This window comes from Lepidochelys olivacea (genome assembly GCF_965140295.1).
Source record: "Lepidochelys olivacea isolate rLepOli2 genome assembly, chromosome: 10".
NCBI lineage: Eukaryota > Metazoa > Chordata > Testudines > Cheloniidae > Lepidochelys > Lepidochelys olivacea.
In genome coordinates, this window is record NC_140420.1 from 37,855,504 (window position 1) to 37,978,975 (window position 123,472).

The window sequence follows — 123,472 nt, forward strand, 5'->3', positions numbered from 1 at the left end:
CTCTGACAGCAACTCTTGTGAGGCCTAACATACTCACTACACCTAACACACCGTTGTCATAATCTGTCTCTAAAAAGCATCATGTAGGTATCATATAAAAAGGTAACATGCTGGTCCCAAAAATCATTGTGTCTGTACAGGGTGTGTCCAGAATTATAAATATGCTAGAATTATGTTCTTAAACTGTTTGGCAAGCAATGCATAAGTCCAGTCTGCCTTAGACAAAGGAATATGAATTTGCTTGTCTGATCAGTTTGGTCATCTGGCAGAGACGATGAAGGTTCATTTACATGTAAGGTAAACCAAGCTAACCAATGGGGAGAAGATAGCATGGCCTCTGCACTACAGCAGAAGAGAGAAACTTTGGGCTTACTTTTCAAATACATTTCAGAGGTTTACTGGATTATAAAAAGAAGTGGGAGAGAACCCCTGAGTTATCCTTCACCCAGGGAGGCAGGAAAACCAAGCGCTTTGACCTCTGTTTTGGATTCTGGCTAAGGACTAGCCAGTTGTGCAGGAAGAATGACTATGGTGAGACACCTTCTATGAACAAAACCATGCAGTTTGTTAAATTGAGTTTCAGTCTTAGTAGCATATTTTCACTTGTGTTTGTTTGTAACCATTTCTATCCTTATTCCTTCCACTTTGTATCACTTATGCTAGTGTCCATTTGTTACTAAACTTGTTTTACTTTTAGTGTAAGCAAGCGATGGTTGAAGGGAAGGGTGTGTTAAGCCCAGATAGCACACAGCAGCCTGTTAGGGTATCTCTTTTGGATCAGTGAACTCAACACTCGAGGGAAGACAGTTGGGGGAAAATTCAGGCCTGGAAAGTTTATTGTGACCCTGCAAGAAGTAAGCTGGCTGGTGGAAACCAGGATGAGGTCAGGGTGCTGTAAGCAGGCTCTTGATATCCAGGCTCTGAACCAAAGCTGCATAGGAAAGAGGCAGCCAGGGTTACATGGCAGATGGTGACACAGCCCCTTATCTGTCTGGGTTGAACCCCAAAGCATCCCAATGTCATGTAGACTGTCATGGTCATAGGGCTGGGCGTGTCTCTGTCCCATTCTGGTCTCTCTGAATGCACACTCAATTCTCATGCCTTTACCTCTCCTGGGGTGGAATCCCACAGTTTTCCCTCTTAGCTCTTGTCTATACTCATGGCAGCATGTAGAGTACAGGCACTGCACGTGTAACTACACACCACAGTGAAAGCAGGCTGTATCCACAGTTGTCGCTCCAGTATGTAACTACAAGCAGCAGTGAAAGGCGCTGGCAGGGGAAAGGCAGCAGGGAAAGAATCTAAATGCACCTTGCACCCTACCCTGCCAGAGCCTGTCCCTGCTGCTAGAGCATTTCATTGCTGTGGGGAAGGGCTATGGCATTGGGCAGGCAGTGGGACCCTACACCTCTAAACATACTAGTGTGGACATGAGAGACACTGCTTGGGCATGTGGGGGGTTCAGGTATGTAGGGCTCTCTGCTCTACTCACCTAAGCCATGCCTCACTATCTACACTGCTATTCATACCCATGCTAGCTGGGCATGCAGGGTCTGTACTACACACCCAGCCACTACTGTTCAAGACCAGGCCTGGGGGCTACAGTGTCCTGCGTACCCACGGGGCTTACTGGTGCATCACCTGTGGTTGCTCCCTTTGGGAGTTTGTGACCAGTAGTGAATATAATGACCAAACAGCCTTCTTAAAATAGAGTGGCGACTGTTCTCATAGTAGAAAGATGGCATAAGAGGGAAAAAAGGCTTTAAAACAACAAACAGTCACACCTATAAAGAACAGGAGGACTTGTGGCACCTTAGAGACTAACCAATTTATTTGAGCATGAGCTCTCGTGAGCTACAGCTCCCTTCATCGGATGCATACTGTGGAAAATACAGAAGATGTTCTTATACATACAAACCATGAAAAAATGGGTGTTTACCACTACAAAAGGTTTTCTCTCCTCCCACCCCACTCTCCTGCTGGTAATAGCTTATCTAAAATGATCACTCTCCTTACACTCTCCCAACTTGATTATCATACACATTGTAAGGAGAGTGATCACTTTAGATAAGCTATTACCAGCAGGAGAGTGGGGTGGGAGGAGAGAAAACCTTTTGTAGTGGTAAACACCCATTTTTTCATGGTTTGTATGTATAAGAACATCTTCTGTATTTTCCACAGTATGCATCCGATGAAGGGAGCTGTAGCTCACGAAAGCTCATGCTCAAATAAATTGGTTAGTCTCTAAGGTGCCACAAGTACTCCTTTTCTTTTTGCGAATACAGACTAACACGGCTGTTACTCTGAAACCAGTCACACCTATGTCTCTCTTAACTAACTCTTTGCTAGCTCCTGGTGGAACACCAGGCTGGCCCAACATCTTCAGACACGCCAGGATTCCTGTGTCAGTCTGGTTGTCCTGACCAGCTCTCCTTTAAATCAGCCAGTTCCTTTGTTCCTGGATTTTGGCCCTGTTTGTTAAAACCATTTTGGATGGCTCAGCCGGAGGACAAGTCAGCTCCTCAGGCCTATGGCTCTGCCATTGTTTGCCTCAAGTGTTTGCTGAGGAGTGGCATATCTTGAGCTATTCTTCCCTTCTAGCTTGTTTTTTCACACTGAACCCCAATACAGTCATACGCTAAACCTCTCAATAACCAGGTCAAATTCCAGTATCCAGCTGTTATTGCAGAGCTCCCCATCCATCACACAGGACACCTCTCTTTGCAAGTGAGTGAGGGGAGATTTGAGGCAGCTCAGTGAAGCCCCAGAGCTGAGCTCATTGCACAATCACAGCATAAGGGCTTCAGTGGGACAGAGGTGGAGCGCTTTGTGCTGGCTCTTTGCACCAGGGTGAATGTCATGATGTGTGTGTGTCTTTGGGGCCACAGTTAGGATGGGAGCTACAATCAGCTCCTACATGTCTCCATGTATTCAGCAAACAGCTGTAGAACAAGGACGGCTGAAGCAAATGTGATCCAATGCCTGATTCCAACCTCCATTGCTCTCCACTGCCTGTATAATGCCCCTGTGTGTCATTGTCCCAGAGACAAATGCTAAGCCCTCTGCCCTTCTGTTGGTTTACTACACGCCTTTCTTCCAGCTGGCATTTCCCTCCATTCCCTGCTCAAATCCATCACCATGCCCCATGCTGAACTTCTACAGTAACAGCCCTACTGATTGAAATGGTCTCCTTGTGTAAATTTTCCTAGTACACCTGGCCCCTTTTCCCATTTTCTTTAATTATCTCTCCCTTCCTCCCTATCCCCTCTGTGCCAGAGAGAGTATTGAACTTCTGCCATACTCTCCCCTAGAGACACCTGCCCCCCATTTATTAAATAATGCAGAGGGTCCTGCCCCAATTCCTTGCTGGGGAGGCCAGGATGGGTGTCTCTCTGTAGCCCATCTGCACTAGCAGAGGATTCTGGATGCATTAGCTCTCTGCCAGCTGGGGACAAATACAAGATTGAGATAGACTGTAAACTGCCCAGAGCAGACCCACCCTTCCTGAGTGCCTGGAAAGCACTAGGATGGAGTGGGTGCTATTGCTGTTAATAATAGTACCATAATTTCAACCTGGGCTCATTACACTGTGGCACAGAATATTATGTCCAGAGTCTGCTTTCTACAGTGGGCCAGCGTGCTTTCCCAGTTACACCATCAGCTCCAGTAGAACAGCACCAGCATAACTGGGAGGAGAACTTGTCCCTGATCAAGCAGGAAATTCCTCGGCAACTTCAGGGAGTTATCAGGATCTCTTCAGGAAAGGCTGTGAACTGGGAGTCTGTAGTCAGTCACATGGGAATGCGTAGAACCCCATTGCCTTTATTTATATATAGAGCCAAGGCATTATTAAATAATGATGAGATATTTGCTGACAATCAGGCTACTCCCATGTGATCCTGACTGGGTCAGCTGATTGGAAAAAACTGTCCTTCAGGAAGAAGCAACACACTCTTAATATAGACCATGGGACATGTGCATCTTTTCCCCCAAGCTGTTCTCTGTTCATTCTGCTTATAGCAAGCTGTGCTATAGGGGGAGAGGCTCTAGGAATGCATCTCTGAGCAAAGGGGACCAAACTATTTAGGTCTACACAGCAAGTTACTGCATTGCAAGCCAGGGTGTGAATCTTCCCCACACCAGCTTGCTCAGCAATAGCGTCCCATGCAGATACTGGGTACAGTGCAGAGTGCAGCCTACCTGATGCACTACAGATTCACACCTGGCTTGCAGTGTAGTAACTTGCCATGTAGACAAGCCCCTAGACTCACAAACTATGTGAAGTGGCAAAAACCAAAGCTGAATTGACCTGAGATGCCTAAAACCAAGCTAGTAGATGGTCTATAGCACAGATCTTTACTAATTGTTTTTTAAGCAGTCAACAATCCCATATCAGTCCTACACTATGGTCTCTGGGAGCTCCTCTCAGAGGCCATACACTCGTGATGTTCACACAAAAATTTCCACCAGTGAGAGCTCTAGTGCAGACATTTCCAGTGGCTTCTGGTCCAGGGCAGGCCCACAACATTTTGGCACCTGAGGCGGGGAGCTCAAATGACGCCCCCATGCCTCCTCGCTTGGGCCAAAACTTTGAAAGATCTCAATTCTGCCTTCTTCCTGTTCTACTCCTCTCATGGTACTGCTCTGCTACCTACCCTAATAAAGGAGAACATCTTAAAATGCCTTGTTCAAAAATTTTAAGTAACACTTAACTTTCAAACGCCTGAACAGCAAATGTAACTTTTCTAGTCTGCATAGTAAACACTTGCGTTTTTATCTGTTTGAATAATCAAAGTGGTGCTTTCTGCATCTTCTTGGTTGCAAAGATTTGAACTGCTTCCTGAAGGACCACAGCCCGGGCCAGCTCATGCTCTATTGAGATGGTTGCAAGGCCGACCAGCCTCTCCTGTGTCATTGTGGAGCGTAGATGTGTTTTTATTAACTTCAGCTTGGAGAAGCTGCATTCTCCACTGGCAACTGTTACAAGAAGTGTTAGAAGTATGCACAGAGCAACAAAAGCATTTGGAAAGAGGGTGGTCATCTTATTTGTGCACATATATTCCAGAACAGCCTTTGGAGTTGATCCTGCTGAAATGTATCTTGAAAGGGCTTTCAGTTCCTCACCTAAATCACTCGCATCAATATCTCACATGACTGCGTGTTCTCCTCAAGTGGGTTCAGGGAAGCAGCAGGAAACAGGAAGCTCCCTGAGAAGCTGGTGTTAATCAGTCCATGCTCCTGGGGGTGGTAGAAAGGTACATAAGAGGCTCCCCCTCCTCTCTCTCCCTGCAGCTCCTGCTGCTTTCTGTTATTCCCTCTCACCTTTTCTCCTGCCTGCCTGTTATGTCTCTTGTGCCCTCCTTCCTCCAGCACAGCACTCCACCATCTCTGTGCATCTAGAGCAGAGAGAATACGTATGCACGAGCAGCAGACACAATTTTCTACACTCTGGGTCCTAGTGGTGCCCCCCACCCCCACCCCAGTCTGGCACCTGAGGTAGCCGCATCAGTTCGCCTCATGGTAAGGCCAGCCCTGTTCTGGTCTTTGTGCCATTGTGGCTGATAAACTTGAAACAGACTCACTGCTCTCAAGTCTGTAAGTCCCTTCAGTTTCTATCCATGGAAGGTTTCAGAGTAGCAGCCGTGTTAGTCTGTATTCGCAAAAAGAAAAGGAGTACTTGTGGCATCTTAGAGACTAACAAATTTATTTGAGCATAAGCTTTCGTGAGCTACAGCATCCGATGAAGTGAGCTGTAGCTCACGAAAGCTTATGCGCAAATAAATTTGTTCGTTTCCAAGGTGCCACAAGTACTCCTTTTCTTTTTGTGTATCCATAGAAGGTGAGTTTATGGCAGGAGGCTTGGTCCAGGCCCTAGAGGTGAGAATAAAGAACTAGAAGTCAGGAGACCTGGATTATATTCCTGGTTCTGGACAAACCCCTTCACCCTCTCTGTGCCTTTATTTTCCCATCTGTGAAGCAGGGATAAGGATCCTTCCCTTCCTCTCTGGGGTGATTGTGAGGCTGAATGTATTAATGTGTGTGAAGCACTTGGAGATCTTGAGATGGAGGCTGCCGTGCAAAGCAGCATTGTACCTTGAAAGCATTTCATTTCCCCATGTCATTGTCTGAGCTGCCAAAGCTGCAACTGTTACAAATGACCATAACTTCATCCAGGTCTTTTTGAAATCAAGCCAGTGACTTTCACAGGCTGACTCTGTCATTGCAGAAAGCACATTTCCTTTTGTCTGCAGCAGTTACTGCCCCAATGTCTTCCTTGTTCTTGTATTATGGTGCATGTTTAAAAGAGGAACAGATAAGTTTCCACTTACGCCCTATAAATGTATATACCTCCTTCAAGTCCCCTCCTACTCTTCTTCCTAGGCTGAAGAATACTAGCCTGTATAATTCTTTATCATAAGCAAACCCATGGCTGTCTTCAGCCCTCTTTTCTGAGCCTTGTCATTCTCTGCTGGTTCTCTCTTAAGATGATCAATCTCCTCCCTGAGTAAAGGAGCCATAAACTCGAGACATTCCTGGCCAGCCAACATCAGGGATGGCTGGAGTTCTCCTGCACCTAAAGGGGCCTTAGATCAGGAAGGAGCCTGCCAGCCAAAACCAGCAGATGGGTACCTGTCCTTCTTGTAGGGCAGGGCTTCCCAAACTGTGGATCATACCCCCTGGGGTCATCAGGGACCCTTTGGGGGTCATATCTGGGCTGATACCCCATGTTGAGGGGATGCAGAAAAGGAAGGAGAGGGAACAGGATTCCATTCTCAGGGTGCAACGTGCAGCAGCCCTCCCCCACACTGCCCAACAGCTGTTGAGGGGTGCAGCAGCAGGGAAGCACTGCCAGACTCAGCTGGCAGGGTGAATCAGAGGCAAGAGAAAAAAGTCCCTCTTCCATCCTGCAAGGTTTGTGGGATGCACACAGTCCCAGGAGGATGTTTGGTGGGTTGCAACCCACAATGAGGTTGTCTTATCTGGCCCAATCACCATGGTAGCTGAACACCTCACAATCTTTAGTATATTTATCTTCACACCTGGCAGAGGAGGGCTATTATACCTATTGTACAAGTGGAAAACTGAGGCACAGAGAGGCTAAGTGACTTGCCTGAGAATGCACAAGAAGTCTGTGACCGAACAGGAACTTGAAGCCAGGTCCTGGGTTAGTGCCTTAAACACTAGACCACCCTTCCTCTTTATTGTGAGCTACTGTTCACAAGGACTCCAGATCCAGCAGTTTGCTGAAGCCTGGATCATGGGCTGCAAGGCCTGGCATATTATTGTCTATACAACACTTATGCTAAACCCTTAGTGAAACGGTACTCTTTATTTATGATAATAATGTAGGAAACTTTGGGTGCATTGCATTTGCACAAGACCCTGCTTGCAAAAGTGGATCAAACTCCTGTAACTAAAGACAGAGGTTCAGGAAAGAGAAGGAACCGAATGCAGATAACAGGGCAGGAAAACAGATGGAGGCTGTGACAGTATTGCTCTTGTAACTTGCTCCCTAAATCAGAGACGGGCTCCCTCCCAAAGACACCCAGCCTTTATTAGTAGCAGATACATGTGGTTGTGGGCAGCACTGGCGTCACTTCTGGCCTACCAAAGCCTGCCCCTGCTGAGTCTAAAATATAGTCTGCCATTGCTGCCTTTTTCAACCGTTCTTTCAATGGTTTGTGTACTGCTGCATCGTCTGCCATTGCTGCGTCTTTCACCAGTATGAAATTCATCGGGCTTTTTGTTACGGCACAGGAATGGGAGTTGGGAGTTCAAATCCTGGCTCTGGCACACATTCCTTCTGTGACTGTAGACAGGTGGTGGGATCTCCCTATGCCTTGGGACCCCATCTGTAAAATGGGGATAATAATCTTTCCTTTCTCCTATGCTGTCTCACTTGGCTATTTAGATAGTAAGCTCTTCAGGGCAGGCACTGTCTCCTCCTATTAGTTTGTACAGCACCTAGCGCAATGGGGCCTTTACCTTGGCTGAGGCCAGGAGGGGCTGCTAGAATGCAAATAATGAAGAGTAACTTTTAAGAAAATGGAAACAAAAATATTACCAAACAAACAGCCATTCCCCTCCCTGACCTGCAGACATGTGTTTCATGCTTAGCTTGGCTTCAGCCATCTCAGCATGTTCACAGAAACATCTTTTTCATGTCTGTTGTGTGAATAGGTAAGATTCCTTAGTGTAGTGAGATCTGAGAAGGAAAATCTTTGAATGGCCTTAATGGCCACTTTCAGCAAAGCCAAACTGGTTATATGATTAGTTGTGCTCAGCAGGGGTAAGGATGGGGGTGGGGAAGAGGAAACTCTTGCACAGGCAGTTCTCGTCTATATTTTTTCCTTGATCATTTGAAGAAGAAAAAAACAATCTTGCAAATGTTTCCACCCTTCTGCCCCGAATTGGATTGCAGAGATAGGGAGTGTCCAATACCAACACCAAGAGCTGACGCCACCCCTGTGACTGGGTCCTTGTTGTATCCTAAAACCGACAGGGCCTCTTTCCAGATCCAAATCAGATATGGCGCAACGATTTTGTAAGACCAGCTAATCCCATAAGATCTCCACCACTCACGATGGCAGCAGTCTCGCTCTATCAGCTGCAAGGCTGGTTTGCGAGAGTTTAGAAGACCCCAAACCTAATCCGGATCTGACTCATCTCTATTTCCCCTCACCCGCAACCTAGCAATAGACAAGGCGTTCTTCACCAGTTCCTCTCTCTGCAAATGAAGGGAGAGGCAGCCTCTGACAGCAGAGATCCCAGTTGCTCTTCTCCACTGGTGCTCTCGGGGAGGGAGGGTCACAGATCCCACTGCAGTGAGGGCCCTGTGTGGGAATCACACCTTCAGGTACAGTGCCCTTCTCTGGTGTGTGGAGGAACCTAGAAGCAGCAGGGGGTGGATCTGACGTACAAAGCAGTGTTCTATTTTTTTCTAGGCAGGTTTAATGATAGGATCTTCAGAGGCTGGGCCCAATCATGGCTGAAAGCATCAATGCTTCTCTTTGGAAGCTTAGAGATGCGATCTAATGAGCCCGGGTCATGTGAAAGAATAAATGAGAGACAGTGAAAGGTCGGAACATGAAACACCATCCCAGGAAGTAAACTTTGCACAATATTTCTTTTCATGATCATTCCTTTTTCTGCTGTGAAAGGGGAACAGAAAGTCCCAGCCCTGGCTGGGGAACAGCCACTTGCTGAGTTTTCTTTGAGATTTTATGTTTAACATGCTGTGTGTGTTTGGAATGATCCCACGAAACTCAGAGCCCCAGCATTCTAATTCACAGACATTCATATAATGTGATGACTGGTCCCATGCCAATGTCAAGCTGAAAATTCCTTTCAATGAGAAACATTGTATGCAAAAATCCTCCTCTCAGATCTGCACAGCGGCTATGAACGCTGATTTCCTGCTCTCCCTGCATGTGCAGAACTCCCAGTGGCATCAATGAGAGATCTGCATGGGCAGGAGGGAATAGCCCAGGTGAAAGCTGGCATGTGGCTGAGAAAGCTGTTTAGCAAAAGACAGCCTAGATAAGCAGATGTGAGTTTCTCCTGAGAGCCCATTCCGTTTGATTAACGAATAGGGCCCTAAAATGTTGGTATGAAGCTTATTTTCTGGCATTGTGCTAGGGGAATCACTTGAAGTGCAGGCAAACCTGGATATTTACATGGTAAATGTGCTTGTTTTTTCCATCCTCAAAATCCCACTCATTGCCATCCTGTATGTCGTCACCAGACCCCTAGCTCTTGCCAACAGACACCATGGGGGATCATAAAGGCTGCGATAATGTAGACCTTGTTGAAGGAGAAAATGGACAATGTTGATCCAAGGTTCTCTAGCAATGGTCCATGAACCAACCATCACAGACCCCCAGAACCCTCCCTGCAGTCCTGAATGAAGTGTTGTTGAGAACCTAGCAGTGTGAGCATGTGTGCGGAGCTGCCAGGTTAGGAAGGGCAGATGGTCCATAAGCTCCATGTATTACAAAGAATGCCACAGAATTAAGATTTTTGTTGTGGGTTTTTTGTTGTGGGTTTTTTGTTTGCTTGTTTGTTTGTTTGTTTGTTTGTTTGTTTGTTTGTTTGTTTGTTTGTTTGTTTTGGAGAGTTAGTCAGCGTGGCCTAGTGGCTAAGGCGGTGGACTGGGGTGCAGGATATTGCGAACCTTGGCTCTACCACAGATTGGCTGTTTGACCTTGGAGAGGTCATTCATTTCCTCATTTCCCCCTATCTATAAAACAGAAATAGTGATACTGACCTGCTTTGTAAAGTGCTGGGAGATCTATGCGTGAAAAACACTTCATCAAGACCTATGAGGGAAGACTGAAAAAATTGGGTTTGTTTAGTCTGGAGAAGAGAAGACCGAATGGGGACATGAGAACAGTTTTAAAGTACATAAAAGTTTGTTACAAGGAGGAGGGAGAAAAAATGTTCTCGTTTACCTCTGAGGATTGGACAAGAAGGAATGGGCTTAAACTGCAGCAAGGGAGGTTTAGGTTGGACATTAGGAAAAACTTCCAAAGGGCACGTCTACACTGGCAAAGTTACAGTGCCGGCAGTTACAGCGCCGCTCAGCAAGAGCTGAAGGAAAACTGCTGTTGAGTGTTCACACTGTCAGCTGCCTGCGCAATAGCGTGTTCACACTTGCAGCGGCATTCAGAGCAGTGCACTCTGGGAAGCTATCCCACAGAGCACCTCTTTCTCTTCCGCCACTAAGAGTTGTGGGAAAGAGGAGGGGGTCGTGGGGCATCCTATCCCAATGACCCATGATGCATTGCTTCACATTCCAGAAATCCCTGTGCTTCCATCGCATTTGCGCCATCTTTCAACAGTTTGTGTACTGCGTGCCCTGCCCTGCCTCTTTCGAGCTGCAGGAATGGATCCCAAACTGTTGACCAGTATGCTGCTCGCTCTGACTAACACATCACAAGTGGCAGTGGAGTTATTCCTTATACTACAAAGGCAAGAGGAGTGCAACATTGATCTCGCCACGTGTAGTAGCTGCGACATGAGATTGCTTCTGGGCTTAGGAAACAAGCACTGAGTGGTGGGATCACATCGTGATGCACCTCTGGGATGACGAGCAGCGGCTACAGAAATTTCGGATGAGGAAATCCACATTCATGGGACTATGTGATGTGCTTGCCCCAGCCCTGTGGTGCAAGGACACAAGAATGAAAGTTGCTCTGCTGTTGGAGAAGCGTGTGGTGATCGCACTGTGGAAGCTGGCTACTCCAGACTGCTACCAATCAGTCGCTAATCAGTTCGGAGTAGGAAAGTCTACAGTTGGACTCATGTTGACAGAAGTGTGCAGGGCCATTAATCGCATCCTGCTCCGAAAGACCGTGACTCTGGGCAACGTGTGTGACATTGTGGATGGCTTTGCACAAATGGGCTTCCCTAACTGCGGAGGGGTGATAGATGGCATGCACCTAGCCACCAAGTACATTAATTGCAAGGGGTATTTCTCAATGGTTCTCCAGGTGCTAGTGGATCACTGTGGGCGTTTCACAGACATTAACTCAGGCTGGTCTGTAATGGTGCATGACACACTCATCTTTCGGAACACTGGCCTGTTCAAGAAGCTACAAGCAGGGACTTTCTTCCCAGACCAGAAGATCACTGTAGGGAAAGTCGAAATGCCCATTGTGATCCTGGGAGACCCTGCCTACCCCTTAATGCCATGGCTTATGAAGCCATACATAGGGCAACTTGACAGCAGCAAGGAGCGGTTCAACAACAGGCCGAGCAAGTGCAGAATGACCGTTGCGTGTGCTTTTGGCCATTTAAAGGCCCTCTGGTGCTGCCTCTGTGGGAAGCTGGACCTGGACAATGACATTATTCCTATTCTTATAGCCATGTGCTATACGCTCCATAATATTTGTGAAGGGAAGGGTGAAAGCTTCACTCAGGGCTGGACCGCAGAGACTCAGTACTTGGAGGCTGCATTTGAACAGCCAGAGACCAGGTCTATTAGAGGGGCACAGCACAGGGCCATAAGGATCAGGGATGCCTTGAGGCAGCAATTTGAAACTGAAATCCACTAATATTTGTTGCTATGCTCGGGATTGCAGTGCTTATAATGCTAGGAGGTGATTGGTGTACATGATGCAATAAGGGGGGTTAACATAATTGTATGTTGCTTTATAGTGCTCTGTTTGATTTCAATTAGTAGAATAAAGATTGCTTTCAAACAAACACAATTATTTTATTAAAAGACAACAACTGGAGGAGAGAGTCAAACTAAAAAAAACCCAACAGCAGGGAGTGGGATAGAGGAAGGGAAGGTCCCAGGAGGAGGAGGGGTCCTGGGATGGCTAAAGATTTGTGTATGTCCAGGGATCATATCCAACCTTCTCCTTTGGAGTACAATGCAACAGGTGCTGTACTTCAGCAGGGCCAAACTGCAGAGGAATGAGTGTTGAGTGCAGTGGGTAGTGGGAGTCCACAGTGCTGGACAGTGAGGGGGAGGAGTGGAATGCTGCAGATATAGACTGGAGCCAGGAGGTTGATCAGAGTGTGTTGGCAGTGTCTGGGAGGCATATGGGAAAAAGTTTTGCGAGAGCGGCTGCAAGGGAGGGTGAGCGTGGCGCTGCTTGGTTTGAGTGTGTCTGCTTGGTGCTCCATAATCTTTAAGAGCCATTCCGTGGATTCATTCTGGCATGCCGTGTTCTCCTTTCAGTCCCTCTTCTCACTGTCCCGCCACTCCTTCAATTCCTGTTTCTTGGTGGCAGAGTGCATCATAACATCACGCACAAAGTCCTCCTTAGTTCTTCTTGGCCGCTTTCTAATTCTGCGCAGCCATTCAGCTGCCGATAACAAAGAGGGAGGCTGGACTCCTAAGGTCATCTCTGTGAAGTTTAAATGCAACATTTTACAGAAGCAGTATTGTTTGCAACACAGACAACGCTATTTCAGTGATTTAAAACACAGTCAGTACTTACACACCTGTCACTAACTGGCTGACCCCAGGCAAGCACACATGAGCCACAAGACCCCTAAAATAGTGAGCAGCCACAAGGGCAGGGTAAATCACTCTTCCCGGACCCTGCTGGCACACTGGGCACGTGGCTCTTGGGGAGAGCTGGCACTGTAGGGGAGGCCTGGTAATCATTCCTGTCCCCAGCCTTTCCACAGGATGTGATCATTATGGAAGATATCCCATTGCTGAGGATGAGCAGGGAATCAAAGGAGGGTCTTCTCCAAGCCTGCAGCTTCTGCCCTGGCATAGGAATGCGGCTCGCCTATGTGCAGCAATGGTTGTGTCCCCCACCCCACCCCCCTGGAATGGCACAGTGGCATGGGAAAGTTACCGTTAATGGGACAAGAAACAAAGCAGCTCTGCCAAAGAACCTGCAGCAGTGGATTGCCCAGTATCTCCACAAGAGTTTCCTGGAGATCTCTGAGGAAGATTCCCATGAAGTGAGGGAGTCAATCAACAGCGTGTTCCACTGCTCAGACTAGGCATGTGGTGGGAGACAAGCCTGCTTTCTGCAACCTCTCCTGTTTGCACTTTGCCAACATCTGACAGCTGTGACTGGCTATCCTCCTCCAGGGAAGAAAAGAGCTCCTGGGGGCATGCATCTGTGGCCTCTGAGTCATCCTCTGCCTCTGGGTCCCCCTCCCCCTCTACATCCTTGTCCAAGATTTCCTCCTCCTGGCTTGGTCCACTCTCGACTGGCACGCGAGCCACTGATATAGCCACAGTGGTCTTCACAGTGGAGGTGGGGTCACCACCGACTATCGCGTCCAGCTCTTTGTAGAACCGGCAGCTCGTGGGCACAGCACCAGAGCGGCGGTTTGCCTCCCGCACCTTGTGGTAGGCATTCCACAGCTCCTTCACTTTCACCCTGCGCTGCCATGTGTCCTGGTCATGGCCCCTTTCTATCATGCATCTAGAAATCTGTCTGTAGGTATCATAATTCCGACAGCTGGAGTGCAAAGCTTCCTCTCTCCCCAAAAGCCGATGGGGTCCAGCAGCTCGGCATTGCTCCAAGAGGGGAATCTCCTGCTGCATGGAGCGGGCATGGCCACCTGGAAAGATGCACTGAGACCACTGCACACATCAGCGAGTAAACAGGAAGGGGACTTTCAAATTTTCAAAGGAATGTACGGGGTGGGGCTGACAGTTGGTCACCTGAGGGCAGGGCAGTAGAGTTCGAACCGATGGCCAGAGAGGTGAGAACAGGCATTGTGAGACACCTCCCGGAGGCCAATCACAGAGCTGTAATCGCCACGGTGTCTACACTGGCACCGCAGTGCTGCACCCCCAGCTCAGAAAACTCTACGCCTCTCGTCGGGGTGGGTTTTTAAAGCGCTGCATCTGCGCAGTTTCTGCGCACTAAGTGGCTTGGCCATGCGTGCACCTCAGGACTTACAGCGCAGAAAACTGCTTTACTGCGCAGAAACGTCCTAACTGTCAGAGCGGTTAAGCACTGGAATTAATTGCCCAGGGAGGTTGTAGAATCCCCATCATTGGAGATTTTTAAGAGCAGGTTAAACAAACACCTGTAAAGGATGGTCTAGGTAATACTTAGTCCTGCCATGAGTGCAGGGGACTGGACTAGATGACCTCTCGAGGTCCCTTCCAGTCCTATGATTCATAAGAGTTAGGAATTCATACTGTTATCATCAGTGTTCACGTAGCCTGGAGCAACAAAGTAGAAGAATCTGAGCTGAGCTTCAACACCCATGAAGAGACTGAGAGAACAAATTGCTAATCTGTAGGAGGGTAACAAAATTCTCCAGTAATGGTCCAAAAGCTGGAGAGATTGAAAATCATAATGGCAGAAAATAAATATCTACATCTCATGACTGTTGGTGGGAGGGGAAGAGCTGGCTCTGTTGGATTTAATTTACAAACTGATATCCTGGCAATTTGATCTAGAGAGCTGAGACAGAGCAGGCAGGAGAAAGGTGTTACAGAACAGTCTATCAGTCTGGTACAATCTGAAGCAGAACGACAGCAGTTTTCTTTGGCATGATCAATGGGCAGCAAGGACTGCACACAGCTCTTCAGAAACAGGACATGTCCTACAAGGAAACCGAGGTTTTAGTTCTCCCGATTTGATGCACTAGCACACGGCTGCAATTGTTGGATTGCAAACGCTGCGGGGGATGATTAAAAAATACCATCTGCTTTCCCTGAGTTTTTTAGCATGAAGATATTTCAGTTCCTGCCAATGGCTGTCAAATCCACCTCATACAAAGCCTACATTTTGAGCTAAAACTACTTCCCAGTGTTCTGTTAAGGGAGTGTGGTCTAATAGTTATAGCTTAAAAACAGCATGGCATCCCCACCCTCTGGATCTGCAATGAGCTCTCCTCTGCCAGCCAGGGGAGTGGAGGCCAAGATCTATTAAAAAAACATTAAAATACTAACAATACGTAGCTCTGATTATATCTAGTGCTTTAAAGATCTAAATGTTAGTTAGAATTCATTAAAAATCCACATCCGCCCACTTCCAACAGAGGGTAGGTGAGAAGTTTGGATTCCCTTGTTTCTAAGATTAGCCTCTTCAAAAGTGTCTCTCTCTGGGTCGTGACAGCATAGCTATTCTTCACTGGAGCAAAAATCCAGCGCCCCACGCACTTCTGTCCTGGAAGGGTTACTGGGTCCCTCTCCAGTCCAGCTGTGGGAGTTTCCCCACAACTAATTATCCCTTTTGTGCTGAACAGAGTCAAGAAGGTCCCACTGGAGAGGCCACATATTGATTAAGGGGACACTGCCAATTTAACATCAGGGGCCAGATCCCTGCATTAAGGCAGCCTTACACTGCTTCCCACAAGTCAGCACAACGAGCACATTCCACGATCAAACCCCTCTCTAATGGAATGTGATGGTCTGAGGACACTGAGGCCAGGGGACTTAACTCCAAAGCTAAGCCATCACTTGCACTCTGGTCTCATTTCTGCTTTCATATATGTTTGAGGCCACCTCTGCTTTTACAATTCCTTTACCTTATGAACATATTAATTAGCCTCTTACAGTTTGTATGCCAACTTCCACCTTCTCTGTATGTATATATATATATATATATATATATATCTTCTTACTATATGTTCCATTCTATGCATCCGATGAAGTGAGCTGTAGCCCACGAAAACTCATGCTCTAATAAATTTGTTAGTCTCTAAGGTGCCACAAGTACTCCTGTTCTTTTTGCGGACACAGACTAACACGATGCTACTCTAAACATATCAGGGAGGGTCCTCAGTGCATAGACTATGGGGAAATGGGCCATTCTGGGATCTGAATGTGGAGGAGGCTTGGAATCAACTTTAAGTCAAAGTTGTAGAAGCTCTCTGAAGCCTGCATCCCAAGCAAGGGGAGGAAATTCATAGGGAAGGGTTGCAGACCAAACTGGATGAACAAGCATCTCAGAGAGGTGATTAAGAGAAAGCAGAAAGCCTACAAGGAATGGAAGTTCGGAAGGATCAGCAAGGAAAGCTACTTTTTGGGGGTCAGGAAGTGTAGGAATAAAGTGAAAACTGCCAAAAGCCAAGCAGAGTTGGACCTGCAAAGGGAATTAAAACCAATAGTAAAAGGTTCTACAGCCATATAAATAAGAAGAAAACAAGGAAAGAAGAAGTGGGACCACTAAGCACTGAGGATGGGGTGGACATTAAAGATAATTAGGCATGGCCCAACACCTAAACAAATACTTTGCCTCAGTTTTTAATGAAGCTAATGAAGATCTGAGGGGTAGTGGCACGGTAGCTAATGGCAACAAGGATATGGGAGTAGAAATTACCACATATGAAATGGAAGTCAAACTCAAACAGTTTAATGGGACTAAATCGGGGGGCCTGGATAATCTCCATCCTAGAATATTAAAGGAACCAGCACATGAAATTGCAAGCCCAACAGCAAGGATTTTTAATGCATCTGTAAACTGGTGGATTGTACCTTATGACTGGAGAATTGCTAAGATAATTCCTATTTTTACGAAAAGGGGGAAAAGGTGATCCAGGAAACTACAAGCCTGTTAGTTTGACCTCAATTGTATGCCAGGTCTTGGAACAAATTTTGAAACAGAAAGTAGTTAAGGATATAGAGATGAATGGTAATTGGAATAAACTACAACAGAGTTTTACAAAAGGTAGATTGTGCAAGACCAATCTGATCTCCTTCTTTAAGAAGATAACTGATTTCTTAGACAAAAGAAATGCAGTAGTTCTAATCTACCTGGACTTCAGTAAGGCATTTGATACAGTTCTACATGGGAAATTATTAGTTAAATTGGAGAAGGTGGGGATTAATATAAGAATTGAAAGGTGAATAAGGAATTGGTTAAAGGGACAACTACAATGGGCCATACTGAAAGTTGAACTGTCAGGCTGGAGGGAGGTTACTAGTGGAGTTCCTCAGGGATAGGTTTTGGGACCAGTCTTATTTAACATTTTTATTACTGACGTTGGCACAAAAAGTGAGTGTGTGCTAATAAAATTTGCGGATGACACAAAGTTGGGACGTATTGCCAATATGGAGGAGGACCAGAATATCATGCGAGAAGATCTGGATGACCTTGTAAACTGGAGTAATAGAAATGGGATGAAATGTAATAGTGCAAAAGCTAGGACTTATCAGTTGGAAGTGACAGAGAAGGAGAAAGACCTGGGTGTATTTGTTGATCACAGGATGACTATAAGCCGTCTGTAGTGGGTTGGACTCCCACTCGGGCCCAGAGGGATTTAAAACAGCCCTGAGAGAGGGCTGTTGTAGAAGGAAGGCAGCGGGGCTGATTGGGGAAGAAGCCTCAGCTGGGGGCCATGCCCCAATCAGGGTCCAGCTGGCTCTATAAAGGCTGTGACCCAAAAGCCCAGGGAGATTCTCCCTCCACCTCTAGAGGGAGAAGGGCCTGGCTGCAAGGTGCTGAGCAGGACCTAGTTTGGAGCAGGGCCGGGGAAAGGCCAAGGGAGCCGGGGAGCTCTAGCCTAGAAAAGTCCCAGGCTGCGGGCCTGGTAAGGTCTATTAGGTATGGCGAGTTTCAGGGGCAGCTACAGGTAGGCAGAGGCAGCAGGTCCAAACCCAACCTTGCCGGTGATGAGTGGCTCATACTGCAGTCTGCCCCAGGGCACGGGGGCTAGCTGGTGACTGGCAGGAGCCTATGACTGAGGTGAGGTAGGGTGTTCCCCTGGGAGGGGGAGACCCAGAAGTGTGGGGTTACTGACAGGAGGCAGCACCCAGTGAAAGGGGCACCAGGGTCCTGGGAGGGACATGGGAGCCAGCAGCAAGGCAAGACACTGGCCTGAAGAGGGCGCTCTGGAGGCTGGAACGCTAATTCCCAAGGACAACCAGCAGGAGGCACCACCGGTGAGTCTGCGCCCCGTGACACTGTCAGTGTGATGCAGCTGTGAAAAAGGCGAATGCACTCTTAGGATGTATCAGGAGAGGTATTTCCAGTAGAGACAGGGAAGGGTTAATACTATTATACAATGCACTGGTACAACCTCATCTGGAATACTGCATGCAATTCATGTATCCCATGTTTAAGAAAGATGAATGCAAATTAGAACAGGTGCAGAGAAGGGCTACGAGGATGATCTGAAGAATGGAAAATCTACCTTATGAAAGGAGAATCAAAGAGCTTGGCTTGTTTAGCCTAATCAAAAGAAGGTTGAGGGGAGATATGATTGCTCTCTATAAATACGTCAGAGGGATAAGTACAAGGGAGTGAGAGGATTATTTAAGATAAGCACCAGTGTGGACTGTAATACAGCAAGGCCTGGGAGAGTGGTCCTATTGGGTGCTGAGAAGTGGGTGGGCATAAGCCAGCCTGGGGAGGAGCTACTGAGCCTGGAACTCAACTAGAACCATGGGACAATGAAGAAGAAAAAACAGGACAGATGTGGGGGTCAAAGGGCCAAAACTAGGGAACTGGAAGGGGACACTGAGCAGAGAACCCCGCACAGTGCCCACTGCTCCACAAAAGCATACAAGGAGCCAGCGGACGCCGCCCAGAGGAATTCTGCCTGGATGCACGAACAGACGAAAGAATGAAAACAGGTCCCACAGTCACAGGCCCCCGCCTCAAGCCAACCTCCTCTCCCTGGTGTTATAAATGGCCATTTTGGTCATGGTTAGGAGGAGGTTGACAAGGTGGTCCCACAACTTCGTGGGGCCATGAATGGGGTGTGTATATATAAAAAGGTGAGGGGAAAAGTGCAGCCAGAACCTCAACAAGAGGTTCTGGAGGAGCCAGAAGAGCGGCTGCAACCTGGGACACTGCAAACAGACTTGCGCTAGGATCTCCCTCATACTGCAAAAAGGGCAGGCATCGGGAAGAGGGTTGAACAGAGCCAGGTACACGCCCATGCTCACGGCTCCATGGAGGAGCCACCAACTAATCATAGAATATAAGGGTTGGAAGGGACCTCAGGAGCTAATCTAGTCCAACCCCCTGCTCAAAGCAGGACTAATCCCCAACTAAATCATCCCAGCCAGGGCTTTGTCAAGCCTGACCTTAAAAACTTCTAAGGAAGGAGATTCCACCACCTCCCTAGGTAACGCATTCCTGTGCTTCACCACCCTCCTAGTGAAAAAGTTTTTCTTCATATCGAACCTAAACCTCCCCCACTGGAACTTGAGACCATTACTCCTCTTCTGTCATCTGCTACCACTGAGAACAGTCTAGATCCATCCTCTTTGGAACCCCCTTTCAGGTAGTTGAAAGCAGCTATCAAATCCCCCCTCATTCTTCTTTTCTGCAGACTAAATAATCCCAGTTCCCTCAGCCTCTACTCATAAATCATGTGCTCCACCCCCCCAATCACTTTTGTTGCGCTCCTGCTGGATGCTTTTGAATTTTTCCACATCCTTCTTGTAGTGTGGGGTCCAAAACTGGACACAGTACTCTAGGTGAGGCCTCATCAATGCCAAATAGAGGGGAATGATCATGCCACTTGATCAGCTGGCAATGCTCCTACTTATACAGCCCAAATGTCATTGGCCTTCTTGGCAACAAGGGCACACTGTTGAATCATATCCAGCTTCTCGTCCATTGTAACCCTAGGTCCTTTTCTGCAGAACTGCTGCCTAGCTGCTCAGTCCCTATTCTGTAGTAGTGCATGGGGTTCTTCTGTCCTAAGTGCAGAACTCTGCACTTTTCCTTGTTGAACCTCATCAGATTTCTTTTGGCCCAATCCTCTAATTTGTCTAGGTCCCTCTGTATCCTATCCCTACCTTCTGGTGTATTACCTGGTGGGCAGTGGAACCAAGGTGGAATGCAGGCTGGCGCACCGGGGTCCCTCACCCTCTGTAGCTGGTAAAAGGTCCCGCCACTTGGTATCAAGGTGGGACACGAGGGTGGGGAAATGAAAAGTGTGGAGCATGAGCATGTAGAGATGGTCCCATGGAACAGTTCAGAAATGAACTGGCTGCAAATAGCGCAGCCGACACAGGGTACAAAGGGGCTGGGGTATTGAGGGCTCACGGGGCAGGGGCCCAATGAAGAGATCCGGAGGGCCTGGGATGAGGCGCCTCTTTTGGAGGAGATGGAGAAAGGGCTCAATGGCCACAGTATACAACTGGCCTGACAGCGGGCAGCCTTGACACACTCCTCACCCGAAACTGACAGGTTCGGTCAGGGTCCAGTTGAGCCTGACCAAATACCCCGCGGAAGCATACAGCACCTGGAGACAACTCACAGAGAGAGATGGGTAAAAGAATGAAAGACAGCCCCACAGTCACAGGGACCCCACTCTGCCAACCTCCTCTCCCTGGCCATGGCTAGGAGGAGGTCGATGAGGTGGACCCGCGACTTTCTGGTGCCTTGAGTCAGGTGTGCATAAATAAATGCGGGGAAAAGTGCAGCCAGAACCTCAATAAGAGGTTCTGGAGGAGCTGGAAGAGGGGCTGCAGCCCGGGGCACTGAAGGTACGCATGTGCCAGGGTCTCCCTCACGCTACAAAAGCGACAAGTTTCAGGGACAGAGGTGAACTGCACCAAGTACACGCCCGTGCTCATGGCTCCACGAAGGAGCCGCCAGCTGATATCCCCGGTGGGCCATGGGACCAAGATGGAATATAAACTGGCCCACCAGGGTTCCCCACCCTCCACTGCTGGTAAAAGGTCCCGTCATTTGGTATCTGGGCAGGACATGAGGGTGGGATAATGAAGCGTGTGCAAATGAGCGCGTATAGATGGTCTCTTGGTGCGGTTCAGAAATGAACCAGCTGCATAGCACGCAGAGGCTTGGGGTACAAGGAGTGGGAGGCCAGGAAGGCTCACAGGGCAGGGGGCCGATGGAAGGCATGCGCCAATACACTCCACGCCGAGCCACCTACACCATAAAGGAGTCTCTGCAGGGCCTGGAGGCAGAAGACATGGACCTGTGTGTGCATGCACATCAGGCCTTGTCCTCCCTCCTCCAGGGGAAGATCGAGAACCCCCGCAGAGACCCAGTACAGTCCTGGCCAAAAAACCTCCAGAACCAACCTCTGGAGATTGGCCAGGGACACCAGGGGCGGGCACAGGGTGTTGAACCAGTGCCAGAGCATGGACAGGACCAGTTGGTTAAGCACCAGCACTCTCCCCCGGAGGGAGAGGCACCAAAGCAGTCCTGTTCAGCCCTGCAACCGCCCAGTCACCCCGCCCTTTAAATCGTGCCAGTTCTCTGGCTGAAATGGATGTGTGGCAGAAAGGTAAACACCAAGATAGAGAAGCGGACCCGCGCTCCACCAGATGGCCTGAAGTGCGGGTGGGAGGGAGCTTGCCCACCACCTGTCCCCAACCACCAGGCCAGAGCTCTTGACTCAGTTGACCCGGGCGGAGGAGGCCGCTGAATAAACAGCTTGGCAAGCCTCCACCCGCACCAGATCTGAGTCCTGGACCATGAGGAGCACATCGTCAGCATATGCTGCCAGGACCAGCCGCACCTCCAGCTCACACAGCACCAACCCTGTCAACATCTTACGAAGGAGAAGGAGGAAGGGCTCAATGACCAGAGTATACAGCTGATCCGACAGAAGACATCCTTGACGCACTCCTCACCCGAAGCTGACAGGTGCGGTCAGGGTCCAGTTAAGCCTGACCAAACAGTCTGTGGAGGTGTACAGCACCTGGAGAAACCCCACAAACCGGGACCCAAAGCCGAATGCCTGCAGAGTGCCCAGGAGATACCCGTGGTCCATCCGGTTGAATGCCTTCTCCTGATCCAATGATAGGAGGGCGAACGACAGACCATCCCTACACCCAAACTCCACGAGATCCCGGACCAGATAAAGATTATCAAAGATGGTACGGGCCGGGACAGTGTAGGTCTGGTCAGGATGGACCATATCCACCAGCACAAACCACAGCTGCAGCAAGATGGCCTTCGCCGTGGCCTTATAGTCCATGCTGAGGAGTGGGAAGGGATGCCAATTCCAGCGATCGCAGAGGCTCACCTGCATGACAGAGGGAGGACCCCGCCCTCCAGAGACTCGGCCCAGACAGTGACAAGGTCTGGGCCAAGGACGTCCCAAAACACGTGGTAGAACTCCAGTCAGCCCGTCCATACCTGGAGATTTATTGTTGGGCATGAGATGGTGAGCTTCCAAGAACTTGGCCAGAGTGAGAGGCAGCTCCAGCTGGTCCCGGTCGCCTGTGCTGACCGTCGGGAGTTCGTCCCAAAGCACTCCGCAGGCATCGGTGTCAGTTGGATCTGGGGAGAAAAGGCCAGTGTGGAAGGTCCAGGCCCCCTCACGCATCTCCACCGGATCCGTGAGGGGGCGCCGTCCTCCACCAAGAGGCAGAGGACGTACTTTTTTGCCCCTTTTCCTCCCAAAGCAGACCAAATGGTGGTCTGAGAACATGGCTGGCCAAACGCTGGAGGAGTGGGCCTGTGAAAGATGACAGCGAGAAAAATAAATGCGATCCAACTGGGAGTGGCTCGATCATTGTTTCTCCACCCAGACAAAAGTAAACGGAGAGACATCGTCCAGGTGGTCGCGCCAGACATCCACCAGGGAGTGATGAGCTACAATCTCCCTGAAGACATCTGCGGCGGCCAGGCTCAGCTCAATCCCCATGCGGTCCCACTCCTCCAGGGTGCAGTTGAAATCTCCGCCCAGGACCAGGCACTCACGAGGATCCAAAGAACCAAAGAAGGCTGACACCTGCTGGAAGAAACGCACTCGCTCCGGGCTGGATATCAGGGCATAGACATAGACGTTCTGGGCCCTTCCACCCAAGCCCAGAGGTGCAGCAGGTGACCCGGCACGACCTCGGTGATCCCCAGCACCTCAGGCTGTAAGTGCATGGAGACCCACCTTATAGCCCTGGGTGTTCAAAGTGGCAAAGATGGACAGCAGCATAAGGAGGGCTGGGGATGATCCTTGTGGGCAGGGGTGCTAACCCCAAAAGCAATCAAGGCGTCATAGAAGAAGCGGGTCTATTGGTAAGCCTCAGTGTCCCACTTCCTGGTCCCTTTGCCCTCTTCCAAAATGGCCCTCGCAGTCTGGAGAGCAAGATGGAGATCGCCCCAGAGCTGAAGAGCGAGATGCACTCTGTTCGTGGAGCCATGAGTGTCCTCCAAGAAACAGTGCAGCTTGTTCCTCTGCACGGTGGGGACTGGCGTCACAGACCCCGGAGTGTCTCCCAATTGGGCCCCCCTACCATCCCCGTGGCCTATCGAGACAGGCAAGCAGGGATCAGATCCCCGCTGCGGCGCCATCCAACTCAGCACTCGGCACTAGGGACAGTGGCGGAGGGAGAACTGCAGCTCCCGATGGGCCAGGAGAGGAAAAAACAAAAACCGCCTCCTGGGGGCCCTCATAAAAAGAAAATGAGGCAACCCCGGAGGTGGCAGCAACAGGAGAAGGGAAGGAGAAAAGGTTAAGGACAGTAGCAGGGGCTGGAACGGGGTCAGGGACAGGAGCAGTTCACAGACCTAGGACAGGAACAGGCTTAGGACAGGGACAAAATCGAGGACCCGAGTGGGAAAGCCACCAGGACACAACGCCTCTCGATATGGCACAGTGGTTGAAAGGGCAGCAAGGAACTGGGATGCCCCCACAGCGCTAGAGTCAGGTGCCTCGCTAAATGAACCACCCATGATTACAGCACTGGTGGGAGAAGAGGGGGGCACAGGCTGCCACCCCATCTTAGATGGAAGGGCACCTGTGGGCTCAGAGCCCAGCCGCTTGGTGTCAGCCGTTGCCACACTGGGCACAGCCAGATTACCAACCGCGGCCGGGCAGATGGTCAGGTCCCAGGGCATTACAAAGGCCAAAACAGGGGCAACCACCTGAGGCAGGGGAGAAAGGATAGGTGGGGCTGACAGATTGCAATTGCCCTGACAGAGGCCCTGTAACAGGGGGGCATCCGCCCCCCTCGGTGGTAAGGGTCAAAAATAGAGGCAAAGTCCCCACTCGGGGACCTACACCTACAGGGTCCCCCTTGACAGCAGCCAGGGCAGTAGCCACTTTGGCGCCTACAGGGGGCACAGATGGCAAAGAGGCAGCAGGGGCACTCCCCAAGACCCCCTCAGGGAGGGACTCCATGAGAGAGGCGGTACTACCTGCCGCCGTGGCTGCAGCAACCTCGGCTGACTCCAAACTATGAACATCAGCAGGGGACTCAATGGAAAGCCCAGCACCAGCAATCCCCTTCATAGTTTTACACGGGGTCCCTTCCCCCTCAGTAACAAGAGGGGGGTGCTAGGCCCGCACTCCCCACTTACAGCGCCTCCCTCATACAAGCTCCCAGCTCCCCGAAGAAGGGGGCTAGCTGGCCAGGTCAGAGCCAGGGGACGAGGGCGATGACGGGAGGGCAGGGGAAGACAAGGGTGGGACAGCAGGGAAAGGAACAGACTCCCCCTGAGGCTTGGGGGTCAAAGGGCCAAAACTAGGTGGGAGAGTGGTCGAGAGGAGATATATAAGCCCTAGGCTAATTAAGGTGTGGTTCCCTGAGTGACAATCACCAGTGATCTGAGATTCTGAAGTCTCCATCCTCAGAGGAATATGTGGCTCCCCTAGAGGAAAAATTGCCTTTCTAACCTCAACCCATGACTCTAGAGTCATGTGCTTTCCAAGAGGCTGTGCATGGGGCACAGGAAGGAGGAAGTGACCTTGCTGGATGTACAGTATTTACGGGATGTGCTTGCTGAGAAGGGTGGGGAGTTGAATCCAAGATTGCCAACTGTGCCTTCCTCTCACCACAGTCAGGATATGGGCCAGATCCTCCGCTGGTGTAAACTGGCTTCACTCCATTGATGTCAATGGAGCTTCTGCAGTTTATGTATTCCTCTGACTCTGTTGTTTTAGTTAGGGTTACCATATTTTAGGTTCCCAAAAAGAGGACACTGCTGGAGGGGGGAGCTGGAGTGGGGTACAGTTGGGGATGCTGCAGGGAGTACCTGGGGGCTGCTGGAGGAGTGTGCATACTGGGAGGAATATATGAGGGATGCTGGAGGGGATACCTGAAGCGGGGGTACTCACTGAAGGTGAGGTGGGCAGTGTCGCTCCCTGTCACAGTGGCAGGGTGACTGGTGCAAACCCAGTACACAACAGCCATCAGTCAGTGCCTCAGTGCGAGACTCCGCACCTCAAGGCTGGGAGCCACGGCTTGGGTGGGCAGCATCCAGCAGCTGTGGCTGTAGGGGACTGGACCAATCAGCTGCGGATACGGAAATGGACCAATTGAAGCTTTTTCTGAGCTGCAACGACTGCTCTGCAAAAATTCTGGACATTGCCTGGTATTTGAAAAATCCGTCCGGACTGAGGGCAGAGGATCAAAAAAGAGGCTGTGTCTGGGAAAACCTGGATGTATGGTAACCCTATTTTTAGTTAACTCATGCACCCTTCTCTGAGTCCCAAGGGACAGGCTCTTCTTCTAACTCTGATACAAACTTGCCTGTTATTTAATATATACTGTGTAATGGTATCAAAGAATTCCCTCCCAGTCCACCTCATCTAATTTCAGCAATGGGCTTTTCTAAGCCAGAGCCTCTTCCTTGCCAAGCACAAGAATCAGCATAAGTATCATTTGTCCTCTATGTGAGGAAATTGAACAGGATGAATAGTTGGGCAAGCCCATGGGGTAGCAGTGGGCTTCTCTCTGCCACCCTGTCAAGGTTTCTGCCCCAGTCTGAACTCTAGGGTACTGATGTGGGGACCCACATGAAAGACCCCCTAAGCTTATTTTTACCAGCTCAGGTTAAAAACTTCCCCAAGGTACAAACTTTGCCTTGTTCTTGAACTGTGTGCTGCCACCACCAAGCGTGTTAAACAAAGAACAGGGAAAGAGCCCACTTGGAGAAGTCTTCCCCCCAAGCCCTACACCCCCTTTCCTGGGGAAGGCTTGATAAAAATCCTCACCAATTTGTACAGGTGAACACAGACCCAAACCCTTGGATCTTAAGAACAATGAAAAATCAATCAGGTTCTTAAAAGAAGAATTTTAATTAAAGAAAAGGTAAAAGAATCACCTCTGTAAAATCAGGATGGTAAATACCTTACAGGGTAATCAGATTCAAAACATAGAGAATCCCTCTAGGCAAAACCTTAAGTTACAAAAAAGACACAAACAGGAATATACGTTCCATCCAGCACAGCTTATTTTACCAGCCATTAAACAAAAGGAAATCTAACGCATTTCTAGCTAGATTACTTACTAACTAACTAACTGAATTCTGAGACTGCATTCCTGATCTGTTCCCGGCAAAAGCATCACACAGACAGACGAACCCTTTGTTCCCCCCTCCCAATTTTAAAGAATCTTGTCTCCTCATTGGTCATTTTGGTCAGGTGCAGCGAGGTTATTTTAGCTTCTTAACCCTTTACAGGTGAAAGGATTTTGTCTCTGGCCAGGTGGGATTTTATAGCACTGTATACTAGAAAGGTGGTTACCCTTCCCTTTATTTTATGACACACCCCCACGTGCCTGGGCAGGTCTTCTGGCACTGACTATAGAAACACCACCATGGACTGTCTCTTCTTCCCCACCCACCATTCCACAGTCCTTCAAAGCTCTCTGGGACCTAAAATCATTCTATCCAATAAGACCAGAGGGATATGGAGGAGGGGAAAAATCTTTCAAAAATTCTTCAGTGTAATAAGGGTTTGCTACAAATACAGATACTCAGACAGGCAGGTAATACACCCCACTACCTAAGAAAAATCATAGCTCTTTTGGCTATGATCATAGGTAGGGCCCTACCAAATTCACAGTCCATTTTGGTCAATTTCACGATCATAGGATTTTTAAAATAATAAATGTCATGATTTCAGCTATTTAAATCTGAAAATTCATACTGTTGTAATTGTAGGGGGTCCTGACCCAAAAAGAAATTGGGGGGGGGGGGGGGTGGAGGACGCAAGGTTATTGTAGGCAGGGGTTGTGGTACCGCTACCCTTATTTCCGTGCTGCTGCTGGTAGTGGCACTGCCTTCAGAGCTGGGTGGCTGGAGAGCGGCGGCTGCTGGCCGGGAGCCCAGCTCTGATGGCAGAGCCGCCGCCAGCAGCAGTGCAGAAGTAAGGATGGCCTGGTATAGTACTGCCACCCTGACTTCATAAGACTGGTTTAATAGCTGATGCATCCACTTTACCCAGCTGGGTAGGCAAAATGAACCCCATTTTACAGATGGAGAAACTTGCCTAAGGACATACAGCAAGTCAGTGGCAGCATACACCCTAGGACTCCTGACTCTCAGCCCCCTGCTGAGTGCACTAGCCCACAGTCTGCCTCACTCTATGATCCTATTTACTAGAAGAAAAAAGTAAGTGTTTGTCACGCCTGCCCGTTTCGTGGAAAGAGCCAATAGACATGAGCTCTCAATTATGATAAATATGCATATTTCTTTGGCTGCTGCAGGGTCATTTAAAAATAAAACTCCACAAAGGGCCTGGGTGCACCTGGAGCCTGTGTCTGCCAGAAATCCCATCTGTACCCAGCCTGTCCCATTGCCCTCTCCTCTCCCTGTGGTTGATTCCTTGCATTAGTGAAGGAACTGATAACCTTTAAATGCCCTTTAACAATCACACTTGCAGGGGAGCAGCCTGTGCCAGGGATCGTGTACAAAATCCTGGACTATCACACACACAGTTGCCTCTGTGAATCAAAACAGGAGCCCTGTTGGGCTGAGTAAGGATGTTTTCCTTCCTGATCTTAGCAGTAAGTGCGTGTCTTCTTCCCAATCATTTATTTTCAACACATGCACTAATTGCTGGTGGTCACTGGGCAGGGCTCTACACTTTTCTTCTCATTGTGATATTGCGAGCTGGTCCCTAAATGGGGTTGGCTTGCTCACTGGCCACACCATTCACAAAATCAGGAATACATGAATTTTATTTTACTCTGCCAGGAGCAGCAGCATCACATTTCATCCAGCCTCCTTCATGGACCCTTTTCTTCCTACTTCTGCATGTCTGGCTGATGGAGAGCACAGATTTCTGCTTCCGTTCCCCCCCGCAACCACTGTAAATCCATCACTATCAGATGGATGGCTTTTCATATTCAGTGACAGAGCTGTTAAACTGCTGTCATCTGAGGATCACTGTGCTGTTGCTAATGAGACGGGTGTGTCTGTGGCTGCATTTGCTCTCCATTCCACATTTAATATGGCAATACACACACACACATCTGTGTTAATGCAATTAAATGCACAAAGCCAGAAAATTAAAGTTATAGTCCCCAGAGCAAACGTAGTTCATCCCCCCCCCTTACCTTGTGCATATTCAGCACAAATGCTGTTAAATATATGCCTCAAGCTGCAATTTAGCTGAGTTACAGTTGCTGTGGGAACTATAATTTTGGATTCTGTCTTCCAGCTGTTTAAATGCTCACCCTTGATGTTGCACCATCATCTTGAATTCCATTGTCTTTTTTTTGTTAAGAGGAAGAAAATAGTTTTACACGGGGTCCCTTCCCCCTTGCTAACAAGTGTAATTGTGTAACTGCTGAACTGGAATTAATTTGCAAACTAGATACCATTAACTTGGGTTTGAACAGAGACTGGGAGTGGCTGGGTCATTACAGGTTTCAGAGTAGCAGCCATGTTAGTCTGTATTCGCAAAAAGAAAAGGAGTACTTGTGGCACCTTAGAGACTAACAAATTTATATGAGCATAAGCTTTCATGAGCTACAGCTCACTTCATCAGATGCAAGTGAGTTGTAGCTCACGAAAGCTTATGCTCAAATAAATTTGTTAGTCTCTAAAATGCCACAAGTACTCCTTTTCTTTTTGGGTCATTACACAAATTGAATCTATTTCCCCAGGTTAAGTATCCTCACACCTTCTCGTCAACTGTCTGAAATGGGCCATCTTCATTATCACTACAAAAGTTTTTTTCTCCCCTGCTGATAATAGCTCATCTTAATTAATTAGCCTCTTAGAGTTGGTATGGCAACTTTCACTTTTTCATGTTCTCTGTATGTATATATATATTCTTACTATATGTTCCATTCTGTGCATCTGATGAAGTGGGCTGTAGCCCACAAAAGCTTATGCTCAAATAAATATGTTAGTCTCTAAGGTGCCACAAGTACTCCTGTTCTTTTTTCTATCAGTTCTAACCCAGAGACTTACATTCCACCCTAGTTATATCATACACACACATTTCCAGTGTGCACACATCACAGAGTGTGTACACATAACAGAGGGCTTTGTTAGTACTCGGGTCACTAAATTTCCTTTATACAGGGAAAAATGCCAGCCGCAGGATTAACCAATTTCTGGCCTTGGTCCTACAAACCCTAACCGCCATGGGTGGTGGATACTTCAAAGAAGCAACACATAAGGACTTGTAGGACTTGGCCTGCTGCTACATATCAACTTTGAAACAAAGGGCCCTGTCATGTACCCGCTGACGTAAATGGCCAAGTTCCCATTGCTTTCAGTGGATGCAGGAATAAGCAAGGAAACCTTGCTTACTTTGGGGTGGCTCATGGAGCTCCATAATACCACCACATTCCTTCTTCAAGTAGAGCTGCAGCCAACAGAGATCAAGGGTACACCTACATTGCAATAAAAGATCTGCGGCACCAAGCCTCAGAGCCTGGGACAGCTGGCTTGTGCTCACGGGGCTCAGGCTGGGGTGCGAAAATGTGCAGTATAGATGATCAGACTGGGGCTGGAGCCCAGGCTCTGACACCCCGTGTGGTGGGAAGGTCTCAGAGTAAGAGCTCAGGCTCCAGCCTGAGCCTGAACCTCTACACTGCGATTTTATAGCCCTGCAGCCCAAACCCAAGTCAGCTGACCCAAGCCAGCTGCATCTGTGCCATGGGTCTTTTATTGCAGTGTAGACATACTCTTAGGGTGGGATTTTCCAAGGCACTCAGCCTAACCCAGCTCCTGTAGTGTTGACCTAACCCTTTCTTTTGAAAACTCAACCCTACAGGGTCAAAGCATACAATGCTCCGTCTGGATCGGCATGTCCAGGCCAGGAATGCTGCATGCTGATGGGACCTTTCATCTCCCAGGGCTGAGGCTGAGACAGTAAGATGGTTTCAATCTGCTCTATTACATGCAAATGACATGCATGCCTGTCCTTCCTGGCAAGCTGCCAGTGTGGCCTCTGGGTTGCTCAGCATTTGGGTTTTGGCACAGGTAAAGACACTAAAGTAAACCATATTGGAAGTGGAATGGGGCTAATCCTACCCATGCCCTCCAGCCCTGGCAATGCAGAGCCCTGACCAGCATGGATCAATGTGGCTCTGTTTTGCCAGGGACAGGGAGTGAGGCCAGTGGTCTGTAGCCCCTGCGTGATGTGCTCCATAGCTCTCCCTGCACCTCAGCAGTGGGCTTCACCAGCCATTCTCCTCCATGGAGGTGAAAGCCCAGGAGCTAGAGGGCTCTTAGTAGCCTGTGGAGAAGATTCCATCCACAGAGCCCTGCTGAGTCCTGTAGGACACAGTCCATTTCCTCAGGCCATGGCTGGACCCAGGATTTGGCCCAAGGGACAAACAAAGTTGGGGAATGTTTGTATCTTCCTGGAGAGAGGGAAGACAAAGGAAACTAGTGTATAATCCAGCCTGGGAAGGTCAGATCCTCAGCTGGTGAAAATCAGCGCAGTTCTCTGTAAGTCAGTGGAGTTAAACTGATTTACACCTGCTGAGGAACTGGCCCTGTAACTAAAGTTGATGGATCTAATTCTGACCTCAGTATATATCTATTGACTTCAGTGGAGTCACTCCTGATTTACATCTTTCTAAATGAGATTAGAGTTAGACCTATGGCCAGGGTATAAAAAGGACAGAATTTGGCCCTATGAATCTGGGTTCTCTTTAATCACTGAAAGGGGGGACGTGATACCTTAAGAGCCCTCCTATACTATGATTCCAGCTAAAGATTGTATTTTTTCTGTTTAGCTCCAAGCAATTTATACAACTGGATCCAGCTATAAATAATATTCCTGACTTCCCTGGAGACAGTATGAGCTTTGCAAAGTGAAGTGCTAGCCTTTTTTTTGCTTTCGGTGATTAATATGTTAGCTTACTCACAATTAACCTCTTTTGTATAGTGTTGAGGACAATGAAAACATTTCTTAGCTGTTTCCTTATTTCTTCAGGCTTTGGGAAAATCCCTTAATAGCATGAATATTAACAGTCTCATGTGCTCAGTGCAACGAAAGAGGTCAGGGATCAAGAAGTTAGGTGCTGGGGCTCAAGCAATTTTTTTTACATTGATAACTGATGCAGCAAGCCAAGAGGTGCTGGGGCTCTGAACTACTAAACCTAGAGGAGTCGGGGCTCATCCCCTGCACAAATTAAGCACTGCGTGTACTGCTTCACCCTGACAGTTGGAACAGTTGGCTGCAGTAAGCTGCTGCAATCATCTCCATACTCTTGAGACACAGGCAAAGAGGAATCAGAGATTAAGCTTTTGGGGGATTACGAAAGTTATTGTGCAAAGGTTTCTGTGCCCTTTCCCGTTAATCACCATTCATATATAGTCACCTCTTCACCTCGCCTCCTCTTCTGAGACAAGAGCCTTTGGTCACTGCCGTTTTGTGCTTTTCAGTGGCCTCTGTGAAATGAACTTAATTACATCACTCCCATTCCCATTGGATACATGTCCACATCACAGAAAAGAAAATCTTATTACAAGCATGCTACCAAGGAGAGTATGGAGGAACCAGGAGAGTATGGAGTGGAGCCTGGGCTATCTTTTCACCCCCTTAACATGGTCCCTCTAGGGGAGAAGCTTGCACTGCTGCTGCCCATACCGTACCTGTTCTGTAGCTAGAAAGAGGCGTTCAGTCTCCAGGACTGGCAATATGGCACTGTGACACTCTGTACCTCAAAATAGCACCCTGGAACCCCTGTATTTCCCACTATGATATTATTATTATTATTTTATGTGTTGTACAATGCATGCCTTGTGAGGTGGTATTTTAAAAGTCTTGATCTGTTGAACAGTAATATCCTGTTGGATTGTATGTGCTGTCATCATATGTGGAGTTAGGGTGACCAGATGTCCCCATTTTATAGGAACAGTCCCGATTTTGGGGTCTTTTTCTTATATAGGCTCCTATTACCCCCCACCCCCATCCTGATTTTTCACATTTGCTGTCTGGTCCCACTATGTGGAGTTATGAGGTATTGCTATGTGGGTGTTACTGACATATGCTGTGAGGTTGGGAGACGCCCACAGCCAGCCTTTTAGTGGCAACAAAGGGCCAACCAGACATGCTGATGGCCCATTAAAAGGGAATCCACACTCCCAACTGTCTGTCCAATGGAGGCTGCCTGAGCTCCATGTCATAGCAAGGAGGATCTTTCCAGCAAGCTGGAAGAAAGTATAAAAGAGGGGAAAAGACATCATCAGTTGGCCTCTCTCCTCCCTTCCCATTACCCCACCATCTTAACACCTGGAAGATCGTCTGTACAAAGACTTGGATCTGGGGAGATTGGTCCCAGGCTGCAAAGGAAGTCCAGTCTGTGCACTGAGGAACTGTAACCTGCTTGTGCCTTCTGTCAGAGTGAGACACTGCTTAATTCAAATCATAGAATCATAGAATATCAGGGTTGGAAGGGACCCCTGAAGGTCATCTAGTCCAACCCCCTGCTCAAAGCAGGACCAATTCCCAGTTAAATCATCCCAGCCAGGGCTTTGTCAAGCCTGACCTTAAAAACCTCTAAGGAAGGAGATTCTACCACCTCCCTAGGTAACGCATTCCAGTGTTTCACCACCCTCTTAGTGAAAAAGTTTTTCCTAATATCCAATCTAAACCTCCCCCACTGCAACTTGAGACCATTACTCCTCGTTCTGTCATCTGCTACCATTGAGAACAGTCTAGAGCCATCCTCTTTGGAACCCCCTTTCAGGTAGTTGAAAGCAGCTATCAAATCCCCCCTCATTCTTCTCTTCTGCAGGCTAAACAATCCCAGCTCCCTCAGCCTCTCCTCATAACTCATGTGTTCCAGTCCCCTAATCATTTTTGTTGCCCTTCGCTGGACTCTCTCCAATTTATCCACATCCTTCTTGAAGTGTGGGGCCCAAAACTGGACACAGTACTCCAGATGAGGCCTCACCAATGTCGAATAGAGGGGAACGATCACGTCCCTCGATCTGCTCGCTATGCCCCTACTTATACATCCCAAAATGCCATTGGCCTTCTTGGCAACAAGGGCACACTGCTGACTCCTATCCAGCTTCTCGTCCACTGTCACCCCTAGGTCCTTTTCCGCAGAACTGCTGCCTAGCCATTCGGTCCCTAGTCTGTAGCTGTGCATTGGGTTCTTCCGTCCTAAGTGCAGGACCCTGCACTTATCCTTATTGAACCTCATCAGATTCCTTTTGGCCCAATCTTCCAATTGGTCTAGGTCCTTCTGTATCCTATCCCTCCCCTCCAGCGTATCTACCACTCCTCCCAGTTTAGTATCATCCGCAATCCTGCTTAGCTTGTAGAACTTAGACTGTGTGTTTACTTTTTGTTTTCTTAAGGTAACTAACTCTGACCTTTATGCCTATCACTTAAAATCTATCTTTCTCTAATCAATAAACCTGATTTATATTTTACCTAAAACAGTGTGTTTTGGTTGAAGTGCTTGGGAAATCTCAGCTCAGTTTACAAAGGCTAACGTGTGTCTACTCTACACTGAAGGAGTGACAAACTAATGAACTTGCACTGCCCTGGGGAGCCTGGAGCAGTGGAAGATGGTACAATTCTGCGGTGTAGTGCTGGAGCTGGGGGGAATTGGCTGGAGCCTCCCTATGGATGGTTCATGAGTAGCTAGGAGAGAGTTCATGGAACACAGTTGGGTGTGTCCCTGCCTGTGGATGTCTCTGTAAGTGCAGTACACACCAGAAGTTTGTAGCTTGACATCAGCATTACCATGTGAGAGGCAGCCCAGGTTGGTAGGACAGAGGGCTCAGCAGTCCCACAGTCGAGGCTGCACCCCAGGGACCCCATAACAGGCACCGTCCCTGTTTTTTCATTCTTTGGCCCCTGTAATCACTTAAGTCCTAGGCTATGTGGGTCCTCTCTCATCTGAGCAGACAGGCCTTCTCTTGCTTCAGGAATTAAATAGGCTAGCACCTTTCCCCACTATTACACTGGGTCAGAACTCTGAAAGAGGAAAAAGTTACTCACTCTCCCTGCGCTCACACATGCACACACATGAACACTTTGCTGTCAGAGAGACGGGATCTCTCCTTTACTCACATCCAGACCAGTTTTCAGAAAGAACAGTGGCTCATACCCAGAGAAACTTGTTTAACTTGTGACCTGTACACTAACATTGGCAGAGAAATATTTGTGGCATGTGTGAAATTGGAGCTTCATGTCTAGGGCCTTCACCCATTCATTCTGCTACTGACCTGCTGTGTGATCAAAGGCAAGTCACACCAACTCTCTGCCTGTTTCCACCTCATCCTGTGTCTGTTTTGCCTATTTAGCTAGTAAGCTGTTCAGGGCAAGCACTGTCTCTCACCCAGAAATCTCAGCTGGAGCCTCCAGGAGCTACCATAATAATAAAAATCATTAATAAATAAGTCTTTTCTAACAGTAACACTATGATTATGGTCTCATGTGGCTACCAGGTTCACTGGCACCCATTGCAAGCTGGCCATCTCTCCTATGCCTCTATAGTCCTGTGCCCCACCATCTTAAACTAGGCTTAATGTGATGCCTGCACTGATAGTCAATCAGCTCACAGATAGCCAGACAGGGGACCTCTCTCATCAGTCCAAACTCCATGCTGACATGGCCTATGCCCTCCTGCCACACGTCACACCCACTGTAGCCTGGACAGCAGCCATAAATGAGTAGCGCTTCAAGTACTTTCACATTGGCCCCTGGAGCAGGAGTGCTTACCATATGCAATGCAGCCTGCACACCATGTTGTGTGTGGATGATAGGGTGCAGTTAGCATTACTCTCCTTCACTGCATGTTTGTGTGTCTCTTCCCTCACCTCCATGACAATTGTGCCCCATTTGGTAGAAGAGGAATGGAAGTAAATGATATCCTGTGTGGGTAACAGTTGAACCAGTCTTCAGATTGAGACCTGCCATGGTAGAGGACAACCTAGCTGTGGATACTGGTGAGAGGAGGGTCCATACCACCAGAGCAAAATAGCCCATGGTATCACTATCCTCCTTCCTGGTCTCCATTCTGCAAGAGAACTCACTTCTGGATCCTTACTATTTATTGTATTACAACAGCACCTAGAGGGCCCTCCAAAAAACTGATATCAGGGCCCCTTTGTGCTAAGCATGATACAGCATAGAGTGAGAAGCAGCCCTTGTCCCAAAGAGATTACAATCTAAATAGACAAAACAGACAAAAGGTGGGATGGGAAAGAGACTTGCCCAAGGTCACCCAGAAGATCAGTGGCACAGCAAATAGAACTGAGTCCTAATCCCGTGTGCTTTCTATTGACCATACTGTCTCCAGCTGCTGTCTATTCTGCACACACCTGGTGCTGGGTTCTTCCCACATGTATGAACACAGTCAAAGCCCAGAACGACATAGCCAAATCTGTAATATAAGAAATCTTCTGTGCTTTTCACTTCACGCACATGCCCCAGAGCTTCCTTCCTCATTCTTTCCAGTCTCATTCCCTCTCCCACTTGGGTTGCTTACAGAATCTTTGCAAAGATCAGCCAGGGAATGTATTACGCAGTCACTACAAGTTCCAAGAGTGGCCTATGTTACTAGGAATATTAAATGCAGGATAGTGACTGGAGCTGAAAATAAAGAGAATTGCTCAGGCTCAGTGCAGGCCTTATAACAGAGTGTCTTATTATTGTGCTAGCAACCATGACTGCTGTAGCTAAATTTGCATAAGCATTTTCATTCTAGTCCCCTCTTTTATTGGAAAAAGAAAAGGAGTACTTGTGGCACCTTAGAGACTAACCAATTTATTTGAGCATAAGCATCCTATGAAGTGAGCTGTAGCTCACGAAAGCTTATGCTCAAATAAATTGGTTAGTCTCTAAGGTGCCACAAGTACACCTTTTCTTTTTGCGAATACAGACTAACATGGCTGCTACTCTGAAACCTGTCTTTTATTGGACTAGATTTTCAGAAACTTTTGCCTCTAAGGCTGAAGTTAGCCAGACTTGGTCTCTGCTTGAGGATGAAGCTTTTGGGAAAGTGGTTAAACTATTATTTGTATTTATTTATTTATTACAGTATTGCCTAGAGGCACCTCAGGGTCCCATTGGACTGGGCACTGTTCATACACATAGCGAGAGACAGAGAGCGCACGATCTGAAAGGACAAGACAGATAAAGGGTGAAAGAAGAAAATATTACTATTAAAGCTGGGCAGGAAATGGTTTTCCTGTCACATGAAAATTTTCAAGATTTCAAAGGATTTTTTTCTGTCCCAAACTGGGACAAAAATTACAAATCTCAAAAATATTACTGAGCCAAAAATCCAAAAACATTTGATTCAGGGCAATCAAAACATTTATTTTTATTTTTACTATAAGTGGCTTTAAATGTCCAAATGAAAAGTCATTTCAAATGGAAAACCAGAATTTTTTCATTCTTAAAATGTCAAAATAAATCATTTTGACAATTGGGGTGGGGGGGGAGGGAATCAAAAATTGTCCATCAAAAAATGTGTCTGACCCAACCTTTTCCCACAAAATATTTCTGTTTCAAGAAATCTGCATTTTCTGATGAAAAAATATTTAGTCTGTACATTCCTGACTGGCTGTAACTATTATCCCCATTTTACAGCAGGGGAACTGAAACCCAGAGATATGAAGTGACTAGCACAAAATCACAGAGAGAGTGTATGGTAGAGTCGGGAACTCAGCCCAACTCTCCGAAGTCCCTCTGAAAAAAACAGAGTAGTTTTCCCATTATAAAAGTGTCAATTGTGACATGTAAAAACAGCTCATGCATCAGGTCAGCTGGGGTGGAAAGCTGAAATTTGGCAGGAAAATAACCCCAGTGAGAAGTGCCTTGAGTGCTGGTTTGGATTTGATATTGACTGTGGAGCCTTTGAAAATCACACTGTAGCATTAGTATAATATATGAACACTTTGTAGTAAGATTTGGTGTGACTAACTAAGGCCTCAAGGCAACAAGGCACTTGAGCACATGCTTAATTTTAAGCACTTCCCACTGGACTTAAGCACATACTGGCATGCTTTTCTGAATCTGGGCCTTAGCTGAAAAATGTTGTAAATATGTAGGGAACACGGCAGGACTCCACAGGAGTCCTTGTCTCAAGGAATGTGCATCACCAATGGTGAAGAATGAATAAAACAAGGGCAACTGTGCAGTCGAGACCTGTTCCAGCATCAATCCACACCCATGCCACACTGCAATGGTAACAGGTGCCTTCATTAATGGTGTGGCTGGAATTTGTTCTTGCCTCACAATCCAAGAATTGAAATGGCAGAATCACCGCTTATATTACTGCCTCCCAAATCGCCTCTTCCCCTTCAGCTTAATCCCTGGAAAAATGAGTTCAGAATGGACACCTCCCGTTTGCTTTGATTACAGTTTGATTACAGTTAGGAAGTGGTTTTCTGGAGTTTACACAAGGGCAAATCTGACCATGGTGAACCCCAACCTCTCCACCTGCAAGCTCTGTTTTGGGAGGGCTCTAAATGAGCCCCTGGTCCCCATTCCCTTCTACTCCCCTGTCTGTCTCCCTGCAGTTTTCTCTCACCACCGCTGCAGTTCTGAGGAGACTCTACATCCCATGTACTCCATGAAGCTTTGCTCTGTGTTACCTCTTTCTGGGGCAGCTAGAGCATGGCAATGCCTTGATGGGACAGAACCATGCTGATGTCCATGCTGTTAGAACTTGCAATAATAATTTGGCAGTTTGTCTGGAAAGCAGTGGAGGAGCAGCCAATGGATTAGCCACTACTCATATCCATAGGGCTAAGACACCAGGCAGGAACCCCAATCCCTCATAATCTCTTTGACCTCCTAAATACAGGCCATGGGCCAAATACAGCCTTTTGGAGCCCAAACAGCCAAACCTTCTGTTTCCTTCTCCTCACAGCACAAACACACTCTGGCATCTCTATCCTCGCCAAACCCACCCCTGATCCCATCTACCTGTCCAGATACCACCCTATCTCCCTCTCCCGCTTCACCTCAGAACCCACTGCCCTCCTCACTCCATTAAAATTGCTTTTTCCAAGGTTTCTGGAGACCTGCTTATAGCCAAATCTCAGCCTCTACACCGTACGCCTAGACTCGTCAGCTGCTTTTGACACTATCCACAAACTCTCCTCAAAATCTTGCCTTCCCTCAGCTTTCGTGATGCTGCCCTTTTGGTTCTCCTCCTACCTCTGTGGCTGTTCCCTTTGAATCTTTTAGTGGGTCCACTCTGTGACGTTGCACCCCATAAGGCTTTACGGAAATATGCGTATTAATGTACATATGACATAACTGGAATATGTTTGAGGCTACATATGCCATGTAACATATCTCTGTTAAGGTTATGATCTACTGATACCTTCATCCTATTTGTATGCATGTATTATTTTTGTATTCAAAGTTATGAATATTGGCTGTGTACTTGCTTGATTTTTAAGTAGCCTTAGTAAAGCATTTGGTCAGCTTCTTGAGAAAGGAATGTGCAAATTAAGTGCCCAATCAAGAAACACTTAACGAACAAAAAGAAAAGGAGTACTTGTGGCACCTTAGAGACTAACAAATTTATATGAGCTTAAGCTTTTGTGAGCTTTTGTGTGCATCCGATGAAGTGAGCTGTAGCTCACGAAAGCTTATGCTCAAATAAATTGGTTAGTCTCTAAGGTGCCACAAGTACTCCTTTTCTTTTTGTGAATACAGACTAACACGGCTGTTACTCTGAAACCTGTCAAACTTAACGAACAACGGATCTTGGAAGGCTCCAATCCCCATAAGAAGTCTTCCTGGAGACATTCAAGATAGCATGTGAGCAATGGCTGCTGCCTGTAAAAACTGAGTCATGCATGGACATATGACTTGCTCATGTGACTCCAAAACTCCATCTTGGAGCTGGACTTTGCATAGGAGAGAGGAAGGGGTCTCCACGCACAAGAAAAAGTCTATTTAAGCCCATGGGAGACCCCTCCATTTTGTCTTCAGCTGGCCCAAGAGATAGCAGCTCCACCCCAAAGGATATCTGAAAGAAACTGGAACAAAGGATAGTAGCCACAGGGAGTGTGAGTGATTGCTGTACCCAGACTAGAAGGAGACTAGTCTGTAAAAGGAAGCTTACTGGAACAACTCTGAGGGTGAGGTTTTATCTGTATTGTGTTCTCTTACTATATTAGGCATAGACTTGCATGTTCATTTTATTTTGCTTGGTAATTCACTTTGTTCTGTCTGCTATTACTTGGAACCACTTAAATCCTACTTTCTGTATTTAATAAAATCACTTTTTACCTATTAATTAACCCAGAGTATGTATTAATACCGGGGGGGGGGAAGCAACTGTGCATATCTTTCTATCAGTGTTATAGATGGTGAACAATTTATGAGTTTACCCTGTGTAAGCTTTATACAGGGTAAAATGGATTTATTTGGGGTTTGGACCCCATTGGGAGTTGGGCATCTGAGTGTTAAAGACAGGAACACTTCTTAAGCTGCTTTCAATTAAGCTTGCAGATTGTGGGACGTGGTTCAGACCTGGGTCTGTGTTTGTGGCCGGCAAGTGTGTCTGGCACGGCCAGGCAGGGCTCTGGTGTCCCAGGCTGGCAGGGAAAGCAGGGACAGAAGTAGTCTTGGCACATCAGTTGGCAGCCCCAAGGGGGTTTCTGTGATCCAACCCATCACACACTCCTCTCCCATGCTCTGTGTAGCCCACAGGGCTTCATCCCTGGCGGTCTGCTCTTCTTGCTATACATCCTCTCTTTGGAGATCTCATCCACTCACACAGCTTTATATGCTGTTTTTATGCTGATGACTTGGAAATCCACCTTTCCACTCATGACCTATCTTCCGCCATCCAACTCCATATCTTAGCCTGTTTCTCTGATACCTCCTGGATGCCTCATCAGCAATTTAAACTTATCATGGTCAGACCTGAACTCTTTATCTGTTCTCCTGAAGCCTCTCTCCCTGCATGCTTACTTCACCATTGTCAACACTTCCTGGTCACTCAGGCTCTTAACCTAGGGAATCATGTCTGACAAGGCCTCCCTCTCCCTTGGCCCACACTTCCAGTCTATGTCCAAAGCTTTCCGCAGCATCCTACACAAATTTAAAAAATGTAGCCTCTTCTTTCTGTCCACACCACAAAAACTCTAGTCCATATCCTCAGCGTCTCCCATCTTGACTATTGCAACCTCATCCTCTCTGGCCTCCCTTACATACACACTGTCCCATCCCCCATCCATTCAAAATGCAACTGCTAAGGTCATCTTCACAGTCTTTTGCTCCAATGTGACCCCATCTTTGACACTTTCCATTGGTTTCCCATCTGCATCAAACTGAAGACCCTTCACAATTCTGTTGGTCCCTACTCATCCCTTCTTGGTTCTTGTTGCACTGACTACATGCCCTTTGTGCCATTAAGAATGCCAGCCTTGTACACACATTTGCCTGCTTATCCCTTAACTGACTCTGTGCTTTCTTCCAAAATGCTCCTTATATATGAAACACATTTCCTGAATGAATTTGTAAGGCCTCTCCCCTCCCCTCCTTCAGAACTACCCTCTCCATGATGCCTACATGAGATCAGCCAATGAAGGATGTTCAAGTAATGCAACAGTCTGGAAGAGCCAATTTTATTGATATATTTTCAACTTTCAGATGATTGGGAAATATGGAGTTGTGCACATACCCAACCTTTGTGATTGTATCTTCCTATCTCCACCACCCGCATCCCTGCCCTCCTTTTGTTTGCCACGCTCACTTATTGTGCCTCATTTCTAATTAGACTATAAGATTCATAGATTTTAAGTCCAGGAGGACTGCTTTGATCATCTAGCCTGACCTCCTGCAGAACACAGGCTACAGAACCTCACCCAGCAATTCCTGAATCAAGACCACAACCACTGTTTGAGCTGGGGCATATGTTTTAGAAAGATACCCAGTCTTGATTTAAAGACCCCATGTGATGGAAAATCCACCACTTCCCTAGATAAATTACTCTACAGGTTAAATATCCTTAAGCTCTGCTTGTCTACATATGTGTTTGCTGCCTCATACAATGGAGTCCGGATCCCAATTGAGACCTTTGGGAACAATAATACCAATTAATAATAAACTACAGATCCAAGCATGCAATGCTCCACCTAGATCTGGGAGAAAGGATGATTAAATTAAGATGCAGCACTGCATGCTGGAACCCATAGGCTCTGTGGCTGTATGTACATAATTGAAACTGGCTGCAACATCTTCCATATTGAAAAGGAGTACTTGTGGCACCTTAGAGACTAACAAATTTATTTGAGTATAGGCTTTCGTGAGCTACAGCTCACTTGCATCCGACGAAGTGAGCTGTAGCTCACAAAAGCTTATGCTCAAATAAATTTGTTAGTCGCCAAGGTGCCACAAGTCCTCCTTTTCCTTTTGCGAATACAGACTAACACAGCTGCTACTCTGAAACCTATTTCCATATTAAGTGTGGTTCTCTGGCAGAGCACCATGTAGCCCTTAGTTATGTGTCCTTATATAGTCTCTTTCTCCTTACTGTATATTTTTCAACCATTTTGTTGCATGGAGAGTTAGTGGAGAAATAGAATACTATGATGGGGCCTGATCCAAGTTCCATTGTTTTGATTGATTTAAATGGATTTTAGATCAGGCCCAGAAGGAACTGGTTAGCGAGAGTGCATATCACAGCCTACTACTGAACAGAATCAGAGCTGCTCAGCTGTGTGCTATAGGCCCCACACTGTTAATAGCTATGAGTGATTCCTCATGAAGCCTGGATTTTTGGAGCAGGAGGATCTGAGCTCTGTCCCCACCTTCACTGTGAGATTCAAAAAGGTGGGCAGCAGCAGCACGACAACTGGTAGACAAGAGAATTTCTTTTCTTTTAATGCTGTTATTTAAGGGTTGGACTGGAGATATGATGGACTGTGCAATGTTAATAAATGAAATGAATGATGATAAACAGCTACAAGCTGACCAGAATTAGAGTAATTTTAAAACTTTATTCATGCATTTTGATTCAATGAAATAAAATAATATTTCAGGCTCTACTGTATTGCTGTATAATTTTGTAGGGATTCAGGATTGTTGTTAAATCATGCATCAATTACTCTGCAACCTGGCTGAGAGGGTGTGTGTGTGTGTTAATTACATTGTAGGGGTGTATGGAAGAGGTAGTACCTTTGAGTGATTTGAACTACTTCAGGGGTTCTTTTCCTCTGTGGTCCAGTCCTCCCTGTACATCCAGCTCTCACCTGTGGCTCCAAGTAGCTGTAAGTATGCAACAGTGGCCACAGCCCGTTAAACTGATTTGGCAGGCAGGCTACACCATGTGAGGGTAACCGAAAGTGTGGAAACAGATGGTGATTTCAGGATTGCCTTCCCAAACATACAAAGACTATTCTGGTAGCCGAGGCAAAATATATTGGTCCAACGACTTGTAAAGCCATATTGTGGAGGGCAAAAGGCATGATAGGGCACTAGAGAAGTCATGGCTATCCACAGCAGCTAAAGAAGCCTCCAGCTGTAACAGCCTTTGTGTTACTGGCCAAGCCTCAGCAGCCAGGAGAATGGGACTGTCCCAGTGCAATGACTTTCCCATTTTAATCAACTTCACGCACACGTCATTCATGCACATTTGTCTTCAAAAGTCCTGTGGGAATGCGGAAGTGGCAAAGCAACAGGTGAAGATGATTACTAGCAGTCGTAGCCACAAGCCTGCACACAGGCGGCCTGGGACACTGGTCTCCCATCCCTGACCCAAGGGCAGCAAGGAAGCTCGGCAACACCCCAGGTGACAGAGCAGACCTTTTTAGGATTGCACTGCTCTCCCTTTTTAAGGGAAGGGGCTAGAAAAGGTGCCTCAAATATTGCCTGCCCAAATTAAATCTGGCTAGCTTACCGTGCTGGTGGATCATCCTCAATGTGGTCGAAAACTAAAAAGGTACTAAGGATTGCTGCTTGGAACATCAGGACTATGATAGACAAAGATGATACTTCTCAATTTGAAAGAAGAACTGCTCTCCTTTCAAAAGAGCTAGCCCAATATGGGTTATACTGCATTTTAGTGATGTGATAATAAAATGTTTAAAACCCACCAGACTCCGTCTTGGCTAAAACCTGAACGGAAAAGACTGAGACACAAATATGTAGGACACTGCAAGATAGGTGTCAGGGCAGAAGTAAAGGGAATCAAAAATGGCTACACAGTAGCAGTGCTGCCACAGCAGTGGAGAATACAGACTGAAAACAGTGGTAGCACTGGGAAAATCATGGCACAGATCCAGAACGAGGAATACACCCACCAAGAGACAGCTGAGAGCACCTCAGAAGCCCTGTGGGGGTAAGGGTATCTTTTGTGCAGAAATGCCAGACTTCAGAGTAACAGCCGTGTTAGTCTGTATTCGCAAAAAGAAAAGGAGTACCTGTGGCACCTTAGAGACTAACCCATTTATTTGAGCATAAGCTTTCGTGAGCTACAGCTCACTTCATCGGATACATCGATCATGAAAGCTCATGCTCAAAGAAATGGGTTAGTCTCTAAGGTGCCACAAGTACTCCTTTTCTAAATGCCAGATGAGTATTATTATCCCTATTTCATGGATAGGGAAACTGAAGCTAAGGCTATGTTTACACTATGGAACTTACAGCAGCGCAGCTGACCGCTGCAGCTGCATCGCTCTAAGGTCTCCCTTGTAGCTGCTCTATGCTGGAGGGGTGGGAGGGAAGCTCTCCCGCTGGCATAAGTAAACCACCCCCAACAAGCAGTGGTAGCTATGTCCGAAGGAGACACTCTCCCACTAACAGTGCTGTCCACACCTGCACTTTTGTCAGTGAAACTTTTCTTGGTTGGGGTGTTTTTTTCACACCCCTAGCTGACAAAAGTTTTACTAACAAAAGTGCTAGTGTAGACATAGCTTAAGTGACATAGCCAGAGTTGCATACAAAGTTAGTGGCAGAGTTAAGAATACAACCCAGAATACCTGATTCCCAGTCAGGAGTGAAGAGAAGTGTTTCTTGGGGAGAAGAAACTCCCATTTCCTTCCCACATCAACAGTGGCACCCATCAGCCCGATCTCCTCCCTACTCCACTAGCAGGATGGAAATAGGGGACAACATTATAGTGATGAGGGCAGTATAAGCACCTGAATATAATAGAACAAAGCTCTCCAACCAGTTCCTTCCTTGGACCACTCTTGCTTGGAGTTCCACAAAAGAGTCAGTCTCTGGTTCTGAAGGATCTATGTACAGTTTTATTTGCCCAGCCAGATCCCTGTCCAGATGGACTTTCCCTTGTGGCCACTTTCTGTCAATTGTGACTTAGTTACTCAACTTAGTTCATAGGGGTTTCGGGAGCGTGCAGGTACCATCTAGCCTCAGTAGTAAGGATGGAGGAAATGGGGGTGGGGTGTTATCTAGTCTCACTAGTAGGGGTGGAAAGAGCAGAGGCTCCTGGGGAGAGAGTATGGGGACATCCCAGTTTAAGCAAAAGAAATAAAGTCAGCAAAGCCTTGTAATGCACACCCACCCCCATTCATCCTTTGTCTGCATGCTCCTTATGGGCACTGTAATCTCATCAGGCTTCCCTCTGGGTGGCTGGGCAATGAAATGGCAGATGAAATTCAATGTTGATAAATGCAAAGTAATGCATATTGTAAAACATAACCCCAACTATACATATAAAATGATGGGGTCTAAATTAGGTGTTACCGCTCAAGAAAGAGATCTTGGAGTCCTTGTGGATAGTTCTCTGAAAATATCCACTCAGTGTGGAACAGCAGTCAGAAAAGTGAATCATTAGGAAAGGGATAGATAATAAGACAGAAAATATCATATTGATATTTTATATATATCAAAATATCTCTATATAAATCCATGGTACACATATCTCAAAAAAGATATATTAGAATTGGAAAAGGTCCAGAAAAGGGCAATAAAAATGATTAGGGGTATGGAACAGCTTCCATATGAGGACAGATTAATAAAACTGGCATGGGTGGCGTGTGAACTGCCAGCTGGGGGGAGGCTAACCCCCAGCCCTGCCCCTTCTGCCTGAGGTTACGCCCCTTCCGCCCCCCGGCAGCCACCAGCCTAGTCCCACAGCTAGCCCCCCAGCCCCAAAAGAGTGCCAGGAGGGCAGGCAGCACGTGGCGCCAGCCTGGAGCACAGGAGGGCAGGCAGTTCACGGCCCCAGCCTCCCCAACACCAGGAAGGTATGCAGCCCAACCCCCACAGTCCTGGAACGCAGGAGGGAGGATGGCACATGGCCCCAGCCTTCCCAGCCCTGGAGCACAAGTGGTTCATGGCCCCAGCCCTGGAGCACCAGGAAGGTGGGTGGTACACGGCCCCAACCTCTCCAGCCCTTGCCAGAGCAATGGGATCTGGAGCTGGAGGACCAGAGCCACACACGGGGAGCAATCGTGACAGGGGGTGGGGCCACCCCTGGCTGTTTAAGGAAACAGAGCCTCCCCCAGCCTATGCGACCCACAGCCCATGAAGACTGGGACTTTTCAGCTTGGAAAAGAGACAACTAAGGGGGGTTATGATAGAGGTCTATAAAATCATGACGGATATGGAGAAAGTAAATAAGGAAGTGTTATTTACTCCTCATAACAGAAGAGCTAGGGGTCACCAAATTAAATTAATAGGCAGCAATTTTAAAACAAACAAAAGGAAGTATTTTTTCACACAGTGCAGCGTCAACCTGTGGAACTCTTTGCTAGAGGATGTTGTGAAGGCCAAGACTATAACAGGATTCAAAAAAGAACAAGATAAATTACTGGAGGATAGGTCCATCAAGGGCTATTAGCCAGGATGGGCAGTCCCCATCTTGTTTCCCAGAAGCTGGGAATGGGTGACAAGTGATGGATCACTTGATGATTACCTGTTCTGTTCATTCCCTCTGGGGCACCTGGCATTGGCCACTATCCGTAGACAGGACGCTAAGCTAGATGGACCATTGGTCTGACCCTGTCTGGCTGGTCTTATGACTATAAGGTGCCCAGCAGACTGTCACCTATACATGTAATAATAACAGCGTTTACTCCACTTTTCTACACGCTCACCAGCCCAGCATCTCAAGTCCCCACCCCCAGGCCTCTGGAGCATCCTGCTGTCCAGGAGGGCTCTGGAGTCGGTTGGGTGCACACCAACAGCAGGGCACCCACCCTGCTGTGGATGGCTGGGTCCCCAAGACCCGGGGATCCTGGGCGCTGGCCTAGGCAATTGCCCCGTGCGACGCACTTCCTCGGTCTACGAAGATCATTACCCTCCCCCCGCTCTCTGAACCCCAAGAAAAACGCCCCCGCTCCGCGGGCCACTCATGCAGGCCTTATCTCCCCACAGCTCGGAGAGGGGCGGTGCCTGCTGTGCTGGACGCGCCCCATATGCTAATGTGCGCTGAATCACGCTCAGCTGTGGCCGATGCGCCGGGAGGAAGCGAAGTATAGGGAGTGGACTAAACCATCTGCGCACGGAAGAAGGGCAGGATGATATTCAGATCCCCCCTCACGCCGCTTGGAGACGGACAGCTGGGACCCTGTTTGGTTTGTAACGGGGGATGATGTGCTTGACGGTGTTGTAGGCTGGGGAATGGCGTTTGCATGTTCATGAGTGAGGCGTGAAACCCACCTGGCTGTGAGTGGTCCGACCCCCGAGCGGCGGGGGAAGGAGGGAACTCCGGCGGGCGGGTCATGTGACCTGTCGGCGACCGCCATTTTGTCCTGCGGAGGTTGGGTATTTAGAGCGCAGCGTCCGCAGACAGCGCATATCAGTAAGGACCCAGCCGAGCGCCCACGCTACCACTGCTGCCCCCCCGTAGATCGGCTTGCGCCCCGACCCCGTCCTAGCGCGGTCTCCGCCGTTTTGTGGCTGAGCACTGCCTCAGGAGGAGCCGGAGCCTCGAGGCAGAAGGAGACCGTCCGCTCCCCGCAGCGCGCAAGTACCGACCGCGGCCCAGCACCGCCCAGCCATGTCCGAGGGCAGCGCTCCCGAGTACGCCTCCTTCTTCGCAGTGATGGGCGCCTCCGCCGCCATGGTCTTCAGTGGTGAGACACCCGGCTCCTTCCCGAGCCCTCGGCGGTCTGGGGGCGATGGTTGCTTTCCCTCGCCGGGGGGCGTGATGCCCGCGGTGCCTGCGCCCTTACCTGGGGGGAGTGGGGGGCTCTTTCCGGCCCTCGGGCGGGGGCGCAGGCTCTGTTAACCCCGCGATGGGCTGTGGGGGAGGCTCGCGTTCCCGGGACCTGGGGAGTGATAGCTGCTGGACGGGGGGTGCTGGCAGAGGGCTTGCTGTTTGGCAGTGCTTTGGGGCTGGAGGGGGGACTCGCCCCAGGCTGGGGCTCCTTGGCCGCGCCGCCCGCTGGGCAGCGCCGCCCGCCGGGCAGCTGACACTTGAGATGTCTGGGGAGGCAGGAGCGGCTCCACCGCAAGGCACCAGGACGCCGCTCCCCGGGTATGGGGGTGGCCCGTACACTGGGCTTTCGGGATGTTACTGCGGGGGCGGACCCTGCCGAGCCTGCAGTTCCCGTGGCTTGCTGCGGCTCCCCCCTTGTCGAAGCTCTTCGCTTTCTCCGCCTCCTGCCGCCATCCTGCCCAGCTGCTCCATCCGGGCTACTGTGGGCTCTCGGAAGGTTCCGGAGGGAGGGGCCTCCAGGGCGAGACGCTGAGGGTCTGAGGCTGACGTCACTGGGGAGACTCTCAGCTGGTGGAGGAGCCCCCGGCTGATCACGTGACTGCAGGGAGGGTGTGGGGGTTGGTAAGGAAGAACTGTGCTTAGCAAAGAGCCTAATGCGGATGGCCTGAGCCAGCTAGGGCGCTTGGTGCAGGTGCTCTCCCAAGAGGGCTTTTCCTAGCAAATGTGTTGTAAGGACGATGCTGCTATGAATGGGGAAGGGGGCTGTTTCCATATGGCTGAATAGGTGTCCACCTTTCTGACTAATGGAAGCCTTGCAAAGAGGGGGCATGTAATGACTGATCTACAATAGCTTGCCATCTCAATTCACAAGACCAGGGCAAATATTTACTACTTACTGTAAATCTGACTAATGAGCTAACCCACTGGATACCAAGAAAAGAGGACCATTTTGAGTGAGTTTCTGACTTAGTGAGTGATCCCAGAGCTGTTAGTGGGTACAGAGTCAGTTGTAGATGCCCATATGACTACTAGTAATTGTTGTCTCAGGCTTATGAAGCTATGGTTAGCTTTAACAAGTAACTAAATTCCATCCAACCTAAAGATCACTTTTGGATATGGATTAACTTTGGCTGTTAGTACTTGACAGACTAAACTTTGACAAATTCTGAATGTCCGTGTAAATGTAAACCTTGGTTAACCAACAAGTTCTTCTGGGATATGTGGTCTTTAGTCCGAATGAATTAGATTTGTTAATCATGGCATTAAGTAAATCTGTCACACTGACTTTCTAGGAACTTTCTTCATTTTGTAGAATAAAAAGCCAGATGGAACCTTCTTTCACTTCATATATGGGAAAATCTAAAGGAAGCCACTCTGGTCACCTGCAGCCACTGAACTCAAAGCAGTGAATCCTTCACATGCTTGTACAATCACCCAGTCACATTGTACTCTATACACAGAGGATTACATTGGCGCAATACTGACTTGTGTTTGAAAAGTCCAGATTTAGTTCTGTTAAGTACAACTGTAAATATGGCAAAGGCCACTGACCAAATAGTATGTAAACCATCACATTACCTACTTCAACTTTAACTATGACTAGCCATTTTTTTACTCCAGTGTCTGACGCTTACAATAGACACAAGTCATCCTTGCTTAGTTCAAAATATATGTAGATATTCCTTAAGTAGGCAGCTGAATTAACCTCTCTTAAAATGAAGATCATTACACAAGCAGAAACTAGTAAGCCTCTCTATACTTACATTTGTAGATGGGAGATAACCTAATCCTTCCAAGCATAATTTTTTTTGTTAAATTTTAATAAACATAGAATATCTGGGTTGGAAGGGACCTCAGGAGGCCATCTAGTCCAACCCCTTGCTCAAAGCAAGACCAATCCCCAATTTTTGCCCCAGATCCCTAAATGGCCCCCCTCAAGGACTGAACTCTCAACCCTGGGTTTAGCAGGCCAATGCTCAAACCACTGAGCTATCCCTCCCCCCCCAACATCAATTTCACTGGGTACACAAATGCCTAAGTTTCAATCAATGGAATTTTGTCCAAAGTGAGATGCTGCTTGACAACTTACCACTTCAATTTAAGGATATTGACTGTGTATATTTTGACACATGATGACAATTTGTTAATGGTTCCAAAGCTTTAACTTTTCAATTTCATGTGCTGCCATTTAATTCTGACGCCCCAACTTTGTACAACTGAATTTAAATTCAGATCAATAAAAAATGCTTAAGTATCTGTTACAGCTCTTCTGCAATGTACACTGAGCAACTCATTCCTTATTTGGTCACCAACACTACAACATGATCTGGATGCTAAACACCTAGGTCTCTGCTGTACCAGTAGGCTTGTGGAAGATTAGCCTTGCTGGATGGGAGAACTTTTGGTATGAAGTAGTCCAAAATGTGTCAGACCTACACTTGCAAGCAGTAGACAGAAAAATCCTTATTAATTCATTGGTGGTCTCCTTTTTGAGTGCTCATGGGTATAATTACCTCCCCTGAATTAAGGAGAAGACTTCCTTTAGCTTCCCCTGTTGGCTACTTTCATGGGCTTCTGCACATAGATGTTATCCTCTGCAGTAGAGTGTTATGATGCAGATCAGTGGTCATCAACTAGTCGATCACACTCTCCAGCGACTCAGTGGAGCTGCCGCTAAGACCGGCTCCTTGCCTGCCCTGGCCCCATGCCACTCCTGGAAGTGGCCAGCATGGCCCTGGGGAAGTGATGGGGGCAGGGGTCTCCCTCTGCCCCTCTCTGCGATCACCGACCCCGCAGCTCCCATTGGCCAGGAACGGGGCACTGTGCCCAATGGGAGCTGTGGGGTTGGTGCTTGCAGAGAGGGGCAGTGTGCGGAGCCATGTGCTGCCCCACTTTCCCAGGGCTACAGTGGCCTCTTCTGGGAGCGGTGTGGGGCCAGGGTAGGCAGGGAGCCTGCCTTAGCAGCAGCCACACTACACCACCGACCAGGAGCTGCAGGAGGTAAGTGCTGCCCTCCCACAGCCAGCACCCTAAACCAGCTCCTTGCCCCCTCCTGCACCCAAACTCCCTCCCAGAGCTTGCACCCCTCGTCTCTGCCCCGTGCTCACTCCAGAGCCCTTGACACACTGCAAACCCCTCAGATCCAGCACAGAGCCCTCAGCCCAGTGTGGGTGAGGGAAAGCGAGTGATGGAGTGAGTGGGGTGGGGAAAGGGTGGGGTAGATCCTGGGTTGCCCTTAAATTCAAAAGGTGATCTTGGGTGTAAAAAGGTTGGAGACCACTGATGTAGATGGTTGGCATTGCTCTTCAGTCATTCCTGAGACAGTGTTGGAGCACAGACTTAAGTTGCCTGCTGCAGGGCAGGGTAGGCCAGTGGGTCATCTCCAAATCTTTAACACTGTTGTCTGGCTCGGCAGTGACAGTCATGTCAAGCCAGTGTACTGCAATCTTGGGTATAGAGAAAGAAGTCTGCACACAGACTCCTGCATAATGTAGCTCTAGATGGCTGTCTAACCCTCATCTGCCAGAGGATGGCTTATAAGGCTGGAGGAGGAAAATGATGGGCATGTGATCTTTCCTTGGGAAAGAAGCTGAAGTGGGGTGAAGAGGATTTCACAGAATTTGAATAAACAGAAGGTGGTGGTCTTAACAGCTTGGTAGCCAAACCCAGTCAAGCTTTCTGCTCCATTTCCAAACCCAATGACACATCTCTTTAAACCATTGACACCCATTTTGGAAGAGTAGGTGGTTCTGTTGAGTTGGAAGGAATTGAGCCCCTAAAACTACTCAAAACTGCTCCTATGCTGCTGAAGTGCTTCAGTGGTGGAAGGCTTTGTTCTGTGTCTCTAGTAAATCCACCCCCTCAAGCGGTGGTACAGTAGAACCTCAGTTACAAACTGACCTGTCAAGCACACACCTCATTTGGAACCTGACAAATGCAATCGGACAGCAGCATGCTCCCCCTGTGTGTGGGGGGAGGGGGGGACAAGCATGCAGCTGCTTGCATGCATGTGCAGCCCCTGACCCTGTTCCCTGGCTGAAGCACTGGAGGGGGGCAAGCCCCAGACCCCCGCTCCCCAGTGGGAGCTCGAGGGCTAGAATAAAACAGCTGGTGGGGCCGGATTCGGCCCCTAGGCCATAGTTTGCCCACCCCTGCTCTAATTGCTTCTCTTTTAAGTTTCCGTTCACTAGATATGCCTCAACACCCTTCAAGTAACTTGTTAATACCCAATGTTAGTATTCTGAAGGTTAGATACCTACTGCAGGAAGATGATATTGTGGCATTGAGCTGTTCACTTTTACATAATCACTGGGTCTTGAAACCTGTTCCTGATGTGCGAGCATATACAGCTGAAGTGAGGGAGAGTACTAGGCACTGTCTGGCTGTGAACTAGTCCTGTCAACAGATTAAAGGGATTACTTGCTTTGAAAACTAGTAATATTTTTATTACATCTGACCAAGCTTTTATATGAATGAGTCCTAAAGCTAACTAATTAATACTACTGTTAAAAGTTTACCAATCTCTTAAGGGAACGATCCTAAACTAGGCTCTGGAAACCTGCAATCATTTATGCAGACTTATAATAGGTTTGTCACTAATTCAAAGTGACTTTTCTAGTTCCATATTTGCTTCTGAACTGCTGGTTTATCAACTGAGTCTTGCTGAGATTGCTGTCAATTCAGGGTAAACTAAATGAGGCAATATCTTATTCATATGTGATCTGTTACTGAATATGCAGACTTAAATGTAGCATTAAAATCTGCAATGTCATGTAGCACTTTTAACTGGTATGTAGCACTACAGTATGTTCCAATGCTTCTTGCCTAAGTGTTAATTGTTTCAAAATAAACTGATTTTAGAGGCAAGAAGCTACCGACCCTCTGGGGAGGGAGGCAGTGGCTTTAAGACTGCATAAAGAACATCTGAGCTCAGTGTCAATTAATGCAGTAGACTTGATATGTTACACAACTCTTTAAGTCATACATTTCTAACTCAAATAAGTCTTGTGTACTGTTTCTTCTGAGGCTTGTATTTCAGAGACTTCTGTCTTTTAGCAAACCTGTTCAAGGCTTGTTCTGTCCTGGCAGGCTTGATGTGGAAACAGTATTGCATACAGTCTTTTTGTTTTGGGTTTGAACACTGACTTTTGATTATAGTAAATAGCTAGCAGAGCTTGTTTTGGTCAGCTATAACTGTGGTGGCCACTAGCAGCATCTGACAGGCTACTGTGACCTTCATGTATTTGAATATCTTCAGACTGCTTACTCAGTGATCAGACCTAAATCATTTCTTGTGGTTTAAATGGAGGGGGGAAGCTATTTCCAGTGGGTAAAATGTGTGGGTGGCTAAATGTCAGATGCTGTTGAGTGGTCAAATTTTATATAATCCTTTCCGTGTTCTAACTCCTACAGCACATCCTTACATCGGAAAAGGAAATAGAGGCATGGTATCAAGACCAAGTGGTCTGCTTCTGCATTTTCATCAGTGGAGACTTCACAATGGAGGGTTGCTGTGTTAAGGGTTATTAGGAGTCTCAAACACTTTCAACCCTGATAATCATTTAAAGCCATAATCCTATATGAAGTTTCACTTAATCTCTTGAATTTGTCCTAGAAACAGGATCATGCTTTTGCTAGGCTGCAAGCAGATGGAAGATTTTTGATGATGGAAATACTACTTTAGTATCTCAGAAATAGCAGATGCCTAGTCTTGTGCACATGGTTCGTTTTTATCATTGCTGCAAAACTTATATCAAACAAGGGCCCATTTACAGAATTTCTCTGCCTAACAGGTTTTCACTACTGTCAATTCACAGCACCTATGGACTGCCTTGGAATTTTTTCATCACACTTAATAGGTAAATTTCAATGAATCTGCCTGGCTAGGTTTTTTATTTTTCCTCGCTCACATTAGAACTTGCCTTTAGTTAGTATTGCCACCAACATAGAATCCTAGAAATGTAGGGCTGAAAGAGACCAAGAGGTCATTTAGTTCAGTCCCCTGCACTGAAGTATGACCAGGTAAAGCTAGAGCATCCCCAACAGTTTGCGTAACCATCTGGTTAAAAACCTCCAATGATAGGGATTCCACAACTATCCTTGTAATTAGAAATTTTTTTCCTAATATTTAACCAAAATCTCCCTTGTTGCAGACTAAGCTAATTACTACTTCTACCTTCAGTGGACACAGGGAACAATTTATCACTGTCCTCTTTGACATCAATTAACATATGGAAGACTTATCTGATCATTACTTCTCCCCCCCCCCCCAGTTTTCTTGAGACAAAACATAGCTAGTTTTTAAGCTTCCTTTACAAATTAGAGTTTTTTCTAAATCTTCTCTAATTTTTGTAGTTCTTCTCTGGGATGTCTCCAGTTTGCTGTGCTTCAAGAAAAATGTGGACACCCGGAACTGGACGCACTATTCTAGCTGAGGCCTTTGTAGTGCTCAGTAGAACAGGACAGTTACTTTCCATGTCTTAATATGCCACTCGGGTTAATAAATCCTAGAATGATATAGCCTCTTATACAAGTGCATCACAAGTTGAATGAGTCCACCATAAACCCCAGATCTGGTTCTGCAGTATTTCATGCTACGCAGTTATCCCCCATTTTGTATTTGTGTATTTATTTATTTTTTCTAAGTGTAGTACTTTGCCACTTGCTTTTATTGAATTTCATCTTGTTGATTTCAGTCTGATTCTCTGACTTGTCAAGGTCACTTGGAATTCTAATTTTATTCCCCAAAGTGATGATAACCTCTCCAAGCTCAGTGTCCTCTTCAGATTTTTATACGCATGCTCTCCACTCCATTATCCAAGTCATTAATGACTATTGAATATAGTGGATCCCAGACAGACCTCTGCAGGACTGCACTTGGTATACCCCCTCCCCGCCCACCGCCCTGTTATATATCAATAGTTTGCTATCATTTGAGTATGGTTTTGCAACTTCCCTATAGTAACTTCATCTTTCTAGACTATACTTCCCTAGTTACATTGAGACTGTCATGAGGGACTGTGAAAGCTTTAATAAAATCAGTATCGCATCTACAGCTTCCCTATTCACTGCCTTCTAGTACCCTGTCAAAGGAAATCAGGGTGGCTTGGCATGACTGTTCTTGACTTGATCATGTTGCTTAATACTTCTAGTTGCTTACAAACCTTTTTGTTTATAAGGTAAATAGCCTTACTATAGAATAGGGCCGCCTAGCTTATATTTAGCATATCTAAGAATGGTGCAGTTCTCTGAGAGTAAAGAACTATTGGGCACCTGCCTGGTATCTCCTGAAATACTTCTGTACAGAAGCTTGTAAAATCCTCCAGGAGCACATCCTTTGTTGGCAGAACTGTCATTAGGATAACTCAGCTATACATACTCAGTTGCTGGAAAGAGTTCCATGTGCATAGCATAGTACAAACCCTTATTACCAAACATTACTTAAGCACTCTAAATGCAGACCCAAGATGACTTGTCTGCTGCTCTAAATCTCTAGAACTGGCAAAGTATGCTTCAAAATCTTAGGGCCCTTTGTCTAATTCAGTGCCAGGGAATGTGACTAGAATGTGTAATCAAAAATATTAAACCTACTTGATCCCTGGCAATTAGCCATATTCCTGACATCCTGCAAGATCACAACTAGTCTTACTTTAACACTTACTGAAGTCAGTCAGTTAGAGAACAACTTGGCATTGTGGCTTACCACACTAGCTTATGTCCTGGCTTTGGAACAGAACTGCTGCTGTCTTGTTCATTATCCACTCCATTTAGTGGAGAGGATAATGGCAACAGCCAGAGCAAGGCAAGGATATGCCCAAGCACTTTTCTGTAGGACTATATCTGGCGCATGCTTGCTTAAATCACAGATGGGGAGAAGTAGCTACAGGATAGCTGCATAGTAAAGACCCCAGTAACTTTATCCTAAGAACAAACATCTTAGAAATAGCAGATGAAATACTGGATAGAGGAGTGTATGAGGGTGGAGTGGGTGGTAAGTGAGGACCTCTCCCACGCTATTGCTCACACATCATGCTTGACCTGATAGTCTTTGACTGCCTTTAAACAAACTGAGTGCTCACTGTGACTTCAGTGACAAACTTGCAGCCTTACTTCTAACTCATGTCACAGATTCCATGACTGACTTCTGCACTGGCCACTGCTGGGGCAGTCTTAGGTCCCCTCGTGTTCCACCTTCCCCCCCCCCCCCCACTAGCAGCAGAGTTTGTATGTGGGAGGGGTCAGGGGACTGGGTTACAGGATGGGATGAGACAGGCTCTGGGTGGTGCTTACCTGGGAGACTCCCTGGAAGCAGCAACAATGACATCCCCCTCACTCAGCTGCTGGGTGGAGGCATGGCCAGGCAGCTCTGCACACTGCCTTTGTCCGGGGCACTGCCCCACAGCTCCCATTGGCCAAGAACTGCAGCCAATGGGAGCTGCAGGGGCAGTACCTGCGGGCAGAGGTAGTCTATTGCACAGAGCTGCCTGGCCACACCTCTGCCTAGGAGCTGAGTGAGGGGGATGTCACCACTTCTGGGGAGCCCCTCGGGTAAGCACTGCCAGAGACTGCCTCTCCCCCCTCCCACACCCAAACTCTGCTGCTGCGGGGGGGGATGGGTGCAGCACAGGGCTAGGTAGGGAGCCTGCCAGCCCCACCAACCCCCAACACCAGCAGGGGCCCTGGGCTGTGCACTGCCACCCGTGCACCCCAGCACCAGCAGGGATCCCAGGCCATGCACTGCTGCCAGCACCTGCCGGGTCTCCAGGCAGCCCCCAAGTCACAATGTTTTTAGTAAAAGTTACAGACTGATATGGGGCCATGAATTTGTTTACTGCCTGTGACCTGTCCATGACTTTTACTAAAAATACCTGTGACTAAAATGTAGCCTTAGTTAGAAATAACATGGCTGCTTCTTCCTCAGTACTTCAAGGGAGAACTAGTATGTTGTACTCATACTACATTTGAGAAACTTTTTTTTTTTAAGTAAATGCAGTGATCTGATTTCCCTTGTCTTCACTTGTAAGACTTACCTACTTACAGGCAGACTACATACTGTCCTAAGCATTCAGGCATTTGGCTGCCAAATTCTTTCCTAGACCCACTTATGATGTAAAACAACCCAAATCTGAAGTGGGATCCCTTCCCTCTAAGTCTCAATATGTAAACTGTAATCCAAGTTTGCCTCAGTTGAGTTCCATATGTAGCTTTCATTCCAGAGTCCTGATGAAAACTCTTCATCAAAGAACATAAGCATGCGCTTGCCTTCAACAAGCTATTTTGGAGGAAATCTTAATTAGCACTGCTCTTGCAAACACTCAAGATTTCTTTAGAATGTGTAAAGAAATGAGGATTTCTTCTAATCTGATTAAATGAGGCACTTGAGACTTGACTAGTGGTGAGCAGAAGTAAACTGTGTAGTATCGTAATTAGATATTAATGTAGCAAAGTCTGATCACATGTTTATACACTGCAAGTTGAGTTGCTATCCATAATCTGTCCAGGAGAGTAGTCAGCCTGACTGAAGAGAGAAACTGCAGCTCTGAGAATGATGGCATTGCTACTATAGCTCTGCAGCGTTTGTAGCCTATTTACCCATTAACCTGGACTTCAGCTTTTAAATAAGATCATCTAATATAAAACTTCTCAATGGCTGCCTGCCATGAAATTGCTCTTCAATTCACTTCAAACTTGGAGCATTTTGGGGTCAGAGTCCTGAAATCTTGAAAGTTAAGTCTCTTTAGATATCTTTACCTAAAACTCTCAAAATGGTTGCTTAATTGAACAAGTGAGTAGAATGTGTTTGGGATGGCTGGTCTGGCTATGTAATTAGAATTTGTGGTGACTGGCTCCTAATCTTCAGTCTGAGCATCCTTGCTGAACTTCAGGGTGTTCAGTCTCTTATGCTTCCAGGTGGTCTGTACTGACTACTTCTCACACTACAAAATTGAACCTCTTCCACAGATCAATAGAGGCTACCTGTATAAATTCACTGAAGTCTTCAGCAGAACAGGTGAAAAGACTCAAGTCTCAGGCTAGATTCAAACTTCATGTGGCATTAACACAGCATTATAGTGACCTAACTTGCGTGGTTAGTGAAGAATCAAATGTCTTCTGATCTTTTAACAGTACTGCAAAGTTCTGCAATTCAAACTTAAACTAGTTAAGGTTGTTTGTACAACCTTAATGCAGAGATAATCATTCCACTTCATACTGCTTATGCTTTCAGTATGGTCTTGCTGTGAATACTTGTTCAAGTCAGAGTGGCCATCTGCAGTCTATGGTCCTCAGCCGACTACCTAGCTGAGTATCTCATCCACCCAAAAGTATACAGCACTTGTAATAGCCACAGTGAGATCCCTTAATCACTTGAAATCGTTTTTAAATATTGGATTAATCTTGTCTGTGAAACTAAGCCAGGACTTTCCTGGCTATAAATATGGATTCAGACTTAAGGTTTCTTGCAAAGAAACCTTACTATCAGCCCTTGTTACACATCAAGGGCTTAAACAGACTGAAAAAGACCTAAGTGCAACTTTCCCTAGTGTTGAAGATAGAGGGATGTTTGTGTGATCTTAAGTGGTAATGGATCAGAAGTTTTTGAGAAGCTTTCTTTTCTTAACTAGTCACAGAAGTTGTAAAGTCGGACTAAAAATACCTTCCTCCTCCTCCACCACCCCCCCCCCCCCCCAATTGCTGGAATCATTCCAAGTTGTTGACTTGAATTTGTGAAATCATCTTCCAATGTAGCCAGGACCCGAATTTCTAATATCAAACTCAAGAATAGCCTTCTTGCATATTCATCATTAGGGCAATCTGGCCCTAGGCCTGCTACAGCATGGCGCAGAGATAGGGTAAGGCTGTCTCATGGGATAGCCATGCCCATTTGGACTGGCAGAGGATTCTTCCAAAGATGCAAGGACAGTAGTATGGGACCACTTTTCATCAGGAGCAGCAAAGATGGCAACAGGGCATCCCTCACCAGAAGTAAGGGTAGCAGCAGGGGTGTCCCAAATACCCCCTCTAGAGCTAGGGTGTTGAGGTGGGCTGGACCTTCTGCACTCCAGCTGCCACACAGTCCTGCCAGGATGGCATTGGCAGGGACAGATCCCCATCCATCTCAATGGAAAGGAAGTACTAGTCTCCCCCACTCCTTCAGTGCTATCATCTCCATCAATCTGCAGACCTCTGCAAACACTGCTGCATCAATTAAGTCTCACTGCAAAGATTGGAAGGCTATTAAATGAAAGCTAAAATTTTGAGATTTGCATGACTTCATGGCCATGCCTAGGGCCCTAGATTTTGAGTATCTCTAATCTTTACCCTAACATCTTTCTACTTCTCCGTATTCCTCTGACCAGTGTCCACATTGTGGATAATGCAGTGTGGCTTTGTTACTTACCTTGTTCTGCTTTAGAACCCTGGTTTTGCCCAACCCTTCCCTGAAGTTTTAGCCCTGTAAAAAGTCTGCAGCAACTGATGAGTTAGCTATGAGAACTGAACTAAGCAGTTGACAAAGTTGTTTTGCAAAACTAGCTTCCAGAAGAAAAACATTGCTAAACTGATCAAATATGGAAATGTTTTAAATAGATCCTCAGACTTGTAGGACCAGAAAGGCATATTTGGCTGTCCACTGTGAATTCTTCCTCCCTCCCAGAAGCTACAGTACTGCTTTCCTGTAGAAGATGCAAAAAGTCTCTCCAGGCCAGACTGATTAAACACTGCTCCCCCCCCCAAAAATGTTATCTTCTACTTAACACTGTTAGAAAGATTTTTCTGTTTTTATAACTTTTTATATAGTTCTTGCTTCCCCTATTTTATGCACTTACCATACAGCAATAGGAGGAACTCCTTTCGGTTTCAGGAAGAGTTCATATTTTAATCTCCTGGGAAGACTGGAGGAGGAGGGTGTGGAAAAAGGAACTAGAAAACTGACCATTCCTCTAAACCTAATCCTAGTCATGTGCCTGTAAGACAAGGTACAGTTTACAGTAATTACTTTCACTTCTAGGTTCAACACTCTGGGGTTGCAAACAGCTGCAGGAAACAGTTTATCTGATTATTTTAAAATACAGACTTTCTCTCTAATGGCTCTTACCTCCAGACCAAGCAGTGAAATACCTAGTGTAGGTAGAAGTTATTCCATCTCAAATGGGTAGGAGGGGAAAAACTTCAATATTGCATCTCACCATAGGCACAGACTCCATGGGTGCTCTGGGGCTGGAGCACCCACAGAGAAAAAATGATGGGTGCTGTGCACCCACTGGCAGGCCCCACAGATCAGCACCTCCCCCTCTGGCTCCACACCTGCCTGCCATGATCAGCTGTTTTGTGGCATGCAGGAGGCTCAGGGGGTGGAGCAGGGACGTGGAGGGGGCGGGAAGAGTGGGGCCTTGGGGGAAGGGTTGAAGTGTGGGTAGAGCCAGGGGTCACACACCCTCCAGTGCATTGGAAAGTCAGTGCCTGTGCATCTCACCTCTAAAATATCTTTGCTACCAGTTGACTCTTGGTAGGTCTAGGGCCCCAGATTTCATTAATCTGTCCCAGTGAAGGCCTGGTGGTCAGTCTGCCTGCAAAAAGCACTTTTAAGCAGTTGTAAATCAATGATCTAATCACCATGAAACAGCTGCTGTACACTGAGTGATATTTGGGCAACTTGTGTCCTCCAGCATTAAAGCATAGGCTTGCAAGTGGCAGGTACAGTTTTACTTCTGTAATGTATTACCACTGGCAGTATCTTGTGGTGGGTCTGGTTTACATACTAAATCTGGTCACTTGTGTTCTGTATTCTGGATTAGCTTTGACCCACTCCAGAATCGTTCAAAGACATGACTGGTTAGACAAACTTTGACCCTGGCTTGCAGTCCAAGCACTTGTTGGCTGCCCCAAAAAAATTAATTGTCCTAGTTGTTTCTGAATCAGTTGAGCTGATGCGGAGTGACTTGGAAGCTGTCCAGGATGTTTCTCTTGCATACAGATTCTTTCAGCATACAGAAAGGTGGACCACTCTGACATGATACTCAAATTGTAAAAAAGTGAGACAAAGTAAACTTAGATCACAAATCAGCTAAGAGCTGCCAAACTTCTCCTTTCCAGAATAAGCTGTACTTTTGCCTTCCTGCTGGAATTGGTGCACTGCATTGCAGAAAACATAATTGGACTTTTACAAGATCAGCACATTCTTAAGCTACACAATGTCTGAGAAACTCAGTGGAAAGTCTAGCTTGCCAGTCAAATGAGCATATCTGCACAACCTTTGTATTCCTTTTCTGCCATCCCATATAAAGGGGTGTTAGGACCCGGTGGAATTCCCCCAAGAGTTCTGAAGGAACTCAAATATGAAACTGCAGAATTACTAACTGGGGTATGTAATCTGTCACTTAAATCAGCTTCTATTCCAGATGACTGGAGGCTAGCTAATATATTGCTGTGTGTTTGTGTTTGAAAAGGCTGCAGAGGCAAGCCTGGCAATTAGACTAAGTCTAACTCTAGTACCAGGGAGACTGGTTGAAACTCTAGTAAGAAACAGCATTATCAGACATATATGAACACAACATGTTGGAGAGTCAACATGACTTTTGTGAAAGGAAATCATGCCTCAATCTATTGGAATTCTTTGAGGGTCTCGGCAAGCTTTGATCCAGTTGTAGTACTTAGATCCCCATCAAACATTCTTAAGCAAAGTAAGCTGTCATGGAATAAGAAAGAAGGGCTCATAGCTCAGTAACTGGTTAAGAGACAGGAAACAAAGGGTAGGAATAAATGCTCCATTTTCACAATGGAGAGCAAAAGAGGGTTGTCCAAGGAGCTGTACTGGGACCTGTACTTTTCAACGTAATCATAGATCTGGATAAGATTAAACAGTGATCTTAAGGGGGTAAACAAAGCTTGCAGGTGATAGCTTTGACAGCTACTACAATCCTAGGAACCACTAGGAAAGGGATAGATAAGACAATCATTATGCTACTATATAAATCCACGGTATACCCACACTGAATAGGGCAACCAGAATGGCATGCTCGAATCTCAAGATATATTAGAATTGCAAAAGGTGCAGAGAAGAGCAACAAATGATTAGGGTTATAGAAGTCTTTTGTACAAGGAGGGATTAAAAAGACTAGAACTGTTCCCCTTAGAAAATTGATTAAGGGGGGAATGATATCTATAATCTCAAATGGTGTGTGGGAAAACAAATTGGAGAAACATTTACCCTTTCACATGATACAAAAATCAGGTCACCCATTGAGGTTAATAAACAGGAGGCTTAAAACAAATGTAAGGAAGTACTTCAACCAATGCAGTCAACTTGTGGAGCTCATTGCCAGGGGATGTTGTGAAGGCAAAAAATGTAACTAGGTTTTTTTATAATCCTAAGTCTATGGAGGATGTGTCAGTGGCTATTAGCCAAGATGCTCAGGGACACAATCCTACGCTCTACATGTCTCAACCTCTGGTGTCCAGAAGCTAAGACTAGGGGATGGATCACTTGATAACTGCCTTGTTCTGTTCACTCTCTCTGAAGCACCTGGCACTGGCCACTGTCCAGATACTGGGGCTAGCTGGACTATTGATTTGACCCAATATCATTGTTCTTACGTTCTCAGTCTCAGCAGAAAGTTGTGCCATCTCCTGAGGCTTGCCAAAATCAGAATCCAGTTTTGAATACACTAAACTAAACACTTGTAGCTTACTACATCCTACCAGTGTAGAATTTTCCTACTACCAACTAAGGGCTGACTAAATCTAAACCCTTTATCTCCACCTAATAACTACAGGAGCAAGAAACTGACTAGTTCATGTCCGTATAACTAAAACATGCTTTCCAAAAGCACAACTTCAAACAATAGCATGCTTAAATAATCTCATGAGAGGATTCTTTAGTGCTTCTGTGATTACAAGATTATGGCATGTGGGAAACTGATCTTGTTAGCAGGTTGAAACTACAGAAACCTTTGACTCCCTGTCAGTGCTTCTCTTCCTTCTGTTTTCCTGCAAAATAGCTAGGCCAAAGTATTTTCATTGCGGGCAGAATGTATCCTAAAATCATAACACAGCATGGTTCTAGAAATACCTTCATTTTTAAGGCTCTCAGATTGTATCCTAAGCCAACTAAAAATCTAGTGGAGTAACTATGGTTTGAAGTCTGAAGCAAAAACCTATTACAACTATGCCTCGGTGGGGGAAGGTCAGAATTTACATGTCTGAGGTCTGATAAGTGAAATGGTTACAATATTGCTGACTTCTTAACATTTGTATTTTATGCAAGAAGTGGAAGCTGTCTGGGTCTGTCGGGGACCAACAATCATAGATTCAAAGGCCAGTTAGACTTATAGGATAGGGGTGGGCAAACTTCTTGGCTCAAGGGCCAAATTGGGGTGAAACTGTATGGAGGGCCAGGTAGGGAAGGCTGTGCCTCCCCAAACAGCCTGGTCCCCACTTGCTATCCCCTGACTGGGACCCCACCCCTATCCAATCCCCCTTACCATGCCACTCAGAGCAGCATGTCTGGGAGCCACGCCAGAGCCAGACGTGCTGCCCTGCATGAGCGCACAGCCCTGCTGCCCAGAGTGCTCCCTGCACAGTGGTGTGGCTGCAAGGGAGGGGCCAGGGGCTCACCTCCTGGGCCAGGGGCTCAGGGGCCGAGCAGGACAGTCCTGTGGGCCACATGTGGCCCACAGGCCATAGTTTGCCCACTTCTGTTACAAGATCATAATGGTCCCAAGCTTTATAATGCAGGCCACAGAACTTCCCCAAAATTCCTAGAGCATATTTTTTTTTTTTAGGACCGTATATAAATCTTGGACTCAATGCCCAGCAAGACTCTAAGTTCATCTTATAGCCTGCCCAGAACAGCTATCTAGAGGTAGCACTTCTAGGAGTATAGATGCTTGCTAAACAGGAACATCAAATGCAGTGATGGGGAATTTGGAAGCAAAAGCTGAACAAGTTCATAATATCTAGTTGCTTGGTGTTTTCCTAACCAGCCTTCAGCTTGGTATCCAGCCCTTATGGACTATAGTATCTTCCTGAGTTTGCTGGTAGAAGGCACAAACTTAGACTGTTGGGCCAATTCCTTTTGGATGTTACATAATTAAACTTGGCATTGTTTAAAGTTATAGGTTATGCCTTACAGACTGTAAAAGTTGGTATGAACCAAATTACTGTAGACTACATGGACTCTTCCAAACTAGTTCTTTAACAAGACCACTCCTTTGTCAACATGTATACCTCAATTTACCATGATAAATTCAGCCCAAGGCTTCGGTTGACCTTTCTGTAACTTGTAAGAAATTATATTATAAAAAAATAAAGTAGAACTTCTAATGACAAAGATGTAACAAGTCATTGGCCTTCTGGAAGTATTGAACCACTCTCTAAAGCATAGCTGTTGCCTAAGCCTGCCTCTACACTGAAGCCTGAAGAATTTCACTAAAGTACCAGCTCTCTAAAAGTAGAAAAGTGCTTTGAAGTCCTTTATTCAGAAGCTCTGTAGTACTGAGATCACAATGTCCTGAGAAGCTCCTAGGTTGGTTTGTCAGAGTCAACAAAAGAAGCCATTGAAAGGTGGCTGGCGTGTGGGGAGGCCTAACCCAGAATCATGGACTTACCAAGGCACTAAGTGAATACCAGGATGATGTCCCACATTTGCATCTTATTACCCTGTGAGTTATCTTTTTGAATAACTATTTGCACTTAACAGAACAGCAGTAAAAGAACCAACAGCTGTCAGCATCTGACAAGGAAGAGATGTAAGGCAACCTGAATCAGAAAATTTAAATAATGAACAGTTACTAGACAGCAACTGGTTCTTCTGATTTGTAAACAGCATGGGATTCCTACAAGCCTCTGTACAAATAACCTCCTCTTGCAGACATTTGCTCTATAACAGTTCCGTACTTCAAGAGGAAACCATAAAAATCCTTACTTGTAAGCAGAACTGTGCTTCAGTTGGCCCAGCCTGTGTAAACACTTGTAGTGGCGTTCTCTGAACACGCCTATGGGGAAATGCAGATAATACCCTGACCTGCAGTAGGCTTCCCCTTAGCGGAGAGCCAGATCATCATACTTGGGCAAGTTTTAAAATGGAGTGCAATAGTCTAATGTGAATTAGCTAAGTTAACTTTCCTGCAGCTAGATTCAGTGCGAGTTGGATTCTTCAGTTGTATGCACTGTGGAAACACCTGAAGGCTATTCCTCTGTAAAGGAGAAATATGATCTGGCAGTCCAAAATCCTGAAGAGGAAGGGTGTCTACAAAGTTTTCAAGCTGTAAAGCTACATCAGATACTTATTTTGTATGCCTCTGGCATTAATCTTAAATGCCTTCCTAGACACACTTAAGTAATTATAATACATGTGTACCACCCTGTAACTGCTTCCTAATGCCCTTCTACTGAAACCTCATCCAAACCTGTTTAACCATCAGGTTACAGTGACCATACTGCTGCTTGGTAATTCAACATCGGCTCAGTTGTAGTTGCTGGGAGACTTACTTCACTGTCATTGCTTGGGGTGAAAGCTGGTAGCCTGACTAAATGCATTGTGGAGGAGACATTCAGATTCAAACCTGGGCATGGTGATGTCCTAATTCTAGAGGTGCTAGATTAAACCGTAAATCAAAGGGAACAGAACACTGATGCCCATGTTTGTGCCAGTGCCCTGTAACTAGACCATCTTAAATGTAGGAAATAGCAGTTTCCAGATAACATAGCACATTCTTGGGACATCAGGCTAACTAGCCTCCTAGCCTAGCTACAGTGTGTGATGGGCGGAACAGGCTCAACTTGGAAGAAGTTTAATCTTAATGTTACCTTGGGCAAGTCATTCCTACTTCAGCATTCCCCCACCAAATGAGAGATGAGGGAAATATTTGCTGAGGCTGGTGCCAGTTTACCTACCTACTAGCAAAGCCCTATGCTAACTTAATAGGGTACAATAGCCTAGAAAACTCTGCTCTCATAAGTGTATATGGTATTGTAGGGATACCATTAACATTGTTTTCCTCTTTTCCAGCCTTGGGAGCTGCTTATGGAACAGCAAAGAGTGGCACAGGTATTGCAGCCATGTCTGTCATGAGGCCTGAACTGATCATGAAGTCAATCATCCCTGTTGTCATGGCTGGTATTATAGCTATCTATGGCCTGGTAGTGGCAGTCCTTATTGCCAACTCCCTTGCACCTGGCATCACACTATTCAAGTAAGTTTTTGCTATACCTGTCAATAGCAGTGTTTGGGAGCGTTAACCTGAAACTCTTGACCCTTGTCAAATGACTAGATATCACTTAAACACTACTGCAGAGAAGCCTCTTATTATGGAGTACTTGGAATCTGTGGTGATAAGGGCAGTAAAGTACTTCGAGCATTTTATAGCTATAGAATAGCTTGTAATCCTGTAACAATCTGGTCCAAAGTTCCGATCCACTTTCCACTGTCCTATAGGAACTCAGTACATCATGCAAAATGGAGAGCTTCAGTACATGGTTGTCTAACCTTGCCATTCTGTTTCCCTTCATATATTACTGTAAACTGGCATTTAAAGTTGTCCCACTATGGCCCATAAGCAATTCAAGAAAGGGGTCATCAGCCAGTGAGAAGAACTTTACAAACAGTCCCTGTTTATGGTACAGCTCCTGATTAAACAAAGACTATTTAAAGACACTTACAAGGTGTGCTAACTTAATTAGGCTGGTCAAATACACAATTTGTGAGCTTTGGTATGCACCAGAGTTACCAGGGAGGTGTTTGTGAATAATTCAACTTAGTGCTTATTTCAGAGCATGCCGGTAAATTAATCCTTTAGCTATGCTAATGTCTCAACAGTTGCCTTTTTGCACCTGGAGCAGTCTGAAATCCAATCCCTTCCGTGCTTCCTGAGACAAGCTGAAACTACCCTAATAAGGCAGTAACACCTGTAATTCTGTAACTTTCTAAAGTCTGTCCTATTGAGGACCACTAAAATCTGCCTTAATCCTAACTGGGTAACAGAAGCAGAAGGATCTTCAGATACTGAAATTAAGGCAGTCCTTATTGCCAACTCCCTTTCAAGTGGCAACTCTTCTGCCCTAACAGATTTGGAATTTTTTTCCAAAACTAAGAGTGCTTAAACAATCTCTATGCAAGTTAATGAGGGACTGGCACTCCTCAACTGTCCAGTGTGATACTGTTAAACCCCTTGATTCTAGAAATAGGACTACATCACAATGCAGGAGTTACTGTGCAATGCTGTCCATCAGCAGTAGAAAGTGAAATTATGCTCTACCTTTATTCTTGGGAGGAAGCTGGCACTCCAGGTGTCCTGACAAATGGAATTAAAACAACTTGGAGCAAAAGTTGTAGCTGTGCAGCACAGTATGGCAAACACTTCTATTGGGATAGAACTTAATACCAGAATGACTCCTTACTGTACACATTAATGATTAACTGCCTAGAAAACCTATGCAAAGCTATAGTTGCCAGAGTCTTGAATGTTTAATGAACCGTTTGATTCTTACATAGCTTCATGTGCTGCCAGTGTTTGGAATTGCTTCCTACTAAATTACTAATGCTCTTTCAGAAGCATGCTTCCAGATAGTATATGGGCTTGATGTCCTGTCAGGTGTCTGCATTTGCTGACCCTGAGAACATGAGATTCCCAACTCTGTTCAACATCAGTCGTCTTCCAAGACTACACCACATGTGTAGTGGGAGATAAAGCTAGGTGTACAGTTGGGAAGTTCCCTGCTGAGATTGTGAGGGAATATCTGTCCCTTTAGGAGGATGTGGTTCCCCCTTCAAAAGTGGTGATGGAAGTGCTGTTTCTACAGAAAAATGGCAGTTACCTTTTTGACCCAGCCCTTGAACTTGAGATCTATCATTCACCACTAATTGTCTCATCCTTGATCTGCAGGAGCTTCCTTCAACTGGGTGCTGGCTTGAGTGTGGGCCTCAGTGGTCTGGCTGCTGGCTTTGCCATTGGCATTGTGGGTGATGCAGGCGTACGGGGGACAGCACAGCAGCCCAGGTTATTCGTGGGAATGATCCTGATCTTGATCTTCGCTGAAGTCTTGGGTCTCTATGGCCTCATTGTTGCCCTGATCCTTTCCACAAAGTAAACACCACAGAGTATGATGTAAAGAATTAAACAAACAAAATCACATTTAAAACAAAAGCTCCAGAATGAAAATGGTCTCAACAATGTGTACAGTTGTCTTAATTTGGTAGTGGATCTCTTGTAAATGCGCAATGTATGTTAGTGACTTGTCTGTCCTGTGTGTAATTCAATATTAAACTGGATGGGCTGTCCCAAGCCTGCTTCAGGCTTGGCATGACCTATGTTCAACTTTCCACCCATTTGCCATTAGAGTATGTATAAATAGGAACTAGAAATGTAATTTTTTTCTCTTCACTGGATGTTTATTTATAAAAGACTTGACATGTTCATGCATTATGGAGCAAGAATTTTCAATTTCCCATGCTATATATATTAATCATATATAGGTAGATTATTACACTGTGGGGTTAATTGTAAGTGCAGAGAATTTCTTGGATGTAACTTGATGCTAAAGATTACTGTTGTGTCCTGGTATTGGAGTGTGAGAATTGTTTGTTTTTACTTATACAGCAAATGTCCAACACTCCCATGTTTCCAGTAGTAAAATTTATGCTCCAGCATCAGTCGTGCACCCAGTGTTGGGTTTTGCAGTTATACAATGTTTCCAAATAAAACTTCCTCCACTACCCTACTGTAGCAGATCTTGTGGTTTATTTTAAATCATGTGAAACAGTGGCTAATAAGTGGTATCGCACTCCACCTCCTAGACACCCCCAACCCACACATACATACTGTCTGAATCATGGGAGCAGGCAGGATTCCAATACAGTTGAGCATATAGTAATGGAAGAGTTCATACTGCAGTGCATCAAATATAGCCTGTACATGAAAAAAGCAATATGTCCCCTTACCAAGGATAATGAGCTCTTACCTAAGCCAGAGACCTACTTTACACTGGCTGGGCACTCTGAAAGCACTGGGCTAGAGCAATGCTTCATGCACTCAGTCCTTCCAGCCTGCTGCATATTAAGTCAGAGTTAACAGGATGTTAAGTGTGCTGAAGACCCAGTTATCACAGTGCTCCTGTTAGCTTCATTGGTACTTGGTGCAACTGCAATGGAAAGGGTGCAGGACTAGCAATACTTAATTGATGCATCATCCCTCTACTTTCCCAGTGTGCAAGCTACTTAAATGCAGCTTCTTTGCTGTAAACCTGAACATAAAAATGGATAATAAAACAGTACATGCCAAGAGAACAAAATTGTCTGTGTTTGAGTGCTCTCAAAACACATTTAAAGAGAGAGACAATATCCCTTAAGCAGACTATCCATGGTTCACTCCCTGCTAGGTAGAAATATCACCAGGTAGCTTACTGATCAGGCTAATGCTGCATGTACACTTCAGAGTTTTTAATACTGCTTCTGTGGGGGTGGCAGGAATGGCTTGCCCATCTGTGCTGCTGATCGCCTGTTCTGTTCATTCCCTCTGGGGCACCAGGCATTGAGTACTGGGCTACGTGGACCTTTTTGTCTGAGCTAGTACGGCTACACTTATATTCTTGTGCTGTGGAAGCATTTCTCAAGGAGCATAGACATGAGACGTCTTCAGACTGAGCCAAAGTCTTCAGCTACTTCCTTATTGTGACTTGCCCTAAGGACAAGCTCTTGTAATTGTTTCTGCTGGTGAATAATGTAGATCAGTGATGGTCAGACTGAGGCTCATGAGCTCTTATTGTCTCTTTGCAGCATATTAGTTAAATCAAGTGTGTTAATATAACCAGTTGTAAGTGATATAATACTTAATCAGTTATTTTGCTATGAGAATATATATAAAAAGCTAAATATGTCCCTGTCCTGCTTTTTTGAATGAGTCTATAGCACTACAGGTTTCAGAGTAGCAGCCGTGTTAGTCTGTATTCGCAAAAAGAAAAGGAGGACTTGTGGCACCTTAGAGACTAACCAGTTTATTTGAGCATAAGCTTTCGTGAGCTACAGCTCACTTCATCGGATGCATACTGTGGAAAATACAGTGGGGAGATCCATATATATAAAGAACATGAAACAATGTGTGTTACCATACACACTGTAACCAGAGTGATCGCTTAAGGTGAGCTATTACCAGCAGGAGAGCGGGCGGGGGGATGGGGGGGCACCTTTTGTAGTGATCAAGGTGGGCCATTTCCAGCAGTTGGCAAGAACATCTGAGGAACAGTTGGGGGGGGGGGGGGGAGAATAGTTTTACTTTGTGTAATGACCATCCACTCCCAGTCTCTATTCAAGCCTAAGTTAATTGTATCCAGTTTGCAAATTAATTCCAATTCATCACTCTCTCCTTGGAGTCTGTTTTTGAAGTTTTTTTTGTTGTTGAAGAATTGCAACTTTTAGGTCTGCAATCAAGTGACCAAAGAGATTGAAGTGTTCTCCAACTAGTTTTTGAATGTTATAATTCTTGACGTCTGATTTGTGTCCATCTTATTCTTTTATGTAGAGACTGTCCAGTTTGACTCATGTACATTGCAGAGGGGCATTGCTGGCATATTGGTAGACGTGCAGGTGAACAAGCCTCTAATAGTGTGGCTGATGTGATTAGGCCCTATGATGGTGTCCCCTGAATAGATATGTGGGCACAGTTTGGCAATGGGCTTTGTTGCAAGGATAGGTTCCTGGGTTAGTGGTTCTGTTGTGTGGTTGCTGGTGAGTATTTGCTTCAGGTTGGGGGGCTGTCTGTAGGCAAGGACTGGCCTGTCTCCCAAGATCTGTGAGTGATCGGTCATCCTTCAGGATAGGTTGTAGATCCTTGATGCGTTGGAGAGGTTTTATTTGGGGGGTGACGGCTAGTGGTGGTCTGTTATTTTCTTTGTTGGGCCTGTCCTGTAGTAGGTGACTTCCGGGTACTCTTCTGGCTCTGTCAATCTGTTTCTTCACTTCAGCAGGTGGGTATTGTAGTTGTAAGAATGCTTGATATAGATCTTGTAGGTGTTTGTCTTTGTCTTTGAGGGGTTGGAGCAAATGCGGTTGTATCATAGAGCTTGGCTGTAGACAATGGATCGTGTGGTCTGGATGAAAGCTGGAGGCATGTAGGTAGGAATAGCGGTCAGGTTTCTGGTATAGGGTGGTGGTTATGTCCATCGCTTATTAGCACCGTAGTGTCCAGGAAGTGGATCTCTACCATCAACCTCAGCCTGGACCAGTCCACACGAGATCCACTTCCTGGACACTATGATGCTAATAAGTGGTATCACCTCCATTTTTACCTTAGCTGTGAAGTGAATCTCTGAGCTAGCCTGGCAGAATCTCTGCCACTTGAGGGCTTGTCTGTAGTGGGTGTTGTGCACCCATGGTAGCTGTGCTGCACCAGTACAAACCAGATTAAGTTGTACTGGTTCAAACCCTGATTTTGTATGCATGCAGCTACTGTGTCAAACAATTCCCCACATGGACCATCCCTGAGGGTCTGTACGTTCTGAATCCAGTGTACATAATACTTTAAGGATGGCTGCAGCTTCCCAGCTGGCTTACTCAAGAAGCAGCAGCTATCTGAGGTATTTATCTGGACCCATCACTATAGTAGCTGAACACTGCACAGTCAATGTAGTTATCCTCACAACACACCGGTGAGGTGAGGCAAGGCAAGGCAGTGCTGCTATCCACATTGTGGAGAAAGAATTGAGGCACAGAGGCGAAGACATTTGCACAAGGTCACATGGAAATCTGTGGTAGAGCAGGGAATTGAACCCCAGTTTCCCAAGTCCCAAGTTAGAGTCCTAACCACTGGCCCTGCCTTCAGCAAAAATGTAGAAACTTTTACTGCATTTAAAATTTGACTCCTTGTACTGAAGGTGACTGGATTACAAGGAGTAATAGAATTGCCATCCTAACTAGAGGACTTTTAAAAACCAAGCTCTAATTCATCTAAAGAATAACAGCCTCATCACAAAGGCATGTTTGAGTTTGTTACAAACTGCTCCTGACTTGGAATCAAGTGTGTGTAGATTAAGTTACCAGTTATTTAAATCAGTTCTTTGCTAAAAGCTGACTTGTGTCTGGATTCATTGAACTGACCAGATATCCTATAACTACAGCTCTAGGGGTGACTCCCTTCCAGTTGCTTTCATTTCAGTGTCTTTGTTGATTTTAAGACATGGAATGGACAAGTTTTCCACTACAGGCACATGCTTTGTAGCTGTGCAGCTTTCTTGGGGTGAAGTGTGTGCTTTAGATACATCTACACTGCACCCAGAAGAGTCATGTGCAGTGTGTGTGTAGGTATACTTGCACTAGCTGTAAGAGAGCTAGCTTGCTAAAAATGGCAATGAGGACACAGTGTCATGGGCTCAAGCGCTAGTGAGCAATGAGTGTTATGAATTCAGGGCACTGGATGAAGTCCTTGCTGCCATATCCTCACTGTTACTTTCAGAAAGGTAGCGAGATAGTATCTAGCATAGGTGCATCTACACAAACTGCAATTTACACCACATTTAGGCCAGATCTATACTAGGACCACTTTGCCAGTGTAGCAATACTGATATTATACCAGCAAAGCACCCCTAGTGTGGATGCAGCACTGTTGCTAACATAGTTTGTTCCGGCCCCATGCCCCTTGTAAGTTATATGGGCACAAGCACAGTTTGGCTAATATAACTGTCTACACTAGGGGCTTTTGCTGACACAGCTGTGTTGGTCAGAGATCAAATTTCACACCCTGACCAATGTAGTTGTGCTGGCAAAACTCTGTAGTGTAGACCTGGACATAGGTTGTAGGGGCAAAGAAAAATGTGGAAAATGCCACAATTCTACTAGGAGCACCAGATTGCATGAAGAAAAATTCTTTCTGACATTTCTGAAGCCTGAACAGACCAAGTGAGAACACAGAGACAGAGTCCTAATCTTCAAACTGCTGCTGGACCAATGGTCTTCAGAAAGTTGTACAGGACCTATATTATACATTTCCAGCAGCACAACTACATCATCTCTTCTCACCCTTCTGCACAGAACATCAGATGAATTTTTTAAAATTTCTCATCTCAAGCTGCTTAAATTTTATCTTCCAAATATTAAAATCCTGCAGCCAGCCTAGAGATTTATACAGCGCTCATGACAGAGTTAGAGGAGGGCCTAAAAGTAGTTAGGGATATGCATGCAAGATCCTTCACATTTATGCTCTTCAGGGAATACACACAGTCAGGATGGTATTTAGACAATTGGAAAGCATATTAGCAAATTGCACATGAAATAGCAATAGTAAATGCTGGAAGTAACTTTAATCTGTAATGGCTGCATATGAAACGAGCCCCCGAGCAAACTGAAGGCACTGGTCTAGAGAAGTCCTAAAACTTAACTGCTTCTGACTCAGTTGTACCTTCTTATAAGAGCTTGTAATGGTTACAAGGACCAGGTATAATAAGTCTATAGTATGACTCCTGCGTAACTAAACATAGCTGTGATCCTCAAATGGGTTAGAAAGCCAGGCATCTCCCATGGTATGTAATTGATATTGAAGTATGCATGCATCAATATGACTAGAGAGCAGAGGATACCAGGTGAGGGTAATTTATTTTGTGTACCTACAAATTGTTAAATAGCAGTAGGAAAAACAAGTTCAGAGGCATGCCTCTGAATTTATATTTTGGCCAGGGCAGTTCCTCTAACTGCCTGGCTGTGGTGATTGTCACTGACCACTCCCAGGCAGGAATAAGCTTGTTCAAGTCCTTCATGTGTTGCATCTGCAGATGGCTCTAGTGATTCAGACCATTGAGAACTATAGGATCGTTCAGTCTCTCACTTTCCTTTACCCCCAACAGGCTCCAGCAATCTACCCCATCAGCATGCTGACCTACCTATCTGCCAGGGATAAGCCTTGTAGACTCAGGGTTTGGATGAGGTGTTTAGGAGTTTGAGTTTAGTTAGATTCATAGATTCCCAGGCTAGAAGAGACCATTGTGGTCATCTAGGCTGACCTCCTGCATAACACAGGTCAGAGACTGCCCCAGAATAATTCCTAGAGCAGAGCTTTTAGCAAAGCATCCATCTTGATGGAACAATTGTCTGATAGAGACTCCACCCCGACCCTTGGAAAAGAATACACAGGCTCTGGAGTGCCCAATTTTAAAGGGGGATATAAATAGTTCCTTCTACCACAGCAGGTTACCTGCCTGTGAACCTATACTTCAGCCATTCTCTGAGTACAGCAGCATGAGTCACCCCTGCAGAGATAGGAGAGAGAGAGAGAATAGAAAAGATGGATCTGAGGTGATAAACATCCATTAACAGTCAGCCCAGGCTCTGGCTAGGCCAGGTTGAGAGATGGTGGGTGTCAGATACTGCTTACATACACCATGTTCTTGTTTAGCTGACTATCCCTCCTCTCTCTAACTCTTTCCAGGTGTCTGACTTCTCTAGAGATCCAGGAGGAAAGGGCAAATGAAAATGAAATAAATTATTCATGGGTCTCACTGGAGACTAGCTTAATAGAAGTTTGGTCAGTGACTGACCAGGTCCTGTGCTTTTTCCAGAATCCCTTTGTTGGGCTAAAAAGGCTCTTAAAATGAGCTGCAAGGAAATAAAACTCCCATTCAGACAAATGGCCATTAATTTTATCATGGTACAGAGGTGTTCCTGTGGCTGATGCTTTACCACAGATGGGGAATGGGGGCAGGGGGACTTCTGTTTTCCAGTGCTGCTGGGTGTGATGGGTTCCCCCAGAGTGCTGCCTGGAACTGGGGTACCACTGAGCCTCCCTGACCCACCAGCCTCTCACACTGAATTGCTGTGACAAGTTGCTAAATTCTCCAATCTTGCTCTTTCAATCAGTATACACACAGGGACACAACTTGCTGTTGTAAAGGCAGTCAGGCTTTCTGACCAGCCCCTACATGGGAAGGCTTATACAGCTAGGGCACATACCAGCTTCTCAGGCACACACCCCCTCTAGAGGATAAACCCAACATTATACCATCTTGTGCTTCACAGAGAACTACAGCGTAAGCTCATTAAATTTGCCCTCTCCCTCAGTGTGGAGAGAGATATGCAACAGCTTCTGCCCCAAGTTATAATGTCCACACACTGGTTTTAGAAAAAATGAAAACAAGTTTATTAAATACAAAAGAGATTTTAAGTGATTATAAGGGATAGCGAACAGATCAAAGCAGATCACCTAGCAAATAAACAAAATGAAAGAACTAAATAAATAAACTAAAGAAATTGGATATGAGTAGCAAATTCTTACCCTAAATGATGGTTTAAGCAGTTTTTGGTGATTCTTGGGGCCAGCTGCCCTTGCTCGCAGCTTAAAACCCCAGGTATTTGTTTCACAGGCTAAAATTTTGGGGTTTTTTGGCGCAGAATTTTTAATTCTTTGGTGCAGAATGCCCTCAGGAGTAAAGAGCCTGGTTTGAAAGACTAAGAAATGCATAGGACTAACTGCTATCTAATTTACCTAATATAAATAATTGTGCATTGCAGGGTCCTGTAATCTTCCTTGATACATTTATCCCAAGTTTAGGAAATTTTCAGACAAGAAATCATTAAGATGAAAGTCAGAAAATTTACTTAAGGAAAAAATCATTAGAACATTCTAGTGTAAAAATCAATGTCTGCACACAATATTTTAAAATTCTGCAAATTTTATTTGTGAAATAAATGTGGAGGCTCCATCATGGCATTGGAGAGCATAGGCCACTGGCTGCACAGATGGGAGATCACTGTGCAGCCCCGCTGGGACACAGACTCAGCGGTGAGGCTGCACACAACTGTGACACAATGACAGAACCAGGCCTGCCCCAGAAACACCCCAGGGCCCTGCCCCTCCTTGCCAGGTGCACTAGGTGTGGGCAGGCAGGCTCAGCAAGGCAAGATCCAAGTGTGGAGGGGCTTAGTGTGGGGGGAGCCAGCTGTGGGTTGAGAGGGTTCTGTGTGGGGCAATCTGGGTGCAGATGGCTCAGTGGAGTATCCAGGTTTGGTGGGGATCTGGGTGCACAGGGCCTTGTTGGGGGGTTCTGGATGCAATGGTAATGGGACTTTGCAGGTGAAGGTGGTCCAGGTCAAGGTAGCTGGGGCTCACTGCGGGAGGTCTGGATGTGGGGGGGGGATAGAGCTTGGCAGGGGGGTCTGAGTGTGGGGGTCTCAGTGGGGTGGGGATCCAGGTGCAGCTGGTTGGGGCTCGGTGAGGTGGGAATCCAGGTGGCTCTTTGGGTTGGTCCAGGTGTAGGGGAAGAGAGACTCATCATGGGGGGTTCTGAATGCAGGGGGGTGAGGCTCGATGGGAGGGTCTGGGGATGAGGGTGTCTGGATGCATGGGGGTTGGGTGGATGGGGGAGCAGCTCCCTGTACAGGGATCCCTCCCCCTGCAGCTGAGGAGTGATGGTTGCAGGAAACATGGAGGAAAGGGGGGAGTTTCTAGAGCTTCCTGCAGCTGGGAGAGAAACCTGGGGGTGGGTCCGACCCCGCCACCGATTCTGGATAGGGGAAGAGGAAATCCCGTCCTCCCCAGCCCAGCTGGGACTAGCAGCTGAGCCTGGCGCAGGGTAGAAGCCACCAGCTAGGTCTTCCGCAGTCCCGCTCCCTATCCCACAATGATTTACCTCTCTGCCAGCTGCCCCTGGCATCCGAAACATACTGCTGTGGAGGGTTGCATGACCATTCTTGTGGCTTCCCCATCAGAAAGTCATTTTTCTATAGGGAAGCAAAGAAATCTGCGGAGGACATAAATTCTGCACATGTGCAGTGGCACAGAATTCCCCCAGGAGTAGTGCGTCTTTGGCTAAAGACATTAAGTCTTTAAAATTTTTGAATGAGTCTAGTTTCTAGGTCAAGCTGGTTTTGGTATTGATGTTCCAAATCCAAGATTGTCAGCTCTTTGGAGCAGGGACTGGCTTTTCTGTGTTTTCACAGCACCTATCACAACAGATTTCTGGTCCATGACTGAGGTTCCTAGGCGGTATGATAACAGAAATAATAAATGACAAATAACATTAATAAAAGCATTAGAAAACCCTGAGAAAGCTTTATAATGCAACACCTTGCATCTAGTATGTACAGCTATTCTTATAGGTCCCAATCCTGGAGTCCAAAATGCCTTCTGCAAAATGCTGAGCATCTGCAACTCTCATTGACTTCGAAGGATCAGGCTCTTGGTTAAGAGTCGGCTAAGTCCAATCTTTTCTAGAGGTAACCAGGTGCACGTAGCTTAGGCTGAAATCCTCCCTCTCATTCTCACTTGCCGAGCAGCTATGCTGACTGGTTCTTTGTCAGCACGTCAGGCTGCCATGTTTATGCCGTTCCCTCCACAGGAGCTGCCAATTTGACTGTCAGCCTCTGTTCCTTTTGTGGAGACAAGGGGTGACCCCAAGTGGCTAAAAATTATAATTACTGCCTAAAAAAACCTCCCTTCCCCTTTGGGTCATGCATACTGAGATGAAACCCCATGAAAGCATGAGTCCCAGACTGATGTATTCCCCGGGTCATCCATGAAATCAGTTTCAGACGAGATATTAAGGATTAAGACTATTCTTTTAGATACCTGAGTGAGTGTACATGAGAGATCAGAAGCTGAGATCCCTTTGGCATGTTGGTTTGGAATTGTTGAGCAATCCAGAGCGTACAAATTGCAAACTGTTTAGAATTCAGGTCGCAGCTTTATCAGTACCTTTTGGAGATGAGCCCCCCCATGCTTTTGACCCATTCTCACGCTAGCATCCTTCTCTCTCATTGGCATCCTCTGATAAATTAATCTTGGGTCTTTCATAAACTTCCAATAACAGTTGGCAGTTCTGATCCTCTCAAATAAAGTCAATGTGGCATTGAAAATAAAAAATTGACACTGATAAAAGTTAAGCAGAATCAAATATTCTAGAAACTGGGCAAAGGTAGGTTGAATCCTGTAGTTACAACTTAATGGTTAGGCAGGATTCAAAGTCTTACATCTAAGCACAGACTGCTTTGCTCTTTCCAGCAGCATGGAGGAAGTTTCAAGCTATTATGCATGCACCCTTCAGCAGGTTCAGTGACTCACCCTTTGGCTTGCATCCTCTTCTTAGAACTCATGTCATGCAGGTGTCAAAAAAAGCCTTATTAACATGCCAGATCAAGTCAGAACATCCTTAATCAATGGATATTAAACAGAATCCTAAAATGTAGGGCTGGAAGGGATTACAGCTAGTCTGTCCCCCTGCGCCAAGGCACGATTCAGTATATCTAGACCATTCCTGACAGCGGTTTAAACATCTTTAAACAATGAATATTTACGTTTTAAATAAATTTCTCTTCCATAATCTGGGAAGTTCTCCCCAAATTGGCTCTGGAGGTAGAACAAGCCTATTCACACTTATTTGCGTATACCAAGGTTTCCTTTTGATCTCATAGTAGAGTATGAACCCACACTCACCTTTTTATGCATACGCACAATTTTGCACCTTCAGAAGGCGCTCTCCCTCTTGAGCAAACAGCCTGGCATTGGAATGTATTTGTGGATGGCATTTTCTCTCTTCCAAATGGCTGCGCTGTTTCTTCAGCTTATGACCATGCTGTGAAAATGAACCATTACTGACAACAGCTGGGCTCAGTAATGGGTTAAACCACAGTAAAAGGCCCGAAGGGTCAGTGATGGGTGCCGCTGAACATGGTTTAACTACCTATTAGGGCAGGAACAACCTGTATCACACACACACTCAGAAACTGTGTTCCAAACCTGCTCTGAGCAATTCTTAACTAAGGATTTCCAGCATGCTGCTGAGCATGGCTTTTCCTTGGCTGAACTTGTAGCTGCCCTGCTGCTGTCACCCATTGGCAGCAAGGGGTAGTTTCCATAGTGTAGATGAGGACATTATTGTCAGCTATTATGGTGCTGAGCGCAGTATAAAACTTTACCTAAATTAGATTGCTTGCCAGCCTGAGATGTTACACACACAAAATTCAATTCCTTATCATTTATCTGTGTGCAATGTGATTCATTAAACAGCAGATTGCATCAGTGCCCCGTCCAAATACAAAACTTGCTAAGGAACTTGTCTTTCTATGCAGTGTTGTTGGAGTGTGAACCATCAGGCAAATGGACAAGCAAAAATTACATATTAAAAAATTCTTGAGAAGAAAGGAACCATCTCATGCAGGAAGCCATCAATTAAGGGGCAAGAAGAACATAAACGAAACGAACGATTTAGCAGGTGGACTATTTGGGACATTTGCTTAAACTGAAGGGAAATATGGATGATGTTCCCAAGTGTCCCCAGCTTGTAATTTATCTGTTTGAAATATTTGGGGCCTGATCCAACTCCCACTGAAGTCAATGGAAAGACTGAAAACATTATAAAAGTGAGCCTTTTTGCTGTTATCATCATAATCACTGGAGAGAAAAGAGCAGGTAACTAGAAGTTAGAATTGAGAGTCAGAACACCTGGATTCTATTCTAGACTATCACTGACTCACTGTGTGACCTCAGGTAAAGTCACTATTAAAGGGACACGGTCAGGTTAAAAATAATATTGAAAAATAACTTGCCTTGCTCAAGTTCCAGACACCACATGTGGACATGATTTTCAAAGGTGTAATATTTTTCCAATAAGATCTAAAATTCTTGGAGAAATGAAGTTAGAGGTTCCGGAATCATATATTTACCTCTGCTCCATTGTAGCGGGGTGGCTACCCTACTCCTAAAATAGAAGGGTTTTTTTTGTTTGTTTGTTTTTTAGCAGAAAAGAATTTTATTTGTGTAACACTTACAAAGAATCACCAAAGAGGGTAAAGCAAACTATGCAACAAAACAAAAGCAAACAGAAGGTATAACACAGCAGCCTTCAGGAGGAGGAAGTGTTCAGGCTAGCCTGGGCCCTGAGCGGGGGGGCTTCCTCGACACTCGTGGTCTTCCACCTTCCTGAGTTACCTGGTGGCCTAGAGCTGGGGGGCTTCCTCGACACTCGTGGTCTTCCACCCCCTCGAGTTACCTAGTGCCACGCCCAGTGTCACCGATTATTCCTCTCCTGAGAGTGCCCGACAAGATGGGCATGGCTGCAGGGTGGGCGGTTTGAGGGTGGGGGGGATTACACCCACGTGTTATAGGACCCCTCCTAGGCGACAGTGATGATTGTATCCACAGCGGCAACGGCTGGGGCTGGGGTCTCTCACTCTTCCCCTCAATCAAAGGGTCAGACGGAGGGAACCGGATGGGGTCACCGAGCAGAGAACCTCGGACAGCGCCCACCGCTCCTCGAAGGCGTCAAGGGAGTCGATGGACGCTGCCCAGAGGAACTCTGCCTGGATAAGTGAATGTACTGAGGATTGGAAAACGGCCCTACAATCGCAGGACGCTTCATTAGCCAACCTCCCCTCTCTGGTTTTATAAAATAGAAGGGGTTAAAAGCAGCCCTGGAGAGGGCTGTGGCTGGGGCTGGCTGATTGGGGAAGCAGCTGCAGCTGGGCCACACCCCAGTCAGGCCCCAGCTGGCCTGTATAAAAAGGCTGTGAGCCAGAGTCCCAAGGAGTCTCTCTCCAGGCTGGGAGAGAGCAGGGCCTGTCTGACAGGGTACTGAGGGTGGTACAGTGCTGGGGAAGGAGCAGGCTGAGCAAGGGTGCTCCAGGCTGGCAACTCCCCAGGCTGTAGGGCCTGGTCCAAGGCCCATAGAGGTACTGAGAGGAAGGCAGCAGGTCTGAACCCCCTTGCCTACAATGAGTGGCCTTTACACGGCAGTCTGCCCCAGGGAGTGGGGGCTTGGTGATGACTAGCAGTAGCCTGGACTGAGGCAAGGTGGGGATAGTGGGTTGGGGGTTCCCCAGGAAGGGGAGACCCAGAGGCAGAGTGTACAGGTACTGACAGGGGGCAGATCCCCAGAGAAAGGGGCACTGGGGTCTGTGAGGGATACGAGGGCCAGAGCTCTGCGGATCGCCAGCCTGCAGAGGGTGCTCCAGGCTGGAAAAGAGCTAGTTCCCAACGACCAGCAGGAGGTGCCGCAGGGGTGAGTCCGCTCCTTTACAAGTGGTAGAGAATGCAGGCACTAGCAGTCCGCCCCGCTACAAGGGGCAGGGCATGGACTGTGGGACAGAACAGAGAAAGGAGAAAATGGTGGAGAAGTTGGACTTTTATTGGGGGGCCCAGCTTGCCAAGCAGCAGAGAGGGTTGCTCTGGCTATTGCAGGGGTGGGCACCCAGGCCCTATAAGAGACCAGGCACCAAGAGCAGGAGGCTAGGGCCTGGGCTCAAGCACTGTTTCACCTGTGAGCAACTGGGATGCTTCAGGAGGGAGTATCCCCACTGGGAGGGGGCAGAGAGCCCCACCCAGACAAGGTGCCCCCTGTGAGGGCAAGAAGGGGGCCTTCAGCTTGTTGGGTCTGTGGGGAGACTTCAAGAGGGAGTGCCCCTGCAGGGCTCCCAAGGCCTGGGCTAGCCCAGAGGGAAGGGCTAGGGCCCAAACAGGCTGTGGTAGGGCCGTGGCCAAGGGAAGACACAAGTGGTGGTTTCACTGCCACTTAAAGGGACGCTGCTCCCTAAGGCAGGAAGGGGGAAGTGTCCGAGACAAGGGCTTGGTCTGAGACCAGCCCCAGGGAAGGGGTGGTGAAGACTGGGGCCACGAGGGAGAAAGAGATTGGGGCAGAGAGGCCCCGCCTAAACCAAGAAACCTACACTGGGGCCAGGAGGGCTACAGTGAGGACCCAAATGGAGAGGGGAACCCCAGTAGAACCAGGGTGGTCTACGGTGGGAACCCAGACCCTAGAAGAGGGAAGCAGGTGGCTCCAGAGTGTGGAGGGCCTGCGAGAGGAGAGGGATGCCCTGTGGGCCCAGCTGCAAGGGAAGCTGGGGCAATAGGGATCCCCTGTCCCCGTGAGAATAGTCTTAAGGGGGGAGGTGTGTGGTGGGGCAGTGCCCCACCCCCATGCCAGATTGGGCTACAACAGACCAGAGCAGCTGCGCAGGGCAGCAGCCAATCAGGAAGGGCCTGTTAGAGCCAATCAGGGCCAGTATTACAGCCAGCCAATCAGGGCTAGGCTAGGCGCTATATAAAGACTGCCCAGGAAGGGAGCAGGCAGTCTCTCCCAGGCCTTCAGAGGGTGAAGGACAGTCTCCTGCGTGAGGAGACTAGCCCTATGGGGATCTGGGAAGTCGGTGGGCGAGGGGAGTAGAAGGGGACTCCCGCCCAGTACCTGTCGGGCTGCAGGCCCTGAGAAAAATGGCCTAGCCAGTGCAAAGGGGCTGAAGGGGAAACGGCCCAGGGAGAGAGACGGACAAAGGGAGAGAAGGAAGGCTGCTGCCAAAGGGTCCCTGGGCCAGGACCCAGAGTAGAGGGCGGGCCTGGGTCCCCCCCCTGCACTTCCACCTGGCTGTTTGGAGTGGTCATCGCGGACTGCACCAGACCCCTGCCAAAAAGGTTAGACTTTGGGGTGTGGTTAGCCATTGTGGCTGGGGCAAAGAGAAGGACTGCTCATAACACCAAACCCCTGGAAGGGGGTGAGACCGGAGCAGTGGGCACTGCTGGAGGGCAGTGTCCTGAAGAGGACACCACAATCTGGGAGCAATGTGGGTCGAGATGCCAATCTAGGGCGAGAGATGGACGGGACACCACTTGCAGAGGGCGCTCTGCATGAACTGAGCTAATTCCCCGAGTGAACAGCAGGAGGCGCTGTGGTGGTGACTCCCAACTCCGTCACATCCATAAACAAAGAAAGGGCTAACATTTCACTGAATTATTTCTGTTTATTAGTGGGCATAGCGAGCCAGCTCTCTAAGCATTTACATGATATAAAACACACAGCTTTTTGTTCTGTAGTCGTATAGTGCCTAGCACAACGGAGTATGCATGGGGCTCTATAGCAGCACTAACACAATACTGATGACAACTGGCCAAATGAAACAAGGTCCTATGCTCAAGCCAATGGCATTTCTCTATTTGTCTGGGTGTAACATGATAACTTTTGAAACCATATCTGATCAATCCAAAATGTTCAGTGGATGTTCTAGGCACCAGTGGGCAGAACTTCTCCTGATTCTGGTAAAAATCAGGAACACCGATGTGATGGGTTGCCCCCCTTCAAGGTACCACCTGATGTACTGAGATACCACTGAGCCTGCCTGTTCTGCCGGCCTGAGTCCCCTTTAACCTGTCTTGCTGAGCCAGGTTCTTAAGCCTCCTCTGCCACACACACAGAAAGGGCGACACCCAGCTGCAGAAAGACAGACACTGAGCCCTGGTCTACACTACGAGGTTAGGCCGGATTTAGCCACGTTAGGTCTATATTATAAGCAATGCGTCTACACAACCAACCCCGTTCCATCGACCTAAAGGGCTCTTAAAATCGACTGCTGTTCTCCTCCCCGGCAAGGGGAGTAGCGCTAAAATTGACCGTGCTGGGTCGAATTTGGGGTAGTGCAGATGCAATTCAACAGTATTGGCCTCCAGGAGCTATCCTAGAGTGCTCCAATATGACTGCTCTGGACAGCACTTTGAACTCCGATGCACTAGCCAGGTACACAGGAAAAGCCTGGGGAAACTCTGAATTTCATTTCCTGTTTGGTCAGCATGGCGAGCTCAGCAGCACAGGTGACCATGCAGTCCCAGAATCGCAAACGAGTTCCAGCATGAAGCAAATGGGAGACACTGGATCTTATTGCTGCATGGGAAGAAGACTCTGTGCAGGCTGAACTCTGATTTAAAAAAAAATGCTATCTATATATGCCAAAATCACACAGGGCGTAATGGACAGAGAATACAACAGGGACACACAGCAGTACTGTGTGAAAGTTAAGGAACTCAGGCAAGCCTACCAAAAGACAAAGGAGGCAAACGGTCACTCCAGGTCAGAGCCCCAGACATGCCGCTTCTATGATCAGCTGCATGCCATTCTGGGGAGGACTCTACCACTACCCCGCCACTGTCTGTAGACACCTGCAAGGGGGGAGTCTCACACAACAGGGAGGAGGATTTTGTGGAGAAGGAGAATGCGCAGCAGACAAGTGGAGAATCTGTTCTCCCAGGCAGCCAGGACCTTTTCCTCACCCTGGAGCCAATACCCTCCCAAGGCAGGTTCCTGGACCCTGAAGCTGGAGAATTACCTCCTGTGAGTGCACATTTGTAACTACAGTACAGGGTTTAAAAGCAATTGTTTAATGTTTGATTTGCCCTGAAGAATTGGGATGCATTCATGGCCAGTACAGCTACTAGAAACGTCTGTTAACGTGTCCAGGGATGGAGCAGGAATCCTCCAGGGACATCTCCATGAAGCTCTCCTGGAGGTTCTCATAGAATATCAGGGTTGGAAGGGACCTCAGGAGGTCATCTAGTCCAACCCCCCCTGCTCAAAACAGGACCAATCCCCAACTAAATCATCCCAGCCAGGGCTTTGTCAAGCCTGACTGTTGTGAGGGCATTGCGCATGGCAGCAGAGTTACTTGCAAAGTTACCGACAGAGGGATGAATCGCAGGCACCCGAGTGTGATATAGACACTGACTCATATCCAGCTTCTCGTCCACTGTAACCCCAGGTCCTTTTCTGCAAAACTGCTGTCTAGCCATTCGGTCCCTAGTCTGTAGCGGTGCATGGGATTCTTCCATCCTAAGTGCAGGACTCTGCACTTGTCCTTGTTGAACCTCATCAGATTTCTTTTGGCCCAATCCTCTAATTTGTCTAGGTCCCTCTGTATCCTATCCCTACCCTTCAGCATGTCTACCTCCTCCCAGTTTAGTGTCATCTGCAAACTTGCTGAGGGTGCAATCCACACCATCCTCAATATTTTCATAAATGATCTGGAACAAAACCGGCCCAAGGACCGACCCTTGGGGCACTCCACTTGATACCAGCTGCCAACTACACATGGAGCCATTGATCACTACCCATTGAGGCCGACAATCTAGCCAACTTTCTATCCACCTTATAGTCCATTCATCCAGCCCATACTTCTTTAACTTGCTGGCAAGAATACTGTGGGAGACCGTGTCAAAAGCTTTGCTAAAGTCAAGGAACAACACGTCCACCGCTTTCCCCTCATCCGCAGAGCCAGTTATCTCGTCAAGAAGGCAATTAGATTAGTCAGACGTGACTTGCCCTTGGTGAATCCATGCTGACTGTTCCTGATCACTTTCCTCTCCTCTAAGTGCTTCAGAATTGATTCCTTGAGGACCTGCTCCATGATTTTTCCAAGGACTAAGGTGAGGCTGACTGGCCTGTATTTCCTAGGATCCTCCTCCTTCCATTTTTTTAAAGATGGGCACTACATTAGCCCTTTTTCCAGTGTCCAAAAGACTCTGAAAGCCTTTGCAGAAGTTTTCTGAGGAGGGCTGCCTTATGTCGTCCCCCATGGTAGGACACTTTACTATGCCAAGCCAGTAGCAAGTAGTGTGGAATCATTGTAGCACAAAGCATGGCAGCGAATGATCCTGGGTTTTGGTCGCATTCAAGCAACATTCGGTCTTTATCTTTCTGTGTCAGCATCAGGAGAGTGATATCATTCATGGTCACCTGGTTGAAATAAGGGAATTTTTGTAAGGGAACAGTAAAAGGACCCCGTTCACGCTGGACTGTTTGCGCTTGGCTAAAAGGGATCATCCCAGAGAATAGCCACATGGTGGGGTGTGGAGAGGAGTGTGCTGCACATCCAACTGAAAACCGCAGCCCCTCCTTTTAAATGGCAAACTCAACCAGTATTGCTTGCTATGGGAAAGGAGGGCGCTGTGGTTTGAAACTGTCAAGGTTCCTTCCCCACTCTGAACTCTAGGGTAGAGATGTGGGGACCTGCATGAAAGACCCCCCCCTCCCCCCAAGCTTATTCTTACCAGCTTAGGTTAAAACTTCAAGGTGCAAACTTTGCCTTGTCCTTGAACCGTATGCTGCCACCACCAAGCGTGTTAAACAAAGAACAGGGAAAGAGCCCACTTGGAGAAGTCTTCCCCCAAAATATCCCCCCAAGCCCTACACCCCCCTTTCCTGGGGAAGGCTTGATAGAAATCCTCACCAATTTGTACAAGTGAACACAGACCCAAACCCTTGGATCTTAAGAACAATGAAAAAACAACTATGTTCTTAAAAGAGTTTTAATTAAAGAAAAGGTAAAAGAATCACCTCTGTAAAATCAGGATGGTAAATACCTTACAGGGTAATCAGATTCCAAACATAGAGAATCCCTCTAGGCAAAACCTTAAGTTACAAAAAGACACAAACAGGAATATACATTCCATTCAGCACAGCCTATTTTACCAGCCATTAAACAAAAGGAAATCTAACGCATTTCTAGCCAGATTATTTACTAACTTTTTACAGGAGTTCTGAGCTGCATTCCTTTCTGTTCCTGGCAAAAGCATCACACAGACCCTTTGTTTCCCCCACTCAAGCTTTGAAAGGAACATGTCTTCTCATTGGTCATTTTGGTCAGGTGCCAGCAAGGTTCTTACCTCCTTAACCCTTTACAGGTGAAAGGGTTTTTCCTCTAGCGAGGAGGGGTTTTATAGTTCTGTATACAGAAAGGTGGTTACCCTTCCCTTTATATTTAGGACAGAAGCCATTCCCATATGTTATGAAGGCAGAAGAAGCCAACCCCACATAGCCTTTGGCTTACCATGGCTGCCTGGAAACAGAATTCTGTTGCCCAGCTGTGTATAATGTGTCACCATATGGGCAGGCACTCAATATAAAAGGCAAAATGCGACCTTGTACTTAAAGCACACGTGCTGTCTGCTGTTAATTGCCTGATTTACTGTGAAAGTCTCCCTTTTGTTCTCAGAAATGTATCCTCATAAATTTTACTCTCCCTTTTTATCTCCCCTGCAGGTGCAAATGTTTCTATGCTCCCCCATCATCTCCCTCCGTGGGGTTATCGCAGATTAGAAGGTGAAAAAAACGCACTCGCAATGACATGTTTTCTGAGCTTGTGCAGTCCTCCTGCTCTGAGGCATTCAGTGTCAGAGGCCAGGAAAGCATTAGGTGAGCACGATGAGAAGAGGCAGGAAGCGATGCTGAGGCTAATGGGAGAGCAAACAGACATGCTCAGGCATCTAATGGAGCTGCAGGAAAGGCAACAAGAGCACAGACTGCCGCTGCATCCACTGTATAACCGCTTGTCCTCCTCTCCAGGTTCCATATCCTCCTCACCCAGATGCCCAAGAACACAGGGTGGGAGGCTCCAGGCACCCAGCCACTCCACTCCACAGGATGGCCCAAGCAACAGAGGGCTGTCATTCAAACAGCTTTGATTTTGTAGTGTGGCTTCAATAAGCAATGTGGCCTTATCCTTTCCTCCCCTACCCCCACTGGGCTACCTTGTAAGTTATCTCACTTTTTTTTTTAATTAATAAAGAATCAGAGTTCGAAGGGACCACAGGAGGTCATCAAGTCCAACCCCCTGCTCAAAACAAGACCAATCCCCAATTTTTGCCCTAGATCCCTAAATGGCCCCCTCAAGGATTGAACTCACAACTCTAGGTTTAGCAGGCCAATGCTCAAACCACTGAGCTGTCCCTCCCCCTGGTTTCAAAACAATAGTGACTTTATTTCCTTTGCCAGCTGTGATCAAAGTGGGGAGGGTGGATAGCTTACAGGGAATTAAAAATCAACAAAGGGGGCGGGTTTGCATCAAGGAGAAACACACACAACTGTCACACCTTAGCCTGGCCAGTCATGAAACTGGTTTTCAAAGCCTCTCTGATGTGTAGCACACTTAGCTGTGCTCTTCTAATTGCCCTGGTGTCTGGCTGCTCAAAATTGGCCATCAGGTGATTTGTCTCAACCTCCCACCCCACCATAAATGTCTTCCCCCTTACTCTCACAGATATTATAGAGCACACAGCAAGCAGCAATAACAATGGGAATAATGGCTGCACTGAGGTCTAACCTAGTCAGCAAACTGCGCCAGCGAGCTTTTAAATGTCCAAAGGCACATTCTACCACCATTCTGCACTTGCTCAGCCTGAGGTTGAACAGCTCCTTACTACTGTCCAGGCTGCCAGTGTACAGCTTCATGAGCCATGGGAGCAAGGGGTAGGCTGGGTCCCCAAGGATAACTATTGGCATTTCAACATCCCCAACGTTAATTTTTCTGGTCTGGGAAGCAAGTCCCTTCTTGCAGCTGTTGGAATAGCCCAGAGTTCCTAAAGATGCAAGTATCATGCACCTTTCCTGGCCATCCCCTGTTGATATTGGTGAAACATTCCTTGTGATCCACCAGTGCTTGCAGCACCATTGAGAAATACCCCTTGTGGTTTATGTACTGGTTGGCAAGGTGGTCCAGTGCCAAGATAGGGATATGCATTCCATCTATTACTCCACCACAGTTAGAGAACCCCATTGCAGCAAAGCCATCCACTATGACCTGCACATTTCCCGGAGTCACTACCCTTGATAGCAGCAGCTCAGTGATTGCATTGGCTACTTGGATCACAGCAGCCCCCACAGTAGATTTGCCTACTCCAAATTGATTCCGGACTCACTGGTAGTAGTCAGGCATTCCAAGCTTCCACCAGGCTACCACCACTCACTTCTCAACTGTCAGGGCAGCTCTCAGCTTGGTATTCCTGCATGTCAGGGTGTGGGAAAGCAACTCACAAAGTTCCAGGAAAGTGGCCTTACATATGAGAAAGTTTCGCAGCCACTGGGAATCATCCCATACCTGGAACACTATGCATTCCCACCAGTCTGTGCTTGTTTGCCGGGCCCAGAATCAGCATTCCACTGTATCAACCTGCCCCAATGCTGCCATGATGTCCCAATTGCCACATCCCATGCTTTCAGGAATATCTGTGTCCATGTCCTCCTCACAATCATCCTTGTGCTGGTGTCTCCTAGACAGGTTCTGTACATATGGCAGGATAATGTGCGAGGTGTTTACAATGCTCACAACAGCAGCAGTGAGCTGAGCGGGCTCCATGCTTGCAGTGCTATGATGTCTGCATGGGCAACCCAGGAAAAAAGGTGTGAAACGATTATCTGCCATTGCTTTCATGGAAGGAGGGAGGGGAGACTGACGACATATACCCAAAACCACCCGTGACAATGTTTTTGCCCCATCAGGCATTGGGAGCTTAACCCAAAATTCCAATGGGCAGCAGAGACTGCGGGATAGCTACCCACAGTGCACCGCTCCATGAGTCGATGCTAGCCACAATATTGAGGATGCACTCCGCCGACTTAATGTGCTTAGTGGGGACATAATAATCAACTGTATAAAATCGCTTTCTGAAGATCGACTTCTATAAGATTGACCTAATTTCATAGTGTAGACATACCCTGAGATTAGCTCTGAGAAGATTCATCTTAAGGGACTTGCCCCAGCACTCAGGTGCCCACCTCCCTTGGAGTGCAGACCCTAAGGTATATTGTCTTGTGCAATATGTTTTATGTACAGGGCAAGCTCATAAAAGTTCGCCCTCTCCCTCAATGTGAAGAGAGATATGCACAACTTCTTGCCCCCCTCTCCGCCCTGTTAGAAATTGCACAATCTGGGTTTAATAATAAACAAAACAAATGTATTAACTATAAACGGCAGATTTTACGTGATTATAAGGGATAGCAAACAAAACAAAGCAGATTACTAAGCAAATAAAACAAAACACAAACTAAGCTTGATTCACTAAAGAAATTAGCTACAAATAGTAATTTATCATCCTCTGTAGCATGGGGCTGGAGGATTCTCTGCTACTTGAAGTCTTTAAACCACAATTTGAAGACTTCATTAGCTCAGACATAGGTGAGAGGTTTTTCGCAGGAGTGGGTGGGTGAAATTCTGTGGCCTGCATTGTGCAGGAGGTCAGACTAGATGATCATAATGGTCCCTTCTGACCTTAGTATCTATGAAACTATGAAACTTATCCTAAATGTTGTTTCAGGCAGATTGCAAAGGTTCTTGGAAGCCAGCTGCACTGGCATGCAGTGTGAAACTTCAGGTATTCTTACTCACAGACTAGACACCCTTCCAGCCTGGGCTCTACTCTTTCCCCCCAAGTTCAGTTCTTATTTTCAGGTGTTTCCCAGCATCTTTTTGGGTGGGGAGGCAGAGGACAACCACGATGATGTCACTCCCCTGCCTTATATAGCTTTTTGTGTATGACAGGAATCCTTTGTCTTCCAGTGAAAAAACACTGGCATTCCAAGGTGGGGTCCAGTACCAGGTGACTCAGTCACATGTCTCTACAGGGTCATAGCAGCCATTACTCACAACCTGTCTGGAGCGTCCACATGAAGACTAAGCTCTTTCACAGTCCATTGTCTATGCTGATGGCCCATCAGCCCTGTCTGACTTTTTCATTGTTGTACCTGAAGGGCTAGTTATGGGTGTTACCCAGAGTAGCACATTTGAAATACTGATACATGTTAAATATTACTAGCTTCAGATACAAAAATGATACATGCATACAAATTGGATAAACACATTCAGTAGATCATAACCTTTTCAATGATACCTCACATGACCCCTCTTGCATAAAACATATCTTAGTCATGCCATATTCATATCAGAACAATATTTCTATGAAGAATTTGGGATGCGGTGTAATGTCATAACTGGAAAAGCTGTTTTCACTTAAAAAGTTGCTCTTGGCTCTGCCTGTGGAGAGCTAGCTAAGAACTGGATGCTCAGCCGTCAGGGGAGCCAGAGGGAGAGAGATGTAAAGGAGCCTTCATTCCTTCCTCCATCCAAGCGTGCTGCCTCCCCCCAAGCCTGCTCTGTAGTGGGGGAGGCAAAGAGAAAGAGAGATGGCACCAACCATCTGCCCGTCCCTTCCGATCTGCAGGGGAAGAAAGGTATGAAAGAGACACACACCCCTAGCCCATGGGGTGGGGGTGGAGAATAGGGGACCCCTGTATGGGGAGAGGAAGGACTGGGGAACATACCGAGCCCCGGCATAGTAAGGAGCGGGGGAGTCAAAGACAATGGTATGGGGGAAGGGGGGTCACAGAGAGCCCCTTGCATGGGAGAGGGGGTGGAGGTGGTTCCCTGAAATAGAGGAGGCTGGTGGGGTGGGATGGAGGAATGCAATGTGCTCAGCCTACAGAAGTAATGAAGTGTGCAATGCCCTAGTAATCCCCTATCAAAAAAGCTTTTAAAAAGAAATTCCTCCGAACAGCCCATGCAACCTCAGGTGAAATCCCCTCCTGATAGCCACCCCACATAGCCCCGGCTCCCTGGAAATACAAAATTACCAAACAAATTCAATGCTCCCCGTATCCATGGCCTGATCGCCACAGGAGCTGAGCAGCCATAGACGGGTTGTTAGAGGAGAATTTTCACAGAACTGACTGCAGCCATTCCAAATAATGTATTTACATTTGTGAACTGACTGGTGCTGTAGCACGGATCTCTGAGGAGGTACAAAATTAAAGCCTACTGACTTGTTGTGTGACTTTTGGCCAATCATTATATTGATGGAACAAAAATACCTATCTCACCAGGGACTACTTGCAAAGCACTTTGAGATGAGGGCAGGGGACCATTCCAGATCCTGGTAACATGCATTTGTAAAGGCAAAGGTAGCTTGTCCCTATTCTAGTCTACTAAGATGAGAAAAGTGAATAAAGATGTTTTTAAAAGCGGAGCATTGCATTACAACATGCTGGCAGCTTGATTTCAGTTATGTGACTTTGATACCCTGCTTCACATTGCATTATTGTAACTGGCAACACAACCTCCTCTCATGGCAGCAGAGCTCACCCCAGCTCACAAACTCAGAAAAGGGTCAAATGGATCCAAGTTCCCTCCCCCACATCTCCCGTAACCTCAAAACCCTCTGGGTCTAGCCACCCTCAGGATCTCTGGCTCCGCCTGGCAGAATCCTACCGGCAGCCCATCACAAATCACCCCCAGTGATATGCTCACAACTCACCCTCTAAGCTGCTCTCCAAACCTGCCCCTAGCTACCCATCCTGCAAGCTACCCCCCTCACTGACCCGCCCCCAAACCTGTCTCGCTACCCACCCGCCCCCCAAACATCCCCCCAGCAACTCACCTGCCAAACCTGCTCCCAGGGTCGAGCTCCCTATCTGAGCCCTTTGGCTTTACGACCTCCCTAAGAGGGCGGCAGCAGCTGACTACCCTCCTTTACTTCGCCCTTCCCATGACGGCAGCCGATCACGTGCTCAGGGTAACCCCGCCTTCCCGTCGCTTCCCAATCAGCTGAGTAGACTCACCTGACCGGACGTTGGGGAGCCGCTGCTGCCGCAGGAGCGGGCAGAGCCGCAGGGGTAAGGTGGGGACCTTGCCCCCGCGCCGGGAGTAGCATGGCTGGGCTGCCCCTGCACCCTCGGCCCGGTCAGAACCCGCAGAACCGGGCCTGGGCTAAGCTGTCTTAAGGACCTCCATTCTCCCCCTCCAGCTTCCTATCCCTTCTGCCCTGCGCTGACGGGCCTTAGGGAGCCGGGAGATAGACTTGAGCTCAGCTGAGCTGCACCAGCCACCCCGTTTTCTGCTAATTCTGCGTCCTCAATACTCTACCAGAGCGTTGGGGTGCCAGCGAGGGAGCATAGCCTGAGCTCCTTCCACAGTACCCTCTCTGTGCCTGCCCCCAACTCTGTCTGCTGCTGCCTTCTCGCTGTCCTGGCTCCTTGCAGGGACACTGTCTCCCTCTCAGTACCTGGATATGGGGGGTGGATTTTTTTTCCCAGTAGGACAGCAATAGTGGGACTTGCACTGGACTGCATAACCCCTCTCATCTGCCTAGCGAGGTATCTCTGAAAAGAAGAGCTGCTGCAATGCCACTGAAACTACCTGGAGGACCCAAAAATATGGAGAGTGGGGAAGGAGAGAATAAAGGGGCAGGGACTATCTTTCATTCTGTGTTGTCAGTGCTAGCCCAAAGTGGCTCTGATGCCTTCGAGGGCCTCTCGACTGTACCATAATACAATATAATTTATTCAATTACTAAAGTAGGAGTCTGGTCTAACTGTCTGTCAAGGAGTAGGATACTCAGAGACTCTCTGCTTTCATTTCCACTGTGTTATACTTAACAGTTTCTTCCACAGGTACCAGCAGACTGTCAATGCAGTCCTCCTCCAAAGTCAGTATGGGATGCTGAGTGAGAGGAGCAGTATCACAAGCTGAAAAGGTTGAAGAGCTCAAATTGATCTTCCCAGGAACTAAGGTTAGTTGAAAAGAAATCAAATGACTTCTATTCATTGTTTCCACTCTCTGTGCTTGACTTTCCTGTGGTACCATGTTGTGTTTCAAAATCATAGCATTTGGGGCAGTTTGGTTACATTGTCAGCTTTTAGGTCCTGTTCACAGAATCGTAAATTGGAGCATCTTACTTAATTATTTCTAGCATCCCTTAGGGGTAGTAACATGTTAGTAAAAGGTCTGTTGTGGTCTGGATTGTGTGATGTGTCCTGGATGGAAGCTGGAGGGACGGGAAGGAGGCCCTTGAAGAATTCCACCTGGATTTCAACAATTTCCATCCCACCATCAATCTCAGGCTGGACCAGTCCACTTCCTGGACACTACAGTGCAAATAAGTGATGGTCACATAAACACCAACCTATACCGGAAACCTACTGACAGCTATACTTATCTACATGCCTCCAGCTTCCATCCAGGACACATCACACGATCCATTGTCTACAGCCAAGCCCTAGTTTACAACTGAATTTGCTCCAATCTCTCAGACAGAGACAAACGCCTACAAGATCTTTATCAAGCATTCTTAAAACTACAATACCCACCTGGGGAAGTGAGGAAACAGATTGACAGAGCGAGACGGGTACCCATAAATCACCTACTGCAGGACAGGCTCAACAAAGAAAATAACAGAACACCCCTGGCCATCACATACAGTCCCCAGCTATAACCTCTCCAACACATCATTAACGGTCTACAACCTATCCTGGAAAATGATTCTTCGCTCTCCCAGACCTTGGGAGGCAGGCCAGTTCTCACTTACAGACAGCCCCCCAACCTGAAGCAAATACCATCAACTACACACCACACCACAGAAACAGTAACCCAGGAACCAATCCCTGTAGCAAACCTCGTTGCCTACTCTGTCCCCATATCTACTCTAGCGACACCATCAGAGGACCCAACCACATCAACCACACCATCAGAGGCTCATTCACCTGCACGTCTGCTAATATTGTATGTGCCAGCAATGCCCCTCTGCCATGTTCATTGGCCAAACCGGACAGTCCCTAATAAATCTGTTTGTCTTTAAGATGCCACCGGACTCCTTGTCTCTCTAACTTGGTGTGACTATTGAAGGGTGTTTTAAGACTAGCCTGGATCAATTGTTTGTCAGCAGGACTTCAGGATTTTGGGGTGCTTCTAAACAGAGAAACAAAATGTGTGTGTTGGTGACCTAAAGATTCCTCCTCTTATTGCCTCCCCGTCCCCGTATCCTCCTGTGCTGCTGGATAAGTGGAGCCAAGCTGCAGCTGTGAAGGTCCTGGTGGAGTTGCAAACACCTGAAACCTTTCAGTGGGGAAATGCTCTAAGTAAATAAGGAGCCCTGGAGCAACCAGACCCCCCACCTATCAGAGCATTTTGTGTGCAGTTTGACAGAGATCAGGTTATTTTCTGTCTTCCTCCAAATACTTCTCTCTCCAGCCTAAGGGCTCTGAGTAGCTGTCCCATCCACTGTTCCATATGGGTGAACCACTGCTTGGAGCCTCGTTCTTCTTAGCATATGTGCAATGTGCCTCAGGTGGCATGTGACCAGGATTCATCACTGAATTTGTTCCACTGGTTGGATCATTAGGTTCCCTGACCCGGGCCGGGTACTGATGGGGAACGTGACATGAACGCTGATCCATGCCCCTCAGAGCCTCATTGACTTCATAAGAGCTCCTTGCAGGTTTAAGGGTCCGTGGAGCAGCTTGGAGAATCATGGTCCTGGAAGTACAGTAAAACAAAAGAGCACAAAGAAATGATATTCACTAAATTAAGTTGTCTATCTTCTTGCTTTTCCCTCCCCCCTTTTTTTTTCTACTTCCATCTCCAACACATTATCTCCATTTTTGCCCCACAATTATTTATTTGTGATATAGTAGCACACTCTGGTCCCAATCAAGGTTAGGATCCCATTGCACTGGGCACTGTCTGAACTCACTGATAATCCCTGTCCCATCTGGCTGACCTCTCTCTACTGTATTCTCATTCTGCTTTTTTCTTTGTAAAGCAGCACCTCCTTTCTCTCATTTTCCACCAACCTGCCCCAGGTCTCCTGAGTCTCAACCCTGTGTGCAAACCACCCTTCCTTTCTCATTCTTCTGTCTGTCCTTGGGTTACTGGAAGTATCCCATCCTCTGCATCATTCCCCTTCCCTGTTTCAGGTGTTTTCTCCAAGCCCCGACAATGCCGTCTAATAAGTCTGTCTCGGATGCTCCAATCTTCCAGTTCACTAACTGCCGGATTTTGAGGAGTCACCAGCTGCAAAGGTGAGCAGATAGGGCTGTTTGCCCTGGGATGGCTGCCTGCATACCAAAATATGCTCCTCCGATGCCGTGGAATGCGAGGTATAGACGATATTGGACCCCAGAGTGCTGCTTTTTGGAAAAACCAGGCCTGGGAGTTGAACCTATGCAGATCTCTTGCATGGCAGCAAAGAGCACTAACCACAGGGTTGCTGGTTCCTACAATACCCCAACTTCCCTCTGTTTTGTAAAGCTGCAGTTGTTCCCTGTAGCAGAAACCGAGAGGTCTCAACTATGTTTTAGGTTGCCACCTAGGTAACAATCAGAACAGGCATAGACTCTTGCTAGAATCATTTGATCCATGCTAACCTCTTCCTACATCCTCCCTCTGCAGGGAGAGAGGAAGGATGCCAGCCCTTCCAGTGAAACTGTATAGGCATTGTTCATGTTGGGGTGACATGTGGGAAACTTCCTAGAGGTGACACATGCAGTTCCCTGGGGCGGGAGTGCCTGGTGTTGATTTGGTTCTTCCACCTGCTTACCATAACAGCACATGGTGGGTTAACCACCAGCCCCTGTGTTGGGGTGGTCTATGCGCTAATAGGTAAAGGGGGACTGAATAGTGTGGAAAGCAGTCCAGGCCTCTCCCCTGCTGCTGGGAGGAATTGTTCATCTTTTATTCTGTGTGATTCTTCCGTCAGGGAGGATCTGTGGGTGCGAGAAGGGAAGATCCTTAACCCAGAGAAGCTGTTCTTTGATGAGAAGGGATCTGCTGATATTCAGCTGAATTGTAAGGACAGCATCATCGCCCCCGGATTCATTGATGTGCAGATTAATGGTAAGGCATTCCAACTGATCTAGAGCAGATCTGAGTGAGAACCAGGCTCCACGTGTGCCATTTAGAAACAGACCAATGAGTTCCAACACAAACGTATCCCCTCCTGCCCTTTGAACTCTGACTCACAGTGCGCCTGTTTCCTGAAAACAGACTTTGTTGGGACGTCAGCTGCGTCAGCAGATAAGGTTTGCATAGCTTCTAGTTTAGCAGTCTCTGGCTGGCTCTCTGTTTTAAGGCCTTGTCTACACTGTGCAGTTTTGTCGGCAAAAAGCAGATTTTGCCAACAAAACAATGGAGGTGTGCACGCTACAAAGCTACTTTTGGTGCAAAACTCTGCTGTTTTGCCAATAAAATAAAACCACCTCAATGAGAGGCATAAAGCTTTTTGCAGCAAAGTTAAAGTGGCAAACACTCAGTGTAGATGCTGCCATTCATTATGTCGACATAATTAGCCTCCTCCAGTACCCCACGATGCCCGCTGTGACCGCTCTGCTCACTGTTTTGAACTCGGCTGCCCTACAGGCATGTGCCTCTCCACTTTCAAAGCTCTGAAGCTTTGACATTCCTCAGCCTGGAGAGCTCACAGAGCTGCTGTGGGAGAATACGGAGGGAATCCCAGAACCACAGGCAGGCAGAGCAGGCTGCTGCTATGGGGAGGAAGAGGGAGAGAGACTGCTGTGCAAAGCCGGGGGCTGATGGGGAGTGGGGGTGGTGTCCCCTCTTCCAGGAATGATTGCTCAGCCTGCTGTCTGAACTTAAGAGAGAGCATGCGGACACACTCTTCCCCAACACACATTCTTTCTGTCTCTCCTTCCCTGTCCTCTCACCAAACTCTCCCTGTCTCTCACGCTCTCCTTCCTCCCCCACACACACACTTCAGTTGAAAAGTGGCTGACGATCTAGTAGGATGCCCATGGAACATAGGATTGAGAAACCTGCATCATGTGATGCTATACTTGTCCCATGAGGCATTGCAAACCTTTCCCAAAGCACCCCGTGGCCAGTTGCACAGTGGGATAGCTACCATCAGTGCTCTCTGTGTCAATGCAAGAGCTGCTAGTGTGGATGTGCTCCTCCAACACAAGGAGCATAGTCTGGGCAGGCAGTAGCAGTCTGTTTAAAGCAGCATAACTTTTGTTGACAGTCCATGTGTACGCTACAGAGTTTTAAGTTAGGAGGTATAAAAGCTGGGTGGGTCGCCATTGGGAGAATTGTGGAGATGGGCTGGGTTTTGAGAAGGGATCTGAAGGACGATGTGTAGTGTGGCATAAAGGATCAGAGAGGAAGGATGGTCCAGTGGTTAGGGCACTAGCCAAGGACCTGGGAGACATGAGTTAAGTCCCTGCTCCACCACAGATTTCTTGCATTATCTTGGGCCTCTCTGTGCCTCAGTACAATGGGATCAGAGTCTTAACCTGCTTCCCAGGTGTGTGTAAGGATAAATGAATAATAGCTCATGAGGTGCTCATATACTGTGGGAATAGAGGTCAGGTAAGTACCTAAGAAAGATTAGGGGGCAGTGTGGGGGAATGAAATAGACGGGTCAGGTCCCTTCTAGTGGGTTTGCCTGCTTGCCATTGGGGATTAGTGACCAGGACAGATAGTGCAATCGGGTACTCCACATCTCCTTTTATATTGGCTTAGAATCATAGAATATCAGGGTTGGAAGGGACCTCAGGAGGTCATCTAGTCCAACCCCCTGCTCAAAGCAGGACCAATCCCCAATTAAATCATCCCAGCCAGGGCTTTGTCAAGCCTGATCTTAAAAACCTCAAAGGAAGGAGATTCCACCACCTCCCTAGGTAACGCATTCCAGTGCTTCATCACCCTCCTAGTGAAAATGTTTTTCCTAGTATCCAACCTAAACCTCCCTGACTGCAACTTGAGACCATTACTCCTCGTTCTGTCATCTGCTACCACTGAGAACAATCTAGAGCCATCCTCTTTGGAACCCCCTATCAGGTAGTTGAAAGCAGCTATTAAATCCCCCCTCATTCTTCTCTTCTGCAGACTAAACAATCCCAGTTCCCTCAGCCTCTCCTCATAAGTTATGTGTTGCAGTCCCCTAATCATTTTTGTTGCCCTCCGCTGGACGCTTTCCAATTTTTTCACATCCTTCTTGCAGTGTGGGGCCCAAACCAGGATACAGTACTCCAGATGAGGCCTTACCAATGTCAAATAGAGGGGAATGATCATGTCCCTCGATCTGCTGGCAATGCCCCTGCTTATACAGCCCAAAATGTAAAATGTTGGCCTTCTTGGCAACAATGGCACACTGTTGACTCATATCCAGCTTCTCGTTCACTGTAACCCCTAGCTCCTTTTCTGCAGAACTGCTGCCTAGCCATTTGGTCCCTAGTCTGTAACGGTGCATGGGATTCTTCCATCCTAAGTTCAGGACTCTGCATTTGTCCTTGTTGAACCTCAACAGATTTCTTTTGGCCCAATCCTCTAATTTGTCTAGGTCCGTCTGTATCCTATCCCTACCCTCCAGCATATCTACCTTTCCTCCTAGTTTAGCGTCATCTGCAATCTTGCTGAGGGTGCAATCCACACTATCCTCCAGATCATTAAGGAAGATATTGAACAAAACCGGACCCAGGACTGACCCTTGGAGCACTCCACTTGATACCGGCTGCCAACTAGACATGGAGCCATTGATCACTACCCATTGAGCCTGACAATTTAGCCAGCTTCCTGTCGACCTTGTAGTCCATTCATCCAGCCCATACTTCTTTAATTTGCTGGCAAGAATACTGTGGGAGACCGTGTCAAAAGCTTTGCTAAAGTCAAGGAAAACGCGACCACTGCTTTCCCCTCATCTGCAGAGCCACTTATCTCGTCATAGAAGGCAATCAGTTTGGTCAGGCATGACTTGCCCTTGGTGAATCCATGCTGACTGTTCCTGATCACTTTCCTCTCCTTTAAGTGCTTCAGAATTGATTTCTTGAGGACCTGCTCCAAGATTTTTCCAGGGACTGAGGTGAGACTGACTGACCTGTAGCTCCCCGGATCCTCCTCCTTCCCTTTTTTAAAGATGGGCACTACGTTAGCCTTTTTCCAGTCGTCCGGGACCTCCATGATCGCCATGAGTTTTCAAAGATAATGGCCAATGGCTCTGCAATCACATCCGCCAACTCCTTCAGCACTCTCGGATGCAGCGCATCCGGCCCCATGGACTTGTGCTTGTCCAGCTTTTCTAAATAGTCTGTGGAACCCAAAATCCTCCCGCACCCTGCTGGCTTGTAGCACGCCCTTTATTCTCAAAGCTAATCTTCAATTGCATGTTATATTAGGCACCATTTACAGTCCTGTCTCCAGAGCTGGCCTCCCTGGTTTCTAGAGCCAATTGCCATGTCACCACTTGGCATTCCTGAGTGCACAGCTGTCCTTGTTTCCTTTATGGTGCAGGGGGCTTTGGGGTGGATTTCTCCTTGGCCACGGATGACGTCCAATCAGGGATCTCTCTGGTGAGTCAGAAGATTCTCTCCCATGGCGTGACCTCTTTCTGCCCAACCCTGGTGACCTCCCCACCATCCGTCTATCACAAGGTAAGGGGAGCCCCACAGGGCACCAAAATACTCAGGGCAATGGGGCTGGCACCACTGGATCAGGTGGCTAAGCCTTGGGGGCTTCACCACAGAAGTGGAATGTGTGGGCTCTGTGATGTCAGCGGCCTTTTGGGAAGGGGAGGGAGTGTGAGGAGCTGGGTTCTAAACCCAGATGGCTTGTCTGCACATTTAGGCAGCTGACGCTGCAATATTCCCAGTGTCCCATGAGACAAGTTATACAGGGCTTGGGACGTGCTTTTTCTCAGAGCACAGTGTATTGCAAGTCATCCACAGTGATCTGTTTTGGGTGCTTTTGAGAACCGGGGCTGGGGTACATAGAACCCACCTTCTTGTGGGCCCGAAGTAGTGTCCCCCTCCAGCAGAGATTAACCCTTTCTGCTTAAGTCCAGTCCTTCACTCTGCCCCACCGCTACGAGAACTGACCAGGCCATACCCAGCAGAAAAGCACATTTAACCCTGGGGCTAGTTTTTACGATTCCAGCTGGGGTAGTTACCTCTCTCTCACTGCCCTGGGGCTGAGTGGGTGAAATAGTTCCCTTTGGCACTCAGGCATTATGCTAGGGGCCCTAATGCAGGCAGGGTACTGTGTCTGTGAGGCTTCTAACACATCCCCATCCTTCTAGGTTCTTCCTCAGATCAGCGTAAGAAATGGAGGGCCTCATGGGGCTGGTATCCTGGGTAAGTGAACAGCAAGGTCCTGTCCTCTTGGCCTCACTCCTCTATGGAGGGAGGAGAAGCAGCTGCTGTGGAAAGCATTCACTGTGGCTGGGAGTGTTGTGCCACAGGGAAGTGGGGGTGGGGTTGAGATTTTTACCCTGTGCAAGGCCAGGTGCAGCCTAGCCAGGACTCCCGGAGATCTCTGTACGCTGGCTGCCATGTTCCTCCCTCAGTTCCACCCCATGGTACTTGCTACTGCACTCCTCTCCGCTGGGCTCTGCATCCAACATGTTGGCCCTGCTGGAATTGGGCAGTGTGTGGCAGTGGGTCACTGTGAGAGGGCAGACTGCCCATGATGGCAGCGATGCCATCTCTCTTGCCATGTTGACGAGAGCAACCCAAGGGCCTTCATCATTCTGAGGAGTGGGGAGATCTCGGCCTGACAACTGGGGGTGAGGCACCTCGGGGAAGGCTGCACCTCAGGGACCTTGCTTTGCTACTTAAAATTGAGCTGCTGGCATTTGGGGCAAGCTCGTTGAGGAGAGTGGGAAACAGGCAGCAGGAAGGGGCTGTGGGGAGGTGTGGGCTGGGGCAATAAAGATTATAGGTGCCAGCACTGGTGAGGTCAAGCAAAGCCAGACAAGAGTGGATGGCGAGGGGAAGGAGTCTGGGGTAGGGGATAGAGCAGGATAACAGTTACAGGGAGATGCGAAGGAGCCTTGACTTTCTCTTACACTGCAGCTGCCTGTTTTTTCATTCTCGGAGCCAGCTTGCAGAGGGAGGGGGATTGGTAATTCTGAGGTGGGGCTGGCCGGGAGAGGGGATTGGCTGGGCTGAGGTGGGGGTGTCCTCACCCCCAGGGAAAGAAAGGGAAACAGTTGTGGATATTTTTTCCCTCCCTGGTGGGCAGGAGCCCATCTGGAGGGGCCTTTCATAAGCAAGGAGAAGAAGGGGGCGCACCCAGAGCACTACCTCAGCACCTTCGATTCGGGAGCTTTCCAGGACCTGCTTGCCACCTACAGGTACCTGGACTGTGTCCGGATCGTCACCCTGGCCCCTGAGATGAAGAGGAGCAGTGAGGTGATCCAGGAACTTACCAGACGGGGCATCTGTGTCTCGCTGGGTAAGGGTGTCTGCTGGCTAGGGCCTGGAAGGCTATGTGGGTGGGTCTGGGCAGTCCCTTAGAGGCCCAATCTGTTTGCTCACATTGCTCGCCCTTGGCCTGATCCTCTGCTCTGTCACACTGGTCTCATGCCAGTGCAGGTGCATTGAGGTTAATGGAGTTACCCTAGCAAATCAGGCCCATTGTCTGTAGTGCAAAGTGCAAGCTGTGTGTTCAAGCCAACATGGCTATGAGAACCCTAACATCTGCATTTCCTGGTGTACTATTTGAATAGTAACCGTAATCGTGCATTAGTGCAAGTTATCTGCATTGGATTTCCCTCTGTCTTTTTTCCAACCTCAAAGGAAAACCTTTCTGCTTCCACTCCTCATGTCCACAACTGTGCAGAGTTAATGTCCTTCAAAGCTCTGGAGCCCTGCAGTGAAACAGAAGTACAAAAACTCATCTGTGTAACATGGCTCTAAACTGGGTGGGCACATCTGACGGTGTGCGTGTCTTAATGTTTCAAAGTGCTTGTAAATAAGGGCCAAATTCCACTTTGATAAGAGTGAGCAACTCTGACTCCAGCAAAATGGAGGAGTGGGGTGGGTGGGTCATCTGTATTTGAGGGAAGAATATGATCCTGACCTTTTCTTGTCTTAAACTTAGCTAAGACCTCAGTGAGGGCCAACCACATGCAAAGGTTCAACTTCTAAAGTTAACCTGTTTGAATTCTCCTTGCACAAAAAGTCTTAAGTGTCCAGTTGTAGCCACCTTAAATACCTGCCCTCTGAAAACTAGGGCCTTTACTGTGTTTCAAGTTACACACCCAAAAATGGAGGCATCACTAATCTCTGGAAAATGTAGCACAGTCCTTTTTTTTTTTTTTTAAGTGGAAGCCGTGTGTGCGGAGAATCCTCCCCCCCCACCGCCACCCCCATACACACACACTGATAACTTAGCACTGGCTGGATTTTGCTCATGGTCTCCTCACAAGCTCTCCTTTGGGGCTGAGATCAAGGATAGAAAAGCTTAACCCCACCAACCCCCATTGTTCCTCTTTGGGCTGAAATTGATGAACCATGCAAAAGAAGGGTTTATGCAGCAAAGTCAGGAAAAGTGTGGGATCCTTACTGAATGGGGGAGGCAACCTAGTGACAGATAATGTGCAAAAAGCTGAAGTACTCAATGCTTTTTTTTTTTTTTTTTGCCTCGGTCTTCACAGACAAGGTCAGCTCCCAGACTGCTGCACTGGGCAGCACAGTATGGGGAGGAAGTGAGCAGCCCTCAGTGGTGAAAGAACAGATTAAGGACTATTTAGAAAAGCTGAACATGCACAAGTCCATGGGTCCAGATCTAATGCATCCAAGGGTGCTAAGGGAGTTGGGGGATGTGATTGCAGAGCCACTGGCCATTATCTTTGAAAATTTGTGGCGATCGGGGGAGGTTCCGGACAATTGGAAAAAGGCAAATATAGTGCCCATATTTAAAAAACTGAAAAAAGAGAACCCCGGGAACTACAGACGGGTCAGCCTCACTTCAGTCCCTGGCAAAATCACAGAGCAGCTCCTCAAGGAATCCATTTTGAAGCACTTGGAGGAGAGGAAGGTGATCAGGAACAGTCAGCATGGATTCGCCAAGGGCAAGTCATGTCTGACCAACCTGATTGCCTTCTATGATGAGATAACTGGTTCTGCAGATACGGGGAAAGCAGTGGATGTGATGTATCTTGACTTTAGCAAAGCTTTTGATATGGTCTCCCACAGTATTCTTGCCAGCAAGTTAAAGAAGTATGGATTGGATGAATGGACTATAAGGTGGATAGAAAGCTGGCTAGATTGTCTGGGTAGTGATTAACAGCTCAATGTCTAGTTGGCAGCTGGTATCAAGCAGAGTGCCCCAGGGATCAGTCCTGTGGCTGGTTTTGTTCAACATCTTTATCAGTTATCTGGATGATGGGGTTAATTGCACCCTCAGCACGTTTGCAGATGACAATAAGCTGGGGGGACAGGTAGACACGCTGGAGGGTAGGGATAGGGTCCAGAGTGACCTAAACAAATTGGAGGATTGGGCCTTCTGATGAGGTTCAACAAGGACAAGTGCAGAGTCCTGCACTTAGGAAGGAAGAATCCCATACACCGCTGGGGATCTGGGACCTGGGGATCACAGTGGACGAGAAGCTGGATATGAGTCAGCAGTGTGCCCTCATTGCCAAGAAGGCCAACAGCATATTGGGCTGTATTAGCAGGAGCATTGCCAGCAGATTGAGAGAAGTGATTATTCCCCTCTATTTGGCACTGATGAGGCCACACCTGGAGTATTGCGTCCAGTTTTGGTCCCCCCCCACTACAGAAGGGATGTGCACAAACTGGAGAGAGTCCAGCGGAGGGCAACGAAAATGATTGGGGGCTGGGGTACGTGACTTATGAGGAGAGACTGACGGAACTGGGGTTATTTAGTCTGCAGAAGAGAAGAGTGAGGGGGGATTTGATAGCAGTGTTCAACTATCTGAAGGGGGGTTCGAAAGAGGATGGAGCTAGGCTGTTCTCAGTGGTGGCAGATGACTGAACAAGAAGCAATGGTCTCAAGTTCCAGTGGGGGAGGTCTAGGTTGAATATTAGGAAACACTATTTCACTAGGAGGGTGGTGAAGCACTGGAATGGGTTACCTAGGGAGGTGGTAGAATCTCCATCCTTAGAGGTTTTTGAGGCCCACCTTGACAAAGTCTTGGCTGGGATGATTTAGTTGGGGTTGGTCCTGCTTTGAGCAGGGGATTGGACTAGATGACCTCCTGAAGTCACTTCCAACCCTGATATTCTATGAAATCATAGAATATTGCCCTCCGCTGGACTCTTTCCAGTTTTTCCACATCCTGCTTGTGTGTGGGGCCCAAAACTGGACACAGTACTCCAGGTGAGGCCTCACCAATGTCGAATAGAGGGGAACAATCATGTCCCTCGATCTGCTGGCAGTGTCCCTACATATACATCCCAAAATGCCATTGGCCTTCTTGGCAACAAGGGCACACTGCTGACTCATATCCAGCTTCTCATCCACTGTAACTCCTAGGTCCTTTTCTGCCAAACTGCTGGCTAGCCACTCGGTTCCTAGTCTGTAGCGGTACATGGGATTCTTCCATCCTAAGTGCAGGACTCTGCACTTGTCCTTGTTGAATCTCATCAGATTTCTTTCGGCCCAATCCTCTAATTTGTCTAGGGACCTCTGTATCCTATCCCTACCCTCCAGCGTATCTACCTCTCCTCCCAGTTTAGTGTCATCTGCAAACTTGCTGAGGGTGCAATCCACACCATCCTCCAGATCATTTATGAAGATATTGAACAAAACCGGCCTGAGGACTGACCCTCGGGGCACTCCACTTGATACCGGCTGCCAACTACACATGGAGCCATTGATCACTACCCATTGAGCCCGACAATCTAGCCAACTTTCTATCCACCTTATAGTCCATTCATCCAGCCCATACTTCTTTAACTTGCTGGCAAGAATACTGTGGGAGACCGTGTCAAAAGCTTTGCTAAAGTCAAGGAACAACGTGTCCACCGCTTTCCCCTCATCCACAGAGCCAGTAAATCTGTATATAATCAGCCATAGCATGCGCTGCCCTACAAGCCGTATAAAAGAAAAATCCAGAAGGGCAAATTTCTGCCTCCAGCAGGATTCAAGGCCCCTGGAAAGGACTACGGTTCTCATCTTCATTGGGAAAAACAAGCTCATTCCATCACTGTAACAAAGCCCCGCAGTCTCATCTTATCAGCACCCTCGCAACCTGAAGAAGAGCTCCTTGTAAGTTCGAAAGCTTGTCTCTCTCACCAACAGAAGTTGGTCCAGTAAAAGATATTACCTCACCCATCTTATCTTTCTGCTGAAGTCCTTGGAAGCCAAGCACTCTACGTGCCTGGTACGCTGCAGTAGGGATCCAAATTAATCTCAAGCACTGTAACTGGAACTTCCATGGTCCAGCTGGGTTCTGAATGAGGCTGTCAGAACTGGAGTGTAGCATGATTGAATAATAGATGGATTTCCAGCAAACTTCTAGTGATTTGTGGACTGAGCACACTTGCCTCTCGGTGTTGTTGGAGTAAATGGAGAGAGTAAAGGGGGAAATAGCAAGAGAAGTCACCTGGTGCTCTTTATTCACAGGACATTCTGTAGCTAATCTGTCTCAGGCAGAGGAAGCTGTCCGGCATGGTGCTACTTTTATCACCCATCTGTTCAATGCCATGTTACCTGTAAGTAACCGAGGGGACCCGTGGCTCACTCTGGTTTGTCTTCTCTTCCATGAACATTTATTCTCTACCACGCATCTGGGTGGGTTGTCGGCAGGGGGATGTGACTCTGAGTCTAAACGCACAAGCCCCTATTGCCCGAGCTGAAGACCCAGCTCTGTTAGCTAAGGCTGTAGCAGGCTCATCAAACTTTTTACATGGGCCAGCCACCACTAGTGGGGGATAAAGTGCCACCCTGAGTGGATTATATCACCATGCATGCCTATTCATTGTCACTACGTCCAGCTGCTGCCCTCATAGAATACCAGGGTTGGAAGGAACCTCAGGAGGTCATCTGGTCCAACCCCCTGCTCAAAGCTGGACCAATCCCCAATTTTTGCCCCAGATCCCTAAATGGCCCCCTCAAGGATTGAACTCACAACCCTGGGTTTAGCAGGCCAGTGCTCAAACCACTGAACTATCCTGCCACCCCATGGCAGCACCCCCTAGCCGGGTCACCAGGGTGACCAGACAGCAAGTGTGAAAAATCAGAACAGAAGTTAGCGGGGCAGTAGGTGCCTATATAAGACAAAGCCATAAATTTCAGGACTGTCCCTATAAAATTGGGACATTTGGTCACCCTACTTGGCACTGGCAGCCTGTGGGTTTCTTCATGGCAGTCATCACACCTGTTTTCTCATCCCTTTGCACAGTTCCACCATCGCGACCCTGGGATCGTGGGGCTGCTGACGAGTGACCAGATTCCTGCCAGGCGGAGGGTGTTCTATGGCATGATATCAGATGGGATCCACACCAACCCTGCAGCTCTGAGAATTGCTCATCGAGCGCACCCCAAAGGTGAATCACTGGGGATCCCCTTGGTCTGGACAGCACAAGACCTCTGAACCCAAGTGCTGTGCCCATGTGGATTGCTTTTCTCCCAGCTGACATGCAGCATCCTCTTCAAATGGTACCAGATGGGATTACTTCCACTTAAGAATGGTGTGTGTCAGGGACCTGGCTGGCTCTGGATAGTGGGAGCTTTCACCTCTAGGTTACTGGTTTCATACCAGTATGGCCTGTGCATGGTGCTGGTGGTTCCTCCTCGTTCCTGCTAAAAGAAGCTGAAAAACTATGATTAGTTGCTATTGTTTCCATGTGAGCAGTTGCTGTAGCTGCCCAAAGGCTGTTCTGTGGTCAGGAGTGTTGGGAGGAGCAGGCTCCCGGAGTCTCTCTGAGGTATGGCCCATGCTGTTGGGGCTCCCTCCAACTCTCAAAGAATAGGTGTCTGCATAGCACACCATCATAGAGAGTGGGGTTAACTGCCCCCTTGTTGACCATCTCAGGAGAGATGCCCAGAGAACGTCCCAAGTTCTTGCCCTGGGAATGCGGCCTCCCAGCTTGGGGGAGGCCGATTGGTAGCCCAATGGGAGGTGAAGAGTGACCCATGCTCTACCTGTTCTGTGGATAACCAGGGGACTTCAGGCACCAGGGCACCCCTGCACCCTTCTCCAGTGCTGCGGGAAGGGAAGCCTGTGTGTTGATGGCCCCTTACGAGTAGAGTCCAGTGTCACTCCCCACCCCCTACTGCACTTACACGTTCTTTGTAGCTCCGAATTACCCAGCTCACAGCCAGGTCCTTCAGCCCAAACCTCTGTGTGACCTGCCCAAAACTTTATGCTTGTCTTGTGAAACAGTCTGTCGTCTCCCTGCTTCTCAATCTTCTTTCCCTCCCCACTTTCCTAAGCTACAGTCAGCCCTGCAGCCAGAAGCTACGGTGCTCTCGGGAGAGTCCTCCTTGCTGGGTCACAGACATTCTGACTGGTGCCATTACCACTCCCAGCAGAATGAAATGCCTGGGACTTGTGCCAAAGAACTGGAGAGAAACCTCCTGCAAAGCTTGGCTGCAGGCTAGAGCTAATGTAGCCCCTTCTTGTCTCCCTTAGGCCTGGTGCTGGTGACAGACGCCATTGCTGGAATGGGGCTGGCCCCGGGAAGGCACACCCTGGGCCAGCAGGTGGTTGAGGTGGACGGGCTGAACACATACATTGCAGGTGAGTACTCCATACGCAGCCCTGTCACCTTCAGCCCCCACCTAGGGCCACGTGTGTTTAAGGCAGATCCCTGGGCCTTCCAGATGGCTCCACTGGCTGCAGAGCAGGTGTGAGCCCTGCATGTGCTGAGCTAGCAAAGGCTGACAGTGCTATGAGGGAGCTCGCTGTTGCCTGGCCCAGAAGGGAGTGCCCTTTGGCTGTGTCTCACTCGCTGTTGGCTGATTGAAATCCTGACCCCCTAGTGGTGAGGTACCTTGCGAAGGGAAAGGCTGGGGAGGAAATATGAGCAAATGGTGCCACATCTCACGTGGCAGAGGGCACTGGTATGAGGCACATGCTCTGCCATTATGGGAGGTCTTGCACTATGTGGGACAATAGAAGCTACTTCATCCCCATTAAAGCCAAACCCTCCCCTAGGGTTGTGGTGCCCATGAAAGCGAGGTGCCAGGAGCACAGGGCAGAGTCAGGCATGGGGTGAGCAGGAGCTGGCCATGCACCTCTAACAACCTGTGATTTCCAGTCCAGAACCTCCTTCCCACCATACTCCTCAGTCCTGCCCTGTCGCACCCCCTGCAACCCCAGCCTTTTGCCAAAATGTGCTATGGCTTCTCTGGAGCTGAGGCTGAGAGCCCTCAGATTCATTCCACTTGTGGAATAGGATTGTAACCCCACGAGGACCGCTGCTGTTAGATGGCAGGTGGATCTGCTCAGTTTCCTGTCTTTTCTCCTGCTCAGGGACAAAGACGCTGAGTGGCAGTGTAGCAACCATGGACTCCTGTGTTCGGCACTTCCTGGAAGCCACAGGTGAGCCCAACTCACTTACTGCTCTGCTTGCAGGCTCTGGGATGGAGTACAGGACCCCCTGCTGTTATCACCTCTCCTAGGGCCAAAGGTCTCTACACATATCCAGAGAGCATAGGAGGGAGATCCTCTCCCCAGACAAGGCTGGCTGTGGCATTCTTTCCAAGCCCTCAAGTCAGCAGAGCCACACTGGGTGCCAGCCAGGGAGAGATTAGGCTTTACTCTTACTGCAATGAGGACGAGCGAGCTCCTCTGTAGTCACAGGTACAAAGGAACCAAAGGTGAATAATTTTGTCCACAACTTCTGATTCCTCCCTTCCTCCCTCCAGCCACACTGCAACTGCTTATCCCTCTCCTGCAACCCCTCTGGGCCTTTCCCTGCAAGCACCATCCAAAAGTAACTATTAAAAAGTTGTGTCTGAGTTGCTCTTCCTCATACACGTTTGTGTCCTCAGTGGTTCAGCAAAGTGTCCATCTCTCTGTATGATTGTTCACTCCTCCTCCCTCCTTTTCAGGGAGCAAAGGGGGTTACCAGGCTGAGTTGTGGCCTGTTGTATTAACTTCAAGGGTCAGAAGAGATAAAGCGTTCCACTGTCCAACATAAAATGAGTGATGCAAAGAGGCCCAGGGTCTGTCAACCAGGGTCTTGGTGTATTAGATTTCTTGGCAAACATACAAAAGCACTCATTCTAAAGCTGAAAGTTTATTTATCAGGAACAAGAAAGAAAAACAAGCATTTATACTAAAACTGAGTGATTACACAAAACAAGCTTAATCAAACCCTTTAAAGTTGCTCTCCTTTGGGAGAAAAATTAGTCTCATTTTCAGAACAACCTTTCTTTAAGTAAAAGGAAAGGGTTAAATTTACATTCAGTCCTGATCTGGAAAGTGTATTCATTTCTCCTGTGTCTGACAGACAGACCCACATGAGGCGGAGGTCAGATAGGACAGAAAAGGTGGGGAACATATGGCTGTGGCAGGTTTGGTCACAGAGACTCCTTTGGGACTGTCACCTGATATGCTGAGACTACCTCTGAGACCATTTTCTCTGCCAGTGTGAGCCTCCGGAACCCAGCCTTGTTGAGCCAGACACACCAGTCTGCTCCAACACAGACCCAGGGTCTGAACCTCATGCCCCAAATCTGCAGACTTAACTGAAAATGGCTTAAAAAGTGCTCCTGACTCTAGTACCCAGACACCTAGCTCCCAATGGATCCAAACCCCAAATAAATCTGTTATACTCTGTATAAAGCTTATACAGGGTAAACTCCTAAATTGTCCGCCCTCTATAACACAGAGAGAGAGATGCACAGCTGTTTACTCCCCCAGGTATTAATTACTTACTCTGGGTTAATAAAAGTGATTTTATTAAGTATAAGTGGTGCCACTAAACTGGGAGGAGAGGTAGATATGCTGGAGGGTAGGGATAGGATACAGAGGGACCTAGACGAATTAGAGGATTGGGCCAAAAGAAATCTGAGGTTCAACAAGGACAAGTGCAGAGTCCTGCACTTAGGATGGAAGAATCCAATGCACTGCTACAGACTAGGGACCGAATGGCTAGGCAGCAGTTCTGCGGAAAAGGACCTAGGGGTGACAGTGGATGAGAAGCTGGATATGAGTCAACAGTGTGCCCTTCTTGCCAAGAAGGCCAATGTCATTTTGGAATGAGTAGGGGCATTGCTAGCAGATCGAGGGATGTGATCACTCCCCTCTATTTGACGCTGGTGAGGCCTCATCTGGAGTACTGTGTCCATTTTTGGGCCCCACACTACAAGAAGGATGTGGAAAAATTGGAAAGAGTCCAGTGGAGGGCAACAAAAATGATTGGTGGACTGGAACACATGACCTATGAGGAGAGGCTGAAGGAACTGGGGATGTTTAGTCTATGGAAGAAAAGAATGAGGGGGGATTTGATAGCTGCTTTCAACTACCTGCCAGGGGGTTCCAAAGAGGCTGGATCTAGACTGTTCTCAGTGGTAGCAGATGACAGAACAAGGAGTAATGGTCTCAAGTTGCAGTGGGGGAGATTTAGGTTGGATATTAGGAAAAACTTTTTCACTAGGAGGGTGGTGAAACACTGGAATGCACTACCTAGGGAGGTGGTGGAATCTCCTTCCTTAGAAGTTTTTAAGGTTAGGCTTGACAAAGCCCTGCCTGGGATGATTTAATTGGAGATCAGTCTTGCTTTGAGCAGGGGGTTGGACTAGATGACCTCCTGAGGTCCCTTCAAACCCTGATATTCTATTATAAGTCATAGACAGAACAAAGTAAGTTACAAGCAAAATAAAACAAAACACGTAAGTCTAAGCCTAATTCATCAAGAAACTGATTAGATAAAATCTCACCCTCAGAGATGTTCCAATAAGCTTCTTTCACAGACTTGACTCCTTCTTAGTCTGGGCCTAATCCTTTTCCCCATACAGTCCTTGTTCCAGCTCAGGTGGTAGCTGGGGGATTTCTCATGACTGCAGCCCCCTTTGTTCTGTTTCACCCCCTTTTATAGCTTTGGCCCAAGGTGGGAATCCTTTGTCTCTCTGGGTTCCTACCCCTCCTTCTAAATGGAAGAGCACCAGGTTTAAGATGGATTTCAGTATCAGGTGACATGGTAAGACCTCATTCTTCATTACCCATAGGCTAGCCCCCCCATGTCCACAAGTAGGCTTGCAGGTAAATAAACCATCTACAGCCCATTGTCCTAGGCAAGGGGTGCCATCAAGATTCTAAACCACCATTAATGTCCCACACTTTGCATAATTACAACAGGACCTCAGAGTTAACATCGTTTCTAGTTTTAGATACAAAAATGATACATAAATACAAATAGGATGAACAGACTAAGTAGATAAGCTTTGTAATATCTTACAAGAGACCTTTTACATAAAGCATATTCCAGTTGCATTATATTCACACTCATAAGCATATTTCCGTAAAATCATATGGTGTGTAACATCAAAGACTTTTGTTGACATCTTTGGAATACTGGCTGGTTGGTCAGTCTTAAATGGATGCTTTGGCTGGCAGGTCGACCACGGCCCCAGTTGCTTGGATCCTGGTTCACTTTCCCATCAGGGATGTCCTCTGGTTGGGTCTTTTCTCCTTAGATGGGGCAAGGCTCTGGTCAGCTCATCTCACTGTGCTGATGCAGTGCAGCTGATTTCAGGATGATAGAAAGCCAAGAGAATAAGAAATAGGACAGGAAGGGGGACAGTGGGGGGGAACAACATGAAAGGAAGGGAGACAAAACAGGATCTTGTGCATCTCTGTGATGCTGGCAATCAGGTATCCCCACTGGTGGGCTAAGGACTGGGTGTCATAATGCTGTGATGATTTTCAGAACTCAGGTGAAAATAAAATTCCGTAACTGAGAGCAAGGCCAGCTGGCATTCTGCCTGGAAGAAAGTCTTTCAGTCTGGTCTGCTCCTTCCATCTTGGGGTGAGGGAAGATGAGATGAGACAAGGTTGGGGGTGAATGGGAGAAGAGATTTTTTTTTCAAAGTCTTTTGTTTGAGGAAGTCCCAAAAGGGGAAATGTTGGTGGCATAGTTCATCCCCCACATTATTTTCTCTACCCACTAGACCCAATATCCCTCACACCAATTTTGGTCCATTAACTTCTGGTTCCACATTCTGTTTTTACCAAGGATGATTTCAACACAGTCCTTGAGTCATACCATCAGGTCTCTGTTTAGACTAACCTAGCTTCTTTGTCTGGTACTCTTGCACTTGTTTATAATTCATTTATTGGCAACTCAACCTACTGTTCATGGTTAATTTCCAAGTAGGCAAAAATTGTTGGTTAGCATTTTGTCTTATGAGCTTTCACATGCTTTGCACATTTGAGCTTACAACGGGGGTAAATGTTATGGGCCTAGTAGTCACAGCAGACCCAGCATGTGTTGGATTTCAGCGTGTGGCTGGGTAGCAGCCAGCAGCCCCCCGCTGTTCCGTTTCCCACAGGGATGGCTGTCGGTATCTTGGCAAGACCCTGATTCAGCTGGCACCTTGCTCCAGCAGCCCTACCTTGTCTGAAGGGCTGCCCGCTGTGGTAAGCAGTGGGGGGGATCCTGAAAGAGGATGCTTGTTAACTGCCATAACAAGGCACTGTTCTTCCCCAAAGGATGCACTGTGGAGACAGCCCTGGAGGCAGCATCCCTCCACCCTGCCCAGCTCCTGGGAATTGAGCACCGAAAGGGGACGCTGAACTATGACAACGATGCAGGTATCAGCATGATGGCAGGTTGATGTGCCACTTCATCATTCTCCACAGTGTCTTCTGGTGGCTGAGGCCAGGGCTGGAGTAGCTGTGAGCTCCCCAGCCCACCATCACCATTTCCCAGGGGGGTGGCTCCTAGAAGGAGCTGAGACTGAGACACCTATGAGCTCCCTCACCATTGGGACTGCTACACCATTCCCTACAGTGCTTCCTACTGATACAGGTTGGGGCTGGGATCGGCTGTCTGAGGCTCAGTAACATGATGCCCTCTCAAGCTTGGCCTTGGCACTTGGATTGGGAAATGGCTCCTTTGATTCCTATTGTCTCTATTTGAATCCATTCCTCTCATTCTGTCTCATCCCTGTGGTATCTGTAAACCAGGGGAGGTCGCTCTCCCTGTACAGACCCAAGATGCAACTGCCACCCCCAGAATGGTGGAGATGCCAGCCTGGGTAGGGGCAGTTCTACCACTGTTGGGGTACGTGCCTTACTGTAAATCCTCTGCAGTCTCCGTGGATATTGGAATGTCTCCTCCATGAGCAGGAAATGTAACCCTTACAGTCCTTTCCCATGGCAACCCCAACAGATTAAGCACCACTCCTGCTGCCTCTGATTCCCACTTCTTCTGTCTGCTGCAGATTTCCTGCTGCTGGACAACAGCCTACACGTGCGAGCCACGTACATCGCAGGTGAACGGGTCTGGAGTCAAGACATCTTCACTATATGAAATCAGAGACTCACCTGGGACTGGCAGCACTCCTGCAACCCTGGTGCCAACTACCAGCTCCCCCAAGTGCCATGTTCAGTGGTCACTGGCAGCCGCATTGTCCTCTCCCTCTCAAAGAATGCTTTAAGACCTTGGTGTTTCTTCCTCCTGGGTCACCCTTGAAAGTACCAAAGAGCTGCATGTCCCAGAGCAGCCCTTGCTTTCAGTTGACAGCCCTGCCTGCAATGAGTTCATCAGCTCTCTGCTAGACAAGAGTGGGTGGAGCTCTGCTGCTGGGATCACTCTATGATGGAGCTACCTGAAGGACAAGGTGCCTGTCTGTCTCCTTGTCCTCTCCAGAGCACTGCATTTGAGCCCTGCTGTAGAGGAAAGGGTAGCTGCTCCATGCGCGTTTTGTGTCTATATGTGACCACATAGGTCTGTGTGCATATCACTGCAGACACACAACACTAACTTCACCTCCCAGGGTAGGCCTCTCGCTGTGCCCTTTGTCTCTCACCATTGGGCCTCTTAGTACCAGCATGTCAACTTCCTAATGTTAATCTGCCCATTTTCTGAAGAAATCCCAGTGGCCTTGAAGCAGCTCTGGTGACAGCCTGCAATCTGTTTGGGAGCCTGTGGAGGGGGCGACTTCTTCACCTGGCACTGTCAGCCGTGAAGGGCCGTGATTTCATGTGGCACCCTTGATTTCCTGTACCCCGAAGCACAGTACTCACCGCCTTGCTCAGGCTGTGGGCAGCCCTAGTGCCTTGTGTTGCTCCCTGGGGTGAGACCCACACCGCCAACTTTCCTCCTGGGCTGAATCCTCAGGGGTGTGTACAAACCCAAGAAAAGCAGGAGCTGCTGGCTCCTCATGCTATCTTGCTGCTTTGGCGGCGAGTTTGTCTGCTGGGTGCATGGACTTCATTCTGCAACAGAAAGCAATGTTGGTCTTGAACTATGTACACATGCAAAGTGGGTCTTACAGGCTCTAGTATATATTCCCATCTGTATTAAACCAATATGGCTGGAGAGCTTCCTGAGGACTCCACACAGCTTGCTGGTCTGTTAGTTTCTTTGGGCATGGCTGCACTGGAAACTTCAAAGCACTCCCACGGGAACGCTCCCACGGCAGCGCTTTGAAGTGCGAGTATGGTCATGCACGAGCGCTGGGAGAGAGCTTGCCCAGCACTCCTGGTAATCCACCTCCACGAGGGGATTAGCTCAGAATGCTGGGAGCACGTCTACACTAGCGCTTTAAAGCGCTCAGACTTGCTGCGCTCAGGGGGGTGATTTTTCACGCCCCTGAGCCAGCAAGTTAGAGTGCTATAAAATGTAAGTGGACAGGCCCTACGTGTCAGTGATGAGGCGAGATGCTTTTGCTGTAGGGAATGTATCCAAAATGGCAGTGATGTAACTAGACACCATTCCATCTTGAGGTGCAGGGTTCTCTCAGGGTTTATATCCTCACTAGAAGCTCTGCATGGGATTAGATGGTTGCTTATCTGCTCATTCTCATAATTACCTTCACTTGATGTCAGTTAGCTTTCTGCCTCTCTATAGGAGGCTGAGAGAGTTTCCTTTCTAAACCTGATCTTGATTATGAACTTACCACCAAGAAAAATATATCTGAAACACCCCCTCATAGGTAGAGGAGACCTATTTAGTGTCTGTCGGATTGACCTAAATCATCTCAATGATGGGACTTAAACCTGTGGGGCATCTTAGCAAGTTTCAAGTTCATAAAGAAACCTTAAATCTGGTGGGTTTTAGTTAGATTTGTTCTTCCTTGCCATACCTTTTTATAAGTTCACTGGAAAAAACATCTGAATAAGGCCTCATTGTAGATGTAACCCCTGCTGGCATCACTGGTCTCCTCAGAGAATTTCTAACATCTGCTGCCTAGATCAGCGGATACTCTGCCCTCCCAGGCTGCAACATTTGAAGGAGATGTCAAGTGTGCGAGCATGTGCAGCACTCTGGGGTTCCACCCCTCACCACTGGCACTTCTGACTGCTATGGGGCCTCTGTATAAAATTGGAGGAAATGTCAGGACAAAGAAGTTTGATAAAAACATTCTCAAAATTAGGGTCTAATTGAATAAATGTTATAGATTTAAGTGCTCAAACTGCAGTATAAATATAGTCTGACTTTAAGAATGAGGTGGATCAGTTATCCAATGCAGAGAATTAACCATTCTATATGCACGTATGATTGAAACTCCCCCATACCCACCCTTTTATGTACATACAGTGTGTTGTAGACTGAAATGGAATGTTAACAGGCCAGTGTTCAGACTGTCAGTTGCTGTGTGGTGGTCACTGTGACAGTTCCTCTCCCCACCCCACCCCCCGGTGCAACCTGGAACTGGGGTACTGCTGAGCACTTTATTTTACCAATCTGGGTTCCCTCTCAGAATGCCATTGTAATAAGCTGCAAAGCCCTTCAAGTTTGCCCTCACACAAACATCCACAGGCAGGGGCCACACCTAGCTGTGTTCATGAATGTTCTGGCCAGCCACTACATGAACTAACAATAGTAGTTTTGGCTCCAGGCAAAACACCCCCAGGCCAGGACCCTGGCATCCTGCGCAGGTCCAAAAAAGCCTGACTAGTAAAGATTACAATTATCCAGTCTGCCCTTCCCTCAGTGGAAAGGAATATGTACAAACCTTTGTTAACTGAGCTGAGATTTTTCCCCCAAAACACTTCCCTCACACTACACTGTTTTTAGGTAAAATATAAAATAATTTATTATAAGTGATAGCAAACAGATCAAAGAAGGTTGTATTTTGTTTAAGTAATCATATACACTACACAGGTTTCAGAGTAACAGCCGTGTTAGTCTGTATTCGCAAAAAGAAAGAGGACTTGTGGCACCTTAGAGACTAACCAATTTATTTGAGCATGAGCTTTCGTGAGCTACAGCTCACTTCATCGGATGCATACTGTGGAAACTGCAGAAGACATTATATACACAGAGACCATGAAACAATACCTCCTCCCACCCCACTCTCCTGCTGATAATAGCTTATCTAAAGTGATCATCAAGTTGGGCCATTTCCAGCACAAATCCAGGTTCTCACCCTCCGCCCCCCCCCCCCCAAACTCCCTCTCCTGCTGGTAATAGCCCATCCAAAGTGACCACTCTCTTTAAAAGTGGTATGATAATCAAGGTGGGCCATTTCCAGCACAAATACAGGTTCTCTCCCCCCCTCCCCCACAAACTCACTCTCCTGCTGGCAATAGCTCATCCAAACTGACCACTACACACTACACAGGATTTGAATCAAACAATATCTCACACTGTTAGATAGAATCATAGAAGATTAGGGTTGGAAGAGACCTCAGGAGGTCATCTAGTTCAACCCTCTGCTCAAAGCAGGACCAACACCAACTAAAATCATCCCAGCCAGGGCTTTGTCAAAACCTCTAAGGATGGAGGTTCCACCTTACAGTACAAGCAGTTTATAGACGTTTTATGTGCAGGCAGGAATCCTCTCTTCCAGCCTGGGACCAGCACTTCCCCCTAGTTCAATCTTTGTTTCAAAGGTGTTTCCAGGTGTTCTTTTTCAAGTTTAGACTTGAAATTAGACAAAGGTTCCTAACCATCAGAGGAGTGAAGTTTTGGAATAGCCTTCCAAGGGAAGCAGTGGGGGCAAAAGACCTATCTGGCTTTAAGATTAGACTCGATAAGTTTATGGAAGAGATGATATGATGGAATAACATGATTTTGGCAAATATGCCCAATGGCTTGTGATGGGATGTTAGATGGGGTGGGATCTGAGTTACTACAGAGAATTCTTTTCTGGATGTCTGGCTGGTGAATCTTGCCCATATGCTCAGGATTTAGCTAATCACCATATTTGGGGTCAGGAAGGAATTTTCCTCCAGGGCAGATTGGAAGACGCCCTGGAGCTTTTTCGCCTTCCTCTGTAGCATGGGGCACGGGTCACTTGCTGGAGGATTCTCTGCTCCTTAAAGTCTTTAAACCATGATTTGAGGACTTCAATAGCTCAGACGTAGGTGAGAAGTTTTTCGCAGGAGTGGATGATTCTGTGGCCTGCGTTGTGCAGGAGGTCCGACTAGATGATCATAATGGTCCCTTCTGACCTTAATATCTATGTATCTTGGGTGGAGGGTGAGGCTTCTTGGTGATGTCACTTCCCCCTTTTATAGTTTCTTCCATAGGGCAGGAACCCCTTTGTTCCAAGACAAGTTCCAAGCCCAGTTTGTGGAAAAATATAAGTACCAAAATGGAGTTCAGTACCACATGATCTCATCACATGCCCTTGCATGCTTCACTGAGTCATAGCAGGAGCCATTACCCATACTTCCTGAGGAAGGTCCATCAGGTGTAGATAGGCTTCTTCTATGGTCCATTGTGAGTTAAGTGTTTTCTGATGGGCCATTCAACTTGAATAGTTCCTTCACAATGTGCTGGCCAGACGAGAAGTAAAGCTTTGTGGGTGCTATGCAGAGCAAGCACACTTGAAATACAGATGCATAGTCAATATTCATAACTCCAGATACAAATGTAATACATGCATACAAATAGGATAATCATTCAGCAAATCATAACTTACCTTACATGACACTTTGTACAAGGTGCATCATAATTATGTCAATCATAACACTATGGTGAACATGAGGTGCAGAGTGTCACAGTCAATTGTTAGTGTGTATTAATATGGGATGGTTGAATTGAAAATGAATATGTTCAGGGGAGTTGGTGTGCTCCAGTGACTGAATGTTTGGAGAGCACTTTTGGTGAGGGGAGTGAAGGTTTTAAACTTAGTTCCTTTGATTTTTAGGGCTTGTGTTGTCGGCCAGGAAATCCACAGGAGAAACCTGAATTCTCAGTTAACACAGGGTTGTGGTTTTGTGTAGGTTTTTTTATTTGGGCGTGGGAATGCGTACAAATAAATAGTAAAGGGATCAGCTAGTCTCTGCTTTTGGAGGTAAGCCTAAGGCTATTGTGACAAAGCTCTGTCCTTGTCTCCGTGGGTCCCACACTTTCTGGCAGATTTCGCTAGCCTCAGAGGCTCACTGTGACCCTCCACGTAGCCCTTCTCTCTCTAGCTGCAAGGGTCACAGCCTACTGAGCCATATTCATCATAAGCCAACAAGGGAGGTGAGGAGAAGCTACCCTCCCTTACATAGTCTCTGTTATCTCCCAGTCTCAGTGGTTAATCGGAGGGGGGAGGCACAAAAGGGGAGCCCAGGACCCTCTCTACTCTTGGCTCCAGCCCAGGGACCCTAATAGTATCAGCTATGGTAGCTAACTTTTTAGAAACAGGACACATACAATTCCCTGGGCCACTTCCCTACAACAGCCCCCACTTTACCCTTACCTCAGGGTCTCCTTCCTTATGCTTGATATGGTTTGTGCTGCTCAGTCTCTCTAACATAGCTTCCTCCTATAGTTCCTGACACACATACACCCACCTAACTAACTGGGAGGCTTTTAACTAGTTTCAGCCAGCCCGATTGGCTTCAGGTGTCCCAATCAACAGCTGTTCTCCCTACCTTCTGGAAAGTTCCTAATTGGACCCAGGTATCTTAATTGACCTGGAGCAGCTGTCATTTGCTTATCCTGGTAACAGGGATTTGTTTAGCCTGGAGCTACTATCTCTGTCTCCCACTCCTTTCCTATAGCCCTCTGGCTTGGAGGGAGGTGGGAGACTACTGCTCCTAGGCCCTGGGCTCTCGCTGCTCCTGCTCCAGCTACTCCCCTGGCTGGGCCAGACAACCCCCCCTTCTCTACTACCTGGCTGCTGGACCACCCTACCCCCCCAGTTGTTACTGCTCCTGTTGCAGCCCCTTGGGGGGGCTGCTGGCCTGCTCCCCAGAGGAGGGGAGTGAGGGACCCCACCCCCAGCTGTTGCTGCTGTAGACACCACCACTGCCAGAGAGGGGTCCTTCCTGCTTGGCCACCAGACTGCCTGCTGGAGCTGCTGTTGCTGCCTAGGAGCTGTTGGAGTCTTGAGGATAAGGAAAAAGGGGACCATCTGCTGCTGGGGAAGCATGCAGCACCTCTGCAGACCCCTGTGGAGGGGGCCTTCTACAGGCTGAGTAACTTTCGAACTGTGCTCTTGTGGGGGTCTTGACTTTGTTTGTGAGGACACAGGGGGTGTGGTGTGGCGCCTCCCCTTGGTCCATCCATGTGTCCCCACCACCAGCATCGCTGCCCCCTCCACTATCCCCACTGGCTGCTTACTCTCTGCCTCAGCTCCTGCCTCTGGGACTCAGCTGCTTGATTGGCTTGCCCCACCCTGCTTCCACCATTTGGGCCTCAAGCAGTGGCCAGCAACATTGACTTTTTTTCTGCAAACGCACATGGGCGCATGTGCCCCCCTCCCCTTGGACCGCCACCCCCCCTTCCCTGAAGCAGTCTCCCCCTCTCCGCTTGCACCCCTTTGCTTCCCCCTCAGCAGCTTCAGTTTGTTTGCCTGCCCTGCCCTTTTCCCTCTGCAGTTTTGTTTGCCCCGCCCCAGCCTCTGAAGCTAGCCCCTGATTTCCTTGTCCTACCTCTAGCCTGGTTGTGTCCCCCCCTCCCCGGCTCCCCCCTGTGGTTCTCCTGCCCTGATTAGCTCCTTGCTTCATGCACCCAAGCCCCCTCCCATGTGCTTATGCCCCTCCCGTTTTGCTTGAACCCATGTCACTGCACTCCCCAATGCTATTATAACCTCTTCCTCCCCTAGTGCAGCTAGAGGAGTCTGAATCCCATCCTGTGTGGGTGACTGAGCCCCCAAGTTCTTGATAGCCCCCCCATCCAGCCCTCCCCTTTGACACCCTCCTCCCTGCCTGCAGCCTAGCAGGGAGGAGTGGTCGCCCTGTTTCCTCACTTCCCTACAGCCTCTCCGGTGTCTGTCCTCCGTCCATGCTCATTATGGCAGGGGACAAAGTAAGTGGGAACCTTCAGGCAGCCCCCACTGCCCCTCCTCCACCTGCCCACCCCCCGTTGTCCCCTGTGGCTCCCACCTCGACTGCCATTGCCAAACCACCTGCTACCACCCCCTCTGGGGCACCGGCAGCAGCGGGCACCAGGGTAGACTCCATTGCTGCTACCTCCCTCGCCCCCTCAGACTCTGTGTGTGGGGGGGTGTCCCCCAGCTAGTGGGAAAGGCCAGGGAAAAAAGGGTAAGGGCCCCACCAAAGAGACAAGACCCTCCGTGGTAGGGGCTGCCCCCTCTGCTGCAGCCCTGCCACCGGCTGTGGCATCCCTCCCCATTGCTCTCTCCACCAGCACTGCGGGTGCCCCTCTCCCAGCCCCCAGGGTGTACACCCAGGTGGCGGCGACCCCACCCCACCCCCCCCGCCTGCCGCTATGTCACCTCTCCTGGCCACCGCCTCCACTTCCATCTCTGGTGGCCAGGGCCCCTTCCCCACCTTGACCAGAAAGCACAGCGTCTGTTGCCTCCTGGTGCCCGCCTCGTCCCACGTGGAGACCTACGTGTGGGCGCTGATGAGGGTGGTGGGACCCACGGCCATCGTGGTGGCCTCCAAAATGTACGGTAAGGTAGTCTTCTTCCTGGCATCAAAGGCCGCTGTCCAGGAAGCGGTAGAAAAGGGCCTGGCAGTGGAGGGTGTGTTCATCCCCCCCCCTGCAAGACCTGGGCATCCTACTGGTCCTGACCTCCGTCCCTCCCTTTCTTCCCAATGCTGCCCTGCTACCCACCCTCTCTACCCTTGGGAAACCCATCTCCGTGGTTAGCCCTCTCCCGCTGGGTTACAAAGACCCCGCCCTCCGTCACATCCTCTCATTCTGCCGGCAGGTACAGCTTCAACTGCCGCTAGCAGTGCGTGACAGAGAGGCACTCAAGGGGTCCTTCCTGGTCCCCTATCAGGGGGCCTGCTACCGGGTGCATTATTCTACAGGGGAGGCCCAGTGCTACCTCTGCCAGGCGATGGGACATGTCTGGAGGGACTTCCCCTTGGCCTAGCACGAAGGAGTGTCCGGGACCCCCAGCAGGGCGCCGCCCAAGTCATCGCTGGCTGCCTAGTGCCTAGAGCTGCCCCTCCTTCTTCCCAGCCCACTACTGCTCCCACTTGGGCCCTAGGGGCACTTCCCCCAGCACGCCCAGATGAGCAGGAGAGCACCGCCTCTGCTGCATGCAGTCTGGCGGGGCCTATGGAGGAGGGTGCAGTGGGATTATCGCCAGGCATGGGAGAGGACCCGCCCCGGGGGAATCTTCCCTCCCCGCCAGCAGATGATACCATGAAGGGCTGGGTTCTAGTAAGGGGTAAGCGGGGCAAGCGGAAGGCTCAAGCTCCGCTCTTCCCATCTGAAGCATAGGATGCAGAGGCCCCCCCCCCCCGAAAGACCGGCCTGGTGTAGTTATGTGGCGCTAATGTGACGCCTGCAAGGAAGGTGGATAAGGGAGCACGGGACTTCCCAATCTCCCAAGTTACATTGCATAGGCTCCTCAGTGCTGGGACACTGTGCTGCTATGTGTCCCCACTTGCCACATGCATAACATCTATAATTACTTTTAATCACTCCCCTACCATGGGGATTAGTGTTTTAGTCCCAGGGTTCCCCACACTTAGGCCAATCCCTTCCTTCTGGGGTCCCCACTGGTTTTTGCCCCCCACCCTTCTTCCACCTCAGAATCCCCAGGGGTTTGGCTGCCCAACCTTCCTTGGGTAGGCAGGTCAATTCCCTGGGTGTCATGCATCTTTCTACCAGCGTGATCATCTCACCATAGGTGGATGGATCATTCTGGCCTACCCATTTGCGGAGACCTGGTGGCATCCTCACATGTAATGGTCCATGACGAGGGTCTCCAAAATCTCCTCCAGGTTGCACGCCTCAGGCTGTAACTACTTCCAAGCGAAGTGTCTGAGGTCGAATAGCTGGGACCTCAGGGGTTTGTTCTCCTGGTATTTCCACTCATTGAACCTCTGGGCCTGCACTGCTGCTGTCACCCCAATCGTGCTAGGATCTCTGCCTTCAGCAGGGTATAGTCAGTGGCACCTGTGCCAAGAAAGTCAAAGTAGGCCTTCCGGGCCTCTGCGCACAAAAAAGGGGCGAGAATGCTGGCCCACTGCTCCTGGTGTCACGTTTCATGCTGAGCAATCCTTTTGAATGAGAGGAGATATGCCGCTACATAATCTTCCGACATCATCTTTGGCAGACAACCAGTAGGCGCCTGGGTGGTAAAGATCTTCAGCTGGTCCATTACCTCTTGCAAGAGGGCACGATCTTGAGTCACCTGGATCCATTAATAATTGATTGGTTTCCTGCTGTAGCCACAGACTCCTGTTGTGCCATTACCTGAACCCAGGTGGCCTCCTGCTGGGCTGCTATGGCTTATACCAGAGCTCTTACCACCTCCTCTATTGTGGTACAAAGCAAACAAACCAAAAATCCAAAACCCCAGTTCACTTTTTTTTTAACCTCTTTCTTCCACCACACTATGAATGATGATCCCATGCCTTACACCAGTTGTGACAAAGCTCTGTCCTTGTCTCCATGGGTCCCACGTTTCCTGGTGGAATTCACTAGCCTCAGAGGCTCACTGTGACCCTCCATGTAGCCCTTCTCTCTCTAGATGCAAGGGTCACAGCCTACTGAGCCATATTCATCCTAAGCCAGCAAGGGAGGTGAGAAACTGCTCTCACAGTCTCTGTTGTCTCCCAGTCTCAGTCATTAACTGGGGGGCAAAGGGGAGAGCCCAGGCCCCCACCCTACTCCAGACTCCAGCCCAGGAACCCTAATAGTATCAGCTATGGTAGCTGACTTTTTAGAAACGGGACGTGTACAATTCCCTGGGCCATTTCCCCACAGCAGCCCCCACTTCTCAAGATCCACTTCACCCTTACCTCAGGGCCTCCTTCCTTGTGCCTGATATGGTTTGTGCTGCTCAGTCTCTCCAACAGAATGGCTTCCTCCTACAACTCCTGACACACACACACCCACCTGACTAACTGGGAGGCTTTTAACTAGTTTCAGCCAGCCCCTGATTGGCTTCAGGTGTCCTAATCAACCTAGTTGTCCTTCCTGCCTTCTGGAAAGATGTTAAGTGGCCCCAGGTATCTTCATTGACCTGGAGTAGCTACCATTTGCTTATCCTGGTAACAGGGATTTGTTTAGCCTATGGCTAATATGTCTCCCATTACTTTACTATAGCCATCTGGCTTTGCCCCATCACACTATGAATATGTGACATTCCCCTCTGGTGTTATCCAGACTGATGATCTGCTAGGTCACTCCAATCCTTGACTCTGGGAGCCAGCCTTACCCTGCTCTGTTGTGAGAACCCCCACTCCTGGGCTGTTCTCACACAGCCTCTGGTATGTAAGCAGCTCCTTGGATTGTGCAACCGAATGACACTAGCCGATA

At 47.8% G+C, this 123,472-nt stretch overlaps 2 protein-coding genes across 3 annotated transcripts; both read left to right on the plus strand.

Moving 5' to 3' along the window:
* Window positions 1-47,238: 47,238 nt before the first annotated feature.
* Window positions 47,239-68,347, plus strand: ATP6V0C (ATPase H+ transporting V0 subunit c). Its single transcript, XM_084641691.1, has 3 exons — window positions 47,239-47,546; window positions 65,640-65,823; window positions 67,513-68,347. Exons 1-3 carry the CDS (start codon window positions 47,471-47,473, stop codon window positions 67,715-67,717), a joined length of 465 nt encoding a protein of 154 aa, XP_084497817.1. The 5' UTR covers window positions 47,239-47,470; the 3' UTR covers window positions 67,718-68,347.
* A 23,368-nt stretch (window positions 68,348-91,715) lies between these two features.
* On the plus strand, window positions 91,716-115,428 carry AMDHD2 (amidohydrolase domain containing 2). Of its 2 annotated transcripts, none has more exons than XM_084641031.1 (13): window positions 91,716-91,795; window positions 92,573-92,691; window positions 94,874-94,978; window positions 95,656-95,792; window positions 99,204-99,343; window positions 99,988-100,042; window positions 100,932-101,144; window positions 105,285-105,373; window positions 106,063-106,207; window positions 107,296-107,403; window positions 108,139-108,207; window positions 112,324-112,425; window positions 113,058-115,428. In XM_084641031.1, exons 3-13 carry the CDS (start codon window positions 94,896-94,898, stop codon window positions 113,144-113,146), a joined length of 1,230 nt encoding a protein of 409 aa, XP_084497157.1. In that variant the 5' UTR covers window positions 91,716-91,795; window positions 92,573-92,691; window positions 94,874-94,895; the 3' UTR covers window positions 113,147-115,428. The 2 variants fall into 2 exon arrangements, with proteins under 2 accessions (XP_084497157.1, XP_084497158.1); XM_084641032.1 differs by lacking the exon at window positions 91,716-91,795 and adding an exon at window positions 92,257-92,275.
* Window positions 115,429-123,472: the final 8,044 nt, after the last annotated feature.

Coding starts and splice junctions, on each gene's coding strand:
- ATP6V0C (XM_084641691.1), top strand. CDS start 47,471: ATGTCCGAGGGCAGCGCTCCCGAGTACGCCTCCTTCTTCGCAGTGATG. Junction 47,547..65,639: donor CGCCGCCATGGTCTTCAGTG/GTGAGACACCCG, acceptor CCTCTTTTCCAG/CCTTGGGAGCTGCTTATGGA. Junction 65,824..67,512: donor CCTGGCATCACACTATTCAA/GTAAGTTTTTGC, acceptor CTTGATCTGCAG/GAGCTTCCTTCAACTGGGTG.
- AMDHD2 (XM_084641031.1), top strand. CDS start 94,896: ATGCCGTCTAATAAGTCTGTCTCGGATGCTCCAATCTTCCAGTTCACT. Junction 95,793..99,203: donor CATTGATGTGCAGATTAATG/GTAAGGCATTCC, acceptor TTTATGGTGCAG/GGGGCTTTGGGGTGGATTTC. Junction 107,404..108,138: donor GCTGAACACATACATTGCAG/GTGAGTACTCCA, acceptor TCTCCTGCTCAG/GGACAAAGACGCTGAGTGGC.